At 54.7% G+C, this 139,148-nt stretch overlaps 5 protein-coding genes across 13 annotated transcripts in view; 4 read left to right on the top strand and 1 right to left on the bottom strand.

Annotated features, from left to right (window-relative positions):
• CUNH11orf80 (chromosome unknown C11orf80 homolog) overlaps positions 1-37,248 on the top strand; it is a 49,396-nt gene extending 12,148 nt beyond the window's left edge. The window contains exons 4-16 of one of the 3 annotated variants that reach the window (XM_045855390.1): positions 1,884-1,993; positions 8,220-8,303; positions 9,467-9,522; positions 9,874-9,945; positions 11,648-11,843; positions 16,204-16,366; positions 18,184-18,330; positions 22,356-22,477; positions 23,489-23,599; positions 25,157-25,255; positions 35,507-35,585; positions 36,797-36,984; positions 37,071-37,248. In XM_045855390.1, coding sequence (XP_045711346.1) covers positions 1,884-1,993; positions 8,220-8,303; positions 9,467-9,522; positions 9,874-9,945; positions 11,648-11,843; positions 16,204-16,366; positions 18,184-18,330; positions 22,356-22,477; positions 23,489-23,599; positions 25,157-25,255; positions 35,507-35,585; positions 36,797-36,984; positions 37,071-37,130 — 1,487 coding nt within the window. In that variant the 3' untranslated portion in view covers positions 37,131-37,248. The remainder of the gene's footprint in view (positions 1-1,883; positions 1,994-8,219; positions 8,304-9,466; positions 9,523-9,873; positions 9,946-11,647; positions 11,844-16,203; positions 16,367-18,183; positions 18,331-22,355; positions 22,478-23,488; positions 23,600-25,156; positions 25,256-35,506; positions 35,586-36,796; positions 36,985-37,070) is intronic. The other 2 variants (XM_045855391.1, XM_045855393.1) reach the window with 2 other exon arrangements.
• Positions 37,249-37,275: 27 nt separating this feature from the next.
• Positions 37,276-40,364, top strand: RCE1 (Ras converting CAAX endopeptidase 1). Of its 4 annotated transcripts, none has more exons than XM_045855394.1 (8): positions 37,276-37,544; positions 37,682-37,784; positions 37,878-37,961; positions 38,219-38,297; positions 38,768-38,935; positions 39,075-39,120; positions 39,388-39,450; positions 39,737-40,364. In XM_045855394.1, the coding sequence occupies exons 1-8, from the start codon at positions 37,276-37,278 to the stop codon at positions 40,086-40,088; spliced, it is 1,164 nt and encodes a 387-aa protein (XP_045711350.1). In that variant the 3' UTR covers positions 40,089-40,364. The 4 variants fall into 4 exon arrangements, with proteins under 4 accessions (XP_045711350.1, XP_045711352.1, XP_045711351.1 ...); XM_045855396.1 differs by having other exon boundaries at positions 39,049-39,120; positions 39,737-40,105; XM_045855395.1 differs by lacking the exon at positions 39,388-39,450.
• A 1,634-nt stretch (positions 40,365-41,998) lies between these two features.
• PC (pyruvate carboxylase) lies at positions 41,999-138,046 on the bottom strand. Of its 4 annotated transcripts, none has more exons than XM_045855322.1 (21): positions 137,911-138,046; positions 65,308-65,443; positions 64,983-65,167; positions 64,577-64,742; positions 64,317-64,462; positions 64,092-64,209; positions 63,726-63,877; positions 62,166-62,284; positions 57,847-58,009; positions 56,141-56,323; positions 46,949-47,093; positions 46,527-46,616; positions 46,221-46,442; positions 45,372-45,528; positions 44,557-44,797; positions 44,178-44,427; positions 43,733-43,977; positions 43,471-43,650; positions 43,137-43,385; positions 42,716-42,856; positions 41,999-42,638 (listed from the first exon to the last, which is right to left on the bottom strand). In XM_045855322.1, exons 2-21 carry the CDS (start codon positions 65,441-65,443, stop codon positions 42,390-42,392), a joined length of 3,537 nt encoding a protein of 1,178 aa, XP_045711278.1. In that variant the 5' UTR covers positions 137,911-138,046; the 3' UTR covers positions 41,999-42,389. The 4 variants fall into 4 exon arrangements, with proteins under 4 accessions (XP_045711278.1, XP_045711280.1, XP_045711277.1 ...); XM_045855324.1 differs by lacking the exon at positions 137,911-138,046 and adding an exon at positions 121,815-121,944; XM_045855321.1 differs by lacking the exon at positions 137,911-138,046 and adding an exon at positions 91,100-91,285.
• LRFN4 (leucine rich repeat and fibronectin type III domain containing 4) lies at positions 50,369-53,680 on the top strand. Its single transcript, XM_045855325.1, has 3 exons — positions 50,369-50,506; positions 50,948-52,309; positions 52,856-53,680. Exons 2-3 carry the CDS (start codon positions 50,958-50,960, stop codon positions 53,415-53,417), a joined length of 1,914 nt encoding a protein of 637 aa, XP_045711281.1. The 5' UTR covers positions 50,369-50,506; positions 50,948-50,957; the 3' UTR covers positions 53,418-53,680.
• LOC123829218 (peptidyl-prolyl cis-trans isomerase A-like) lies at positions 114,784-115,322 on the top strand. The gene has a single exon (XM_045854740.1). It carries the CDS (start codon positions 114,784-114,786, stop codon positions 115,249-115,251), a length of 468 nt encoding a protein of 155 aa, XP_045710696.1. The 3' UTR covers positions 115,252-115,322.
• Positions 138,047-139,148: the final 1,102 nt, after the last annotated feature.

Raw genomic sequence — 139,148 nt, 5'->3', positions numbered from 1 at the left:
AACCTTATATCTCACAAGATCAACAGCTCTAAGGCTCTGTACGTGTCTACGTAACTTCTTCTCTCAGGAGCTCTTTTTGCAGACATGACCCTGTTTGTTCTTGAGAGGTAGGGCAGACTTCAGCGTCGCCACCACTCCTGTTTCAGAGATGAGGAAACCGAGGGTTGCCTCAGCCTCGTACATTAGGTTTGGAAGTAAGGAAGAGTTTGTGGACTCCCCTAGGTCATGGGTTACCCTGTGAATCTACACTTACTCTTCAGGCTTTTGATATGTTCTAGACAATCTCTTGCTGCCATTTTTGCACAATACATGTCAAGATTTTACAAAGAGAAGATTCACTGAAGATTCAAAAGAAGTTAAAATAAATGAATTTGTCTTCTTTTGCTTCCTCAATATTTCTTTACCCCTTTCCCTGTTAAGTTTATCTAATTGTACTTCACTATTGAAAATACATTCAAGGTTTGATGTTTGATACCTGGTCAGGACGCCTATAGAAGGCGACTGATCAATGTTTCTCCTTCCCTCTCGCTCTCCTCCTCCTCCTTTCTCTCTTCCTTCCTCTCTCTCTAAAATCAATAAACATATCCGGGTGAGGATTAGAAAAATACAAACACACGCCCAAGCTAGTGGCTCAGTTGGTTGGAGTGTTGTCCCCATATACCCCAAAAGGTTGCAGGTTCGATCCCCAGTCAGGGCACATACCTAGGTTGTGGGTTTGATCCCGGGTTGAGGTGTGTATGGAAGGCAATTGATCAATGTTTCTTTCTCACATCAGTGTTTCTCTCTGGCTCTCTCTCCCCCTTGTCAGAAGATTGACGCAAGGCATTCTAGTTCAGCGCCAAGTTCATTAAACTTCAGTGTTGCATAACCTTGCTGCCATGTTATCCTGGGCTTTATGACTGAATTACATTAAAAAACAAACTAATGGCAAGAAAAATATTCATTAAGATTGATAGTTAGAACTTGATCTTGGTAATGTCCATACTTTTTCAGATGGTTAAAGCTTTATTAAGTATGTAGTATGAATGCTTTAGGAGAAAGTTGTGCTATTATTTGGGGATATAGCTTGTTATTACATATTTAAAGTTGGGTCCTTGTATAATATTAACGTTGTCAACCTCATTTACAAGGTAGAACTTGTGGAGACTGAGATATCTATTTTTATTCATATTTAGTTCTCCTTTATAATACTGTAGAGAGGAGATAAGGGATGGCTTTTTATAAAATGGGAAGTTTGTTTTCTCCATTTGTAATATGAGCGGCAGGGTGCAGAGAGGGAGAGGGCGGCGCACGCCGTGAGGGCTCTCTGACGACGGCCCGGGGCTCGCTGACGCCTGGCGGGAGGGCAGCTGAGGCACACGTGTGAGCACGCCAAGTGGTTAATGCACGAACTAAAGTAGCGAGGCGTGCTTTTCGTCGTTACAGATTACCTCAATAATCCGCATACCGTATTGGGTAAATGCCAGAGAGGGTCATTCTCGAATTTTTCTGCTTTTGGTTCTAAATAAGCTCACTTGCTGGGTTTATGTTTATTAAATAATGAATTTATTTATTACAAATACAAGAATATCAGATAGAGCTATCCGCTCTGAAGATTTCCGGCATTGGATATGACCTTGTGGAAATTAACTGAAAGCACAAATGATTTAACAAACGGGAAAAATTGAAAACATGAGATTAAATGTCTTAACTCTGTAATGTCATTCTAAATGTTCAAGCAATTTGCTGATGCATAGCTATTCCCAGTCATAGTTTAAATTTTGCAGATAATCTCTTCATCAGGGAAAAGCCTTCTTGGCTCTTAAGTTCAGTAAACAATTCCAGAAATTCTGGTGGTTATCCAAACTGCTCACTCTGTTCTGTTGCCGTTTCTTCTCACACAGAAATGCAGTCTGCACTGCCCGGACTCTCTGCCACACTGGACTGGACTTCGGAGGGAGCCAGCTGTTCTCAGGACGTGTCCAGGGTCACACCTTTCCAGATGACTTTTGAGGCAGGTTTTGTTGTGGGTCTATAAATCACTGATGTCTTGATTCTTATTTTTGTATAAATCACCCAGAGAAAAAAAGCCTAGGTGAATCACAGTTCCAAGTTAAATGCAATAAAGCATTGACTCCCAGACTTTCCTGCACAGGTTTTTAAATCACATGGGAGCTTCTAAAACACTAATATTTGTGTCCCACTCCAAAAGGTTCTGATTTAATTGGTCTAGGATGTTGGATTAGTCCGCATGAGCTGCCATAAAAAATAGCACAGGTTGGGTGGCTTAGACAACAGTAATTTATTTTCTTATGCTTCTGGCGACTAGAAGTCCAAGATCAAAGTGCCTTGTCACTGTTTCTTCTCAGGGTCTTTCCTCTGTGCACATCTGGAGAGAGCTGTCTGTTGTCTCTTCCTCTCCTTGTGAGGATACCAGCTCTAGCCAGCTAGGGCCCCACCCTCATGACCTCATTTATGCTTCATTACAGCCTTAAGGCCCCACCTCCAAATACAGTCGCAGGGCGGGCGAGGCTTCAACATGTGAATTTTGAGGGGTGCATTTCAGTCCGTAACAGATGTCACTTGGGCTTTGTAATGTTTAAAAAATCTCAATGATTCCTAATTTGCAGATCCACTGAAACATGCCATTATTTAAATTTGTATCTCCTGAAAAAGAAAATAAAAATGGATTCCCAGTGCAGATCCTATCTGGGTACATTTTTTATGTTGGTTTACAGGTTTTTATTGATTTATTTGTAGCCCAGATTTATGAATGACAGCTGAATTCTACATTTCCTTTAACCACTATCCAACCCTCTGTCTTTCCTTCCTTTGAGTTGGTAGAGACATAAAGAATCAGAGTACCTTAAACATTCTCCCAAGAAACCCTTGGGAGGCCTTCTCCATGTTTGAACAATTCTATGCTCCTTTCAAGAGGAATGAGGACAACCGATATCCCCTGGCTGTGCCTTATCTCGTTTAGGGGAACCGAAGGGTGAACAACCAGGAGCAATCAGTGGTCAGTCAGCCCTGAAACTATTAGTGTGAAACAGCAGTAAAGAAGCTGATGCCAGTGAACCAAGGAAGGCAGCCCTAGGACAGGAGAGCGCGTGCTTCAGCCAGTCCGAACAAACAGTAATTCTTATACCTAACATTTATATATTATTTATGTTATTATAAGCCGCCTAGAAGCTCTATGAAGTGGATAGGTCAAGGATTACCACCCTATTTTACAGTTAGGAGAACTGAGGTTCAGAATTTGAATGACTTTCTGAAGGTCCTACAAAAAGTTAAGTGACAGAATTTGAACCAGTCTTACTTGGTAATCAATGAGTAATGAATGGATGCTGCTGTGTCAGTAGCCATTCGTTCAGAAATTTGTTTTTGCTCAAGTCGGCCTCACTATGCTAGAAGGTACAGAGTTCCAAAACATGTTACTTGATCCCAAGGAACATGACATCTAAAGGAAAAGGTAGACAAACAAATAATTGACCACAGTGTCATATGTGTCATGAGAAAGGTGAGCACAGAATGCTGTGATGTGGAAGAAAGGTGCCTAACCCAGTGGGAAGGGGTCAAGATCTAGAGGTCTTTTTTAACTTTTTTTAAGAGAATAAAGTTTTAGCCCTGGCTGGCGTAGCTCAGTGGATTGAGCGTGGGCTGCGAACCAAAGTGTTGCAGGTTTGATTCCCAGGCAGGGTACATTCCTGGGTTGCAGGCCATGACCCCCAGCAACTGCACATTGATGTTTCTTTCTCTCTCTATCTCCCTCTCTAAAAACAAATAAATAAAATCTTTTTAAAAAGAGAGAATAAAGTTTTTATTCACTCTCCAAAAAAGGAGAGGGGCATAGTGTAGAAAGATACACCAGCCTAGAGGTCTTGATGAGGCTGAAAAACAGTTTTTCTGGGCATAAGGGGTTCAGAAACTCGAAAGAATAGGAGGTTGTCATCAGAATGATAGTTTCTCTTTTTCCCCCTCCATTAAAGCAATGTTTCAGGAGAATCAAAATGAGCATTCAGAACACAGATCATTTTAGTTAGTCAAGGTAGCCACTGTTAATGTGTTGGTATATAGCTTTTCACATAAGAGCGGGACCCTTCAGTGTAAGGTTTCCAGAACTGCGCAGTTCCAAGCTGCGGCCCTGGAAATGGGTGGACGGAACTGAGCGGAAGTCACGATGTCTGGAGCTGAAGAGGCCAGGGGATTGTGAGACTAAGTCATTGCTTAGACTGGTCAGCTGCTCGGACGTGGAAGTCAGTCAAGGCAATGGCAGGACTTGGAGTGAGGAGGAGAGCTCTGGAGCCAGGAGTCAGCTGGTGATGGGTAAAGAAAGTTTGTAAAAGATTAGTGCGACCTCGGAGGAACAAGGATTTCTTGGAAGCGTTTGTTCCATCATGTCTCATTGTCTCTGTACTGGGCAGCTATTTAAAAGGTATTTGAATGAAGAGAGGAGAAAAAGAGGAGATTGTGAGAGACTCCACTGCATATACCTCAGCTGGGGAGAAGGCTGCAGCAGCAAGACTTAGAGCAGATGTGCAGGAAAAGCTGTAAGAGATCCTGGCCAGGCGTCTGAGTTGGAGTTATCGTCCCGATGAGCCCAGGTTGCAGATTCTCTCCCTGCTCAGGGCACACACGAGAATCAACCAATGAATGTGTAAATAAGTGGAACGACAAATCGATCTCTCTCTCCCTCCCTGCCCCCTTTTCCTCTCTCTCTCAAATCATTTTTTAAAAAAGATTTTACTTATTTATTTTTAGAGAGAAGGGTAGGGACGGAGAGAGAGGGAGAGAAACTTCAATGTGTGGTTGCCTCTCGCGTGCCCCCCACTGGGGACCCAGCCCACAACCCAGGCATGTGCCCTGACTGGGAATCGAACCATGACTCTTTGGTTTGCAGGCCCACGCTCAATCCACTCAGACACACCAGCCAGGACTAAAATCAATTTTTTAAAAAAGCCACAATAAATGAACCACTGCTTTGGGCATGTGAGGAGAGCTAATCTCAGGGAAGATTGAGGAAAGCTTCATTCAGGAGAGAAGCAAGGAGTTTTGGTTATTCCAAGTCAGTCCTGCATCCTTGGGGTCCATTAGGCTGGGTAACATGTCCCTCCAAAAACAATTTGATTTTATAAGATCTTCTTGACATCTTGATCCATTTTTATAATTATTTTTGCCATAGTACTAAATGATAAAATGGGTAGAGATATACATATATGCATACAAACATATATTTGAATTTACACCTATTGATCTCTGTATCTATCTGTTGTCTGTCTATTTAAAGAGACGGACACACTGATTGACTTTCTCCTAGAAAATCTTGTAGGGCCCATGACTGCATAAGTTTGTTTTTCAAAATATAAAGCAGTTCCTATATTCTATTGTATAATTAGACTTGTTTCTAAAGGTGAAGGCTGAAACATATACTTCAACAGCGGTTTCTGCTGCCCGGGGCTGGCAGCGTCTGTTTTTCCCTAACAACACTTACGTAAATCCACTGCTTCCGTAGGTGTGGCAGGCTGGGGGACTGGGTTTCTAACGCCCGACTATAAAAGACTGTGAAAGACACTGCACTCCGTCAGAGTGTGTCTGTCTGTCTGTCGGTCTCAATGATTTACGAATAGATCTTTAAAAAAAAAGCTATGTGCTTTGTGTTAACTACCCTCTGCTGACCTGACATTACGTCTCTTACCTTCTCAGACTGGACTAGGGTCCAGTCCTCGTATTTTGTAGCATCTCTTACATGTCTAAATCATGATACTTTTTACATTATTGCCAAAGTGATTTATTTGTATTTCTCTTATACTTAACCGTGAACTCTTCAGATTGAGATTGTTTTATTTATCTCTGTAGGCCCAGGTACATAATAAGCCCCATTAAGTGTTGCATGTGTGAATAAATACACATATTCAGTAGCTATACCTAAGCGTTGTCTGTCAGGGTCCGTGCGAGGTAGTGACAGGTTATGTAATATCTGATTCAGATAGCTACGTGCATAGAACATGAACTTTCTTTGGAGAGGCAGCATGCGCAGCGCGATGCGGGGTTTGGAGTTGGTCAGACCTGGGTTTGAATCCTAGTTCTGCCACTTAACTAGCTGTGTGGGGCCTTAGGCAAATGAATTAGCTTATTCAGTCCCCTGATCCTCATCAATAAAATGGGGCATTTCCTGCTTGCATATAAACTGCTTGTCACGTAGCAGGTGTTCAATAAAAGGTCGCTCTCATCACTTTTAATTGTAGCCCCGCTCTGGTAGCTACTCAAGGAACTTTCACTTATTTAGTTGTCTTGCTGCTAGATATAATTAGCCCTTTCTGTGATACACCCTGTAATCACCAAGGTTACAGAAGTTTGAAACTGTTCCAAGAAGTTGTTTTGGAAGTGTTAAGTACAGAAAATGCTTTTAAGAGACCATTGCTTTTCTGTGTGAACATTTATAATAAAAATTTTTATACGAAGGATATGACTATAATGTGTGCTGCAGTTACCACTTAATTACCACTATTTATGTGTGTGAATAATCCTAGATTTCTTTCCGGAATTTTCTAATAATTCTCATTCATTTTTCTAATAATTTTGTTTCTTTCTCATTATCCCCACCCATCACACAGTTCTTGATCGCTTTTTCAGTGTATTTATAAAAAGTATTAAAGTTAATTCTTTATTAGATATTTACATGTTTCTCTTTATTGTATTGAGACCTTGAGGTTGGACCATTCTTTCCCCTCTAATGTGTACCCAGTACGTGGCTCTGTACTCTCTGAGTCATCAGTAAGATCTTACTGATTTTTCCGACTATTTCTCTTTCTCATTCTCTTGGACTTCTCCCCTTTCTAGGGCACTTTTTCTGACTTTGGTTTTAGGGACACTCTAGTAAATATGGGGAACTGTTTACTACTAAAGCTTTGGAAGCAAATTAGGTATCCTTGGGAAAGTGTTTAACCTCTTTGGGACTCACTTTTTTCATCCAGAAAATGTGCGTTACAGGTACCTAACAGGGTCTGTGTGAGGGGTGAGGAGGTAATGTAAGCGAGGTAGTTCAGCACCATCCCTGGGACAGAGGAAGCCCGTGCTGGATGGTAAGTCGTGATACATTTGTGGGGCGGTGTCAGGGTGCACTGGAAAGAGCAAGGACCGTTAGTTTTACGTAGACTTAGGGCCGCATTCTGGCTCTGTCACTGAACGGCTTAGTGACCTTAGGCGAGTTGCCTAACCTCTCTGAGCCTCGGTTTGTTCTTGTTTTCAACCCACAAAGAAGGGAGAGTAAATGCCTGTCTGCAGGATCGTTGTGAGACAGCGTGCGGATAGCACCGCACGGTGCCTGCCGCACAGCGGGCTTCAGCAAGTGGCATGTTACTGTTTGCGTGTGTGCAACATACACCTTTAGATGAATTGTTTGATCTTTAAAATAGTTCTAGGAGGTAAAAAGGTTTTGCTGATTGGGAAATAAGGTCCAGAGCAGTTATGTGATTTTTTAAAATCACAGATACTTCAGTAATATTTACAGAGATAATGCTAGAACACAGGTCTTCTGGCCTTTGAGCTTTTTGCTTCACAACTTTTCAATAAAAATAAATGTTTGGAAGAATCAATTTACATTAAAAAATAGGTTTCTTTCAGTGTTTGCTTGTTTGACTTCATATTTTTTTTGAAAAGATTTTAGTTCTTTTCAGAGAGGGGGAAAGGGTGGACAAAGAGAGGGAGAGAAACATCAGTGTGGGAGAGATACATCAAGATTGCCTCTCACGTGCTCCTAGCTGGGGACCTGGCCCACAGCCCAGGCATGTGCCCTGACCTGCGACCTCTTTGGTTTGCAGGCCAGCGCTCAGTCGCTCAATCCACGGAGCCACGCCGGCCAGGGCCACACATATTCTTAATACAGGTTGACCCACACTAGGATGGTCGAGTTAAGATAGAGTTACTCTTCTCAGCTCCAGTCTGAATTACTTTTAAATTACTTTTAAGTTTGTTCCAAAAGGTGGTTTTGAGATTGTAGGTTTTACTCTGATCATTGTTCATGTGTCTCCTGAAGCTCCGTGAAATAAGTATTTTAACCAAAGAAATGATGGCTATTAGATTCCCTTTTTTGTCCAGTTCTTAGACCCAAAGAATGTTTCCCTTCAATGTCTGCAAAGCTTTTTGGGGTGTTACTTTTATAGGAAGAAATGCCGGAATTCGATCCATTTGTACTTTGGGGTTTGTACATGTGTGGTGGGTGTTGTGTTGTGTTGTTACAGGTTGATGCAAAGCCCAGAACTGTGGTGACAGATAGTCTGGTTATAAAGAATTTTTTACGCAAGGTTGTCATGGTGCACCCTAAGGTAAGCTGTTCTTTTACACAGTAAAGACTCTCTTATTTAAGTCACGTTTTCAAGAGACCTCTACTCTGTAAAATGTGGAATTATCTGGTTAATTTTCTTTTAATGACCTGATTACAACTTTTAATATTGAGTTGATTTGGTTTCCATGTCCCTAAGGCAGCCTCGATATTGGTCGTGTGACATAGCTGGGAGCCCTTGGGTGTGGAGAGAGCTCTCTTTGGGTTCTTATTTTCACTTCTTTACTGTTTCATTGTGTCACTTGGGGTACCCCTTTTTCCTCCGCTGTGTTTCATTTTCTGTTAAACCTGGGTGATGAAGCTTGTTGATTATCTTCTTTTCTAAAGTGACAGTAAGAGCAAATAAGGAAATTTTGATAAAGTACTTTGAACTTTTGAGAGCAACATTTTTATTATCGTCTGTAGCTAGGTATGTTTATAAAGATGCACACACAGCTGAGTGTGCTAATAGCTTTCCCCTTCTTTCTCTCGTCGCCTTCCTACTTCTTTGGTTGTCAGCAGGGCTCAGTGCTTATTTTTTGCCAGTCACTGTTCTAAGTGTTCTCCGTGCACTCCCTCGTTCAGCCCTCACGGCGCCCCTCGTGAAGCGGGCCTCACCGCCATGCCCGTTCCACGGCTGAGAAACTGTGGTGCGTGGGTTAAATAACCTGCAGAGGTGGGATCTGAGCACAGACAGTCTGGCTCTGGAGTCCCCTGTAACCTTCTGTGTTACATAGAAAGACAAATGTAGGTTGAAGGTATAGGAACTAGTGTGAAATAAATTTGAAGGAAGGCAAAAACGTCAGATGCGACAGGGAAGAAAAAGCAAAGAAAAAAGCATGGAATGTTCCTTGTATGACAAACAATGGAAAGAAGAGGGAGAAAAATGGATAATTCTTTTAAGAAGGGGAAGAAGTACATTGGGAGAACACCAAAGGACAGAAGGACAGGATTTCCTGATAACTTTTGACTACTTGGAATTTTAGTGTTGGATGCAATATGTTTTAAGATGCAGAATTTGAACACAGATCAGTGTGCATTATATTCAGGGTTAGTGCAAGGGAAAGAAGGCTGATGATAGAAAGAATGGCTCCTCTGGGGGTTGAGTGTGGAAGTTTTTAACCTCCACCCTGGCGCGTGTTAAATCGCACACCACTTATGTTGCAGGTCAGATTTAAGTTCAGCGTGCAGATGAATGGAGTCCTCTCTACAGAAGTCTTCGGGTAAGTCCTTACAGCCATGGCTCTGCTGCTCTTCTCAGTCGCCATTGTCCCATTTCCAGTAGGCCCAAAGGTGGATTTCCTGAGCCAGCGTCGCTTTGAAACCAATATTCTGAGACCCCTGCACTTGTTCTCTGTGAATTTTTAATGAGCAAATAGATTCATTTAGACCTTTTACGTCTTTCCCTTTCACTTGAGTGGGTCAACTTAAGAGTTGTCATTCAGCCTTGGTTAATTGGTTGCTGAATTCCAGTAATCTCTGGGGGTGGTAATAGTCATATATCAACATTTGTGTCAGGCAGAAAATGGAATTAGAATCTTTCAGATGTGGCTTAGTTTTTCCTTGCTTTGCAGGTCAGACAACGAACCAACTTTGAACCTGTCGAACGGAGTTGCTCTTGTCGTGAACTGTCAGCACTACCTGAGGTGAGGGGCAGAGCGGCGCTGTCCCCGCCACGTCTTCCTCCCCCACTCTGAGTGCGGGTGTGGCGGAGATGGAGAATGGTCTCACCTGTCGTTCCTGTCAGGTGTCAGATACTCTGTCACAAAAGTGAAAGGAAAACTTTTAAGCCATTTGTATTGAAAACTATTATTATTCATAGCTCCTTGAATATATTCCGATGGGCCTGAGGATATGTTCTCTCTCCTCTCTATGCCTTGTTTTCTTCTGTAAATGAAACAAAACACACCTTGCTAATTCCAATCCCACTTAGATATGAAAAGAGAGAACTGAATTTTTAAAAGGTTACTTGAATTCTTGGCCAGAGAGATACTATGAATGCAGAGGAATTCTTCGTGTATTATTGTTTGTGCATCAGCATTTTGCATAGGTTTGAAAGCCATCTCTCTCCTGACCTCCACCTTCTTCAGACTGCAAAAAAACCAAAAACCAAAACCCTCTGTGGAGGAGGTGGTACACAGTATGGAATAGACAGAACCCTTGTTTTGTGGTCTGTGCTACCCAAATACCGCAGAATCCAAAATGAACATGAATGATAGCGAGAAAAAAACTTACTTCTGTTTAAGTCCAACTAATTTATTTGTATTTAGTAGTTTCTGCCTTCATGTACATCCTCTGAACAGCACTGGCATCATAGGCTCTTAAGACTTGAAGAGACTGCTCACATTTTTAAGTCTGTTTTCTTATGTGTGTCCAAAATTATGCCTCAGGTCAGAATGTTGTTGATTTTTTAAAGATTTTATTTATTTATTTTTAGGGGGGAAGGGAGGGAGAAAGAGAGAGAGAGAGAGAAAAACATCAATGTGCAGTTGCTGGGGGCCGTGGCCTGCAACCCAGGCATGTGCCCTGACTGGGAATCGAACCTGCAATGCTTTGGTTCGAAGCCCATGCTCAATCCACTGAGCTATGCCAGCCAGGGAAGAATGTTGTTTATTCTTTAATATGTGCAGGAAACCGAACCACCACTGCACATATTTGTTTAGTAATCTTCTAGTACCCTATAGTCCGTATAGGTAGACGTCTTGTTACAGTAGCCTGTGGACACATTTCCCTGGGTGACATTGATTTAGAGAGAGAGAGGTAAAAGTCCATTAATATTTATTTTGTGTTTAGAAAAGAGTGTTGGAGAGTAAGCAAGTATTAAAGTTCACTAGATTCTTTCTAGGACAGAAAGGTGTCCTCATGTTTTCTCATTACTCCTATCACATGGTAACTCATCCTCTTTCAGGGAAAAGTGTGTGTGTGTGTGTGTGTGTGTGTATGTGTGTAGTCTTCTGATATCACTCAGCCAGTTTTCGGTTATTTGTGATTAAGAACCCCCCTCACTCCCACTTCTGCCATGCTGATCTTTGAATGATCTTGGAATCTTGGAAACTTCTGCTCAGAACCACTGAGTAATTTCAGTGGGTGAAATACATTTATGAGGATACAAAACTGCCACTTTTGGCAGTAAAAGCAGGATCCATGATGCCATTCCTGAAATGCCAGTTTGTCCACTCTGCCTATTTCTTGCGATTCCCTGAGTGGGAATCACAAACTCCAACAAAACTGATATGGCGGGTTATATGGTTATGCACATGCTAGAGACTATAAAAGGAATCTTGAATGCCTTTTTCAAGAATTTCTGAAGAGGGAAAAGCTAAATGTGTCTCACCTGTTTTTTGACAGTAGACCAACATGTGGTTCAACTCCGTTACTCTGCAGCAGAATCCATCCCGTTCTCGGACGCCCAGTAATGCTTCGCGTCCCCAGTGACGTGGCCGGCACGGGCTTGTCGGGGGGGCTGATACTGACTCCGGCTGCCGCCGTGTGTCCCTGCCCGAGGATCTCTTCCAACCAGCCGAATAGGATTTCTTCGGTCTCCATATCCTTTCCGTGACGGGATCCATATAATTGTCTTTGAAAATGAATGGTCACATCCCCATTTAGAAAAGCCTTAGGCATATAGCTCTGTGTCTGGAAGCCAGTAGGGTTTGCATACGAACAGAAATCAGCGTGAAAGCCAAGCTTGAGAACTCTTCCAAGAGGCCGGAAACTGTAGGGTGTGCCGCGTGTGCCACACTCGTCTCATATTGTGGTGCCGGGGGGGGGGGGGGTGAGGCTGGGACAGCCGTTTGGAGTTGAACGTGGTGGGCCTTGAGTGCGGCACTAAGGAGTGTGAACTTTACTCTCTGTGTAGCGGGAAACCATGGGATGGTTTGGGAGTTTCCAGCAGCATTATGCAGGATGGATGGGGGAAGGAAGTCAGCAATCGCTAAGTATGTGAGTGAGTGAACTGGGCGAGAGGTATTGAGTGCCTGAACTGAAAGTGTAATGGTTACAGAAAGGGGAGACTGAGAGGAATCGACACAGTGAGGCGATCAATTTGCTGTTGGAGTAGGGAGAGATTAGGGGCAGGGAATGACTGAAGTTGATATCAAGATTTCTATATCCAGAATAAACCTGTCTATAGAGCCAGACATTTTTTAAGAAGTGAAATGGCTTATTCTAGGCCTGAAGTAGAAATGTACTAGATGAATTTGGTATCTTGTTGGGCCAAAAGCAAGGAAGCTATCAAACGCCCATGAGATTATGTCAGAAGGACTTAGAAACTTCCGTTTCAAGCTGTGATAGAATAGCAGGAACTGGATTTAACTTCCCACTTTGAACAACTGAAAGATGGACAAATTATATTAAAAGATAGTTTTCATTTATTACACAATGGGTAGTGAGTTTTAATGCGTTACGCAACAGGTAGTGTGGGACCTTGGATCTGGAAAGAGGCTACACAAAAAAGTGAACTCTGTGATTGCCGCCCGTACTTGCTAGAGAGAATTTCCAGGCTACGACACAGGGAGGGAAGACATCTGCTGAATCTGTCTTGAGTTGAGGAGGCAGAGTGTCCAGGTCAGGGAGATCCAGACGGGTAGGCTTCATAGAAACGAGTGCTTGCGCGGAGAGAAGTGCGTGGACACAGAGAGAGCTTCAGAGGAGAACCCTGGAGTGTGCACAGGGCTGGGAACAGTTTATGTTCCTGTTAGGTGGGGAGGAAAGAAAACCTTGTGTTTCACAAGGCATCAAGGGTCTGCCGGAGTACTAGGGAAAAGTTAGCTTTATCCTACAGGCTTCTGTGATCCCACCTCATGAAGCTTAAAAGACCCATAATGCTCAAACTGTTTTCAACCAACCCCATAGTGTCCCAGAAAAAAGTTCAAGAATATTTACAGGATACAGAATATTCCACACCCAATAAGGTAAACTTGACAATGCTGGGCACTCAATAAAAAACTAAGTGGCGTGCAAAACAATCAGGAAACTAGGAGCCAAAAGGAAGGGGGAAAACTTCAATGGATGGAAACCTATCTAGAAATGAAACAGATGATAGAATTAGTAAACAAGGGCATTAAACCAGGTTTAACTGTATTCCTTATGTCCAAGAGAGGAAGATTGACCCTATTAGGTAAAAGACCCAAATTTAACTCCTAGAGATAAAAAGTACTACAATTTTAGGTCAGTAATACAATGTATAAGATTAATTATAGATTTGTGCATTGCAAAAGGAGAGATAAGTGAACTTGAAGGCATAACATTAGAAGCTACTTAAAATGAGACAGAAAAAGGACTTAAAGAAAATGAACAGAATGTCCATGAACTGTGGGATAACTTCAAGTGGCCTGCCTAGTTCAGGAGTGTGTAACTGGAGTCCTGAAGGGAGAGAGGGCAGATAAAACATCTGGGGGAATAGTGTCCCCCAATTTTCCCAATTTGATGAAAACTATAAATCAGCAGATCCAAGAAGATCAATGAACCCTAAGCACGAGAAATAAGATGAAAATTAGGCCCTGGCTGGTGTGGCTCAGTGAACTGAGTGCTGGCTGCGAGCCAAAGGGTCACCAGCTCGATTCCCAGTCAGGGCACATGCCTGGGTTGCCAGCCAGGTGCCCAGTATGGAGACTCACAAGAGGCAACCACACATTGATTTTTCTCTCCCTCTCTTCCTCCCCCTCTTCCCCTCTCTCTAAAAATGGATAAAATCTTTTAAAAAAGAAATAAGATGAAAATTATATGAAGAGATGCCATAATCAAATTGCTCAAAGCCAGTAATAAATAAAATAACAGCATCTGGAAGTAAAAAAAGATTCATTTATACATAGAGAAACAAAGATAAGAATTACAGCAGATTTCTCACTGGAAACAGTGTAAGCTGGAAGAAAGTGGAGCCACATCTTTAAAGTAATGAAAGAAAAAAAAAAAGAAAACTGTTCATCTGGAATTCTATACCCAGTGAAAATATTTTTTTAAAAATGAAGGCAAAATAAAGATTTTTTTTTATATACAAAAGAAAAAAGACTTCATTACCAGCCTGTATTATAAGAAATGTTAGAGGAAATCCTTCAGGCAGAAGGAAAACAATACCAGGTGGATTCTGGACCCACTCAGTGGAGAGGACCACTCGAAATAGTAACCATCTGGGCATATATGGAAGGTTTTTGCCCAGTTCTTAAAATCTTCTTAAAAGATAATTGTTTAAAGCAAAAATTACAACAGCATAGAAGGCCTATAACATACATGGATGTAAAATGCGTGGCAGTTGTCTGAAGGTGAGGGGGGAGGCAGGGGGGAAGTACATTGCTGAAAGATTCTCACACCGTTTGCGTGTTAGCTATTACGACACCACGAAGGTAGACTGTGATGTTAGAGGTGTAGATTAGAAAGCCTAAAATAATCCCTAAATTAATACAAGTAGTTCTAACAAATAAACAAAAAAGGAGGACAAGTGGAATTATAAAATATATACCATTAAAACAGAATCCGAAGACTAGAAAAGAGAAAAAGGGAAAGCAGAATCCTGGGAACAAGTAGAAAACAGGCAACAAGATCGTATATTTAAACCCAACCACAGCAATATTCTCATGAAATGGAAATGGTTAATCCAGTGTAAAGACAATCACATGTTTTGACTCTTCAGATACCCCCCTCTTATTTCAAGTTCGAGCACCTCGAAGCTCTCCCGGCTCTAAACAGAGAATGTGTTGGCCTTAGCGCATGTTCTCGGGTCTGTGCTGGACACTTCTTCATGGGCACCGCCGGCCTTTGTCCTGTCGTGACTTTTCCTAACACCCCGGTGCCTCCTGGGTAAGAATTGTCATCTTCACAGTCCATGCTTTGTGTTTATCACATTAAAAAAATGAAAACAAAGAAAAATAAAGAAAAAAACATGGCCTCTTTACTTTGTTTCAAGGGACAGAAATGTTAGGCAGTGGTTCATAACTGGGTAATTTTGCCTTCAGACGACGTCTGGCAATGTCTGGAGACGTTCTGATTGTCATGAGTGGAGGGAGGGGTGGAGGCCAGGGACGCTGCTGAACACCCTGCAAGGCACGGGACATCCCTCCCCTCCAAACACAACAAAGAATGGTTTGGCTGCAAGTGTCAGCAGTGCCGAGGCTGATAAACCTCGGGTCAGAGGGAGGATGAGGATGGAAATGGGAAGTCAAGAGCCAGGAAACCTCGCGGGTTGCGAACCAAAGTGTCACAGGTTCGATTCCCAGTCAGGGCACATGCCTGGGTTGCAGGCCATGGCCCCCAGCAACCACACATTGATGTTTCTCGCTCTCTCTTTCTCCCTCTCTTCCCTCTCTAAAAATAAATAAATTAATTTTTTTTTAAAAAGAGCCAGGAAACCATTTCTGGGGCCTGTCCTTCTTTGTCGTGGTTATAGAGTTAGAGAAGGTGAGAATGAGTTTCCTTTTCAATCAGAATATACTCAAATACTTATTGGAAAATACTCCTCTGTGTGTGTGTGTGTACACACACACGTAGCACATTGTGTTACAGTTTACTGTTTTTTACACGTGTCTCCCATACTATATATGTGACAACTTGAAGGGGAGTATTAAATCTAGATATTCATCTTTGTGTCCCCAGAACTTAGTACAGTGTTGAATCGGGGGTGCCACTCACATCTAGGATTGAATGAGTAGGATGAATAGTAACTAACTGTCCTAATACTGTGCCTGTGGCTCACACACGTTAAAGCTGGAATAAATTTCTGAGGATTCTTGTGGGTCTGTCTTTGGTACCTGACACCTGTCTTCAGTGTGTAAAAGGGTTAACACATAAGTGCCTAGCACACTAGTTTATTTCTGGGAGTGTGAAACAGGTTAATGTTCTGTTTGTTTTATGCAAATGAATATGTATTCATAAAAAAGCTAAAATTTTGAAGTTTTCTTTAGCACCTCTACGTATTTCTATATGGACCTTCAGGTCTGCCTCTGATACTGCCAAGCCAGGAGCAGTCAGTGACTATGTCTTGGGCTGATGTCTTCAAAGATCTCTCTCATTTCATTGACTGGAAGAAATACCACTTGTGTGTGGTGCCCAATTTGGATCTCGATTTGGATAGAGGTATATCTCCCTCTCTTTGCACAGGAACAAAAGAAACTGGAGACCATCAGGAAAATGCGAGGACATACAAACAGCAGGTGTAAGTTTGGGAGTCCACCTGCAGTGAGGCCAGTGGCGTCCAGAAGCGATGCCCCATCAGATGCTGGCTGTTTTTCCGTTACACATTGATGCTGGGTCTCCTCTCACCTCCTCTTTTGCCTCTTCTGTCTCTGGTCCTCTCGAAGTAGCCAGTGGCTTTCATCTTGCAGGGGCTTGTTCAGAGGGTTTCTGTTGTACCTTAATCTGTCAGCTCTGGGGTTTTAGAAAGGTTGGTGAGGGAGCAATTACACTTTTGAACTATTGTGGAAGAGAAACGTTTCCTAATGAGATGAGAAAATCCACATAAACTTACTCACAAAATACCAAAATTAAAACACCCCATAAATATAAGGCAGGAGCATAAACCTTAGTGACAAACCTAGGGACCTGGCTGTCATGTTCGTGGAGAGCCCAGTCAATATCAGTTTTGGGTGAATCGTGCTGAAAGACGGATGCTTAAAAACTGGACTGACAAGTGATACTGTGAAACAGGTATCTGCGGCCACGCGCTTCTGTCTAGGAGGTTGACAGTCTTGAACTTGACTGTTGTGAGCGGGAGTCCTTTGGAATCCGGGAGGCAGTCTGGTCCGTTGGACCGGAGGTGGGGAGGAGGGTGACTGTCAGGGGAGAGGTGCTGGAGAGCTGCGATGGCTGTGAGAGGACCGAAGCCTGCTGAGGTGGGGCGGGCAGGGCCTCAGGGGGCGGGCTGGAGTCTCCATCCGGGAAGGGAGCCTTGGAGTGAGGCTCTCTTGTCTTAAGCAGGTAGTTATTCCAGAGGGTGGCGTGAGAGGGGGCTGTCCTTGGCCGGGGTCTCTGGAGGTAAGCGGTTTTGTGAGGGAAGAGTGTTTGGTCTTCATAGGATGTCAAGGCGTCGGGATTTTTAGACCCCTAGGGCTCTCCACATCTTCTTCTCACTTTCACTTTTATCTGTGTGCTTTGTTGGCTTCCTTTATTTTCAATTCGTGATGCCTGACCTTCCTCAGTTACCTTTGGGAATGAATACTGTAGAGAACGTCCCCTCATCTCACTCACTCCTTACTGTGAAGGAAGGACCAGGAACCCAAGGAACTTCTCTACGTAGATCTGGGTGGAATTTAGGACTATGCCGATTATATTGCAAAGGATCGAGGTGGTAGAAAGTGACCACGGGGCATCAGATTACTTGGGGGAATACAAATATCGTTTAATGTGATTCAAAGCACAGATTTTGGGAGTCAGTCTAAAACCATTTCACCACCTACTCTCTCATGTTGGGCAGTGTATTCAACCTGTCTGTGCCTCTTGTCTGTGAAAGGGCTGAAGAATAGTTTCTAGGCCGTAGTGTTGTGAAGTTTAAATGCAAAGAAATTAATGTTACATGGCAGATAGCCAGCATTCCACACAAGCTAGCTATTACCATTGCTCAGCTCTGATGCTGACCTCTGCCTCTGACTCACAGTACTTACCTTAGGCAGTTGTATACGGACTGCATGAATTTATTGTATAGTGCTTCCCAGTAAATGCTAAGGAGTGCCCTTTGACTTGTGTTTTGAACACCTGGCTGTTATTTTGATGTCCTTCCTGTGAATCACTATTATTTTGCTTCCCTGCTGTGGATAAACCGATTCAGGAGGAGAAGAGAGTGTTCACATTTAGATCGATCTCAGATCCTTCTTTGTTTGAGGTGTGTAGGTTCTTGACTCAGGTAACTGCATTTTGAGGGCTCTACTTATCTCAGTATGCAATATCCTCTCCCCTAGACACGGTGCTTCCAGACGTGAGTTATCAGGTGGAGTCCAGTGAGGGACATCAGTCTCAGCGTGTGGACCCTCGGGGACACGCTCTGCTGCTCATTCTCTTTGTGGACTCCCACGGCGGGTTTCCAGCCCAGCAAGTGCAGCTCTGGGGTAAGCGTAAGAAATTGCGGCCGCCGGCCTGAGTGCCCTTAAGTGTTGAGAGAATAAAGAAAAGGAGACTTTATATGATGCACATATCTGAGTTAGATATATTTCTGCAGAATAATGAATTTCCATTTAGAAAAGTCTTGCTTCAATGAAGTTACATTATGTGCCCTGTGGAACAGATCTGTATCTGGAAGCGTCCCTGAAATGATGACATTTCCAGGTCTGGTTGACCAGAAGTCCGCAGACACTTCCTGTAATGCTCCCTACAGGGTATGTCGCCCTTAGCTGCCTAGTATATTACCTTGGGAGCTTTTTTTTTTTTTTTAGATTTTATTTATTTCTTTTTAGAGAGAGGGGAAGGGAGGGAGAAAGAGAGGGAGAGAAACACTGATGTGTGGTTGCCTCTCTTGTTCCCCCTACTCAGGACCTGGCTGGCAACCCAGGCATGTGCCCTGACTGGGAATCGAACCAGCCACTCTTTGGTTCGCAGGCCAGCGCTCAGTCCACTGAGACACACCAGCCAGGGCGGGAGCTTCTAAAAAATGCCCAAACCTCACCCTCAGAGATTTCCTTGGACTGAGGTGGGGCTCAGGTACCAGAATGTTTTCGAAGCTTTTCAGGCTCGAGAACTGTTCGCTTCCCCACTGCTTTTCCAGGGGGAATGCGGAAACGTCACTGGTTTTTCGAGGCCTCGCTGCAGCTTCCCAGGCCCGGTGTGAGCGGCTGTGTGCGTGTGCCGGTGTGGGCGGCTCCCTGTGGCTGCTGCGCGGGGCCCTGAGAAGGGAGAATGTGTCCCTTAGGGTACAAGGGGGAGCCTGGGGCACTTATCTAACAGATGGGTGATAACCTGTTATCACAAAGGTTCTCTCTGTTGGAGGGGAAGCAGTGATTTCACTGCTTGGTGGTCCGTGAAACACATGCATCGGAGTCACCTGGGATATTTGAAAATGTGCAGCTTCCTGGGTCAAAGATTAACTCATTATTTCGCTATAATGTAAAAATCTGGTATGGCTCAAGTATTTTGCATTTTTTTTAACAGGATTCTCAGGTGATCCTTAAATATAGTAAAGTTTGAAAACCACCGAGTGTAAGTAGGAGTTGGCTTACACATTTTAACCCAGTAAATCTTGGACATAAGTTTAAGTGCTTCCCGACGCCCTTCTAAACTTTGAAGGAAGTAGCAAGAAGCAGAGCTTATTAACTTCTGGGGAAAGGCTCATAACCTTTCCTCTGGCGTTGCCGGTATGTGTCTGTGCTCTTTCTCCGGGGGCCGACGCTTCTGCTTGGGACTCCGCTCTCTGAGCGCTCGGTGCTGCTCCACGCGACCCCCCCCCCCCCGCCGTGGGAGGGGTGGGGCAGCCTACCACCCCAGCTCAGAGGGGCGCACAGTGACCGGTGCCAACTGTTTGTTGACCATGCCTTGTCGGCGGTGGGCTTCCTCCCGCTGCCCGCCGTCCGTGCCCCTCCTGTCTGTCTGTCCCCGGCATGCGTCTGTCCTTTAGGGGAGAAGCGCTGCTTTCCTGGGCTCTGGCTGGCAACTCTTTATTCGAGGAGCTGGTGTTCTTGGTGTCCCACTGTCCCGTTTGTTAAGGCCCTGGGACACGGACACGGAGGGGACTGAACTACAGAGGCTTCCAGCAAGGGAGTCAAAGGTGAAGATGCCTGGGGTTGTCACCTGGCCTGTGCTCCCCTGGGAGGGGCTGGTAAGGGAAGCAGTTTGGTGTTGCGGAAAGCATGCAGGGTGGAATCAAGAGACCTGAGTTTGGTTTTAGTTTGCAACCAAATTCTTCAGTGAGTTTTGGAACTAAGTCACGTAAGTCACCTGATCCTCTCTTTCGTACAGAGGGTGGGGCAAAGGCAGATTTATAGTTGTGAGTCTGCGAAATGTGGTTTATTCTTGTGTTATTACTTATTAATGTACTATTTTCCATATGAACAGCTGCAAACCTACTTTTGCCCCACCCTGTATGTAACAGAAGGTTGTCAGACTGGGTGATATCAGAGGTGCTTCCAAGTCTAAAGACTCTCTTAAGACTTCAAAGCTGTCATCTTCGGGCTTTTTTTTGGTTGAGGTCCGCTGACAGGAGCGTCATATTCAGTCTCAGGATGACGTAAAGCCTGAGACCACATTCTGACCCCTCCTGGACGTCCCGTATGAACTCAGATCCCCAGTGTTGCCTGTCATTCCTGTCGCGCTGTGATGGTCTAAACACCTCTGTCCGGCTTGACTCTAAAGGCCTGCGGCATCTCCAGCAGCATTCGGAGTGGGATGAAGTAGAAATACATTACTGCACGAATGAAGAAATAGCATCCTTCGCTCTGGCCAGTGTGGCTCAGGTGCTTGGAGCATTGTCCCGTGACCGAAAGGCTGTGGGTTTGATTCCCGGTCAGGGCGCACACCCAGGTTTATGTGTCTGACCTCTGGCCCCAAAACATTCCGTGCCTGGTCCAGGCCCATGCAGGAGGCAACCAGCTGATGCTTCTCTTTCATATCAGTGTTTCTCTCTTTCCCTTCCTCTTCCTCTAAAAGCAATGAAAAAATGTCCTCGGGGGAGGACAAAAAAAATTTTTAATAGTACCTTTTAAAATTTCCTTACACACCTGGTAGTTTAGGACTAAGCTTTGAAGACACGCTCTGTGGGTAGGTAGATGTAGGAAGGTATATGGATATCGATACAGTGATTTTACCTTCTCCCCCCTCTCCTTTCTCATATCCTTGAAAGCTTTCTCTGGAGCTCCTTTTAGGAAACAGCTTGTGCAGAGCTGCAGGCTGCTCCCATGTGTCTTAAAAAAACCACTCAGTTGGCCTCCTGCCCACCTTGTCATGGTAACTTTGCTATGATTAACTCATTATTTTGCCACAGCATTAAAGGCATCTGGTGGTATCTGCAGTTTTAGGAATGAACTTGGAGCTTTTTAATTAAATGCCTGCTTTTAACATGGTTCTAACTGATTTCTTGAGGCTATTCTTAGGACCGAGCTGTAGAAAATAGTAATCCAGATGATGCCCTCATAGCAGTCGCAATGTCTTCCCCTGAATATTGCAGGGTACGTTTCAGAACAGTTCATGTATGTCACCCTAGTGTATCTGTACAAAACACCCACAAGAGCAGGTGATATAAAGCCGTTTTTTGTCACTGCTGGTTGGTGGTAGAACCGACCCTGGAATCCGTGTGCTCCTGACCGCAGCCCAGACCCCCCCTGAGCAGACTGCACGGCACCGTCCCTTCCCGCAGAGCACCCCGGTGCCGCCCGGCGGGAAACGCGCCGCCTTGCGTCGGATGCCACCCCGAGAAAAGCTGGCCAGCCGCCGGCTGCTCCGCCGTTGTGCCTTTGCACAGACTGCCCGGGGGAGGGCAGAAAGTCCCTGAAGAAAGAAAGATGAACCTAGAAGCATTTTCTCCGCGTGCCCTGTGGGTGAGGTTGTCGTGCTGGGCTGCATCAGGATCATCCCCGCTGGCCATTGTGGATGGCATGTTTCGCCCATCACTCTCCCACGTTAGCTTTTCCAGATGACGCTGAGTTGAGGTCCCTTTGGTTACTTTATCAGAAATAGTCTCCCACTTAAAAACAACTTAAAATAGCAGTCTCCAGAGTCACGTGTGCGGGTTTCGCCTTTTCCCGTGCCACAGCACGTGTGGAGGGATGGACGCGCCGGCAGCAGCAGTGGCCGCCGCGGCAGAGCGCCCGGCTGGGAGCGCAGCGAGGGTGGACGTGCCGCAGGGGGCGCCCTCTCCCCTTCGGGAGTCGCCAGTGCCCTTCTCTATGGTGTGCGGTATATATATATTCATTTTTCTTTCCGATCAAACAGGATCCCACATTTGTTTCTTCAAAATTAGTGTTGTCTTCACCTTAGTTCTTTCTTTCATTCGTAAGTAGGAATGGGGTGAGTTTGTAAGGTGCTGGAGTTTTTTTCTTTCTTTGTCTTAAAAAAGTAACCCATGGGTAGGCAGCAGTAAGCCAGCACGCAAACAGTGGCGTTGAAGCGGCCGTGCTCACCGGGGCTGCCGCGCTCCCTCTCCCTGCAGGAGCCCACGCGCTGCTCGCAGCTCGGCTCGGCGCCGTCCTCAGGGAGAACCGCAGCGCGGTGCGCGAGTCCCTCCAGCTGGCCGTGGACCGGGCCCTGGAGCAGCATCACCGGGCTGCCAAGGTAACAAGGAATTCACCGTGGTACTTCTCCCGCTGTCTGCACGGGAGGGGCAGCCAGAATACGTGGCAGACAGGGCCCAAGACCCTGTCCTTCCTCATGCCCTATCCTTTTCTCTCTGCTCCCCTGACCTGGTCATGTACACTGCAGCTGGCCTGGGGACTCACGGTTTACCTTAGGTGGGCCACTGTAACCAGCTGGCTCCGTTCCGCCTCCCAGTGGGGGAGTTTGATTAAATAGGAATACAATAGTAGAGGAAAATGACTCATGATGCACCTCTTCCTTACCTAGACACCCCCCTTCCCACACAAACTTCTGGGGCTACAGCTCCGCTGACTCTGCCATCCTCCCTCACAGCACCTTTCTCTTCTCACCTGCCTTTCTGAATTCCCTCATCCTGTGTACTTTTGGTAGCACATTTCTTACTTCACATGGTCGCCGTTTCAGGGAAAAACCCACAATAAGAGACAAAGCTTAAAGCTTTTTTTTTAAAATTTTTTCTATATTAAAGCTGTATTTTCTTTTCTTTTTTTTTTTAAGATTTTATTTCTTTATTTTTAGAGAGGGAAGGGAGGGAGATAGAGAGAGAGAAACATCAATGTGCGGTTGCTGGGGGCTGTGGCCTGCAACCCAGGCATGTGCGCTGGCTGGGAATCGAACCTGCGACACTTTGGTTCGCAACCCGTGCTCAATCCACTGAGCTACGCCAGCCAGGGCCAAGCTTAAAGCTTTTAAAGTTGTAAGCGAATCTGTTTTATGGTCCAGGGTCTTGTTGATCGTCTCTTCTGAATGAGTCTGTCAGTGAGTTGCCCCGTGAATGGAGAAAACGCTTTTTCACTTGTTTCAATCCTGCCGCGCCTTTGCATGCCGTGGTCTCATGACTGCTGCGGGCGGAGGGGAGCATGGCGGAGAGCCGGCTCCCACTGCAATCTCTGGTCCCTCCGGGACTGTCTGGGGCAGCAGCTCGGGGTAACTGCAAACCGCGCTCTCTCCCGTAACTGCACCGTTGCCCAGGCTCATCAGAGACGGCGGGCCTCACTGGCGGTGGCCGTGGACTCCATCATGAGTGTCGTGACCGGCAGCACCAGCCGCAGCTTCCGGAAGACCTGCCTTCAGGCCCTGCAGGTCAGTGGAACGCCTGGCGTCCGCAGTTTCGGTGACCTTCCGCCTCCCCGAGTGATGGTGTGTGCGGTGCTTCCGGGGACGCGGCTGAATGAGACCTTACTGGGATCCCACACAGTGCCAGGCCTGTCGAGTTTTAAGAAATATTTGGCGAATAGATGGTATGTATACTATTTTATTAATGAGAAAACAAGTTATTTAAAATTTTTACTTCCCTTAGGTCACACGGCTAGGCATGAGCAGAACTGGGATTAGATCAGTGATCCCCACTTCCCCGTTGAAGAATGTTCTCTTGCCTACTGGCGACAGAAGTAACTGAGCAGCCATCAGCCAGTAGGAGTGATACCTAACGAGTTTGGGAGCCAGAGGTCCAAGTTCAAATCTTGGTTTATTTACTTACTAGCTGTGTGGGTTTGGGCCTGCACTTTCCTTCCTGAGCTTCCTCTGCGCGTTGGAAAACACCACAGAGCCTCAGAGAGTGGCTATGAGGGTGAGGGCTAGACGGGCCAGTGTCTAGCACACAGTGGGTCTCATGAATGTTCGTTTATTCCCTTCCTGTTGGGGGTATGCACTGACCATTCGGTGTCAGCGGTGGGCTGGCACAGTAATCCCATAGCTGTGGCTTCCGTTTGTAAACTTTTTTTTTCCGACAAGATAGTGTACACATAACATTTTAAATAATGTATAAACTTTATTGCTCTAATTTTAAATTCCCAAGCTTCACTTTTTTTAAAAAATAGTGTCTTATTGCTTGTAACTTCAGATGTCTTGCTTCTTTTGAGTTATTTCCTCAAATAAATTTCTATAAGTGGAGCTGCTGGGTCAAAGAATGTAACACCTTAATAATCGAGTGCGTTTTATCACCGCTTCAGCTCTCTGGGCCACGTGGCCAGTGCAGAGCACGGGGGGAACGGCATATTGGTGGTTCTGTGGTCGCCCTGGAGGACTCACCAGCTGTGAGATCTTGGGTTGCCCGCTTCTTTTGGGTTTCTGTCTTCCCATCCGTAAAACCAGCATGCTGCATTAGGTGATGATTCCGGTCCCCTTTAACTCTGGTTTCCTACAATTTTATACTAAAAAGCAGAGGCTCGCCGCCCATTCCCCAGTGTGCAGACTGTATCACTTTGTTCCTCTTCCCCCTAAAAGACTTCACCGGGGAGAAGTTCTGGGATCAGCCCTCACCGTGCAGCAGAACGCCTGCTCTCTGGGAGCCTGTTTCAGGGGAGGGCAGTTTGCAGAGCCCCACACAGGCAGATGGGCCTCTGGGCCGTTTGTCTGCTACAGCGAGGGGAGCAAAGACCCTGTTTGGTAGATCTTGCTTCGGTAACAGGAGTTGGAGGAGACGTAGGGGCCACTACTGCCAGGTCTCTCAGGCCTCCTTTCCACTCCTCCTGCTGCGCCCACAGGAACGGGCAGAAACCCCTGACGGGCCCTGAGTGGCGTCAGTGGTTTGCTCTCTCGCGTGTGTCGCGTGCCCCTTCGCCGTAGAGCCCCTGCGGGCACGTCTCCTGTGGCTGCCGGCGCCGGCACTCCGCACCCTCTCTCTCCGGCCCGTTCTAGGTGGCGGACACGCGGGAGCTCGGGACCAAGCTGCACAGATCCTTTCACGAGATCACTCAGCACCGAGTTCTTCACCACGGCTCCTGGGAGGCGAAGCAGGTAATTGTAAAGTAAAACATTCTATAAAGTAAATTGTAAAAGCACCCTGGCGGAGATGTTTCGTGCTGACGGACGGGAGCGCTGAAGACTTGACGGTGGACCGCACGGTCTCCAGTCAGCGCCTCGGCGGGGAAGCCTGTGGTTCAGAGAAACTTTGCAGCACGGGGTGTTACACAGAGACGGGAACGCTGTTGGACGTTGTTTGCTTTCTATTTCTGCCGCTAACCAGCTGCATGGTATTACTCCGGAGGCTAGTTAACCACTCTTAGCCCCGGTTTCTTTGTCAGTATTCTGAAACATACCTAAACTGATTGTGAGATCTGAATCCAGTTGTGTGTGTGCAGACTGCTAAGCACACAGCTGTTCTTCTAATGGTGATGATGTGATAGAATTTTCATGTTCAGTTTTGCCTAATCGGACCCATACTTTTATCTATTCGCCTTTTTGGGTGCTGGAGACAGAGTCGCATTGGGGTCTCCACCCTCAAGAAGGTCAAAGAGCTTCACCTGGCTTCGTGACAGGCTCCTCTAACAGTGGAGAGACGTCGTAGCTGGGAAAGTCTGTATCTCGGCTCTGGGCGTAGCTGGTAGCAGTGTTCCCACTCAGGCCCATTTTTCTGACTCTCTTGCCTCTGATCAGTAGGATCGAATTTTCTGGAACTAAAGTATAAGATGAGTAAATAAAAAAGATTGAGGGTGAAATTATGATACGGCGGTTTCTGGCCACAATGGAGTAACAGGGGCCGAGTTCACCTTCCTGCCCAAAATAACAGAACTCTGGACACAGCTGAAACCATGGTGCTCGGGATCCTGGGTGTCAGACGGTGAGCGGGCTCGTCATTCCTGAGCGATGGGAGACAGGTGCAGCGAGCCCTGGGCGAGCCCTAGCACACTGCCTGGACGAGGGACACGGCCATGGCACAGGGGGCGGGGTCCAGGGGACGTCCAGTGGGCTCCCTGAGTTGAGAAGACGAAGCTGGGGATGCAAGGAGCCAGAGCAGCGGCGTTCTCAGGGCAGAGGCCACAGAACGGAGAGCATTCCGGAGACTGGCAGAGGCCCCCTCCTCTGGCGTTCGGTTGAGTACTGATCAGCTCATTCATGTGAAGAAACTCTCTGGGTAAAGAACTGTCCAGGAGGATTAGAGGGGTAAATATGAAGCGCTCACACAGAGAGGAGAGGCAGGACTATGGGGACATAGAAAGGTCAGTGGTTGCCAGGGGTTGGAGGCGCGGGAGGAATGAGTAGGTGGAGCACAGAGGACTTCTGGGGCATCGAAGGTGTTCTGTGCAATACTGTAGCAGTGCGTGCATACCCTCACACATCTGTCCAGACTCACAGAGGGTGGGACATCGAGGCTGAGCCCTGAGGTCAGCTGTGGACTTTGGTGATGAGGTGCCAGTGCAGGGTCATCACCTGGAACAGAGGTGCCGCTCTGGTGGGGGGCGATGATCGCGGGAAGGGCTGGGTGTGTGTCCGGGGAGCAGGCACATGGGAAATCTCTGTACCTTTTGCTCAGTTTGCTATGAACTTAAAACCGCTCTAAAATACTATCTTTTTTAAAAAAGATTTTATTTATTTATTTTTAGAGAGGGAAGGGAGGGAGAAAGAGAGAGAGAGAGAAACATCAATGTGCGGTTGCTGGGGGCCATGGCCTGCAACTCAGGTATGTGCCCTGACTGGGAATCGAACCTGAGACACTTTAGTTCGCACCCCGCACTCAATCCACTGAGCTACGCCAGCCAGGACTAAAATATTGTTTTTTTAAAAAATAGAATAAGGGAACTTCCAGCCAAGATGGAGGCGTAGGTAGACACACTGTGCCTCCTCAAACAACCAAAAGAAGGACAACAAAAAATTTGAAAACAAAAAACAACCAGAACTGACAGAAAATTGAACTGTATGTAAGTCCGACAACCAAGGAGTTAAAGAAGAAACACCCAGATTGACAGGTGGGGCAGAGGTGGGAGCCAGGCAGAGAGGACTCGTGGCAAGGCATCAGCTGGAGGACCTGGTGAAGTGGCAGATTGTGGACTGGGCGGCCCCACATTTGTGTGTTGATAAACTGAGAGGAACAACTGGGGAGTGAGACAGACCACACAACCCAGGGCTCCAGTGCAGCAAAATAAAGCCTCAAACCTCTGACTGCAAACACCTGTGGGGGTTGCAGTAGCAGCGGGAGAAACTCCCAGCCTCACAGGAGAGTGCGCTGGAGAGACCCACAGGGCCCCAGGACGTGCACAAACCACCCACCTGGGAATCAGCCCCAGAAGGGCCCAGTTTGCTTGTGGGCAGTGGGGGAAGTGACTGAAAACCAGCAGAGGGTGGAGCAAGCGACACTGCTCCCTCTCAGACCCCTCCCCCACATGCAGCATTACAACACAGTGACATGGGTTGCCCCACCCTGGTGACCACCTAAGGCTCTGCCCCCTATACATAACGGGCACACCGATACAAAAACAATGGCCCAATGAAATAACAGATCAAAGTTCCAGAAAAAATACAACTAAGCAACAAAGAGCCGACTGATCACATGCATAGTTCAAAACATGGGTAATCAGGATGCTCACAGAATTGGTTGAATATGGTCACAAATTGGATGAAAAATGAAGGCTATGCTAAGTGAAATAAAGGAAGATGTACACAGAACCAACAGTGATGGGAAGGAAACTGGGATTCAGATCAACAGTGTGGACCAGAAGGAAGAAACATTCAACCAGAACAGAATGAAGAAACAAGAATTCAGAAAAATGAGAAGAGGTTTAGGAACCTCTGGGACATCTTTAAATGTTCCAACATCTGAATCATAGGGGTGCCAGAAGAAGTGGAAGAGCAAGAAATTGAAAACTTATTTGAACAAATAATAAAGGAGAACTTCCCCAATCTGGCAAAGGAAATAGACTTCCAGGAAGTCCAGGAAGCTCGGAGAGTCCCAAAGAAGCTGGACCCAAGGAGGAATACACCAAGGCACATCATAATTACATTACCCAATATTAAAGATAAGGAGAGAATCTTAGAAGCAACAAGAGAAAAGGAGACAGTTACCTACAAAGGAGTTCCCATCAGACTGTCAGCTGATTTCTCAAAAGAAACCCTGCAGACAAGAAGGGGCTGGAAAGAAGAATTCCAAGTCATGAAAGGCAAGGGCCTACATCCCAGATTGCTCTATCCAGCAAAGCTGTCATTTAGAATGGAAGGGCAGATAAAGTGCTTCCCAGATAAAGTCAAGTTAAAGGAGTTCATCATCACAAGCCTTTATTATATGAAATGTTAAAGGGACTTACCTAGGAAAAAGAAGATAAAAAAATATGAACAGTAAAATGACAACAAACTCACAGTTATTAACAACCACACCTAAAACAAAAACAAACTAAGCAAACAACTAGAACAGGAACAGAACCACAGAAATGGAGATCACATGGAGGGTTATCAGCAGGGGAACTGGTGGAGAGAGAGGGGGGAAAGGGTACAGAGAATGAGTAGCATAGATGGTAGGTAGAAAATAGACAGGGGAGGGTAAGAATAGTATGGGAAATGTAGAAGCCAAAGAACTTATATGTATCACCCATGGACATTAACTAAAGCGGGGGAATGTGGGTGGGAGGGGGTGTGCAGAGCGGAGGGGAGTGAAGGGGGGAAATGGGACAACTGTAATAGCATAATCAATAAAATATATATATATTTTTAAGGTTATTTTATTTTATTGACTTTTAGACAGAGAGAGGGAGAGAGAGGGAAGCATGGATCTGTTGTTCTGCTTATTCATGCACTCATTGGCTGATTCCTGTATGTTTCCTGATGAGGGATTGACCCACGATATTGGTGTATCGGGACAACGCTGTAACCCGTGGAGCTACCCGGCCAGGGCAGGCAGCTCAATAAAATATATTTTTAAAATAATAAAAGAATAAGACAGAAAAAAAGGTGAAAAAAGGAACAAAGGACAAATTAGACATAAAAAACAGTGAGCGAGATGATATATTTAAATCCAGCCATATCAATTATCATATTAAATGTAAATGGTCTAAACCCAATTAAAGGCAGAAATCATTAGGTTGGATAAAGAAGCAAGAGCTAACTCTATGCTGCCTACTAAGATCCCACTTTAAATATAAAGACAGAAATAGATTAAAAGTAAAGGGATGGCAAAGGGCATTCCGTGCTTACACTGAAGAGATGAAGAGAAGGAGCCCTGGAGAGGCTGGAGTAACGCCGGGCAAGGTGGCTTCCAGAGCCGAGAATGTTTCCAGGAATACGAGGCTCGTTCTGTGATGATGAGCGCACATGCAATGAGTGAAATACAGTGAAGACAGTTGTCCTGCGCATCCGTGAAACTTTTTAGAGAGCTTTCAGATGCATGAAGCAAAACCGATAGAACTGTAAGGAGAAACAGATAAATCCACAATTGTGTTTGGAGATTTCAACATATCCCTCTTGATAGAACAGAGATAGAACAAGTAGACAGAAAATTAGCACATCTATAGTTTTTAATTAACATTATGAATTAACTTGACCTGATGCTTTATAGAGCATTCTGCCCAACCACGGCAGAGTATACTTCTGTTTTTTAAGTGCACAAGGTACACTTAGCAAAGCAGACCATACTCTGATCCAGTAAATCTATCTTAATAATTTTTTAAGAATCCAAGTCATATAAAATATCTTTTGAACACAATAGAATTGAAATCAGTAGCAAAAAGACACCTAGAAAATTCCAAATATTTGGAAGCTAAAAGATACACTTATCCACGGGTCCAACATAAAATCAAAAGGGAAATTAGAACATACTTGAGTTTCATTAAAATAAAAATGCAAATTAAAGTGTGCGAGATGGAGCTAATGCAGCACTCAGAGTGGAAAATGTCTGTGTCAGAAAAAAAAAAAGATCTCAAATCAATGACCTCAGCATCCAACTTAAACTAGAACGAGAAGAGCAAATTGAACACAAGTTGAAAGAAATGAAATAAAGATCTGAGTGGAAGTCAGTAAAAATAGAAAACGGAGAAATGATAGAGAAAAATCAATAAAACTTAGAAGCTGTTCATTGAGAAGATTGATAAACCCCGAACCAGACTAGTCAGGAGAAGAGGGAAGGCACCAATTGTCGCCACCGGAACTTAGGGAAGTGGCATGAGAGGTTCAAAGGGTTATCAGGGCGCATCACGAACAGCGTTACTGATGTAAATTTGATAACTTAGATTAAATGGACAAATTCCTTGAAAGATAAATGATCCAAATTCACTCAGGAAGGAATAGCTCTGCAAACCTGGCAGCATTGTGTCTATTAAAGAAATTACTGCATGTAAATATTCAAAATATTTACAAATTCTAAAAACTCAGTAAGAAAACAACCCTGTTTTTAAATGGGCAAAAGATTTGAACACATTTCACAAAAGAAGAAACAAAAACAGCAAATAAACATATAAGAAAGATGCTCAACATCATTAGCCATTAAGGAAAATGCAAATCAAAACCACTTCACACCTGCTTGGAGTCAACGCATGGACCGCACCCGGCGTTGGCGAGAACGTGGAGGAGCTGGAACGCGAGTGCCTTCTCTGTGGGCGGGAACACGGTGCAGCCCCTCTGGAGAGCTGTTTGGCAGTTTCTTAAAAAGTTCAGTGGACACTCATCATGCAACCCAACCATTCATTCTCCTAGGTGTTTGCCCAAGAGAAATGAAAGCATATGTCCACACAAAACTTTTACACTAATGTTCACGGCATCGCTGCCAATATTTGTAACAGCCCAAACCTGGAAACAAGCCAGAGTCAGCAGGCAAACGAGTAGACAGGTGTGGTATAGCCATTCAGGGGACTGCTGCTCAGCGGTGAGGACGTGGGCCCTTGAAACACAAAATAGCGTGGATCGATCTCTACGCAGCCATACTGAGTTTTTTAAAAACCCGGAAATGCAAGAGTACATACTGTGATTGCATTCACATAAAATTGTATAAAATGCCAACTAAGCAATAGTTACAGGGCAGGGGTTGCTGGAAGGTGGGGGGTGTGGGTGCTGGAGGGGCTGTCTTTAAGGGCAGAGGAAACTTCTGTGGGAGATGGGCATGTTCGCCAGCTTGATTGTGGTGGAAGCTTCACAAGTATGTACATTTATCAAAACATCAAATTATACATACATCTTGTGTACATGTGCTTTACTGTGCATGTGCAAGTCACATCTCACACTTGTTATGAAAATGGCAGGCACTGTTTCGAAGAGAACAGCAGGACCATTGGCACTTCTGTCCTCTCCCTCTCCCACTCCGGCTTGCCTGCCTGGAGGGGAGGCGGAAGTGCCCCGGCTCGCCAGGGCCGCAGCATCTCGTCCACCTCCCGCCCGCTGCTCCGTAACTGGGAAGGCAGGACACAGCAGGGGAGGCCCTGGAGGTGCTCCCTCGCTGCACCTTCTTCCAGGGCTGTGAGAGCGCTCCTACTGGTTCCGGTCCACCTCGGGAAGCCGCTGCCCACGACTTGAGCAGACAACAACAAATGCCCATTGTGTCCGTGTCCCATGGATGCTGTAACAAAGTGCCATCGACTCGGTGGCTTAAAAACAACAGGAATTTATTGTCTCAGTTCCGGAGTCCAGGGGTCTGAAATCAGGGTGTGAGCGGGGCCGTGCTCCCTCCCAAGGCTCTGGGGGAGGAGAACGCCTCTTGACTCCGTCTCGGTTCTGTGGGCTCCGGCTGCTCCAGTTCTCGGCCTCCGTCTTCACGTGCCCTGCTCCCTGTGTCTCTCAAATTCGCCTCCGCTGTTCTCTGCAGCAACGCCGCCTGTCGTAGGATTCAGGGCCCACTCTGAACTCAAGATGGTCTTATCTTGAGGTCCTTAATTCCTTCTGCAAAGACCTCTTCTCTAAACAAGGTCATGTCCACAGGCTCTGGGAGTTGACTTGGACATATTTCTTGGTGAGTGACTCTTCAATTCACCATAGCCATCCACGTCTTCACATTTCTAGGGGTAGGTTCAGGCTCAAGTGTGTGTGCTGTTACCATAGGACCTGGGGTCTGTGGGCAGGATCTAGAAGTGTTTCAGGCTGTGATGCCCTTTTGCTTGGGCTTCTCCGCCATCCTGGTGAGATCTCAAAAGGAAAGGATCTGACCGATGTTGCCCCATTCTGTTGCTATAGTGATGACTCAGCCTCAGGGCCATTCATAGCCCAGTCTACTTGGCGGTGGGCTAGTAAACCTAAGGTTCACTAATTTGTGCCCAGACTTCCACTTCAATCTCCACAGAGATCCTGTGAGGTAGGTTGTAGTTTTTCAGTTCCGTGGATGGAGAAACTGGATAGAGAACTTCTCTGGTTTGCCCAGAGTCACAGCCAGTAAGTGGCAAGGCTAGGATATGTACTGAGGTCTCCTGGCTCTGAAGCCCGGAGACAGTTACCGCGGAGGACCGGGTCACAAGCCCAGGGAAGGGGAGTCATCAGAGGCATGGAGTGGAACCCATGCTTCTCCACTCGGGATCATGACCGGTTTCCCTCTGACAATGGCCGTTAGTGGTAACTTGTTAGTGGCACAAGGGTGACACCCAGTGGCTTCAGCTGGAAGTTACAAGATCAGTGATGACTTGGTTAAATTCTTTTACCTCTGGACCAACCAGTCCCTCGGTTGCCATCTCTAAACCCGAGAAGTGGAACAGCTGATCTCGGGAGTGACATGGAATAACATCACCTGTGGCTGCTAATAGCTTACGGAGAACGGAAGAAATGAGAGACTTGTTTTAGACTTTTACAGAATATGTGCAGGGAAACGCTGCGGCTGGGGGCTGGGCGTTGGAATGGTGGACAGTGGGCCATGAAGCAGCAGACGAGATAGTACTCCAGGCTTTCTTGTCGCCGATGTACGTACGGACTGGAAACCTAAGCCCAGCAGAAGCAGGAGCAATAGCAGGGAGGCAGCTTTCTAAGGAAAAACATGGTTATCCCCGGGGTGGCCGTGGAGGGGAGACCAGAACTGAATGTCTTATGGAGCGTGACATCCAAGGAGGTGCACCCTCAGGGTGCGTGGTCTGTCCCCCTCGGGGGCCTGGCGGTGAGGGGTGTGCCGGGCTCCCTGGGGCGCGGAGCTCCCTCTCTCAGTGTGGGTGTTTCCTCCTGAGCCCAATATCAAGTTGGGGGGTTGTCTGTTACGTGGGATTTCCCAGGCTGGAGTAAAGGAAAAGGACAAGCTTCCTCTCAAAGAAGAAAAAAGGTGTTTGGAGATTTTCCAGAAACTTTTTCTTTTTTCACTCTTTTAGGGCTATCTTTCTACCCCTTCAATGTTCCTTGGAATGTAATTACTTAGAAATTGTAACTTACTTCAGCAAACAATGTATGGTTAGAACATCTACTTTTATTCAGTTATGTCATGCACCACAGAATTTACCATTTTAAGTTGTGCAATTCAGTGGTTTTAAGTACATTTAGTCTAAATTCAAGAACATCTCCACCGTGCCAAAAAGAACCCCTGTGCCTAATTTGCGGTCAGCCCCCATTCTGCCTCCCACTCCCGGCAACCACGAATCTGCCTTCCATCCCTATGGACTCGCCAGGCTGGGCGTCTTGTGTGTGTGGAACCACACAGCGGGTGGCCTTTGTGTCTGGCCTCTTTCACTTAGCTTAGTGTCTTTAAGGTTCATCCGTAACAGGTAACAGCACTTCGTTCCTTGTCATGGTTGGCTAATACTTCACTATATGCCGTATACACAGTAGGCGGCCCCTATCCACAGGGGAAACATTCCAAAACCCCCAGTGGGTGCCTGAAACCAGGACTAGCACCAAACCCTATACATACTTGTCCCCGCGCTTGCATACCTTTCTGCTTAAACAAATTGACCTGTTAGGTAAAAATAAGGGTTACTGGAACACAAGCGCTGTGATACGGCGACAGTGAACCTGATAACCTAGGCCGCTGCTGAGTCTGAGCAGCTGGTCGCGTACACAGTATGGAGGTGCCGGGCAAAGGGGGGATCCATGTCCCGAGTGGGACGGCGTGAGACATAATCACACCACTCAGAATGGTGCGCAATTTCAAACTTGTGAATTGTTTACTTCTGGAATTTTTCATGCACGTTTTCGGACCGTGGGGAGCTGAAACCACACAGAGGGAACCAGGGATAAGTACCACATTCGCTTTCTCCATTCATCAGGCGGTGGGCGTGTGTGGTGGTTGCACTTTTTGACCATTACGAATAATGCTGCCGTGAACTTTTTGTGGGGGCAGGTCTGTAATTCTCTCGGGTACGTATCTAGGGGCAGAATCGCTGGGTTGGTCACATGGTAACTCTGCATTTAACTTGTTGAGGAACTTCCATACTGTTTGCACCATTTTACTTTCCCACCAATACTGTGCAAATGTTTGTTTCCCCGTGCCCTCACCGACACTCGTTTTTGTCTATGATTATTGCCGTCACAGCGGGTGGCAAGTGGTGTCTAGTTAGTAGAGGTTTTGGTTTGCGTTTCTCCAATAATGTTGATCATCTGTCATGTGCCTATCAGGCATTTGTATCTTTGGAGAAATGTCTATTCAACTCCATTTTGTCAACCCAGTTTTAATTGGATTATTTGTTATTTTATTGTTGAGTTATAAGAGTTCTTTATTCTGGATACAAGTCCCTTATCACATATGATTTGCAAGTACTTTTTCCTGTTGTGTTGACTTTGAACTTTTTTTATAGTGTCCTTTGAAGCACAAAAGCCTTTAACATTGATGAAGAGGATATCTATTTTCATACGCCTGTATTCTTGAACACAGGGAGCTGGGAGGATTGGGTTCTGGTCTTAGTACCTTTGTTTCTCTGGCCAAGTGGAACCGAGTGTGGCAGGACTTTGAAAGGCTAGTGAGGACCACAGAATGGGCCCTGTGCTCAGTTGTGTGCTGAGCACTCACCCCATGCGAGGAACTCGCTAGATGTAGAGAGATGTAGGCACGATGAACCTTCCCTTCCAAGGACTCTATGACAAGAACAAAATGGACATCCACAGAGGCGTGCAGTGCGCATGCCCAGAGCCTGAGGGGTGGGGTGGACGGTCAGTGAGTTGAGCAGGGCTCAGAGAAGGAAGGCCGTGCTGGAGTGAGCTGCAGACTGTAGCAGAAGCCAGTCTGGAAGGCAGGCAGCTGTGCAGGAAGATTCAAAAGAACCGGGAAGAAGGAGGGGCGGTGCGGATGGACAGCCCCGCGAAGTGAGCCGAACCGCCAGGCACATTCATCTCCCTGGGATTCATTCGTGCTTCTGCAGAACTAACTTAGGACTAACTAACATCTCATTTTTTAAGCAACTGCTCCCAGAGAAAAATGACACAGAGGACAGAACAGAGGATGCGCATGAGGACAGCAGCCTGGAGCTCCTCGTAGGTAAGGTTTCACCTCTTCAGGTGAGCTCTGGATCGAAGCTGGGAAGTAAAAAAAAACCATGACGTCAAGGCTTTCCAACTGCACCTTTCACCGCAGCAGGGTCCTTCTGGGATGCAGTTGGCTCTCCCCACCCCTGTGGGTGTTCCTGGGCAGCAGGAGAACCACACTCCCAAACGCTGGTGTGATAGGACTAGAACTCTCTCCTAGTCTGTGCAGTTATGGGTAGATGTGCATGCTGGGAATGGGACCCTGAATCCAATTTGTTCCTTCCTGTCTTTTCTTGTTAGTGTTGACACCACAGGTCTCCCTAGTTTTGGTGGCTCATCTGGGGCTCTGGAGGCTGCTTCTGGAGGTGGTTCTGGGGCGCAGACGCCACCTCGACCTTGATGTGTTATGAGGAGGTGTCAGCGTGTGTCGTGTGCTGGCGATTATACTTGTCTTTCCTCACCCCACCCCCAATACTTAAACAGCATCCGGTCCAGCAGTGGCAAGGCGGTCTAGAGCGCATGGCTGGAAATAACCACAGGCACTGGTGCCTGAACCTGCGTGGTACAGGTGCCAGGCACTATTCTGAACTTTAAAAAATGTATTAATGCCCTTAATTCTCAAAATAACAGTATGAGGTATAGGTAGTATTTTCTCATTTTACAGACGAGGAAACGGAGGCCCACAGATGTCAAACTTACTCGAGGTCACAAAGCTAGTAAATGGCAGAGCCAGAATCCAAACCCAGGCAGCCTGGCTCTAGACTGTCTCTAAACAGCCAGACTAGCGGGGTTGCACTGTGGACAAAACAGTGCTTTAGATTCGAGAGTCAGTTAATAGGAAGGCACGTGTAGGCGCTGCCCCATGCGGCGTGAGCAGCAATGGGAGAGAGGCGAAGCCGCTTTCCGGCGGGGGACCCGAGCTTGGCCGGGAGAGACGAACCGGCACCAAGTGGGTGCGCGCCGCAAGTGAGGGTTTGGTACGATTCCGGTTGCCCCTTCCCGGGGTTAGCTGAGGTGGGATGGAGAGACCCTGATGCCACTCTGCGGCCCCGGCCTGAACCTGCAGCCCAGAGCCGTCGGCCTTTGATCTGGACGAGACCTGATGAGGGTTCTGCGGTGGGACAGCCGACAGAGCCGTGCCCCAGCTCCTGCCTTTCTCCCATGTCTCCCCCAGGGTCTTTTCTAGCACCGGGCCGCGGGACGAGTACGCTTGTTTCCTCCTAGGGGCCAGCGGACAAGCAGAAAACAAGAGGCTCAAGAAGGGCGGCCACCGCCAGGTCGTGGAGGGAACGCGGGCTTTCCACTCTGCCAGGGGCCCGAGCCCGTCGGAGGCTGCCCTGCGCAGCGCACAGGCCCCCGCGGCCTCCCTGACTCCCGGAGGAAGCAGGGCGGGCCCCGGGGGCGGCCTGGAGGTGACCGGGCGAGGGCTGCGCAGGGGAGGGCAGGGACCGGGCCGTCGCCGAGGCGTCCTCATGTCGGGCCCCCTTTCCTCTCGCAGGACGCCCTGTGGCTGCAGGAGGTCTCCAACCTTTCGGAATGGCTGAGTCCCGGCACCTGAGCCGAGCCCCCTCCCCAGGCGTCCAAACCAGCCGGGCGAAGGCTGAAGCCACGTGTAGTCTGTTGTTCAATAAACCAGCTCCCTTCGCGCCGGGTCTGTTTCAGTGTTGTGGGCAGCGCTGGCCCCTCCCCGGCGGCGCCGACAGATGACGTCACCAGAGCGCCCCCGCGGGCGAGGGCATAGAGGCGGCAGGATTGCGTCACTGGTGCGCGCCGCGGGTCCGGGCGCGATGGCGGCGCTGGGCGGGGACGGGTTGCGTCTGCTGTCGGTGTCGCGACCCGAGCGGCAACCCGAGACGGCGGCTCTGGGAGGTCCGGGCCCCGGGCTGTGCTGCTGGGTGTCGGTGTTCTCCTGTCTCAGCCTCGCCTGCTCCTACGTGGGCAGCCTCTATGTCTGGAAGAGCGAGCTGCCCAGGTGCGGGGGCTGCGCGCGCGGCCGGAACCTGCGCCTCCGGGAGGCGGGGCTGCGGGTGGAGCGCAGGCTAGCCGAGGGCGGGGCCGAGCTGTCAGGAGGGGACTGTGGACCCCCTAAACTTAACACCCCCTCCCTAGGGACCACCCTGCCGTCATCAAGCGGCGCTTCACCAGTGTCCTGGTGGTGTCCAGCCTGTCGCCCCTCTGCGTGCTACTCTGGAGGGAACTCACAGGCATCCAGGTGCGAAGGAGGCGGGGCAGAGGGCAACAGGGGAGAGATATCAGGGGTCTTTGCGGAGGGAACAAGACTGATGCCCCCTTTTCTGTGGCTCAGCCAGGCACATCCCTGCTCACCCTGATGGGCTTCAGGCTGGAGGGCTTTTTCCCAGCAGCACTGCTGCCCCTGCTGCTGACCATGGTGAGTCCTCCTTTACCTTCCCCCCTCTGTGCTTTGTTCCTGCCACGGCACTCCTTTCTGTGACCTTTTTTTTCTTATCCCGATTGAGTCCAGTTTCTGCCTAATGAGAGACAGGAACTGAGAGGTGGCTCGAGCCCTCGGGTGTGCAGGGCGGGAAATCCTGGCTGACAGTGGGAAGCTCGAGGCTTTGTCTATGCAAAGGCAGTGGATTCTAGTTTGGGCCTCTCATTTGATTGCTCCGGTTTCTGTGTCTCCAGATCCTTTTTTTGGGCCCGTTGATGCAGCTGTCGATGGACTGCCCCTGTGACCTGGCAGATGGGTTGAAGGTTGTCTTAGGTGAGTCCTCAGGGTTGAGGGGGAAAAGCGAGCAGACAGTCTAGGACAGGGAGTTAGGATGGGACTGGGACATGCGGTGTGAGGGGTTTTGTTTCATTGGTCGGTAAGATGGAAACGGATAGTGGGTCTCCTCTAAGAGTCGGCTCCTGATGTCCGAGGGCCCCCCCAGGGCCCCCCGGAGTGTTGTGGACTAGAGAGCATTTCCCCTGCTTCCCCGAACCCTTGGCTTCTCCAGGCCGGAGCTGGTCTTGGGCAGATTTGATGTTTACACGTGTCCTGCCTCAACTACTAACGCCTTCCCATTCAGTTCCTTTGAGGCATTATCTTACGCCGATGAACAAAACTGGACCCTTGCCTGCTCTGAGCATGAAAACCTAACCCGAGTTTGGACAGGAAAGGGTGGTGGGAGGGGCCTCTGTTCAATAGCTAGCAGCTAGCTGCTCACTGCCCGTCTCGAACCCCCTCCCTAGCCCCTCGCTCCTGGGCCCGCTGCCTCACGGACATGCGCTGGCTGCGGAACCAAGTGATCGCGCCCCTGACGGAGGAGCTGGTGTTCCGGGCCTGCATGCTGCCCATGTTGGCACCGTGTACGGGCCTGGGCCCTGCCGTGTTCACCTGCCCGCTCTTCTTCGGAGTTGGTGAGTCTGTCCACTTGGGCCTGCTGAGGTGTTCCTAACACGAGGGCCGAGCACTGGGCTCGGGGCGAGGGTGGGCTGGGAGCAATGCAGCCTGCTTCTCACTCTCTCCTCAGCCCATTTTCACCACATTTTTGAGCAGCTTCGATTCCGCCAGAGCAGTGTGGGGAGCATCTTCCTGTCTGCAGGTGAGTCCTGGAGCGCGTGCCTGGGGCAGTCTGGGCCGGGGTGCGTGGGGGCGTCTCTGATAGCCACTCCGGAGGAAGAGCTGGGAAGGGGGCTGTAGCACTGAAGGGGCCGCTGACCACGGGGAGCTGGGCGTAGAGGACAGCCATAGGTGCTGGGGGAGGCAGCCACTGCCCCCAGAGGGAAGGGGCGCCTCTGGCTGACGAGTGTCTAGTGCTGGGACAGGAAGGGCATGCAGGTGTGGTCACTCGTGGCCTCCCCATCTCCAGCGTTCCAGTTCTCCTACACAGCTGTCTTCGGTGCCTACACTGCTTTCCTCTTCATCCGCACAGGTTGGTTCTCACTCTCTCACGGGTGCCCTGAGGGCTCAGGGGCCCACAGGAGTGGGTGGGAGAATGGGAGAACTGTCTGTTCCAGGAGCAATGAAAATGTTCACTGCAGTCCTGTAGACAGGCTGAGCCGGGGCCTGAGGTCTGAGCAGTGGAAGGAAGCAGAGGCCGTGGTGTGTGGGCAGGTGGGGTGTCGATCTCCTGTTCCGGGGATGAGGGTCTTTAGCCCCAGCAGGGCCGGAGGAAGTGGTGGGGCTGCGCCCCGAGCTGCTCTGTCTCCCCTCCCCAGGACACCTGATCGGGCCAGTTCTCTGCCACTCCTTCTGCAACTACATGGGCTTTCCTGCCGTCTGTGCAGCCCTGGAGCACCCACAGAGGCGGCCTCTGCTCGCAGGCTATGCCCTGGGCGTGGGACTCTTCCTGCTGCTGCTCCAGCCCCTCACGGACCCCAAGCTCTACGGCAGTCTTCCCCTGTGCGTGCTTTTGGAGCGGGCAGGGGACTCAGAGGCTCCGCTGTGCTCCTGACCCATGCTCTCGTGCACACTCCCATGAACTCTCACGGGCTCCTCAGCCCCTCCCCATCAGGGGGTCCTGCCGGGGAGGAGCTGGCTGGGGTCCCGAGATCTCAGGAATTTTTGTAGGGGATTGAAGCCAGAGCTAGTCGAATCCCAGGGACCAAGAGAAAGGGGCGGAAAGGTGCGGCCCCCCGAACGAGGGGGCGAGGAGCAGGCCCCAGGAGCCGCACGCTCCCTTCCGCACTGTGGACCGCTGCTGCTCTGAGCTCCTCGGCGCCGGAAAAGCTGCTGGGGGTAGAATTTACAGATCCCTCCCCCCAACTTCCCAGGGTTTTCTCACTGTCTTTTTTGCATCAGGACTTTGTATTGGGATATTAAAGAGATTTAACTTGGGTAACCTGGCCTTGGACCTTTGGGAGTTAGACTGTTTGCGGTCTTGGCAGTGGGCCCGGTAGGATGGTGCCCTGACCGGGAGGGTCAGGATGGGGGTCTTTGGCTGCCCTGGGTCCTGTAGCTCCCTTCTTCCTGAGCCAGGCTCACGTCCTAGCCCAGGTGGACCTAGGGCTGCAGGTGCCACGTGTGGGCCCAACTCTGCTAGGGTCTGCCAGGGTCAGGAAGTGGAGTCTGACCCCTGTGACGGAGCCTCTCACCTGTGTCCCCTGGGGGGGGGGCAGGGCTCACCGTGGGGCCCCCGCCGGGATCTCCCAGCGCCCACCGGCCTCGCGGCCCACAGGAGGGAGCAGGCCCTCGGTGCTAGGAGGACTAGTTCCGAGCCCCGGGGGGTAGAGGCTTTTCTGGCTTGCTCCGCCTCGGACCCGTGCCGGCATGCTGCTCATCTGGTCCCCGGAGACCCGGGACAGAGGCTGTGGCCCTGGGAGCGGCGCTGTACCTCCGGGTCCTTTCCTAGAGCCCGCTGGTGGTCTCGGCTCAGCTCTTGTTTGCAAGGGTTTTCAGGCCCCACTCCGGACACGCGGTGGGTGTTCCGCGTCCCCCTGCCCGAGGACTCGGGGAGGAGACGGGTGTGCCGTCACTCCCCGTGGTGCCCCAGGTGGGCGGTGACTAAACCGCGTTCATCTGGATCTGAAAGGGCATCGTGACAGCCACACACCTACCTTGCCAGAAAGTTCTGTGCAGCAGCTGCTGGGGAGGCAGAGAGGGTGGGCATGGGCCTGTTCAGAGGGTCTGTGGAATCTTGGAGCCCTCCGGGGGAGGGTCTTTGGCGGCGGCCCAGGCCCAGGCCAGAGGTTAAGTTGTGGTGCCCTGGGTGCCTGGGCTGGCGGGGCGCTGGGATGGCCCCCAGGGGTCCTGGTGTCTAGGCTCTGCCACACGTCTGTGCTCAGGGACTGCCACCCCCTCGCTCGCTCGCTCGCCTCACCGCCCCGCGCAGTGATGCAGGCGGGGTGGCCATCTCGTCCCGTGGGGGCGGGCACTGGGGCTCAGGATGGGGTTCTCCTCGGAGCGGGTTGTGGGGGATGGGCAGGTTACACCCTAGGACACTCTATCCAGTGCTAACCTCCCACCACAGCCCGCCCTCCCGGAGGTTCCTGAGGGTCTCGCCCGCCTCCCGGAACTGGTGCCTGTTTGCATCCAGTCCTGAAAGAATGGGCGGGGGGTTGGCCCCGGGTTTAGAAAGAAAAGCAGTGTGGTTGGGAAGCAAGTCCTCTGACCACCTCTAGGTTTGGACCCTTCCTGCCTCTTACTCGCTGCGGGGTCCTGGGCAAGGTATTTAACCTTCCTGTGGCTCCATCTGTGTCCCTAAAATGGGTGAAGGTCGATTACCTGCATTAACAGGTGTTAAGTGCTTAGAACAGCCCCCCTCACCCCGCCCACCGCACCTCCCAGCTCTTAGTAATGACTAGCTAGCTAATCCCATTTGGGGTGTGTATACAGTAGGTACTCCTAGTGGCTTAAGTCAAGGTCACTACTGTTCTCCTCACCCCTCCCAGGAGGAAGATCCAGCTGGCCTGAGGCGGCAGAGGGGCAGCTGTGCCCCTCTCAGGGGCGCGGGGGTGGGTTGCAAAGGGCCCTCTGTGAAGTGCGGGAGAAAGTCAGTTTTATTGAACAAAAGGTCTCAGGACCTGGGGCTTAGGTTTACTGTCCCACCCCCCACCCCCAGAGGAAGGACCCCCCAAACCTGCTCTGGATCCGAGGCCCACCTGTGCCACCCCCTGTAGTCTCCAGCAACGACAGGACCCTCATTTGGCAAGAGATGAGTACGTGAGCTCCTGTCGACCAGCAGGGGAAGGCCAGACAGCTGGAGAGGGGGCGCGGCCACCGCACGCACTGTCTGCTGCCGTGAGCAGCCGGGGACGGGGCTCCGGGGCCAGGCCTTCCTGCCCTCGGGGCACTGGCTGGCCGGGCCGGCCCTGGCAGCACAGCGCCGGAGAAGGCCGGGGGTGGGGACGGCCGGGCTGCGAGCCAGGTGCGTCACTCAATCTCCAGGATGAGGTCGTCACCCTCCAGGGTCATGTCTCTGGTTACGTGGACCTTTCGGACAGTGCCTTCCATGGGCGAGGTCACCACAGTCTCCATCTTCATGGCGCTGAGCACACACAGGGGCTGGCCTTTGGCCACCTTGTCCCCTGCGGCCACCTTGATGTCTATCACCTTCCCGGGCATGGGTGCCCCGATCTGGCCCTTCACGTCCTTCAGGGCCTTGGGGTGGAAGTGCATCTCCTGCAGGCGGCAGAGGGGACGGGCGTGAGACACCGGGCCCGCCTGTCCCCACCCCCCAGCTGGGACGGGGGCTGTACCTTCATGGCCTGAGTGTCCTTGACCAGGATGGACCGCAGCTGCCCGTTGAGCTCGAAGAAGACCTGCCTCTGGCCCGCCCAGTTCAGGTCGCTCACGGCCAGGGCTTTGATGTGCAGCGTCTTGCCCCGCTCCAGCTCCACCTGCAGGAGGACGCGGGCGCTCGGAGCGGAGGGGGCACTCGCGGGACAGCAGCTGCCTTACGCGGTCCCAGGCGAGTCCCCCCACTGGGCCGAGTCCCCCCGCCGGGCCTCGGCTCCTTACTAACCAAGGCCCAGACTCCTGGTGTCCCAAGGGCACTCCGTGCACCTGTGGCTCTGGAGGCCGGGTGACGGCCAGGCCTGGCACTCGGGGAGTGCTGGGGTCCTGGGGGTGGGGCAGGGTTCCCTGGCGGGAGTGTACACAGGGGCCGGAGCCACTGACCTCAAACTCGTCTGCAATTCTGGGCCCCTGCAGGAAGAGGCGGGTGTTGAGGCTCTCCACGGGGCCAAAGGTGGCAGCGAAGTCCTTGAAGTTGGTGAAGACCTCGGGGTACATGGCCGCCGAGAGCACGTCCTCCGGGGTCACGTCCTCCCCATGCCGCTCCGTCAGCTCCTTCTCCAGCGCCTGCAGGTCCAGGGGCGGGAGGGAGGCCCCGGGCCGCCCGTCTATCCTTGGCAGGTCCTTCAGCACCTGGGGAGCACAGCACAGCACGGCAGAGGGTCGGGCCCAATTCTCGCACCCGGGCCCACCTCGCCCCGGGCTGGGCCTCCCTCACCTTGGAGCGCAGGGGCTCGGGGAACCCCCCGTGGGGGACGCCGATGCAGCCCTGCAGGAACTCCACCACGGAGCGGGGGAAGGACAGCTCTTCTGCCCGGGCCTCGGCCTCCTCCCGGCTCAGCCTGTTCTGCACCAGGAACTGGGCCAGGTCCCCCACGATCTTGGAGGAGGGTGTCACCTGTGGAGGTGGGCCTCTGGGTTAGGGTGTCAGGCACCTTACGGAGGCCCGGAAGCATAGGTGAGGACAAGGCTTGGCTCACCTTGATGAGGTCGCCTAGCATCTGATTGGCCTCCACGTAGGCTTTCTTGACTTCCTTGAACTTGGAGCCGAGCCCCATGCTGTGTGCCTGGAAGTGCAGGTTGGTGTACTGGCCCCCTGGGATCTCGTTCTCATACACGTCCGAGTTGCCAGACTTCATGGTGGCCGTGCAGTCAAAGGCTGCGTACAGCCCCCGGGCCCCCTCCCAGTACTCACTGTAGTCAAACACGCGCTCCAGGGGGACCCCTGCGGGGAGGCCAGAGGCAGGGGAGAGGTGGGAAAGTGCTGAGCTCCCAGCTGCTCCTCCGAGGACCCCAGGGCCAGCTCAGCTCCCGCCTCGGACCGGGGTGGCGGAGGGCAAGGCCGGGCAAGGGCATTTGGGGTCCAGCCCTGGTGGGGGCTGTGGCTTCGAGAGGGGAAGGGCCCCGGGCCGCCGCTGCTCCTACCTGTGTCCATGGGAGTCCCTCGGGTACAGGCCACCAGGGCCCCCATGCTGGGCTGTGAAGTCATCCCCGACATGGAATCGGATGCCACGTCCACCACGTCGGCCCCCGCCTGAGCACAGGCCAGCATGGCGGCCACGCCGGCCCCCGACGTGTCGTGGGTGTGGATGTGCAGCGGGAGGTCAGGGAAGCGGTCCCGGAGGGAGCTGACCAGCATGGTGCAGGCCGCTGGCTTCAGCAGCCCCGCCATGTCCTGGGGGAGGAGGAAAGATGGTGAGGAGGGGGCACGTTTGTGTGTGGTGGGGGAGGTGGGGGGAACGGGGGGAGGCAGGGGAGGTGGGGGGAACGGGGGGACCGCTGGAGGGGAGCTGGGCCCAGGCACCTTGATACACAAGATGTGGGTGCCAGCTCGCACCAGCTCTTCGGCCAAGTCCATGTAGTACTGCAGCGAGTACTTGGTGCGCGTGGGGTCGGCCACGTCCCCCGTGTACGAGATGGCGGCCTCCACCACCCCGCCGGCACTGCCCACGGCCTCCATGCCCAGCAGCAAATTGGGCAGGTAGTTGAGGGAGTCGAAGACCCGGAAGACGTCCATGCCATTCTCCTTGGCCACCTCACAGAACCTGCGTGGGGGGGAGAGCCCGGGGGTCAGCCGCATCCCACTCACCCCACACATCCTTCTCTGGCCCCTGGCCCTCCTACGGCCCCTGAGGGATGCGTCTGAGGGTCGGGCCTGGCTGGGGCTGAGGTACCCACAGAACGGGGGTGGGTACCACAGTGTGGACAAGGCCTCCTCCTCCGGGCAGCTTGGGCTGGACAGGGCTGCCCCTGAGGCAGCTGGCACAGAGCAGAGCTGCCCACACCGGTTGCGCCCGGGGCAGCAGGAGCAGCCGGGGATTCTCCGCTCCGCAAAGGAACGGCAGGCTGAGGGGAGAGCCCAGAGCAGGGAGTCCTGAGGCTAGGCCCCGGCCCCAGCTGTACACCATGTGGCCTGGGGCCAGTCACCCGCTTCCTAGGACCTCCACTGTCCCGTGACTGATCCTGTGTTTCATGACATTCCCGCACAGCAGCCCCTATGGGCACAGCTGCCGGCAGGCGTGGTGTGGAGCCTCCTGGGGAGCAGAGGCCGCTGCAGGGCAGCCCAGCACCCGTGGGGCCGTGTCAGCACCCGCCCCGCCCCCCCCCCCCCCGGCTCACTTGAAGACCACGTTGTCGGGGTAGTTGGTGTAGCCCACGGCGTTCGCCCCCCGCAGCAGCATCTGGAACGGGATGTTGGGGATGAGCTCCCGGAGCTCCTGCAGACGGCGCCACGGGCACTCGTACAGGAAGCGCATGGCAACATCAAACGTGGCTCCTGCACAGGGACCAAGAGGCCAGGTCAGCCCCGCGTGTCCCGGGGACCCCGTCACGTGCTGCAGGGCCCCTCAGGTTCCCACATGAAACCTCACAGGCTTTTCCGCTCTGTGACCTCGGGGCAGTGCAGGCTCACTGTGTGCTCTCTGTGACCTCGGGGCAGTCAGTGCAGGCTCACTGTGTGCCCTCTGTGACCTCGGGGCAGTCAGTGCAGGCTCACTGTGTGCCCTCTGTGACCTCGGGGCAGTCAGTGCAGGCTCACTGTGTGCCCTCTGTGACCTCGGGGCAGTCAGTGCAGGCTCACTGTGTGCCCTCTGTGACCTCGGGGCAGTCAGTGCAGGCTCACTGTGTGCTCTCTGTGACCTTGGGGCAGTCAGTGCAGGCTCACTGTGTGCTCTCTGTGACCTCGGGGCAGTGCAGGCTCACTGTGTGCTTCCTTTGACCGCCCCTGCCCGGTTCTCAGTGCCGGAACTAAGGTCGGCCCTCTGGCCCTGAGCGGCCTGGGTCTGCGCTTGGACCTCGTGCTGGGCAGCAGGCCTGGCCAGAGCGGGCGCCGGTTACCGTGTGCCGAACACACACACGCTCCGCCTCACTCAGTTCCCAGCGGCTCCCTCCGTGTTCACGCCTGCAGCTGCCCCTGGCCACACTGGGGTGCCCGGGTCCTGCCAGCCACTGTCCCCTGCCCCAGCCTACCTCCCCAGTTCTCTATGCTGAAGAGCTTGCTGAAGTTGTGAGCAACGTAGGGGGAGATCTTTTTGAGGTCGTGGGTCCGGACACGAGTGGCCAGCAGCGACTGGTGGGCATCGCGGAAGGTCGTGTCCATCAGCAGCAGCCCCTGGTGGTTCCGCACGGCCCGCGCGAAGCCCTCGGGCCCCTCCTGCAGCAGGATGTCTCTGAACCCGGGCGGGGGCGGGCCTGCGGCAGACCAGGCGTCAGCGCCCGCCGCAGGCGGCGCCCCTCGGTCTGCCCGGGAGCTGTCTCCCCGTGGATCTTACCTACCTATGGGCACCACGGGGACAATGGGGTCCGAGGGGCTGGGGTCAGCCTTGACGGGGATCGGCGTGGTCGGGCCGTTCACCATGACGTGTCCTGCAGGGAGAGGGCAGTGGGTCAGGGCAGCCTGGGCGGCGTCTGAGTTGGGGGCAGGAGTGTGCGTAGGTGGGGGTGGGGGTGGGGGATTCCTCCAGGATCCCCGGGGCTCCAGCTGGCCCCTGTCCTCTCCAAAGCCAGGCCCTCCTGGGTCCAGGCAGTGGGGACCTATTGAGGCCGCGTGGATAAAAAAGGGGAGTCTCTTAAGATCAGGGGCAAGGAGGGTGGGCAGGCGAAGTGAAGGGGAGGACCGGATTGAGGGCAGGGGGCTAGGAAGCTCTCCGGGTAGGGGCTGGGGGCAGTGGGAGAGGAGGGCGGGGGCGGGGCCGGACCGAGGTAGTGCAGCAGCTTCTGGGCCCGGTTCTGTGCGGGCCGCAGCTGGAACAGCTCCGGGTTCTCGTCAATGAACTGGGTGTCCACGGTGCCTGACAGGAACTGCTGGTTGTTGAGCACGTTCTGCAGGAAGGGGATGTTGGTCTACAGGGCAGAGATGGGTGGGAAGGGGTCACCACTCCGCACGGACGGACAGAAGAGGCTGAGGGCACTACCCGCGCCGGCACAGCTCCCCACGCCCCCCAGAACACCGGCTCCCCTGGAGTGGCAGTTCCCCGTCTCCCCACCACGGGCGCCTTCTGCGGAGTGCCCTAAGCTGTCAAGGGGCCGAGCCCACTTCCTCCCTCCCCGGATCTGAAAACAAGCCCCCCACACCCGCCACAGCGCTGCGGCATGGAGCAGCCACGCTTCTGCCCACCCAGCCAGGCGTCGTGAAGGAGGCCTCTCCCCTCAGCAGACCCCACACCCCCCCCAAACACACCACAGTGATATCCTCACTAAAGTCCCGGAACCTCTTGCCGCCTCCTCCCTGGTCACCACCGGGGGCTCCTGCCGCCCCTGCAGGGTGGCGTTGTCGGGCTGTCACCTGGCCTCTCCCACAGCACGCTCTCCCCGGGCGGCCTCGGCCTTGGCCTCCGGCTCCAGAACCAAGACCCCGGAGCGGACACGCCTCCTGGGCACCTCTCCTGTGCGCCCCTCACACAAGCTCATCAGCCCAGAACCAGCTTTCCTGGCCCCGCCCTCCTCCGCCCGCTGGCGGGCGCCCCTGCGCCCAGCGACCAAACCTCCGCCCGCCCCCCTCACCGCGCCCTCCTCCCGTGTCACTGGTGAAGCCGGGCAGTTCTAGCCGGCCGTCTCTGGCCATGCCAACTCCCCTTGGTCTGTCACGCCTTTGCACCTGCCTGGTGACTTCTTCCTAGAAGTTTGAGGTCAAGGCCTTCTTTGTCCCCCTCTCCCTCCCTCCCCTGTCTAGTGGGCCTCAGGCCTCCAAGGGACCGGCTGTCAGAAAGCTCCGCCCTTGGCCTCAGCCCCTTCGCCCAGCTGCGTCTGTCCCAGGCCTGGGAGCGCTTGGAGAGCCGGGTGCTGTCCGAGGTGCCTAAGTCTTTGTGTGCTGTGCACCCGGGCCCTCGGCTCTGCCCATTCAACAGGCGGGCGGTGGTGTGACGCTGGGACATGGCTGGGACATGGCTGGGACAGGGCTGGGACAGGGCGAGTCCCACCCAGAAGCTGCGCGGGGGGCCTGCAAGCCGGCGGCGTGTGCGATGCCCTGCGACCGTGAGGCTGTGTGGCTGGGAGTCCAGCGTGTGTGCCTGTGACCACGTGGCTACAGCCCTGGCTGTCACTTCAGAGGCAGCGTCCCCGTGGGTTGCCCATTCATGGTCTCTGTTGGTACCTTCAGTAAAGGCTCCGGCTCCAGCAAGGGCTGCCAGGCCACTGCTGCTCTGAGGGACTCCCCCTGCGCGCCTAGGGCTCCTGTCACCCGGGGGCACTGGCATCCCACAGGCGGCCGGTGCGGAGGAGGGCCCGCCGACACTGCCTCGAGCCTGTACGACGAGTTGGCCCGTCTGCCCCTGAGACTGGTCCCGGCCCCTCCTAGAGAGGTGGGGACGGTTTACCTGGCCGAGGCATGGCAGTTGAGTAGACGCACCCCAGTTAAGGCACCTGCAGAACCTGGAACTGCAGAGAGGCAAGGAGCGGCCTCAGAGGCGCCCCTGTCGGACCCTCGTTGCTCTCTTGTAGACCCTGCCCCCCGGTTGGTTTTGGGGGCAGTGTCACCCCCCACTATGCTGCAAACTCCGTGTGGGCAGGGGCCAGGCTCATCTGGTTCCTGGTGTACCCCAACGCCCAGCACGGGGCAGCACGGGACGGGTGCTGGCACACATGTTCAGAGTGAACGGAAACGTTTCTGATGGGGAGACGAACAAAGAACTAGCTGCTGCCACCGAGCCGCAGAGCTGACCCTGGGCTGGAATCCAGGCCCTTCCTCTTACAGACTCAGCGGGCGAGGCCGGGCAGCGGCAACAGAGAGGGAGCCTTCCCGCCGCAGGGGGCTAGCCCCGCAGGCAGGCGGCATCACGTCCTCCCTCTCGCCCCCCTAGTGCCTGCATGCCTGCATAACCCCCCCCCCCGCCCACCGGGCCCCAGAAGATGAACTTGTTTCGTGGTTAAACGACTTGCCCAAGGCCCCTGCTGCACCAGGCAGGGTTCGAATTCCACCTCTTTCCAAGTTCCCACCCACCAGGCCCCTTGGATTCAGGTCTGGAGAGAAGGGAAGGACGCAGGGGGGGATCCAAGGTGCCCGAGGACTAGGGGGTACACCAGGGGGTGGGGTGACTTCCCTGTCTCCTCACTGGGGGACCACTACCAAGGACCACTGTGCACGACCTGGCCCCGAGCCCTCTGCGCTCCCACCCAAGGCCGGCTGTCAGAGGCAAGAAGCCAGGACCCGCCTCCCCCTCCGCCCACGACCACCAGGAGCCCTTTCTCTGCTGAGCCAAACGGGTCCCAGACCACTCTCCTAGGGAAACGGCCCAGCGGGGCTGAAAGGGGAGGGACCACTGACGCACGGCCCAAACGGCGTGCCTCCCCAGCCTGCTGGGAAACCGAACGAGCCGGGCAGACCAATCGCACTGGAGGCGGAGACCGGTTGGCTCCCAGGCTCGCTGGGCGGGCGGGGAGCCTGGGAAGGGGGAGGGAAGGGCGAGCGACGGGTGCGGCGCCAGCCGGGAGACCAAGCCCTCCCGGCCCCACCCCGCAGCAGCCCTGACGGGGGCGTCGCCCCAGCCCCCCTCCAGGGCCCCGTGCGTTTTGGGGACTCTCCACGTGACTTGGTGATGCAGAACGGTTATGACCTTCAGCGTGTCTGTGAACGCGAGGGTCCCAGCAACAGTGCGGGTTTGCGCCCGGCCCTACTTGCGGGTGCGGGGGCCGTGGGTGTGTGGGCTTGTGTGGGCGCGCTGGGGCGGGCGCCCGGCGGCATGTGACAAAGACTCCCGTCTCCGGGAGATGGTGAAGGGGCCCGCGAGCTGGCGCTTTGTCTGGCTGTCTGCAGAGTGACGGTTCGCGCAGTGGCGGCGGGCGCCCTCGCGGTGCAGGATGCCGGGGCGCCAGGGTATCCGGGGGCGCGCGCGCCCGTGCCAGTGTGAGTGCGCTGCGGCAGGGCCCGGGCGCTGCGTGCTGGGTCCGAGCCGGCCTGGGCCTCGGGCGTGACCTGGAGCCACCCGTGAAAGCTGCAGTAGCCGCGTGTCCCCGTGACCTCGGGAGCCGGCCCGGGTGGGTCTCCGCTTACTCCTTCCTGCCTGCCCTCCACGTGCGTGTCCGCGGCGGCGCGCGTGCCCGCGGGCGCGCACCCGCCTGCCTGTCGCCACCGCCGTGAGCCGCGCCGGGAAAAGGTGCCGGGACCGACTGAGCCTGGGCCGGGCCATGGGCCGGAGGGCGAGCGGTGGGCTGCCGGTCAGCCCCGGGCCTCACCCCCGCGGGAGAGCTGCCTGGATTCGGTGGGGGCTGGCCGGGCCCGCAGGGAGGCCGGCCTGTGCCCCCTGAACTACGGATACCAGGTGAGCACCCCCTCCCTTCGTGGGGCACGCCGTGGGGGCTGGCTGGGGAGGAAAAGAGCACCGGGGAGGGGTTAGGGGGCGGCCTACCTGGTGGGGGAGGGGACCGCGCGGCGGTGGGGTGAGGGGGGTGCTGGCGATTCCAGGGACGCCGGGGAAAGGAAGTTCCGGGACCCTCCCTGCTCTCATGTCCACCTCTGCTTCCTGCCTCCGGCCTCCCCTCGTCCCCAGAGCCTGGGGGCCCCCTAACTGCTTGGGAGAAGTGACCTCTACTCCAGGGTGCTGGCCGTGTAGGCCACAGCCTTCCCTCCTCCCTCAGGGGTCCCTTGGGCCTCGGACCCCAACTGTCCGCTCAGGCCATGCTCAGGGAGCTGGCGCCTGGGGCTGGGCCCTGGGCACCTGCGCCAGCCCCACCTGTGCCCGGGCCCCGGCCCCTCCCCACAGGGCGCTCACCATGGCCCCGCCGCTCCTGCTGCTGCTGCTGGCCAGTGGAGCGGCCGCCTGCCCGCTGCCCTGCGTCTGCCAGAACCTGTCCGAGTCGCTCAGCACGCTCTGTGCCCACCGAGGCCTGCTGTTCGTGCCGCCCAATGTGGACCGGCGCACAGTGGAGCTGCGGCTGGCGGACAACTTCATCCAGGCCCTGGGGCCCCCAGACTTCCGCAACATGACGGGGCTGGTGGACCTGACGCTGTCCCGCAACGCCATCACCCGCATCGGCGCCCGCTCCTTCGGGGACCTGGAGAGCCTGCGCTCGCTGCACCTGGACGGCAACAGGCTGGCCGAGCTGGGCACCGGCAGCCTGCGGGGCCCCATCAACCTGCAGCACCTCATCCTGAGCGGCAACCAGCTGGGCCGCATCGCGCCGGGGGCCTTCGACGACTTCCTGGACAGCCTGGAGGACCTGGACCTGTCCTACAACAACCTGCGGCAGGTGCCCTGGGCCGGCATCGGTGCCATGCCCGCCCTGCACACCCTCAACCTGGACCACAACCTCATCGACACGCTGCCTCCGGGCGCCTTCGCCCAGCTCGGCCAGCTCTCCCGCCTCGACCTCACCTCCAACCGCCTGACCACGCTGGCGCCCGACCCGCTCTTCTCCCGGGGGCGCGACGCCCAGGCCTCGCCCGCCCCCCTGGTGCTGAGCTTCAGCGGGAACCCCCTGCACTGCAACTGTGAGCTGCTGTGGCTGCGGCGGCTGGCCCGGCCCGACGACCTGGAGACCTGCGCCTCCCCGCCGGGCCTGGCCGGCCGCTACTTCTGGGCGGTGCCCGAGGGCGAGTTCTCCTGCGAGCCGCCCCTCATTGCCCGCCACACGCAGCGCCTCTGGGTGCTGGAGGGCCAGCGGGCCACACTGCGGTGCCGGGCCCTCGGGGACCCCGCACCCACCATGCACTGGGTCGGCCCCGACGACCGGCTGGTCGGCAACTCCTCCCGAGCCCGGGCCTTCCCCAACGGGACCCTGGAGATTGGGGTGACAGGCTCTGGGGACGCGGGGGACTACACCTGCATCGCCACCAACCCCGCTGGCGAGGCCACGGCCCACGTGGAGCTGCGGGTGCTGGCCCTGCCCCACGGCGGCGGGAACGGCAGCGCCGAGGGGGGCCGCCCCGGGCCCTCGGACATTGCCGCCTCGGCCCGCACCGCTGCCGAGGGCGAGGGGACACTGGAGTCTGAGCCAGCCGTGCAGGTGACGGAGGTGACTGCCACCTCGGGGTTGGTGAGCTGGGGGCCGGGGCGGCCCGCGGACCCTGTGTGGATGTTCCAAATCCAGTACAACAGCAGTGAGGACGAGACCCTCATCTACCGGTGAGGACGCGCTTTGCAGCCCTTCCGCCCCCCCAACCCCTCCAGGGCCGGGCCGCCCTCCGGCCCCTTCTCTGTCCTCGCGGCTCCCACACCCCCCGCCTCGGTGTCTGAGCGGCCTGGGGGCCGTGGGCTCCCGGGCGAGGGGCGGGTCAGGCACTGGGAAGAGGAGGTGGGAGGTGCACCCCAGGTCTCTCCCATGGGGCCGAGCCACTGGAAGCTGCCCCCCGCCCCACCGCTGCGCGGTTAAGCACGCGGCCGACTGCACGCACATGCTGCTGACCTCTGGTGATGGGAGCCCCCCCGCCTCGCCTGCCCCGGGCTGTGTGCCAGGGCACACTCCTGCCTGCCCCCTGCACTGTCCCCAGTGCCACACGCGCATGCCTGCCCTGGTTCCTCTGCCTTCCTGCGTGAACACACAAGTCCCTGTGGTCCCGGGGAAAGAGGATGTTCCGAGCTGGGACCTGGGAGCACAGGTGAAGGTGGCAGGGGTGGGGCCGGGGCCTGGACCCCGTGACCTGGGCTCTGACCCCCAGCCATTGCCTGCAGGATTGTCCCGGCCTCCAGCCACCACTTCTTGCTGAAGCACCTGGTCCCTGGTGCCGACTATGACCTCTGCCTGCTGGCCCTGTCACCTGCCGCCGGGCCTTCCGACCTCACGGCCACCAAGCTGCTGGGCTGTGCCCACTTCTCCACGCTGCCGGCCATGCCCCTGTGCCATGCCCCGCAGGCCCACATGCTAGGGGGGACTCTGACCGTGGCCGTGGGCGGGGTGCTGGTGGCTGCCTTACTGGTCTTCACCGTGGCCTTGCTGGTTCGGGGCCGGGGGGCCGGGAATGGCCGCCTGCCCCTCAAGCTCAGTCACGTCCAGTCGCAGACCAACGGAGGCCCCAGCCCCACACCCAAGACCCACCCGCCGCGGAGCCCCCCGCCGCGCCCACAGCGCAGCTGCTCCCTGGACCTGGGAGACACCGGCGGGTGCTACGGCTACGCCAGGCGCCTCGGAGGGGCCTGGGCCCGACGGAGCCACTCTGTGCATGGGGGTCTGCTCGGGGCGGGGTGCCAGGGGGCGGGGGGCAGTGCCGAGCGGCTGGCAGAGAGCGTGGTGTGATGGGCAGGGGGACGGCCCCAGGGCAAGGGCGCGGGACGGGCAGCCACCTCGCCTGGGTGGGCCGGCACTGCCTGGGAGTCCCTCCCGCTGCCACCCTCGGTACCTCAGGCCCCTGTGCTCGGCCGAACAGAGGGCCACCGCCCCGGCTCTGGCCCCCAGACGGGCCTGAGGGGCCAGGTCCCTCCGACAGGTGCTCACAGCCGCCAAGGCAGCGCTGCAGCCACTAAGTGGGAGTCTTGTTTTTCTTTATAATAAAATTGTTGGGGACACCTCAGTGCTAGTCTCTGGTGACACCATGCTAGAGGGAGGGGAGGCGAGTGGGCTGGCGGAGGCGCACAGACAGGACAGGTCAGGGCTGAGACTGCCAGCCCCGAGGAAGCGGCCCAAGCAGATCTGGGTGCCCTCAGCCTCCTCATCCGCCTCACGGCCGAGTGCGCTGGCCTGGTGGCTTCTGACCCAGGTGAGCCGGGGTCTGGTCCCTGGCCCGGACACCTGACCCTCTGCCGTGCCTGCACGAGTGACAGCAGACAGCACCCCTCACGGCAGGCCACGGACAGGGTGTGGCGGCCTCAGTGGACGTTGCGGCATACAGACGGCCACGGGAGCCGGCGGGAGTGGCCGAGCCCTTCGGGGCAGAGGGCCCTGGCGGGGTGACACCCTAACACAGCTCCGGAGGTCCCTGCAGCCTCGTGTGCGCCGACCTCGCTCACCGCCTCCCGGGGCTCCTCCTGGGTCTGTGAAGTGTCCTCCCAAAGGGACTGGGACGCTGACCACTCAGGCCCCCGGGCTTTGCTCGGGCTCGTCTGCAAAAACGGAGTCCACCCCCCCTCACTGGACACGGGAGGGCACCTGGCAGAGGGACCCCCAAGCCCGCCAGGCCAGTCTGCTTAGCCTCCCCTGCCCGGGAGCCGCAGCCCACGGCAGCCGCCTCGTCCTGCCTCCACCAGCCCTGCTGGCCCGGGGGGCTGCTCCACCCCGCGCCAGGTGCAGCAGGTGCTTCAAAACCGCGCAGGGGCCCAGGCTCCACCGTGAAGGGCGGCACTGGCACCCCAGGGCCCGCCGTGGGGCGGGGCTGTGGCGGCCTGGCATCTGTGCGGGGGGCTGGGTGTCCGTTTCTGTGCGGGCCTGTGTGGTTCGGACAAGCAGCACAGTGAGACCTGGCCCAGTAGGGTGTGCGCACGCACGTGTGCAGGCCAAGCTCACACACTTGTGGGTGTACACAGTGACGACACGTGCGCCCGCCCGCCCAGCCCGCAACACGTACCTGGGTGCAGCCCTAGAGTGACCCTGGTTTAAGTAAACAAAACAAGGTTCTCAGCGGAGAGGAGCAGGGGAGCGAGAGCCCCACGAGGGCCTGGACGGAGGGCAGGGGCCGCAGGGCTGCGGGAGGGGAGCGAAGGGAGGGCAGGGGAGGCGGGGGCCAGGAGCTGCAGGGCGGCACATGCAGGGCTGGCGGGGGCTCCGGGTGCGGCAGGGGCCAGCGGCCCGGCCCGGCTGCGCATCCGAAGAGGCCCTGGCCCCAGTCTTCCAGCTCCGCCTCCAGGGCTCGTGAGCCCTCCAGGCCTACGGACAGGTGGTCTCATGGCCCAGGGGCAAGACCACAGGGCCAGCCAGGGTCACCACCAAGCAGGACACAGCAATAGTTGGGGGCAGGTGAGTGGTGGGGTAGCTGCGTCCCCCACTGGGGTCACAGTGTGCACTGATCCCCAGCCCCAGGACGCCCTGCCGGGAACACCTGGCCCCCTCAGCGAGAAAGCGGGTTGAGCGCATGTCACCATGAACTGGCCCCTGACCAGGAGCCCCGAGGACCCTCACGGAACAGCAGAGGGCCGAGCCCCGCCCCCAGCACCCCAGGGACCTCTGTTCCCGGAGAGCTGGGTTGACAGCCTGAGGGGACACGGCGTGGGCACAGGCTCACGCCCCCCTCCCCTCCCACGTGCTTTCTCCCAAAGGCTCCCACACCAGCTGGGGCGCCTGCAGGGTGCACCCCAGACCCCGTCGACAGGAGAGGAGTCACCCCGCACCCCGAGCGCACCAGCTGGGTCTGGACCACCGGCTGGGCAGGAAGCGGCGGAGCGGAGGGGCCCCAGCCAGCTGCCCTGCACACCTCATGTGCCGCGGGCCGGCAGGCAGGCAGGCAGGGCACCCTCTGCTGCGGGCGACTGTCCTTCAGGAAGGCCCAGAAGAGGGTGACGAGGGGCAGCCTGGCAGCGTCTGCCGGGGAGGCCCAGGGTGTGTGGGCAGCACTGACCTCAAGGCCACGACAGTGTGTGGCTGTGCTTTCATCTCTAGCTACAGACTCGCCTCACGGAGCCGGACCAGGAGACCAAGGGGCGTGTTGGGTCCTCGCCTGGCCCCCGGCCGCCGCCTGCCCTGTGCTCAGGACTCTGGCTGCAGCCTCCCTCCCTGGCTGGCCCTGCAGCACCGAACACGGCTCAAAGCGCAGGCTCCGCGGCCCCCACCCGACCCTGTGGGACCAGAGGTTCCAGAGGGAGGCCTGGTGACGTGTGGATTAACACGCTCGCGGGGCGCTCTCACCCGGGAGGGGTGCGAGAAGTGTGGGACCCACAGAGCAAGGCCCGACTCGGCTGAGGGACCCGGGGACGCCAGGGCCGGGCAGCAGCAGGGACCGCACGCAGCCGGGGAGTCCGCGTGCAGCGAGGGGCAGGGCGGAGGCAGGGATGTGGACGGCCCGGGGGCAGGCAGGGCCCGCGGCCTCTCACCTTCACGCCTCGCACCCGGAACTCGGCCAGGGCTCTGCTCATCTTGGTGGCGGCCGTGGGGTGGTCTTTGCCGTGCGCGATGACTTTGACCAGCAGGGAGTCGTAGTGGGGGGAGATGACAGCCCCCTGGAAGGCGGAAGCGTTGTCCAGGCGGATGCCCATGCCCTCTCCGCTCCGGAACACCTGCGGGGAGAGGCGGGCGGGCGGGCTCAGGGCCGGCTCGGGAGCCGGGGTGAGGAGGCAGCCCCTGGCCCGGGCCGGACAAGGTGCAGGAGGGCGGCCGCAGGCGAACTCCGGCTCTGGCGCATGACGTTCCGTTTAATTTCCGCCAGCGCCCAGAGGGCAGCAGGAGAGAGAATGGTGGGTCAGAGAGGTGGGCCTGGGGGACAGACAGGGGCTCCGAACACACAGTCTATGGGGAGGGGCCGGGGCGGGGGACAGGGGTTCGGGGTGTGTGGGGGGGGGTCACTGGGACGCACGTGAGGTGGGGGGGTGACCCCTGAGGAGCGCAGCCGTGAGGACGGCGCGGAGCGGGAGGGACCCCCGCTGCACTGCGCTGCCACCTCTCGGGGGCCGAGGCCTGTGTCCAGCACCAAGGAACTTAATGAAACATTTAAGGGTGGACACTCGGCCGTGAGCAGGACCTGCCGGCTAAAAATATTCTGTGGTAAACCAGGCTTGCAGGAGCCGCCCGGGCAGGGGAGACGGGGAAGGCGGCGTCCAGGGCGGGGCTGCCCCTCCGGGTGGAGGACAGAGGAGACCGGGCAGCGCTGGGGCCGGGCCTGTCCCCCAAGAGAAGGGACTGCTGCAGGCGGGAGCCCGCTGTGCCGCGCTCTGCCTTGGGCCCGCCAGCTCCGTGCACTGAGCCCTTTCGGACCCAGACAGCCCCGCCCCTGCCGCTGGTTTTCCAGAGGCCCAGTGTCTGTCTCCAGCTCGACCTCCCCTCCTCCGTGGCCCAGAGCAGAATCCATGCTCCTGTCCTGCATCCCGGGAGGTGGGGGCCAGATGGGGCGCCAGTAAAGCAGCAGAGCTGGTGACAGCGCCGCTGCCACCAGGACCCAGAGGTATGAGACCGGGCGGGGAACAGGCCCCGGGCAGGCCCGAGGGCTCCTGCTCTCAGCATGCAGCAGGCAGCATGGGGAGGAGGGGGAGGAGGGGGAGGAGGGGAGGGCGAGAGAGGGCTCCCTGTGTGAGAGAAAGGAGCAGGCGCAGGTCCGGTGCGCAGGGAGCCCGCCCAGGCCCACCTCAGCCTCCCAGCTTCTTCCCGCCCTGCCCCCCCACCCGACTCCCACCACTATCCTTGCGCTGCGTGGCTCCTCTGCTGGGGCATCAGGGCCCCAGAGCTTGGCTGCAGCGCCAGGTGCTGCCTTGCCGGCCACCCCCACCGCCCCGCTCAGACTGAAGGCAGGGCCGAGGCCAGCAGCACCGTTCTGTCTCTGGGCTCTTGTGGGGCCAGAGTGCAGGCCCTGGGCCTCGTTTCTGGCCGCCCCCCCCCCCCCACTTACGAGCCTGTACACACGGCAGCCTCTCCCCAGGGTGCTCCTCCCTTCCTCTAGGGCAGGGCCTGGCCCCCGCCCACGGGAAGCCAGCTTCAGACCAGCAAGGCCCTCCCTCGCTTCGTGCCCCTCAAAAGCAGGGGGGCCCGGGAACCCCGATGCAGCTGGAGGCCGCAGCTGCCCGGGCAGGGGCCAGAGGGCGGGCCCTACCTCGATGCGGCCGGTGTCCGGCTGGAAGCTGCGCGTGGGGTCCTCGGTGGTGACCCGGCACTGGATGGCGCAGCCGTTGATGCGGATGCTGTCCTGCCGCAGGCCCAGGTCGGGCAGGCTGCGGCCCTCGGCCACATGGATCTGGGCGTGCACCAGGTCCACACTGCGGGGTGGGGGTGGGGGTGGGGGGGACACGGGGTGGGAGAGGAGCGTGAGGCGAGGTGGGAGGGTGGACAAGGCGGCAGTCCACACGCAGACTTGGCTTGGCCCCGCCCACTCTCCACCAGCTGGGGCAGCCAGCTCCTCCCGGCCCTGAGTGGCCCCCGCCTGGCCTGACCCCCGGAACGCTGCACAGTCTGAATAAGGAGAACAAGGCGGCCGGAGGGGCAGCCGCACTCTTTGCACCCGCCCATTCTTACACCCGTCCCAAACCACCCCTCCCTGTGCGTGCCCTCCTCCTCCTCCCCGTGGTCTCCTGGCCCTCCGGCTGCCCCAAACCCTCCCTCTGCGGAGCCCGGGTCTGCAGCCTCAGACACCCTGTCCGTAGAGTCGTTTGTGCCGCTCGCTGTGTGTCGGTGCGGGGAGCGGGGGTGGTATGGTGAGAGAGTGGGGGTGTGAAGACCGGGCTCCTGGCAGTGGGGGCCACAGCTGTGGGTGGGCCCACATGGGTGGGCGCTGAGGTCAGGACGCCGTGCGCCAGGCCCTTGTTGCAGCTGGGCTTGGGCCCAAGGTCCCCCACCCCCCGAGAAGGTCCGAGAGCAGGGAGCTCTCCAGGCCGGCAGGTTTGAAAGCCCGGCCTCGCTGGCCACCGCGCTGCTACGTCCAGGTGGGACAGCTGTCGGGAAACCCGCTGCCTGGGACTCCCGGTCAGGGAGGAGGCGTCGGCAGACACGCTCTGCCTCCTCGCACAACAACAGAAAACGTCACGGCTAGACCTCAAAACAAATACCACCCAGCACCGTCAGAAAACCGAGCTGCTTGGAAGTCCGACAGCCAAGGATTTAAAGAAGCCACGGTCATCCAGGCAGGCGGGACGGGTGAGACGGGGAGACAGGTGGAGAGGCGCAGAGACTCCGCGGCAGAACAGGGGGCCCCACACTCGCATGTGGTGGACAGAAATCAGGAGTGATCCCCGGGGAGCCCCAGGCCAGGCCACACAGCCCGGGGCCGCGGCCATGAAGACGAATCCCTGTAACTTCTGGCTGTGAAAGCCAGTGGGGCTGAGGCAGCAGAACGAGCCGCCGGATTTTCAGGAGACCCCACTGAAAGGGCCTGCAGGGACTGAACACGCACGCAGTCCCGCCCTCTGCGGGACTCAGCACCGGGGCAGCAGCCGGGCGAACCTCCAGAAGCCGGGCAGCGGCGCAGGCCCCTCCCCTAGCCCTGCCCCCAGAAAGAGCTGTGAAGCGCTGAGGCAGGTTGCCCCACCCTGGTGACGACTTAAGGCTCCACCCCACGCGGCTTACAGGTGCCTGTTCTACCACAGGCCACGCTAGTAAGACAGGAAGTCAAAGCAGCTCTACCTAATACACAGAAACAAACACAGGGAGGCTGCCAAATTGAGGAGACAAAGAAATAGAGAACAGAACCACACGCCAGAAAAAGAGCTACCGGAAACGGAGACGACCAACTTCTCAGATGCAGAGCTCAAAACACTGCTGATCAGGATGCTCAGGGAACTCCCTGAGCACAGCAACAAAATAAAAAAGGCCCCAGAAGAAATGAAGGTCACATTAAGGGAAATAAAGAAAAATTTACAGGGAAGCAACAGTGGAGGGATGAAGCCAGGATTCAAATCAACAGTTTGGAACATAAAGAAAAAATAAGCACTCAACCAGAATAGCAAGAAGAAAAAAAGAATTAAAAAAAACAAAAACAAAAAACAAGGATAATGTAAGGTGCCTCTGGGATATCTCCCAATGTACCAACACTGGAATCGTAGGGAGGCCAGCAGAATAGGAAGAGCAAGAAACTGAAAACTTATTTGAAAAAACAGAAGAAGAAAACTTCCCTAATTTGGTGAAGGAAATAGACGTACAAGTCCAGGAAGCACAGAGAGTCCCAAACAAGTTGGACCCAAAGAGGACCACACCAAGACACATCACAGTTAAAATGCCAAAGGTTAAAGATAAAGAGAGAATCTTTAAAGCAGCAAGAGAAAAGCAGAGAGTTACCTACAAAGGAGTGCCCATGGCTGTCAGTGATTTCTCAAAAGAAACTTTGCAGGCTAGAAGGGACTGGCAAGAAGTACTGACCAAGGACCTACAGCCAAGATTTCTCTGGTCCAGCAAAGGGATCATTTAGAATGGAAGGGCGGATAAAGTGCTCCCCAGACAAGGTAAAGCTAAAGGAGTTCATCATCACCAAGCCATTATTATAAGAAACATTAAAGGGACTTATTTAAAGAAGAAGATTAAAAATATGAACATTAAAATGGTAATAAATTCACAACGATCAACTTTTGAATCTAAAAAACCAACAGAGGAACAAACTAAGCAAACAACAGGAACAGGAACAGAAGCATGGGTACAGAGATCACAGGGCGAGTTCTCAGCGGGGAGGAGGGGTGGGACGGAGGCGCAGGGATTGACAGGTACGAAGTAGACAGGGGAGGTCAAGAAGAGCGCAGGGAGTGGAGAAGCCAAAGAACTTACATGCACGACCCATGGACAGGAACTAAGTGTAGGGTGGACTGCTGGAGGGAAGGGGGGGGGGCAAAGGGGACAGAAACTGGGACAACCGTAATAGCATAATCAATGAAATATATTTAAATAAAGGAAAACCAGGCGCAGTGCTTTGAATCTGTCGTGAGGCTTGTGGTACGACAGCGTGGGGGCCGCCTGGCAGGCTGCCCCACGTGTTGTGTGTTTCCTGCTACACCAACTTCCGAGCAGCGGTGACGGTCGCCCTGCGTCACCGTGTCTGCACGCTGCGCACTGTGGCCGTCGCCAGCTTTCGCTCCACAAGGGCGCCCTGAGAGTCACTGCCACCCTTACCAGAGGGCAGCCCGAGGGCCGGACAGACCGCAGCTCACCCAGGCTCCCAGCGGCCGGGAGGGCGAGGACGCTGCGCTGCAGCCAGCGCCTGTCCGACCCCCCACCCCACCCTGCGCGGACCAAGACAACCCCCCTCCACGCAGAAGGCTCGCGGCAGGCTCAGGCGGCCGGGTTCACAGCAGCACAGCGGGGAGCCGTGTGGGGCCAGAGTCGGAGGCCGGAGCGACCCTCTCCGTTAGGCCTTTGTCTGGAGCGCAGGGAGTCTGGGGTCCTCCGCACGCATGCCGGATGTCCTCAGTCTCAGGGGTCAGGGGTCAGGGGGCGGGGAAGGGACGGTCAGGAAAGTTCCACGGTCAGACGGCCTGGCTCCAAGTCAAGGCTTGACACTCAGCACAGAGATGGCTCAAAATATGTATCTTGACACAATGAAAGTCCACTTAATTGTTTGTAAAGTGGGCAGGTCTTTAAAAATACCTGCACTCGATCCTTGCGGGAACACCAACGGGACAAGCAGTTGGGAGCGCCGACCAGGTGAGGGGTTGCCTGCCCCACCCCAGCGGCCCCACGCAGGCGCCCATCCTTCCGTCCGTCCGTCCGTCCTCAAAGCCCTCGGAGGGGCGGGGCCAGCGGACACCGAGCCGCGGAGGCGCTAACTGGGGCGCCCGTCCTGACCACAGCGACGGGACCGCCTCATCGCCCACTACCAGCGGGCGACGCCCGTGACTCCCGACTCGCGCAGACGACGGAAGGGCGGGCAGCCCTGGCGAGTGTTCGGGAAAGTCCAGCGGCCTGGGGTGCCTTCAACAAGCGCTGAAGCTAGAAAGCAGGTGCAGATTCTACACAGAACAACACGATCGTGTCAAACTACTCACATAACAAAGTAAATAAGTTGGAAAGGGGCCAAAGCTTCAGAGCAGACTTAGGGCCCATGTTCTAGTCCCACTGCGTGACCCTGGGCGACTCTCTCAACCTCTCCGAGCCTCGGCTTCCTCCTCTAAAACATGGGGGTGAGCGGCACCTTCCCCCCAGCGGCTGTGCCTCGCAGCGCACCTGTGTCCCGCAGCGCACCCTGCGGCTGGGAGCCTCCTCAGCACCGAATTCCGAGTGTGCGGCTCTAAATCCTTCTCACTGGCTGCTTTGTGCTAACATGTAGCCGTGTCATGCTTTTATAATAATTTCTGTAAAAAGCAACTGGATCCCTCACTGCTCGCTCCCCCAGGGAGAGTGAGCTGAGCTCCCGGCTGCCCGCTCCCCAGAGCCACCCGGGTGGATTTTGCACGAAGTCAAGGCCAGCCTGTCCCAGCCCCACCCGCCCGCGCTCACTCGGTGATCTCCTCCGTGACCGTGTGCTCCACCTGCAGGCGGGAGTTGACCTCGATGAAGTAGTGCTTGCCGTGCTTGTCCACCAGGAACTCCACGGTGCCCGCGTTCTCGTAGCCCACCTGTGGGGCAGCCCGTGCGTGAGCAGGCGCGGCGATGGGGCCCCGCGGACCCAGCCTCACCCGCCAGTTGGTTCCGTAAAAACACAGACTGCAGCGCACCCCACCCTGTCCGGCGGCAGGCAGCCCACCAGCCCCGCCCCTGGGGAGGGAAGCACCCAGACCCCACGGCTGGGCCCCTGCCCAGATGTTTCCCCAGAATGCCACGGGCAGCCTCAGATGGCTGCACCCAGCTTGTCTGGGCAAGGCAGCAGCAGCAGCTCCTGCTGCCCTGGACCCGTGCCCTTTCCCCTGCAGCCTCCTTGGTTTGCCGGCACTAGGACCTCCCTGCCCTGCCCCTGCACACCCGGGCCTCTCCCGGACCCTTCTGCTCTTATAGATCCTCAGAGAGTCCCCCTGTACTCCGCCCGGTCATCACCCCAGACCACTACCGACACAGGGGCCATTTCAGATAAACCGGTGAGGATTCTAACTCAAAACGCAGCCCTGCCCAGTTTCACGGTGGTCTCCCCAAACCACAAACTACGCTCAGACAGCTTCTGCAAATCTGCTCTGGGACGAGACAACAAATAATGACAACAGTAATAATAATAATAGTAATAATAATAATAATAATAAGCCAATAAACAAGGCCAAAATCAAGGTAGAAACACTCCTTATAAGAACAAACAAAATCTCGACTCTCAAAGCAATGCCTCACGTTAACCTCGGCAGAAGCCTCCTGCAGGATGCCAACCCCCCTTCCAGCTTGGGGGTGGTGACAGAACCCCTGCCGTCCTCTCTCTGGGCCGCCTGGGTCCGGAGAGGGCAGGTCTGAAGAGGCGCTGTCACTGGGGCTCTGGGAAGGGGAGCAGGCGTTGGGGCGGGACGCCTGGGCTCGGAGGGGGTGGGGTCAGGAGGGCCTAGATGGACAGAGGGCAGGGCCGCGGCTGGGGCGCCCCAGCAGAGCAAAGACCAGCTGAAGGCAGGTCTCAGGGGTACAGCGTGGCAACAGAGGTGATGTGGGAGCCCATGAAGAATGAATGAGGAAGAAACGCCTCATGCTGTTTCTCAGTCCTGATAGGGCGCACCGAACCCCACTGCTTTCGCCCCAGGGCTCAGCTGGTGCTGCGCGGCTGGGCCTGCGCACAGGGTGCTGAGGGCGTGGCTGGTGGCCTTGCCCCTCCCTCTTCTTAGCCTTTCTGGACCCCAGGCTTGGCATCTGGGCCTGCGCCTCTGCTGTCCCAGGGTCTCCTCATCAGCCCTCTGCTCTCCAACACAGTCCCTCCTCTCCCCAGAGCTGGTCTCTCTGGGCCTCCCTGTTCCCCAGCGGACGGCCCGCACCTGAACCCCAGTGGCCACCGGCCGGGAGGCCCACGCCAGCCGGAGCTCGGAGCCAGCCTGCACGAACAGGCTCCTCGTCTCCAGGTGGGAGATTCTGTCCCCAGGGGCCCCTGCCTTTCACCTGCTTAGCGAGCTTGACAGAGTCGCTGGTGAGCTGGGCACGGAGCTGAGGGTCCAGGTGGGCGGCAGGGGCGATCTCGACCACCTTCTGGTGCCGCCGCTGGATGGAGCAGTCCCGCTCGTACAGGTGCAGGATGTTCCCGTACTGGTCCCCTGCGGAGGGGGCGGGCCCGGCTCAGCTTCCCCTGTGCCCGAACACCCTCTGCAGGCCCAGCCGCCCCGGGCACCCGGGCATCCGCCGTGGCCGCCACGGCCTGCTCCCAGCAGCGGGGGCAGCCAGGAGGGAGAGCTCCTGGGGTCCCAAAGGCCAGCGCAGTGAGGAAGGTCGGCCCGCCAGCTGCGGCGGCCGGGGAACAGCCCCACTCACCGAGGATCTGCACCTCGATGTGGCGCGGCCTCTCGATGAACTTCTCCACGAACAGTGCCCCGTTCCCGAAGGCGGCCAGGGCCTCCGAGTAGGCCCGCGTGTAGTTTTCCTCTAGCTCCTGGGGGCGGGCGGAGGCTGAGCAGACACTGGGCCCCTCCGCACCACCCCAGCCCACTCCCAGGCCCGCGGTGGCTCTGCAGGGGCCCCGGCCCCCGGCCCGCTCACCTCGTAGCTGTGCACGACCCTCATGCCGCGGCCCCCGCCCCCATAGGCAGCCTTGAAGATGATGGGGAAGCCGTAGGTGTTGGAGAACTCATGGGCCTCGTGCAGGGAAGTGATGGGGGCATCCGTGCCGGGGACCACGGGGACGCCTGTTGAGAGAGAGGCACGTGGGGCCTCTGTCCCTGCCCAAACCCGCCAGCCCCGCCCCGGAGAGCCCCCCCTTGAGGAGCTGCACAGTCCCCACGGCTTGCTGCTGTAGTCACCTGCGGCGATGGCGATGGCCCGGGCCTCCACCTTATCTCCCATCTTTCGAACCACCTCTGGGCTTGGTCCAATGAACCGGACCCCGGCATCCCGGCAGGCCTGGGCGAAGTCCGCGCGCTCCGACAGAAACCCGTAGCCAGGGTGCACGGCGTCCACGTTGTTCTCCTGGGGGCAGGGGTGGCGGGAGAGTGGGTGCCCCTCCAGGTCCTTCACGCCGGCCACACCAGACCCTGTGGCTCTGGTGCCTCGCCCACCTCGCTCACCCCCTCCATCCACCTCTCCATCCACCCACCCACACTTAGTGCCGGCTGGCATGGGCTTGGGCACAGCACGGGGACGGCCCAGGACCTGGACCCGGACCCGGACTGGGCCCTCAGGGGGCAGCCCCAGCCCGGCCCGGCTCACCTTGGCCACCTTGATGATGTCGGGGATGTGCAGGTAGGCCTGCACGGGGGCGAGCCCGCGGCCGATGAGGTAGGCCTCGTCCGCTTTCTGCCGGTGCATCTGGCCCGTGTCCTGCTCCGAGTACACAGCCACGGTGCGGATGCCCAGCTCCGTGCAGGCGCGGAACACGCGGATGGCGATCTCACCTGGGGGGCGGGGGCAGCGCCGTGAGAGGTTAGATTCCTGGGTGCCGAGAGCAGCAGCTATCGTGCGGGGAGCCGCAGGGAGGAGGGCAGCCAAGGCTGGGGCTGGCCCATGGCCCCTCCCCCGGCTCCGGGGTGCTCACCCCTGTTGGCCACCATGACCTTCTTGATGGGCTTGTACTCCAGGCGCCGGACATTGGGAGAGGCGAAGGGGACGGTGGAGGTTCGGCGGACGCCCCGGAGCCTCAGGCCCCCGCAGACGGCTCGGAACTTCAGCATCTGGGGAGGGAAGTCGCAGTCAGGCTGGAGCGGCCTCAGCGGGACGGTCCCCGGGAAGAGCAGGGGTCCCACCCCAGCCCCCCAGCAGCCTCAGGTGGAGGCCAGCCCCGGCGCCCCCTCCTCCCCGGGGGGGTGGGCTGCCTGGCCACAGGACAGGGAGCTAATCAAACCCAAGGGAGCCCAAGCTTTCCCCGACTCTCTAAAACCCACTGCAGTGTTCGCAACAGTCCACGCCCCTAAAGCAAGGTCAAGGCCAGACAGAGGCGCAGCGGGACCGAGGCCTGCGTGCCCTGGTCCGATGCTCTCTGCCGGTCGGCCGCAGCAGCCCCGTCCGAGAGCCGCCCCCGACCACAGTGGCGCCTGGGCGCGGGCGCGGGTGCCTCCCTCAGGGTCCCGTCTGGCTGGACAGCAAGGGAAGCCCCGGCCTGGAGAACCCACATGGCTGTGGCTGCTCAGGAGGCAGAGCCTCTGCTCGGTCACGACGCAGCCCTCCTTAAACGGCAGCAGAAACCCTCCTGCCCGCCGCCGGCTTCGGAACACACGGGCCAGCAAATGGGTGGAGGGCGGGCGAGGCGGGCCAGGGACAGACAGACGGACACCGCACAGTTCGGCGCACGTGAGGTCCCCAGAGGCCGACCCGTTCACAGAGATGGTGGGAGGGCAGGCGACAGGCAGGCGAGGAGCCGGGCTCTCACGGGGACAGAGTGAAGCTGGGGGCGCCGACGTCCTGGAGACAGACGTGGTGACGGCCACACGGGGTGAACACAGGTCCTGCCTGCCGCCGGGCTGCGCGCTTACCAATGGCCGAGATGGCAAACTCCGTCAGGTATATTTTGCCACAGTAGAAAGGGTTTTTGAAAAGCCAACAGAGGGCAACTTAGAGCCCAGAATGTAGAACATCTTCAGAGGTAAATCAGCCCCTGGTTTTACCGATGAAGAAAAGCAAGGCCCAGCTGGGTTTACGAAGATGCATTCGAAGTCACGCAGCTGTCCGCCCAGCCTGGCGCTCGGTCCTTCCCCTCCCCTACCGCCTTCGTCCAGCTAACCACGTGGGTCGCTTTTCAGCAAAGTCCAAGACGCCTGACTCGCCCATTTGTTCTGCACAGGGCACATAAACACACAGTCAGTAAGTACAATAGATACTACAAAAACCTTAGCGTCCTGGTATGGCCAACGAGATGGAGAAGGGGAAATAAGTGCCAAGCAGGAAGAAAAGAGAAGAAAAGGAGTGAGGGAATAAACAGGAGAAAGAGAAGAGGGAAGCCGTGGGCCGAAGGAGCGAGGGCAGGCCCTGGGCTCACATCACCCCGCGCCCACGCAGCCCCCGCGCAGGGCGGCCGCGAAGCGCAGGCCGCTGCGCCCCCAGTGGGCACACGGGAGACAGGAGCAGAGGAGAGGGAAAAGGTGACAGAAATAAGGCCCTTTCGGGTGGTGACTAGCGCCTCAAAGGGAAGAAACCAGGTTCCGTTTTGTAAAGTAGCTGGTGAGGGTCGGAGGGGGGAGAGCTTGCTGGGCCTGGACGTGAAAGTGGGTGTCTCTGAGGAGGGCGGCAGGGGCGCCCACGCAGGAAGGCCGAGCAGGATGGTCCGGGGAGAGGGCCGGGCAGGAGGAATGGTGGTGGCCCGGCCCGCGGGGGAACAGGCTGGACGCGTTCAGGAGCCAGGGCCAAGGGCAGGGCGGCAGGGACGCCTAGGGGTGCGATGAGGCTGGCGGTGCAGACAGGGCCTCGGCTCTGGGTCCCCCAGCCTCTTCATTCTCCTCCAAGCGCCAGGGGGTGGCGGTCGGGGGGGACGACCTGATGCACTTGGGGAAGCTCTCTGGATCGGTGCCCAGCGACGGCTGCACGTTCGTTCATTTGGGGCTGTGCGGAGGCCGAGATAAGACACTCAGTGCCTCTGACCCGGGAGGGAGCAATGGGGAATGGACACAACTGGGGAGACGCCCTGGCTGGTGTGGCTCAGTGGACTGAGCGCCGACCGGCCTGTGAACCTGAAGGTCGCCAGTTCGATTCCCAGTCAGGGCGCATGCCGGGGTTGCGGGCCAGGTCCCCAGTAGGGGGGCAGGTGAGAGGCAACTGACTGATGTTTCTCTCATACATCCATGTTTCTCTCCCTCTCTTTCTTTCCCTCCTGCCCCCTCTCTAAAAATAAATAAAATCTTAAAAAAAATTCATGTTACATTTTTTAAAAATTGGGGAGAGGTTGGGGCGTTCAACAGGCCAGATTCTCGGAAAGGCCTATGGTGGGGGACGAGGGGGAGAGAGCAGCCCAGGGCGGGCTCCAGGCCGGGCGGGCGGGAATGACCTCTGCAGCAGGAGCGACTGGCGAGAACCCGGCCCTGCTGGGAGTGGGGTGGGGCCCCCAGAAGAGACCGGAGCAGGCAGCGACCCTGGATGCGGCTGGTGACGGAACGGTGTTCGAGCCCACGGGCCTGGGGGAGATCGGCTGGGAGAGGACAGACCAGAGGGGTAGGCGGGCACCTTTCCAGCACCAACGCCGAGCCTTGGATGGGGAGGACCAACCAATGAAGGAGACCAAGGGGCCGCCCCAGAGAGGGGAGGAAAGCCAGGAGGCACCACGTCCATGAGGGGGAGCACGCGATCCGGGGGGCCGTTGGCCACAGGAGGCAGCGAGATGAGGACTGCGCGGGCCACTGCTCTAGACCAGCCGAACCCCGGGCGGGAGGCTGCGCCCTGACAACCTGGGTCCAACCCAGCTGCGTGGGCATGACGTCAGTCCAGCTGGGCTCTGGCTCTGCTTCTAAAGCGGGGGATGTCCTCCCTTAGTCATTGCAAAGTGGACAGACCTGGCAGACACCACGGGAACCGGGCGATCGGGGTGAACATCGCTGGCATGCGGGGGCCGTCACGTGCCTCCTGAGGGGGTGGGCAAGGAACACCTGAAGGGTGCCTCTGTGCCTCTGCCAGGCCACAGCCCGGATCTAATGAGGGGACAACGTGAGGCAGACCCAAACTAAGGGACATTCCACAAAACAACTGGCCTGTACTTTTTTCTTTCTTTCTTTTTTTTTAGATTTTACTTTACATTTAGAGAGAGGGGAAGGGAGGGAGAATGGGAGAGAAACATCAGTGTATGATAACAGATCTGTTGCCCCTCACACGCCCCCCACTGGGGACCCAGCCCGCAACCCAGGCATGTGCCCCGACTGGGAATCGAACTGGTGACCTTTTGGTTCACAGGTCGGCACTCCATCCACTGAGCCTCGCCAGCCAGGGCTGGCCTGTACTCTTTAAACATGTCAAAGTTCACAAGAGACAAACACTGAAGAACTAGGTTAAAGAGGACATGGAAATGCAGGTGTGATCCTGGACTGGGCCTTGGACTTCTGTTCAACAAAGGCCATTAGGGAGACACCCGGCACATTTTAAGTAGCTCTGTGTCCACGTTGAGTTCCTGAACGCTGTGCTGTGGTTATCTTGGAGAATTTCCTCATTCTTAGAACAAAACACGTTGTGTTTAGAGGGTTAGGGGCATCATGCCTGCAATTCACACTCAAGTGGGTCAGGGAGAAACAGACAATGAAACTGACGTGGTGGACATCAGCACTGGGGGCTTGGGTAAGGGGTGTAAGAGAACTTTTTGTACTGCTTTTGCAACTTCTCTGTAAGTCTGAAATTATTTCAAAATAAGGGTCGAAAAAGGCCACGCTCCTAGCAGACACTGGTGGCGGAGGCAGCCCTGGGGAGCAGCCCTCGCTCACTGTGGGTGCCAGAGTATCTGCTCGGAGCTCAAGGCTGGGCACACGGGCTTCCCCGCCTTCCCTACCGCCCAGTGAATGGCAGGTGTCGCCCTGTTAGCCCCCTCACATCTCGGCCAGCGGCTGGCCCAAGCCTCTGAGCCCTGCTCCGGGCAACCCGCCCACCGGGAGGCAAAGCCGTCCCCGGCCAAGGGGCTGGGAGCAGGCAGGCCCTGGCAGTCGGTGGGACCCACACCGAAGAGTGAATGTCACCCTCGTCCCAGCTCCCAAACGCCTGCTCTGTGAGGGCAGGGCAGAGGACAGCGAGCCCGGACTACTCCATCGGGCGAGGACAAGAACAGGCAAAGGGGTCCCTCCGGACAACACAGCAACAGAACCAACCGCACACACGAGGGGCTAGTGCACCGTGAACAGGTCCGCGCCACCAGAAGGCATCACAGTGAGAAGAGCACAGGGAGGCGCACTTTCCGCTCTTAACTCGGCAGGAGCTCTGGGAACGGTCAAGTTCCGAGCGGGAGAGCCCGGCCAGAGGCAGGCCCAGACCCAGAGACACCCAGACGGTGCTACCTGCGTGTCCGCTCCCCGGAGAGCCTTTGCAAAACCCACCAAGGGCCCATAAGGTATTTCTGCCCCTGGGACGGGGCACCAACGTTCTGGAACTCCAGCCCAAGGAAATATGAAGTGGGACCTCACGTACCCACTGAGGGAAGAGAGCCGCCTGGACTTGGACCTGAGCAATCTGGGCCCCGGAGAGCAGCGTGAGAGGAGGGGAAAGTTCAGGGCCCTTGGGCCGAGGTCAGGCAGCAGGAAAGTGGGGCCGAGGGCAGCCCGGCCTGAGGGTAGAGCCGGCAGGCCTGGGGCTGCCCCAGCTCTGCCTGCCCCCCGCTGTGAGATCTGGGTGCCTGAGACCTCAGCTCCTTGGTAAAATCGGGGGCCACCTCCCCCAACCTCGGCAGGGCGTCCGGGGATCACTGAGCCGTAAGCCCTGAGCTGCTCTCTCTCTCCTCCCACCAGCCTTTCCTCCCAGATGACCGCAGGGGTGAGGGGGAACCCCTGCCCCCCGCACCCCCACATGCAGACTCACAGCCACAGCACTGCTCTTACCCCCCACCCACCCCAGAGCAGGGGACCGGGCGGGCCCCCTGGGGCCGGGGGCCAGCACACGAGGAGGCTCCTGTGCATGCCCACAGCAGACCGCACCCACCGCAGACCCACACCCGACCCGGGCACCCACGGGCGCGGGGCTGTGCCCTCCCCAGATCACTCACCCCTCACCGGCCAGGAGCCCAGAACTGCTTCCGCCAAGGGAGGCCGCAGGCAGCCGGCCGCCCCGCCTGATGTCACTGGCCCTGGAATACAAAGTTCTCGGGCGCCAGGTCGCTGGAGGCGTGGGCAGCGGCCAAGGCCGAACCCAGGGGAAGGGGGCGCAGCAGTGGAGCCGCTTCCGGCCGCCTCCCACTCCGGGGCCCAGGAGCACGGGCGGGGGGTCCGGTCACGCAGGCAGCGGGTAGTCCTGGGCAGGACAGCAGGGGAAGGAAGGGGACAGTAGACTTCACGCTGCCCCCGAGGTTAAAGGTGCAGAAACACCAGCCAGCAGGCAGACTGGGGTCTGAAGAGGCTGGCCCCGAGGTGCCCTTGCAGGTGACAGTGGGGGTGAGTCACACTGCCCTTCAGAGCCTGGACAGCCCTGCGACTCAGTTCACAGCTTAGTCACACGTGACAACCCCCTGCCACACCCCTGTGGCCGGCTTGGGACCCGAGGACACACAGACCAATAGAAACACGGCCGCGTTCCAGAGCACCTCCTCCCTTCTCTGGCCTCTGGGGACTGGCCTGGGGACACCACGGTGCCGTGCTCGGAGCTGGTGAGGACCACGAGCAGAAGTCCCCAGCTCTGGCCTCAGAGACGGGGAAACGATGACTCGGAGGGAAGCGACCAGCATCCCCCAGAGACTCTTGCCCAGCGTCCCCGCTGTCCGGGAGCTGGCGGTCCCAGAGAGGCCTCCTGGCTGTTTTCTGCAAATGCCGGCGGCCAGCCAGACCCGCTCAGCCGGCCTCAGGCTGTGCACGAGGGTCAGGGAGCGCGGCGGCTGGACTCACTGGGGCCTGTCGGTGACACCTGTTCTGCTCTCTCAGCGTGACCCCACAGACACTGCAGACTCGTCTCCAAGCTTCGCTTTCCCCCCCAGCTCGGAGTCAAAGCCCGGTGCTCTCCCTCCAGGAGGGAGTGGTACCAGCCCCCGTGGAAGGGCCCGCACCGCTCTGCGGGGCGAGGCAGGGGAAAGGGCTGGACGCTGTCTGCCTGCGCCTGGCGACCTGCCTGTGTCACTTCTACAGTGAGTCCAGCACTCCCCGAGCTCCGCCCATGTGGCCAGCCAGCGCCTGCAGGTGCGACGCTTCCCTGGGCACTGGGCTCCAGGCAGATGTGCCGCGAGCAGCAGCTCAGGGAGCCCTCGGACCCCCGTCGCTCCCTGGTGCAGACGGCGGGCCAGCGCGGTGGGAGTACGTAGCACCCGCGGGCGCCCAGCAGGGCCAGAGTGTGGAGCCCAGCGCCTGTCTCCGGAGCGGGAGCTCCGCCCGGCACGACTCAGGCAATCACCGCCCGACTAGAGGGGAGCGTGGCTGCTTTCTCAGCAGCACAGTGTGACAGGCGCTCGGAAACCAGACTCTGCTGCTGATAAAACCACACCACGGACCCGACCCGAACTCCAGCAGAGCCACGGCCGCCCTCCACCCGTCCCCGCGGAGGGTGGGCTGACGGGGCCGGTGGTCGTGCGGCCCTGGACAGACGCACAGTGTCTGTCTGTCCAACAAGTCATCCAGATGGCACCAGAAATCCTGCCACTTCAGGCCTGAACTGCCTCCCGGCGGCCTCTGGTAGCCGCTGTCGGGCCACCTCTGTCTAAGTGTGGGTGCAGGCGGCTGGGAACCACGCTCAGGGTGGACACGCCCTCGGCCAGGGCAGCCCCACGGGATCAGGGACGGCCCTCGGAGGGTTTGCAGTGCTCCTCCCCTGAAGGTCCCTGATCCCCCCACAGCACCTCCACCAGCCGCAGGAGGCAGCTGCGGGCAGGGGCACCGCGGAGGGGGGAAGCGGGGCTCAGCCTCGGGGGAGGCCAGCCCGAGGGTCGGTCCCGGAGCCCGCAGCCCGGACGGAGGCCCTGGGCACACACAGCTCAGAGGCCTGCCGGGGAGCGGCCGGAGCGGGCGAGAAGGGGGAGCGGGTCGGAAACGGGCCCAGGAGTCTCCGGATTGACCGACAGGCTCCTCCGCGTCTACTGCCTACCACCCCGGCGGCACTGGCACCCTGCTAGGCTCTGTCCCGGCCCCCAACGGCCGCAGCAGCAGCAGCAAAAGCAGGTCAGAACCGGGAAGAAAGGCTTCCCGGCAGAGACCTCACGCTGGGGCAGGAGTGAGCCTCCGACGGACGGACTGGACAGACGGACGGACGGACGGACGGAGGAGGCCGCGCTCTCTCCCGCCAGAGCCCCTCCCTCCCGGGCAGCTCCGTGCTGCCCCAACCGTGTCCAACGGGGCCCCGGGGCCGGCAGCCAGCGCAGACAAGACGGATGGAAGGAGACCGGCTGACCCTCGGGCTGTACCTGCAGGTGCCAGAGTACCCAGAGGGGGCAGACCAAGGCTGAGACTTCTGGGTGGGGGGCCTGACGGGACGGGACAGGGAGCACAGAGACAGTGAAGGTGGCGGATGAAGGAGGGAGAGAGGAGAACGAGAATGCCAAAGACGGAACGGCGCGGAGTGGAAAGAGCACTCGGGCCTGGCGCAGCACGGCCCAGGCTCCGCCCTGAGAGGACCGCAGTGGATCGGTGCCCTGCCCGCTGCTCCACATCACCCGGCAACCCTGGGCTTAAGGCGGCGGCGGGAGAGGAGAGGGTGGACCGGGGACAACGGGGACAATTAGCACTGTGTGGGCCCTGGGGACTTGTGGACTGGGGGGCAGGAGGCCGTGAGAGAGGCGGCGAGTTAGGGGCATCAGACCTGCAGGGGAATGACAGGAAGTACAGGGACAAGCAGAGGGTTGGCCAGCAGGTCAGTGTCTGCCGGGTCCCAGCCTCGTTGGAGGGCAGGAAGACTCAGGGCAAACACTGCCCCCTGGTGCAAAAGGAGCGCTACTGCCGACCCGCACACACCTGCCCCGGTGCCTGACCCGCAGCGGGAAGGCCTCGTGCCCTTCCACAGTGGCTGGGGAGGCCTCCCGGACAGCCCCGCCGCCCCGGATGTTCCCCCTGGGGCAGCCGCTCCACTTCTGTCGTTGTTCTCGCCCCGCCCCGCCTCCTAAACAGGAGGGCTCTCCTCGAGGTCGTGTCTGTGTCCTCAGGAACGAGCACTTGCTGTTAAATCACCCGTCGCAACAGGACACTGGGAGGACCTTGGGGACTGGACCCTCCGTCTATTCTGTCCCCTCGTGCCTCCCTAGCTCTCTGCGCAGTGCCTGACACTGCATTAAATGTCTGGGGAAAGAATGAATACACAAACGAGCGGATGGACGGAGGGCTGGCTGGCGGGATGGACAGACGGACGGATTCCCCGGGTCACATGGTGAGTTTGCAGAGTAGCATGAGCCCAGAAGCACGGCAGAGCTCTCAGACAACGATCAGTAAGGCGTGGCCCCTGCTAGGGACAGCACGCACGGGCGAGCAGGACACACCACCAGGGCCCCTCACACACAGATCGGAGCCCGAAGTGCTGGCACAGGAAGGCAGAAGGGCGAGACCCGCAGAAGGGGCCGCGAAGAGACTGGGCCCGGGGGCCAGGAAGCCCTGCCAGGGCTGAGCGACGGGCACTGGGGACTCCCCTTCAGCCGCGGCTGGACGATGCTGTGCAGGAAGCCGGACACCAGTGCAGGTGGCCCAGAAAGCCCCCTGGCCCCTTACGGTCCCCAACCCCCGCTGGAGGGTCGCGTGGGACCCCCACTCGCTCATTCAGCTCACCCCTGTTCCAAGGGGGCAGGAGAGCGGGTGCCAGTGTATGGCCAGACTTGTGTTCCCCAAGGAGACATGTGGGGGTCCCACCCCCAGGCCCCCGGACGGTGACCTCAGCTGGAAATAGGGTCTTCCTACAGGCAGTCAGAGAAAGTGGGGTCACTAGGCTGAGCCCTCATCCGGTGTGCTCGGTGTCCCCAGAAGCGAGGGCCCAGAGGCAGACACGCACGGAGGGGAGGCCACGTGACGACAAGGAAGAGGCGGCCCTGTGCCAGGGAGACGCACCTACAAGCCCAGGAATGCCAAGGGTGGCTGGAAAGCACCAGAACGAGGAGAGAGAAGGGTCCTCCCCTAGAGCTGCCAGAAGGCTCACGGCCCTGCCAGCACCTTGACTTTGGACTTGTGGCCTTCAGACTGTGAGACAATAAATCTCTGTGCTGTCGGCCACCTGGTGCTGGTGCTTTGCTATGGCAGCCCCAGGAAACGAACAGACTTCCCCACCAGAACTCACAGAGTCCCTAAAATCAGGTGCTGGGGAGCACAGGCCTGAAAACTCCCCCTTCCCTCATCTGCTCATCCTCACCCAGGGCCCAGCGGGGAACTCCAGAGCAGGGCGGAGCCATGCAGGGTGGTGACCAGCGCCCCCTCCTGGCCAGGGAAGGCTGGGTGGGTGGCTGCAAACGGGAGCAGGGGCCAGCGCCAGCAGGTGGGTGCACGGGGCGCTCAGCAGGAAGACCTTGCGGAGACAGGCCGGGCGGTGGGGAGGCGGCTGTGACTCGGTGACAAAGCCTCAGGCAGCCTGGGGAAGTGCACCGAGGCCAGAGGCCGGGGCAGACGCCCGGCCCTCAGGGTGGGAGCCTGAGTGCACGGCGAGGGGCACGGACGGCACCCGAAGTGTCAGGGGACGGACGGGACAGAGAAACGGGGCAGGGGAAGGGACCTGCAGCCCAGAGCGACCGCTCCGGCCGTGCCGAGGAGGCTGGCTCTGAGGGGGAAAGACCAGAGGTGGGGGCACACAGGAAGCGTGTTCTACTGTAAGCGTGTTCTACTGTAACCGAGTGGGGAAACGCGCCAGCGCCAGCGTGCCAGCGCCTGCTAGGTGACGGGTGAGGAGGCCACAGGTAGGGGTGCCTCTGGGCCCGAGTTTTAAGGGAAGAGGCGAACGCCAAGTTACAGAACACAGAGGTGGGTGCAGACCAGCAAGACCAGCGAGCTCAGCTGTGACCCCGACGAGCTCCAGTTAACTTCAAGCTGTCCCCCCGGGCAGGGCGGCGGGCAGCGGGCAGTGGGAGTGTGGGGCTGATGTGGAGGGAGAGCTGGGGCGGGGCAGGGAGACTGGGGAGCTGCCTCCAGCCTGCTCGGGAGGGGAGGGCGGGAGGGTGCCCGGGAGGGGAGGGGCGGACGGAACAGCGGAAAAACACCCACCAGCCTGGGTGAGCAGGGGGACACCCAGGGACCCGCCGGGGCAGTGGGAACACCGCCGTCAGAGCCGAGGATTCTGGGCAACGGCCAGTGTCTGCGGCAGCAGAGCCCCAGTGGGGAGGAGAAGAGCGGCCACCGAGTCACAGCAGCGGGCTCCTGGGCGGCTGCAGTGGGGCTCCCGGGGGGGGGGGCAGAAATGAGCCCTGAGGACGGGGGTGAGCGGCGAGGGGGTGTCTGCTGCACACTCCCCCAAGTCTGGACCGGGACTCGCAGATATTCGGGTGAGAGGAGAAGGGCAGATGAGCCAGAGGATCCTGGGGTCAAGGGGCATGTGTGTATGTATTTATTTATTTAATTAAACGGCCAAAAAATACAGACAGTGCATCTGGCAATATAAGACCCAGAACCCGGAATGAGCTGATGTCACTTCAGTGAAGTTGATACATTTGCTCCACATTTCGCGGTAAGAACTAGAGCTGGTGAAATGCAGTGGATCACACACAGGGTTCATTCCTAGACCTCCCCCGACCCCCAAAATCCCTCTAAAACGCCAGTGAGAGGACCTTTTTTGAAAAGAAGAGCACAGGCCTGGCTGGTGTGGCTCAGTGGATTGCGCATGAGCTGTGAACCAAAAGGTCACCAGTTCAATTCCCAGTCAGGGCACATGCCTGGGTTGAGGTCTGGGTCCTTTGTTCGGGTGTGCAGGAGGCAAGCACACACTGATGTTTCTCTCCCTCTCTTTCTCCCTCCCTTCCCCTCTCTCTAAAAATAAATACAATCTTTTTTTTTTTTTAAGAGAACAAGAAGAAGAGCCCAAACCCAGGCACCCAGCTAGCTCAGTGGGGAGCGCACGAGACTCGGAAAGAGCAGGAGCCCCCGTGGACAACGAATGGGAAAGCCCGCGGCAGCGGCGGACGGGAGGTCAATAAATCGGACGGCGGCCAGTGGGTGCACCGTGTCAGCCACGAGGGATGAGAACAGGCAGGCGAACCCCAGCTACAGGCTGCCAGGAAGTGCGGAACTTGGCGGGCCGGGTGCCTCAGGAGGCGGGGCTGCAAACAGAAGGCTGGTGGATGACAGTCTGAGGGGGAGTTCCAGGCCCATCCCCCCGCCACAGGCGGCCAGGGAACCCCCGGCCCCCAGCAGAACAAGAACAGCCAACACCCACGGCCCCTGCACACTCCTCGCCCGCAGGGCCCTCCCGACAACCCCTGGACGAGTGCGCCTGCACCCCCAGGTCCAGGCCTGTGCAGACTGAGACCCCAGCAGGACAGGAGTGGTCGCGTGCCCCAGGGCACGCTGCTAGGGGGTGTCAGGGCCAGTGCCCGGGCACTGGCGCCTCACAGAAGAGGCGGGGTCCCCAGAGAGGCCGCACCCGGCCAAGTGGCCCAGGCCGGGCAGAGGAGTGGACAGAAAACACAGGGAGCCGTGGAAGGTCTACACACGGACGGACGGTGAGACCGCAGCCCACGGACGGTGAGACCGCAGACCCCCAGCTTCCAGAGTGGCCCCCAGGCGGAGCCCCGGGCAACACACTGAGGGCTCATCTGTCGGAAGCACCGGCCCGAGACTGAACTCCTGTGGCCCCTGACACTCAGTGGGCGCCGGGAGACCGGGGCGGCCTGCGGTCGCCTCTCCCACAGTGAGGACGCCGTGTGCAGACACTCCCGTTGGCTCGGGTGCCCGTCTCCCCGGTGAACAGACAGCCCCCGTCACCAGCCATTCGAGGAAATCACCAAAACATTCGCCGAAACAGATTAGGAGTTAGAACAAGGGAACCCTGAGGAGGAAAGTAGTATAGAGAGCCGATACTTAGAAAAAGCTAGAACTAATCTCCCCAGAGAAGAGAAACTATTGCATTGAGAGGCGGCAGCTATTTTAAAAAGGCAACAGGAGAGAGCTCTAGGAAATTAAAAATAGAGTTGACGGCACTTTAAAACATAATAAATAGGAGAATCAGAAGACAGCTGAGGACGTCACGCAGGAAGCACAGCGGAGAGACGGACGCAGGGCAAGGGGGGAAGAGGCGCAGAAACTCGAGACCGAGTGCAGGGTGCCCAGCGCCCCGCCGCCGCCGGGAGCCCCCCTGAGGGGCGCAGGGAGAGTTGTCCTGAACGCTTCCTGAGGCTGAAGGGCACGCCCTTCGGGTTGAGCGGGCTCTCTGAGGCTCCCACGATGCCCCAAGTCCCGCCTGGAAATGGGACCCGGGGAGCCCACGGGCTTCCCGTAAGGAAGCGCCACAGACTTGGGGGGAGTTAAAACAACAGGAATGGCCCTGTTTTAGTGTGGGAGGGAGGGGTTCAGTGTGCTGCACGGGCTGAAATCGGGGTGTCGGCGGGGCCCTGCCCCCTCCGGAGGCTCCAGGGGAGTGAGTGTCCCTCCTCACCCCCTCCAGCTCCTGGTGGCTGCGTCGCTCCAGTCCGTGCTTGCACGGCCCTCTCTGCAGCGTGTGTCGAATCTGCTGCCTGTCCCCCCGGAGGACACGGTGAAGGCACCCTGAGCTCCCCAGATAGTCCGGGGACATCTCCCTGTGTGGAGGTCCTCAACTTCTCACACCGGCAAAGGCCCGATCTCCTCATCAGGTGACATCCACAGGCCCCAAGGACGAGGACTGAGTATCTCTGGGGCCACCCCTCGGGCTACCACACTTGCGAACAGAACGAGGACTGGGCGGTCACGTCACGGTCTTCATTCAGCAGTGACCTGGGCCAGGAGCGCCTTCTAAGGGAAAACGCTCTCTTCCAGCCTGGGGTCCCCCACCCCGTCAGACTGTCGATCAAGTGCAGGGGCAAAATAAAAGATGTTTCGGATGTGCCTGGCCCACATGCCCGTTGGCCCGGGGGTCTCCCGGGGGATGGACACTGGCACACAAGGGAATAAATGAACCAAGACCGAGGAAGCCTCGGGGTGCAGGGACCAGGATGGGGGGCCGGCACAGAGGGAAGCAAGGGGAAGGATCCATGCACGGTGGTGAGGGAGGCCCTGAGCGCAGCCTACCCAGCAGCCTGGAGGACCACGGCACAATGGCGGAGGCCAGAAAGCTCCCTGGGGGCGGGGGCTTTCCAGGGGGAGATGGGGAGGCTTAAACAAACAAGACGGGCTGGACCACCCGGAGCCTCTGAAGCAACAGAGAGGCCGCGGCAGTTACAGTTGACAAAGTGCCTGGCGATAAAGGGAGGAGGCAAATGGTAACTCCCAGAAACTGAGAAGTTTTACTGGAAAATGTTCCATGTATACACTCGGTATTCCCAAGTGTGAACACTGACTTGATTTCAATAATGTAAAAACCGAAAATGTGCTTCCACGCAAATGGTTACCTAGCCATGCCACGGGGACCAGGGACCGCAGGTACACCTCGAGGGGCTGGCGGGGGAGCAGGTCAAAGGGAGCTGCACCTCCCATGGGGGGCAGGTCCATAAGCCCAGACGCTGTCTGGACGCAGGCGGGGAAGCAGCTGGGAGTTAAGGGGCTGTCTCACCGGAGGCGGCCAGGGAGGCTGCGCTGGACTGGGGCAGGGGAGGTTCCCGTGGAGCAGTGTGACTTTTCCAAGTGCCCACACGGACTGCTCTGGTAAAACGACAGTTGAAGTGAACAAGAGGAAACGCAGGCCCCACAGACAGCTGCGTTCCCATGCTCCCTAGCGCCCAGGGGCTGCAGACCCCAGGGCCGTGAGGTGTGGCTCCCCTGTCGACCTCACACTGGTTGGACATACGGGGGCCCCCAGAACAACCTGCTCACGCTTTAAGTTTCCCATAGATAATTTACTGTCACTTTTAACTTGCTTTTTTCACCCAATATGATATGTGGAATCTATTCCCACTGACGCAGGTAGACCCAGCTCGTTAGCGTTCATGGCTGGGTAACAACGGTATAAAGCGCACAGTCTCTCCATGCCCAAAGGAGGGACCCCCCGGGTGCTTCTCGGTTCTAACCAGTGAGAACTATGATGTACGGACGGGCACATGGTCACTGCTGGAACTGGGCGACAGGTACTGCCACTGTCCTACCCGCTCCATTCTTACGTATGTTTGAAAGCAGTCATGCTAAAAAGTCAATTAAAATGTTGAAGATGAATAACCTTGGTCGCACGCATAACACACGCAGGGGCCCCTCTACGGTCGAGGCCGAGAACAGGACTGGCTACGTCGGGTGGCGGGCATGCTCTGGGCGTTAACGCTGCCATGTAGCCCCCGAGGCCGCGTCACTTCTGCAGCCCCTCGGCAGGATGACTGATTTGCCCTTTCCCCCGCGTCTCTGCCGGCTCCTCCGCCGTCAGGCTCTGATTGCTGCCAATCTCACGGGCGTACAATGGTATCTTGTTTCAATTTTCATTTCCCTGCCTAGCAGTAAAATCGGATATTTTCTCATGATCGTGGATATAATTTTAGGTTTTCTCTTTGATGAACTGCCTGTTCACATCATTTGCTCCTTTTTCTGCTGGAATGGTTGTCATTTTCTTCCTGAGTTATCTAAGGTTTTTTTTTTTTTTAATCCTCACCCAATGGCATGCTTATTGCTTTTAGAGAGAGGGAGAGCAAGAGGGTGAGAAACATTGATGTGAGAGAAACATCAGTTAGTTGCCTCTTGTACATGCCCCAATCAAACCCACAACCTAGGCATGTGCCCTGACCAGGAATCAAACCCACGACCTTTTAGTTTGTAGGAACGATGCTCCAACCAACGGAGCCACACCGGCCAGGGCTGTCCTAAGTCTCTATGCATTGTAAACATGACTCTATTCATCACTGTGCAGGTGGCAGACATGAGACAACGTCCAGCGAGTTGGAAGCAGAGGAATGGGAAAGACGAGAGCTGCAGAAGTGGAGGTGGGAGCGCGAGTAGACTCTGGAGCACGCCGGGGAGGCAGGCTCTGAGGCTCAGGCCAGAGACTGGCCTTGAATGGGACGGAGTGCCATTCCCCCCGAGACCAAAGCGTCTCCGTGTTCTGGGACAGCCCCGATGTGCAAAAACCCAGTATCTGGGCACAGGCAGCTACAAGGATGTAGCTGCTTAGGTGTCACCCAACAAGGTGTCACCCAATGCACAGACTTGGTCAAGGTCTGAAATGACCAATGCAAAACGGCTTCTGCACTGTGGCTCTCCAGGCTGAGAAGCCCAGGCGGCGTGTCCCGGGAGGCACAGCTGGAGAAGCGGCCGCCCAAGGAGACAGATGTGCGGGTGGCAGGGCTTCCTGTTCACGCACGAGCTCCTCGCCAGCCACCACTGCTCCACCCGCCAGGAGTGACGAGTTAGTTCACGCTGCACCAGAGGCGGCTGAGGTTCAGCTTGAAGAGACACGTCTGGACAGTCAGCTTGGCACAAGACACCGATCAGAAAAAGCAGTGGCATTTCCCTCTGCGGGTGTTTTAAAAGACTTTAGCTTTCTGAATGAGTTAGTTTAGGTCAAGACATTCTTCTGGAAAAGCAAAATGTGAAACTGACTGTATAAGATTTCTTAAGTTTCTGTTGTGATGATCTATCCTTTGAGAAGGAGAAGCAAAGCAGTTTCCGACCTGTTCCTACAGAATGCTGTTTTAATATTCCGTCTTTACAGAAAAATGCAAGTTAGACATGCTTGAAGTTTAGATATTAGGTATGTTTTACTTTGAAATATACCATGGGTCCTGGCTGGGGAGCTCAGTTGGTTAGAGTGCTGTCCCGCTATGCCAGGGTTACAGGTTTGATCCTCGGTCGGGGCACATAAAAGAACCGATCACTGAATGCATAAATAAGTGCAACAACAAAGTGATGTCTGTCTGTCTGTCTGTCTCATAAATAGATAAAATAAAATGTACCGTGGGCCAGAGATTTGGAGCCCTCAGCACAACCTGGCAGGAAAACGTGAGCAGCAAAACCAATGACTTCAGTCTCCTCCCAAACTGCTGACTGGGTCAGCCAAGATAATGCCACGGAGCTGAGGGCTACAGGTTTTAGTGAATCAAAATGCAAACTGTTCAGTTAAATTCTGAATTTCAGGTAAGCAGCATTTTATAAATATTTAAGACGATCCCATGCAATATTGGGGGCATACTGATACTATAAAATTATTTGTTGTTTATCTAAAATTAAAATTGAACTAGGCATGCTGCATTTCATCTGGCAACCTCAGTGAGCCAGCCGTGCCGACACTCTGACTGGGAGAAAGGAGACACGTGAAGAGAATTCCCAATTGCTGACATAATACGGCTGGGGCTGACCCAGAGACACCGGGGGGCCCAACTGTGTGGGCTCAGACCAGGCCTCCGGCAACCACCCCCCACCCCGCTATTTTCGGGCAAGTCACTTAACTCCTGGGCCTCGATTCTCCACCTACCACTCAGGGATGTTAGCAGCAACTGTGCACAGAGTTGTCACAAAGATCAAGTGAGTTAACGCATGGGCAGTGCCCGGAACAGCACCTGCCGCATGATTGGCCTTTATTGTAAAGGTTAGTCTGGGGTCAGCACTGGGAGGCTGAACAGTGGGGACTGGACCTGCTTCCTATGGGCAGGGGCTGGGGCCGTGAGCGGAGGACCCCAGGGCAGCCGAGGCCCAAGCAGGGCCCAGTTCTGGAGCACAGCACGACCTGGATAGCCTACCTGACCAGAACAGAAAACCTAAGAAGTGGGTCCCCAGCCCAGTGGTGCCAAGTCAGCAAGGACCCCCTTCCCCACCTCGGGGAGCCGCGCACATCACATACAGAGCGCAACTCACCCGCCCTGGCTCGCTAGGTTCTGCCTCGCTCTGACCCACCCCCACGCAGAGACACCCCGTTGGCAGCCTGCAGTCGGCCACCCTGTGCAGCGCAGAAACTGGCAAACACTGCGATCGGGGGCTCTTTCCTCGCCTCCCCGAGGGCCACTCTGAAAAGCCACCCAGACAGACGAACACGCCACCTTGACCCAGAGGCCGGCAGTGAGGCGGGCTGCGTGAGCCGCGTCCTTCTCCAGCTCCCCTTTCGGCTTAGGAAACCAAATAAAGAGGCCTCTGTTTCTTTTGTAAGGGCCCGGAGCGCAGAGTGCTTAATTCAGTCAGAACAGGAGGAAGAGCCACGAAGAAATGCACGGGGCTCGCTCTCTCCATGTCCCGGGGCAGTCCGGAAGCCTTTCTGCTACACGAATGAGCCTGTGAGAATATCAAAATGAAAAATTTTTAACAGTCTCCACGACATGAAAATGATTCATTTTTAAGGCACCGATTTATATTGTTTCTTCTCCTAACGCCTTTTCTCTTCCTCCCTCTTTTCTTCCTTTCTTTTTTTTGGAATTTTTAACTTTTTTTTTTCAATTACGTTTGACATTCGACTGGAAGGAAACTTCCGCCTTCTGCCCGCCCCACACCCAGGCGCCTTCTAGTCGCTTAATTCGCGCCGTGGTCTCGTGGGGATCGACCTTCCTTTCACTGATGGGAAAAATAAGGCTCCCAGGACCTCCAGGGAGCAGCCCACCCAGGAGTCAGCAAGCCTGGCCAACTCCAGAGCCCGTTTTCTCACGAGCGTACCTGGCGTGGTACCTGGTTCCCAAAAATGCTTCGCTGAACCGAATACGGCTGAGTTGGAGTGAAGATCTTCTGCCTGAGCTGGGGTCTCCCCACGCTCCGAGACCCAGAAAAAGAGGTCAAGGGTGCACCTGTGCCTAGCTAGGGCGCCAGGGCCGGCAGTTACAAAACACTCAGTAAGTTGCCTCACCAAGTCGGTCTTTTAGCTTACCGAATTACTCCCGGGGCCAGGAGAGAGAAAGAGAGAGAAGGGGTGGGGGGGGGGGGAGTGTGTGTGTGTTAATGGCTTAACTGAGACATAACCCATACTCCACACAGCCAGTACAGTCACGTCCCCTCCTTAGTCTCAAATGCATAAAAGAGCCTGCAAACCGTTACTCTCGGGAGCACTGGGGATCCGCCTCCCTGGCACATGTCGTCAGTTTGGCTCAAATAAACGCATAAACATTCTCTACAGGTTTGGACGCCTCTTGCACTGGCACTCCTTTTTGGCTACTGCGAACAATGCTGCTATGAACCTTTGTGTAGGAGCCTGAGGGTGGCCGTGTGTTCGTTTCTCGTGCGTGTTCACTTACGAGTGACACGGCCGGGTCACCCGGCCGCTCCGAGTTTAGCTGCGCGAGGAACTGGCGGACTGCTGTGCGCAGCGGCTGCTCACCTGCACGTCCCACTGGCACTCTGTCTCCCGGATCAGCCAGCCCTGCGGCTAGCAAGTGGCATCTCAGTGTAGTTTTGATTGACATTCCCCTGATGGCTAACGGCATTGAGCGTCTTTTCATGTGCTTACTAACCATTTGTTTATCGTCTTTGGAGAAATATCTATTTAGATCTTTTACCCAGTTTTAAATTGGATTATTATTATTTTTTTTTAATCCTCACCCGAGGATGTGTTTATTGATTTTCGAGAAGAAGGTGGGAGAGGGTGGGGCGGGGAAAGGGAAAGAGAGAGAAACATAGACCAGCTGCCTCCCACACAACACCCACGGAGCTGACCCACAACCCAGGCACTGTGCCCTGACTGGGAATCAAACCAGCGACCTTTCTCTCTGCTGGACATCTCCCTGACTGAGCTGCGCTAGTCAGGGCCTGTTATGTAACCATCTTGATTGCTGTGGCTTTGTAGTAAGTTTTGAAATCGGGAAGTGTGAGTTCTCCAACTGTGTTCTTTTTCAATATTCTTTTGGCTCCCTTGCATTTATTTCCATATAAATTTTAGAAACATCTTGTCAATTTCTGGAAATAAATGCAACTGGGATTGTGACAGGGATTGCACTGAATCTGTAGACCAAATCGGGGAGCACTGCCATTTAACCATGTTAAGTCTTCTCCCCCTGACTGGTGCGGCTCAGTGGGTTGGGTGCTGTCCCACCAACCAAAGAGTCACCGGTTCGTTTCCCAGTCAGGGCATGTGCCTGGGCTGTGGGCCCGGTCCCGGGCTGGGGGCGTGCAAGAGGAAACCAATCGATGTTTCTCTTGCACATCCATGTTTCTCTTCCTCTCTTCCCCGCTCTCTAAAAATAATAAAAAGATCTTGTAAAGACTATATTAAGCCTTCTGACCCACAAACATGGGGATTTCGTTTGTTTAGGACTTCTTTAATTTTTTTCCAACAGTTTTACAGTTTTCAGAGTGTAAGTTTTACGCTTCCTTTGTTAAATTTATTTCTTTTTATTCTTCTTGATGCTGTTGTAAATATAATTGTTTTCTTTTTCAGTTTGTTCACTGCTACTATATAGGAGTACAACTGATTTTTGTAAATTGATATTTGTCCTGCAACCTTGCTGAACTCCCTAATTAGCTCTAATAGATTTTTAGTGAATTCCTTAGCTTTTCCTCTACAAGATCATGTCTGCTGTGAATAAACTTACTTTTACCTCTTGCTTTCCAATCTGTACTCCTTTCACTCCCTTATCTCCCTTAACTGCCCTAGATCAGCAAATGTGAAGCGCGTGACTGATTTTGACTGGGAGGTGGAGGTCCCCCACGCCCCACTGCAAAGCGGCAGCGACTCTGACCCTTGACGGGCCATAGCCGTCCCTCTCCCAGTTCTCCTGGCTACTCTCCGCTCATCCCCCCGAGCCCCCCATCTCTGCCCTGCTCTGTGTCCGGGGGAACCTGTCCCAGTGGACAGAGGCACCTGTGCCCTTTGCTGGCCGGATGCCCACAGGTTTAGCCGATGGCAGGCGTGAACCAGAGAGAGGAGGGTGGGAGGAGAAGACATGGGGCGTGTCGTCCTCACTCTCTCTTGGCCTCGGTGCCGCCGTTTTGGCCAGGGCTGTGTCCTGCTGCTGCTATGACAATGACAATCCTGGTGGGCCTTCCAGCCTCCACATTGCCAACCCTCTCTGGAGTCTGGAGAAAACGTTATTTCTCCTCTTGACCCCTTCAAGCCTAGCACTGCTGCTCCTCCCTGGGTGCCTCAACTTCCCTCGGGCGCCTGACTTACATCGGCGGATCCAGTTATGCAGAACTGATGTGTGATGTCGACATTCCTGGCTGGACTTGACTGCCATTCTGCGAGACACCCACAGCCCAGACGTCCCCCAGAGGCAGGCACTGTGGGACCTCGCTCGGTGCGAAAACTTGGTTCTCTGGATGAACCGGTCACCAAAGTGCCGAGTCCAAGAGCCAAAGAAATTGCAAGGGAATTCGATGGCAAGGAGCCTCAGCTCCCGGAGGGAAGAAAGTAAACAGCAACGCCGATAGGACGTGACCTTGACTGTGGCTGCTGCTGCTTTCTCTCCCTATTCTTGACCCCCTGGAAAATGTAGCTTTGTATCCCCTTGATTTGACCTTTCACTCTCTCTGCTTTGGAATTCAAGCACGAAAACTGGGCCAGAGGATTCCCAGACACGAGCCCTAGGCCCCCACCGTGGCTGGTTTTTATCCTGATGACCACAGCCGCGAGGCAGCGCCAAACCACCAATACCGTCTGCGCTGGTGCGGGCTTGCTGCTGAGCGCCAGGGCCTGCTTTAAACCACACCATCTCCTTTGACTGTCAGAAACTGTGTAAGGCAGGTGTCACAGCCACAGCTTTGTAAGTGTGGAAACAGACTCAGGATAAACACCTTGGCCACAGTCTCATAGCCGAAGGCACGCGTACTCTGGTTGGCTCACGGTTCCGAACCGGGCCTTAGACCCTGTCCTACTTCCCACGAACCGCCTGTGGGTAGGCTGAAGATCTGTGAGCCGGCACCAGCTTACACCCTCTCTTCCCTGCCCACCGGTCTCCATCTGCTCCTGCTCAACCCTCCCGCTGGCCCCTGGCCAACCCCAGGCCTTTGACCACCATGTGAAGGGCCTCCTGCCCCTCCAGCTGGATCGGGTCACACCCATACCTTGTCCCCTCTCTATCAGAGCGCGTCCTCATCATGGTCACGCTGCCCATCCGTGGAGGGAGGCCAAATGGGCACCCAGTGGCGTGGAGCAAAAACTTCCCCTGGGGTGTACCGGGACTCTGCAGAAATGACCAGGGGCTCACAGACTCACACTGGCCTGCGCCCCGAAGTACGCACCAGGGGGGAGAGGAGCGGGGCGTCCCGCTGGGAGCTCTGGCAACAGCCCTGAGCGCCAAGCCTCACTTGTGTGCTCACCAGCAGCAGGGGGTGTGTTCATTTGAATAGAACAGTTTCTCCCCAGCTGGGAGGAGTTAGAGCGCTGCGAATTCCCTGGGGAGGGGCAACCACCCCAGCCGGGAACTGCAGACCTCACGGGAAAGCGGGCGTGGACCGAGATGGCAAGTGCATTACAAACACCCCAGGTGACAAACCGCCTTTCCCATCTCTGCGGTCCCAACCCCAAGGGCATGTACACAAGGATGCCTGCCCAGTGCCACCTGCTCCTGTCTGGAGGAAGAGGTGGTGTCTCACAACAATGGCGAAAACAATCATTAACGGTAGCTACACGTGTCTGCTAAGGCCAGGCCCTGGACAAGGCGCCACCCAGGTCACCTTCCCAGCACTCGTAATGTGGGTATTACACCATATGACAGCTTTATTATACCATCACTTGCATAGTATGATTATATTTAACAGTATTTTTATGGCTCTCCACAGTTTATAAGGCGCTTTAATAGACGCTCTCGTACGCTGCTGACAGCAACCAAGACAGGTAGGAAGGGCAGGGTTAGCTTCCTTTTACAGGTGAGGAAAACGGGGCCTTCCGGCAGCATCTGCTTGCCTCCCGCCACGCAGCCCGGCACCACGCACAAAACCCCTCGCTCTCCCGCAGGATAAAGGATGAAGGGAACAGCGGCCAGCATCCTGGGGGCAGGGGTTGAGGGACTGCCACAGAGGACGGCCTCGGAGAAGAGAGGGGGACCATACGTCCCCACCCGCTGCTGCGGCCCCTGCACTGCTGCGCCTCCGTGGAAAGGGCAAGGCCTTCGAGTTGGAGTTCAAATGCCACCGCTGCCACCCTCTGGCCGCATGACCTTGGGAATCACCCTGCCTCTCTGCATCTCCGTGATGTCGTGATCTTTACGGAATATGGGGTCTGTCCCGAAAGTATCCAGCCACACGCTATTGAAAACAGAGGCATTTGCTGAAGAAGATACAAGAAACATTGTGCACAGGACAATGCACCTCAGTCCTCTTCCATGTAGGCACCTTGGGACCTCACACGGTTGTCCCGGCGTGGTGACCTTCTTGACGAACTCTGGTTCATCGGCAGCGGCTTGAAATCAAGTCAATTGCAGCACGACGTTCCTTCTGCTCTAGTAGCAGAAGCCACGGAATGACTTTTGCCATAACATGCTTCGTGCCAAGATCCTGTGTCAACATCCCGGACACACTGGTTTTGGAAATCCCCAGATCAGCTTCTGGTTCTCTGTGAGTCGCCGATCTTTGCTGATTACAGCCCACACACGTTCACGATCTCAGGGGTTCTGCTCGTGGCAGGCCTTCCAGAACGTGGATCCCTTCCAGCAGGTTCTCGGCACTCTCCGAAGAGTTCATGCCACACTTTCACGTGCACTTTGCTCACTGCATCGTCCCTGAAAGCCTTCAGAATCATCCAAACAGTTTAAGCTTAACGCAAAATCTGTTGCAGATTCGTTGCTCTGCTGGCTCAGTCATTTTGAATGGGACAGCCCTGTGCTCACTTAACAGCATCTACTGCCTCCACTGACTAGCAGGGTTGTCACTGCTCATGCACCTGCATTCCAGTCCACTCCCATACATATATAAAAATTTGGGTTTTGTTCCTGGCACAGAGCTCCTAAAACCCTTATAATGTCCTGAGAGTAGGGGAGACAGGGGCATCTTTTGTTGTTCATAATAAGCCCCTTTCAAACACACCTGAGTCTGTGCTAAAGCGATGACTCCTGCTGGGTCCCTACACAGCTTCAGGACAGGGGGTGGGGGGGGGGCCTGGTTGGGCGAGAAACCAACCTTGAGATTAGAGGGTTGGGCAGGGCAGGGCTGGAGACTGAGTTAATCACCAGTGGCCGACGTTTTAATCAATCTTGCCTACGTAGCAGAGCCTCCATTAGAACGTTAAACAACAGGGTTCAGAGAGCTTCCAGGTGGGTAAATGCATCCATGTGCTGGGAGGGTGGTGCACCCCAACTCCCCGGGACAGAAGCTCCTGCACTGGGGGCCCCCCACACCTCGCCCTATGCACCTCTTCCTCTGGCTGTTCACCTGTATCCCCCACAATAAACTGTGATAATAAGTAACACACTTTGAGTTCTGTGAGCTGTTTCAGCAAATCATCAAAACTGAGGGAGGGATCACGGGAGTCTCCGGTCTAGAGGCAATTGGTCAGAGTTCAGGAGGGAGGCTGGACTAGCCGTTGGCATCTGGAGCGGGGGCCGCCTGCGGGGCTGGGCCTTTCCCCTGTGGGGTCTGCGCTAACTCTGGGTAGTTGGTGTCGGAACTGAACTGAACTGCAGGACGCCCTGCTGGTGTCCGTGGAGAGTGCAAGAATTGGTTGGTATGAGGAAAAAAACCCACATATTTGATGTCGGAAGTGTTATTACAAAGGTTAAAAACTTGTTAGCTCAGCTATGAAACGTCTTCATCCTCCAGCACAGAAGGCTGACAATGAAGCAACCTGTCGTGTGGGAAAATTCAGGCTGTCCCTTCCGTTTCATAAGCTGTCAGCCACAGCGCACAGGCGAAGGGCTGGGCCCGATTTCACACTGGAGCCGAAAGTGTTTATGGAGCCCCTAAGGCCCACAACACACAGAGGGACAGAGGGACAGAGGGAAATATATAAAACACGGCCTCTGCCTTCAAGAAACCACCTGGTGAGGAGACAAGACTAGCGCACCCCAAACCTAAGGGGTACTGAATGCCTGCTACACGCAGAGAAGCTGCTCGGAGAGAAAAGGGCCCGGGGCAGGCGGGCCATCGGGGAGGGCGCAGTGGAGTGTTGTGGGGGAGGGGACTTGGCCTGGGCTCAGAGGAACGGTCCCGGCGCCCGGGGAGTCGGCCCCTCCCCGGTGAGTGGGCAGGCGGTGAGAGGGGACAGCTGGGGTCAGCGGTCTTCTCCCTGCAAACACGGTCTGGCTGGCTGGTCCAGGGTCAGGGTCAGGGTCAGGGTCAGGCGGCACAACGTAGATGCCGCTCAGACGGGAAGTCTGGTGTGGAACTGGCGGCAGGTGAAGTTGGGAAGGTCTGGTGAAATGCTAAGCAGAGAAAAGCCCTCACTCATCCCCGCACTCATTTGCCCACTCACTCGATGTTCGCCGAGCCCGTGCCCGCGCCAGCTGCTGCGGACGCAGCTGAACGAGAGACGGGAGGCCTGTCCTCACGGACTGACATTTCACCCCAGTCGGAGGGAGACCGCGCGCACACGCAAGGTTATTCCAGATCCTCCCACATCGGTAAGTGCTGATGGTCTCTGTGCCCCAGACGCCCTTCTGATGACAACTGTCACTTAGAGACATGACAGCGAACAAAGCCACAGGAGCCGAGTCCCTCCATCCCTGGACGGGAACGCCGGGGAGAAGAGGCGCATTCCTTCCCGACACGGGGGACGGAGCAGAGGGAAGCCCCTGCCCCTTCCTCTCGCCTGTCCCCGGAACCACACATGCGCACTGCCCGTGTCTTCCTTCTCCAATCCCTATCCCAGGGACAGGAATGCAAGCCAACTGGGAAGGGAGTCTGGCTTGTTTGCACTTGAAGATAAGAACCAGAGCCACTGGGGCCCTAATCAGTTTCTCCTCCCCCCGAACTGAGTGAAAGGTTTTCTTCTGAGCAAAGGGGAGAGGTTCTCGCCTTTCGGGTCTAAGCGGTGAGCCCTGCGCGCAAGTGCCGGAAACCGGGTCTCCCACAGGGCGGGCAGTCACACGCTTCCCCTTCTCTGCCATCTAGGCTACAATCACAGACTCACACCTTGGGGAGAGCCGATCCCAGCCCTTCAATTCCCCAGATTCCTCGCAAGGGCACATGTTACGTATTGGTTCTCATGAGCCGTTGGCCTGGTACGACTGTTAGCAAGGTTTTCACGTGCTTGCCCAACCACCCCCCAGATGAATTCATTTGATGGGGGGTCACCCCAGCCGCCACGCCGGCCGAGAACAGTCCTCTCCCGCGGGAAAGACGGGCCCTGCTGCTCCGCAGCTCCAGAGCCCTTCGTCAAGGCCCAGGATGGCCAAGACGCTGAAGCACAGCGCGTGGGGCCCCCTGGGCCCCTGACCTGGGGCTAGACTCACAGCAGACCCTTCCCTGACCCCTGGCAGCGCCACCATTTCCATAGGAGACCCCAGGCGAGGGAACCACGCGACCGTTCCCCCAACCGTCCCCACCACACCAAGGCATTCTGGGCCAGAGCTCTGGGACCCCGCCCCCGATGTCTCAGGCAGAACCCATATTCATGGTCAGCTAGGGTTTGCTACCTTGGGCTCCTCTGCCTTGCCCACCCCTGACCAGAACCTTCCCCACAGGCCTGTGAGCCCCATCCCCTCCCCTGGGTTCCTGTCTCTAAGGACCTTCCCAGAATCCCTTGGCCCCCTCCTTTCCAAAATGCTAGAAGGCTGCCGGGTTCCAGAGGGGAGAGAGACAACGGCCACAGCGCGGGCACACCCGCCAGGACGGTGAGCTTCAAGGGGCCTCCGAACAGCGGCCCCCTTACTGTGGCAGCGGCCCCCTTACCGTGGCAGCGGGGCCGCGGAGCTCCGGGGAGGCTGCGCTGCGCCGGGTGCCGGGACGCCCGGTCTGGGGCCTCTGCGCACCGCCTGTTCAGGGCCGGAGTCCAGCCTAGGCCTCTGTCAGTGACTTCCCAGAACTGCCCTCTCCCCTGCTCAGCTCGGGGCGCAGGCGGGCTGTTTGTGAGCCAGTCTGTCGCTCAGGGGCAGACCTTGGACAGACCGTTTGAGGGAAGAACGCAGAACAAAACCAGGTCAAGGGTGAGCCGGGAGGGGGTGGTCAAAGTCACTGCCCGTGGACTCCGGTGGAACAGTGAAAGGGCAGCGGGTCTGGGTTTTACAAAGGAAGGGGGGCCGGGCCCAGGGAGGGAGAGCCGGCCAGGACAGAGCTGCTGGCCTCAGAAAAGGAGCAGAGCACCCACTGGCGGGAGGAGAAACAGCGAGGAGTCCGAGGTCTTCCTCCCCCTGCCGAGCCCCCACTGTGCCTGAAGATGCGTCCCCCCCCACCCCCCACTCCGGGGACCTGGGGACTCTGCCGTGGCGCTTTCTCCCCACGGGGCCAGGAGTCCGGATTCCTCGTGAGGGGACATGCTACCTCGTGGCTCTTGTGAGCCGCCGGCCTGGTATGACTTCACTAGCAAGGTTTTTAAATGCTTGAACGAGCTATTAACCCACCCAGATCAATTCATGTAATGTGGTGTTATACCAACCGCCACGCCAGTGGAGAACAGAACGGAGCACCCCCCCCCACTGGGCACCACCCCACTATCGCCGAAACGAGCAGCACACCAGGCTGCGCCCTGGCCGGAGTCCTTGGAGAAAGCCCCGCCAGTAACCCACTGTTGCGTCTTTGCTCGGCTGCTTCCAGAGCCCAAGGTTAATCAGTCAGAGAGGGCTCCCTGGTTCACAAGCTCACCGCCCTCCCGACAGGGCAGGTGGGACCAGGGAAGCGGGTGGGCGTGGGCCGAGCCGGCCAATGACGTGCGGGCCCCTGGCAGGGCAGAGGGCCTGGGGTGGGGGAGGTTGGTCGGAGTGTCGGTGCCTCCAGGAGACCCACGAGTTAAATGAAAACTCGGTGCGGGAGGGAACTTGCTCACCCCTCCGGGGTCCAGCATGCTGCCCTGCGAGGGAACTTCTGGTTCCACCTTTCCTCCGTCTTTCTCCAGAGCTGACAACAAGCAGCTTCCTGCTTCCTCTCCAGCCCACCAAGGCAGGGTGCCAATCACGAATAGGCCCCGACAAAGGCAGACAGGGGAAAACCTGGAGGGCCAGGACAGAGGGACACCACTGGGGGCACTGCCCAGGACTAGTGAGGGAGCGGGTTGGCGGGGACACCGCGGTGCATGAAGGACCGGCAGAGGCTCCCTGTGCGTGGCGCTCCGCCTGCTGAGCCGGGGTAGCCCTGTCCTCCTCCCGCATCCGTGCGGTCACCCCGTGCTTTTTCCCTACGGGAGGCAGAGAGGTGCCACTGACTCCCACACCCGCTTTGAGACCGGCCGGCCATCTGGCGGGCAACCTGCTGGGTGGGCGCACTGGAGGGCGCGGTCCACTCCGCGTAGGGCCACAGCGGGCCTCGGCCTCATCCAGGAGCGCGGGCAGGAGCACGGATGGTCTGAGGGGCGTTTCTACAGCGTAGATGTCAGTCCGTTTTCTCAGGTATTTTCCGTACCTTATCTCACTCTCCCCGCGCCACTGGGAGGAAGGCAGGAGAGGGACATTTATCCCCACTGCCAGAAGGGAGGTAAAACCCTCAGGACCCTGGTGCAGAAAACAGATGGCCCCAGTCCCCATCCAAGGAGGAAAGTCCTGGTGTACTCAGGAAAAGGTACGCGCTCTGAATAGCCCTGGGCAGGGATTTGTTGAAATCAGGAAGGACTGGGACACTTCACTAGATGCTCTGGATATGCCAGTGATGGATGGTTGCGGCGGGGGGGGGAAGGGGGGAGCACACACACACCAGATTCTCATGGAGGATAAGCCAGGCGTGAGGGAAGAACAAGATTCTGGAGTGAGACAGACCTGGGTTTTACCTTAGAGCTGCTCTGCGTGACCTTGGGCGAGTCAATTTACCTCCAAGTCTCAATTCTATCATTTGTAAACTGGGGATTAACCACACGTGCCTTGCAGGCTTGTTCGTGAGAGCTCAGTGGGTCTGGTTATTATGGATAACCAGTTTCTATTCCCAAATATTCCCAGTTTTCCTCGTAAAAGTAGAACATTCCTCGTGAGAGGGGCAGGCAGACTGGAAGAAGAAATGCATCCTAACATTCCACTGCTTCTCCAGCGCCCGTTAAACTCGTAACCCCGAAGAGCTGGACAAGAGGAGGACAGGGGCAGGGAGAGCCTGGCGGTCAAACGGGCTCAGGTGGTGGGGCACACACACTCCTTCCCCGGGAGCTTCCCCGGGGCACTTTCCGGCAGCCCAGAGGCGCTGTGAAACCGGGCGCCTTTCTCCTCGCGGGACTCGGCACCTGGGACGAGACCGAGGAAGCCAGCCGCCTAGCTTTGAGCCAGATTAGTCCCGGGTCGTATGGAGCCCTGTGTTCTGAGAGAAGAGCGGACTTGAGGGGACACAGGCCTTTGCGTGGATACCCCCCCAGGGCCAGAGAGGACTGGCAACAACTTCCAGAGGCTCCATCCTCACGGACCCGCCTCATGGGCCCAGCCACCTCTGGTCACGGGTCATTTCGTGGAGATCCGGGAGAACAGTAACCTTCGGAACAGGCGCCTTTACTCCTCCTCCAGATTCCACGCTGCGTGAGAGCTGGCCCACGTCTTACTCAGCTCTGCCTGTAGTGGGCTTGTCACAGATGGTTGCAGGACTAGACCAAAAATACCATCGTCAGCAGCAACAGCAGCAGCGCCATATGTCCTGCTCCGCCCGGTGCAGCTGCCTAGGGCTCCTCCTAGTGCTCCAGTGGCGGGACAAAACGACTGAGGCTTGGTCCTGCCCTCGAGGCACTCAGGGTCAGGGAGGTCATGAGACGTGCAAACAAAGAAGTTGCCCTGGCTGGTGTGACTCAGTGAATTGATCACCAGCCTGTGAACCTGAGGGTCTCAGGTTCGATTCCCAGTCAGGGCACATGTTGGGTTTCAGGCCAGGTCCTCAGTGGGCTGTACATGAGAGGCAACCACACGTTGATGTTTCTCTCCCTCTTTTTCCCTCCTTTCCCTTCTGTCTAAAAATAATTAAAATCTAAAAAAAAAAACCCAAAAACTCAAAGAAGTGAAATGAATTGTACAGTACAGCATGGTGATTATAGTTAACAATACTGTATTTTATATTTGCAATTTGCTGATTTCTGATCACAAGAAAACAAAGAAACTATGTGAGGTGATGGATGTTATCTAGACTTATTAGAGTGATCATTTACCAATACATACAAATATCAAATCATTATGTTATACATCTGAAACAAACACAAAGTTATATGTCAACTATTTCTCAATTTAAAAAAATAAAAATAAAAAAGTGAAATGAAGTGTGGGGGGGACTACCATAAAGAAACTGGCGGGTAGGGCGAGGGGCCTGAGACGCAGTTGCGGGCTCTAAGCCAGGGGTGGGAGCAGGGGAGCTGGGCACCCCGAGAAGCATCATCATGGCAGTGCTGCGGCTGGCGGAGGAGGGGCTGACGGGCGGGCTGGCGGGGAAGGCACACGGGGGAGACGGAGCGGTGGGATGGGGGTACCAGCAGGCTGTGTGTGTCTGCGATCGTGTGTAGCCTAGTGTGTCTGAGGCAGCAGCTGCTAGAACAAGGGTGGGGAGAAAGGCAAACTGCACCCCACACACACGTCATAGAGAATGTCGTCAGCTGTGTCACTGCTTTCAATGTAAGCAGAACGCCCAGCACCACCGACTGCAGCAACGGACTTTGTGCGCAGTCCCGAAACACTGCCAAGGCCACCGATCACTGCTACTGTAAGGTGTTTCCTTAAGAGGCTAGAAAGGAGGGAGGGAGGAGGGTCTGGCCCAGGGGAGCGGAAGGCGAAGTCATTCCCTGCTGTTCCGGTGCACGTGCTGCCTGGACGTGGCAGCAGCATCGTAGACTCCGGGGACGGCAGATAACAGACAGGACCTGCCGGCAGTGACCCCGAGCACTGGGTGCATCAGGGTGCACTCAGCTCCAAGCCGGGGACATGGCCGACAGGAGGCAGGTCTTGCATCTGTCCCTGCCTCTCATCTCACACCATCAGGGCAGCGGGATCCCTCAGATGAATGGCCTTGGTACCCTAGTCTTCTCAATCACCCCAAACCCAGCCACAGAGGCCTTGAGGGTCTGTGACCTCTACAGAGTACGGCAGGCAAGTAGAATGTCCTTCATCTCCTCAAAAAGCTTACAGAGAACATCCGCTGGATAACAGGAGACATGCTAAGTGCTACAGGAAAAGAGAAAGAGCATGACAGTCCCTACATTTGAAAAATTCACCGTGTGGATGGTGTAAGCAAGACCAACATGTGGCAAAATAACTGCCGCCATCAGCCAACCCCCACAGGACAATGACGCAGGTATGGGAACACATGGGCTGCCTCCAGGCCTCTATTGTCTCTTCATCACCCCCAGACAGACTCGACAAGCCCCCCGCTCTGAGACACCAGCTCCAGACCAATGAGCAAATGCCTCTGGATTGACCCCACCCAACCCCAGTGTCCACGAGCCTCATGTTTCCTAGATCGACCCCACTCCCTTCCCCCTCCCCGCAGCGCCCAGCTCCCAGCACAGAGCTTCAGCTCTGAGAACTGCGTCGAATTGCAGCTCCCACACGTAATTCACACTTTGACTTGGGAATTCGCCCGACCCTGGGCACATTAGTTTCCTGATCAATAAAGTGCAGGACTTAAGCCACCTTGTGGACTTGTTCTGAGAATTCGATGAGGTCATGACTTTCTGAAACACCTAGGAGTCTGGCACATTACAGGTGCCCAGAAAAGGACCCCAGGGGTCAGCGCTTGTGGTATCAGCCTTAATCCTTCTCTCTTTCCATTGTGCCCTCAATATAACAATATAAGACAGGGGCTCCATGTAAGATAGGGAGGGACACAGACGCGCTGGGGGAGGGGCGCAAAAACAGAGTCAGTCCCATGCAGGATGACGAGTGGGAGGAGCAGCGGGCTGTGAATCAGAAAAATCCTGGTCCTACTCCGTTACCATTAACAATGCATTCTGGGCTTTGGTTGCTTCAACCGTTATGCCAAGGATAATAATGACCGGGCATTCTTCGCAAGAGCAGTGTGGACAGAAAATAAACCATAAAATCTTTACTGCAGTGCATGGTGCTACTCAAGTGCCAGGCCCTGATAAGGCAGTCCAGACGAGAAGGAAAGAGGCCCTGGCCAGCTAGCTCAGTCGGGTATAGTGTAGTCCCTATACACGAAGGTGGCAGGTTTGATCCCCAGTCAGAGCATGTGCAAGAAACAAGCAATAAATGTATAAATAAGTGAAATGACAAAGTGATGTTTCTCTCTCTCTTCTCCCACTCCCTCTCTAAAATAAATTTAAAAAAAAAGGAGAGAGTAAGGAACAGGGGTTAGACACAAAGTCAAATCGATATATAGTAAGACACACATCAAAATAATTACACACTACTTTCGGCTAAGATGGAGGCATAAGCAGACACACTGTGCCTCCTCATACAACCAATATAGGGACAACAATTTAGAAACAGAATAACCACCAGAACTGACAGAAAATGGAACTGTATGGAAGTCCGACAACCAAGGAGTTAAAGAAGACACATTCATCCAGACCGGTAGGAGGGGTGGAGACGGGCAGCTGGGCAGAGAAGACTCGTTGCAAGGCTGCAGCTGGCGGACCCAGCAAGGCGGCGGACTGCAGACTGGGCAGTCCCACTTTCGCATGCAGATACACTGGGGAGGAACAACTGGGGAGCAAGACAGACCACGCAACCCAGGGTCCCAGTGCAGGGAAATAAAGCTTCAAACCTCTGATTGAAAACACCTGTGGGGGTTGAGGCAGCAGGAGAAACTCCCAGCCTCACAGGAGAGTTCGTTGGAGAGACTCACAGGGTCCTAGAACGCAAACAAACCCACCCACATGGGAATCAGCACCAGAAGAGCCCAGTTTGCTTGTGGGCAGTGGGGGAAGTGATTGCAATCAGGCAGAGAGTGGAGCAAGCACCATTGTTCCCCCTCAGATCCCTTCCCCACATACAGCATCACAACACAGCCACGTGGGCTGCCCCACCCTGGTGAACACCTAAGACTCCACCCCATCACTATGTAACAGGCATGTCAGGACAAAAAAAAAAATGGCCTAAACAAAAGAACAGATCAAAGCTCCAGAAAAAATACAACTAAGCGATGAAGAGATAGCCAACCTATCAGATGCACAGTTCGAAACACTGGTAATCAGGATGCTCACAGAATTGGTTGAATTTGGCTGCAAATTAGATGAAAAAATGAAGGCTATGCTAAGTGAAATAAAAGGCAATGTACAGAGAACCAATAGTGATGGGAAGGAAACTGGGACTCAAATCAACAGTGTGGACCAGAAGGAAGAAATAAATAGTCAACCAGAATAGAAAGAAGAAACAAGAATTCAAAAAAAATGAGGAGAGGCTTAGGAATCTCCAGGACATCTTTAAACGTTCCAACATCTGAATTATAGGGGTACCAGAAGGGAAGAGGAAGAGCAAGAAATTGAAAACACAAATATTGAGGGAGAACTTCCCCAGTCTGGCAAAGGAAATAGACTTCCAGGAAGTCCAGGAAGCTCAGAGAGTCCCAAAGAAGTTGGACCCAAGGAGGAACACACCAAGGCACATCATAATTACATTCCCCAAGATTAAACTTAAGGAGAGAATCCCAGAAGCAGCAAGAGAAAAGGAGACAGTTACTTACAAAGGAGTGCCCATTAGACTGTCAGATGATTTCTCAAAAGAGACGTTACAGGCAAGAAGAGGCTGGAAAGAAGTATTCCAAGTCATGAAAAGAAAGGACCTACATCCAAGATTGCTCTATGCAGCAAAGCTATCATTTAGAATGGAAGGGCAGATAAGGTGCTTCCCAGATAAGGTCAAGTTAAAGGAATTCATCATCATGAAACCCTTATTATATGAAATGTTAAAGGGATTTATCTAAGAGAAAGAAGATAAAAAATATGAACAGTAGAATGACAGCAAACTCACAACCATTAACAACCACACCTAAAACAAAAACAAAAGCAAACTAAGCTTTTGTTTACAACAAACACAGAAATGGAGATCACATGGAGGGTTATCAGCAGGGGAGTAGGAAGGGGAGGGGGGGAGGTACAGAGAATAAGTAGCATAGATGGTAGGTAGAAAATAGACAGGTGTTACAATAGCCAATTGTTGGAAGCAACCTAGGTGCCCATCAGTAAATGAATGGATCAAAAAACTATGGTACAGTTACACAATGGAATTCTATGTAGCAGAAAGAAGGAAGGAGCTCCTACCCTTTGCAACAGCTTGGATGGAGCTGGAAAGCATTATGCTAAGCGAAATAAGGCAGGCAGTGAAAGACAAGTACCATATGGCCTCACCTTTAACAGGAACCTAAACAACAAAACAAAGAAACAAGCAAAATATAACCAAAGACACTGAAACAAAGAACAGACTGACAGAGTTCAGAGGGGAGGGGAGAGGGAATTTCAGGGGAATTCAGGGGAAAAGGGGAAGGGTTTACAGGAATGAGTATAAAGGACACACGGATAAAAACTAGGGGTGGGTGGAAATGGGAGGGGGGGAAGGGCTGGGTGGGTGGGTTGGGATGGGAGTAAAAGATAGAAAATTGTACTGCAACAACAATTAAAATAAAATTTTATAAAATAGACAGGGGGAGGTTAAGAATAGTATAGGAAATGCAGAAGCCAAAGAACTTATATGTACGACCCATAGACATGAACTAAAGAGGGGGAATGTGGGTGGGAGGGGGCGTGCAGGGCAGAGGGGAGTGAGGGGGGGAAATGGGACAACTGTAATAGTATAATCAATAAAATATATTTTCAAAATATATTGTGGCATTGGATTAGGCAATGCTTTCTTAGCTGTCAAAGCAAAAGAACACACAACCAAAGAAAACATAAACTGGCTTCGTCAAAATAAACACTTTTGTGCTTCCAAGGACATCAGCAAAAACGTGAAAAGACAATGCACCAGGATGGGAGAAAAGTTTTGCAAATCATATAATCTGATAAGGAATATCCAGAATATATATAAAAAACTCTTACAACTTAACTACAAAAAACACACACAAACAACCCAGTTAAAAATAGGCAAAAGATTTAAATGGACATTTCTCCAAAGAAGACACACAAATAAGTGGCCAATGAGCACATGAAAAGATGCTCAGCATCATTAGTCACTAGGGAAATGCAAAGCAAAACCACAATGAGCGAGCACTTTACATCCGCCGGGGCGACTAAAATCCAAAGGACAGACATTAGCGAGTATTGGTGAGGATGTGGAGACACCAGAATCCTCCTACACTGCTGGTGGGAAATTAAAATGGTGCAGTCTCCTTGGGAAAGTATTTTATTTAGAATTCCTCCAAGGACTAAATACAGAGTTACCATGTGATCCAGGTCCTAGATGCACACACATGAGAAATGTAAACACATGCCCACACAGAAACGTGTATATAAACGATTAGAGCAACACTGTTCATAACAACCAGTAAGTGGAAACAGCTCGAATGTGCAACTGATAGACAAGCCAAATGTGGTCTACCGTACAGGGGAATATTACTCAGCCATGAACAATGAAGTACTGTTACTTTATACAGCGTGGATGAATCTTGACCGTATCCTAATTTTTTAAATCTGCACACAAAAGGCCACATATGGTATGATCTCATTTACATGGAATGTCTAGACGAGGCAAACCCATAAAGACCAAAGTAGATTAGTCATGGACGGGGCTGGGGTGGAAGGACAGTGAACAGTGACTGCTCATGAGCACAGGATTTCATTCTGGGATGATGAGAATGTTCTGGAATTATACTGGTGATGGCTGTACAACAGTGTGAATAGTGCATGAATTATATCTCGATAAAGCTGTCATAAAAATACATTTTAAAAATAATGTGGATTAAAGCTTTCTGAAAAGTTAAAATCTTTGGACAAATCAAAGTTTGTTATGTTTGCTTGTTAACCATCAATGAGCAGTCTACATGCTTCTTGACCTAGATGCTTACTGGAAGAGAATCTCCTAGTAAGGGAGGGAGGGCTTTCCGTAGGCAGAGCAAACTCAGTGCTGGCTTATTCCTGGATGCGGTCCCCTCATTTATTTTTAAGTATATTTTATTGATTACGCTATTATGATTGGTCCATTTTTTTTCTCCTCTATACCCCTCTGCCCTGTAACTCGCTTCGCTCCAGCACTTCCCACACCCCACTCCCTTAGTTCACGTCCAAGAGTCGGACATACAAGTTCTTTGGCTTCTCCATTTCCTACACTGTTCTTAACCTCCCCGTCTATTTTGTACCTGCCAACTATGTTTCCTATTCCCTGTACCTTTTCCCCCATTCTCCCCTCTTCCCCTCCCTGCTGCTAACCCTCCATGTGTCTCCATTTCTGTGATTCTGTTTCTGCTCTAGTTGTTTGCTTAGTTTTTATTTTTAATGTTCAGTTGTTGATAGTTGTGAATTTGTTGTCATTTTCCTGTTCATAGGTTTGATCTTTTTCTCAGATAAATCCCTTTAACATTTCATATACTAAGGGCTTGGTGATGATCAATTCCTTTAACATTACCTTGTCTGCAGAGCACTTTATCTGCCCTTCCATTCTAAATATAGCTTCACTGGACAGAGTCATCTTGGATGTAGGTCCTTGCTTTTCATGACTTTGAATACTTCTTTCCAGCCCCTTCTTTCCTGTAAGATTTCTTGATAGTACCCTCATTTTTATCTATTGTTTTAAAATAAAAATAAATCTATAGTAGGTTAACATAAATATGTTTAATAAAACATAACTATATTTTTAGAAACTTAGTGAGAAGCGGTATTGTTTCACGCTTTTGCAAATCTCTTTAAGGTCCAGTTTAAGACACTGGATTCTTACATCTGCATTTGTGAGTTCAATCTGTTGTGGTAAGTTATGTTTACGAGACAATCTGGCCTCGCTCACACCGTTGTAAAAGTGAGGAATATTTTAATAGGCTTTTCAGACAATTGTGGATACTCCTGTTTGATTCTACGCAACAACTTGACAATAGCAGTTAACTATAATGTGGAATATAAAACCCTATGAACTTCCAACGTATGCTGTTATGTTAAAGTCTATTGGCCTTTCTTGAACTGTAAAAGGGCCTTTTACCCAACATGGTTCTGTAACCCACGTCCTGGTCATTTGGAAAACATCGGCTCACTGAGTTACGCTGGTCTTCAAGATGTTCCCACACCGCTTCGTAAAACACCAGGATGGCACACGTGTTATTTCACCACCAGCCTCATCAGAAAGGTGTTGACAGGCTGTCCAGCTCACAAGGAGGGATACGGGCTTGCCAAAATTCTAATTTTTGCTGGAGAGCTCCAATCTCATCATCAGCGGCAAATACTATTAGCCGTTTTCTTTGATGCGGCCGGTTCAGCTACATTCACTTTAGGGGAAATACCCCTTGGGTACCCGTCTGAGTCACCACAGCTGCCGGTCAGTTGTCCTTCCAGCAAAATCAAGCGTCCCCTGAACAAGCGTCTGGTTCGGCTTGCAACTCCAAAAGCCCCGAGGCGCTTTGCCCCAGCCGACCGCCGCTGCGGGCCTGGGCACTGGTCGCTTCCCCTCGCGTGGCTCAGATCCCTGAGGACACCCGAGTTAGCAGCAGGAGTCACTGTCACTGCTGCGAGGCCAGTCTGACGGAAGCCGGCTGCTCTGACTGCAAGTGCGTGGAGGTGGGGGGCTGGCTCAGCGAGCGCCGCGCAGGCCGGCGCCTGGTCCCTGTGGGGGCGCCAGCAGTTCCTCTCCGTCGTCAGTGCTTCTTCGCCCCATCCGTGCAAGTGTCAACGACAGAGGGGAAGGCGACCAGCTTCTCAGCATGTGAGAACTCTCTGACTCGGGGCTGCAAGGGCCTGCGGACCCCACTTGAAGAGCCACTACTGGTCTAAGAAGGCCGCCCCTGCAGACTGAGAGAGGGGAAACCCGTGTGAGGACAAAACCCACAGCCGTCTTCACTCGGTGGCAGGAGCAGAGGTACGGAGGCGAGCGGAGCGTGGGTGCGACTCCTGTGGAGTCGGGGAGGGGGGCTGACCTCAGCGCCCCGTAACCGACAGCCCTGAAGGGCCTGGAGCTTCAGCTGACAGACTACGTGCTGCGGTTTCACACGGGACAGGCCCTCTGCTTGTCTTCTCTCTGCGCCCACGCCCACACCACCTTCCCGTTCTTTGCCCTCGACACAGAAGAGGCACCTTCAACTCTTGGGGCAGTTTTCTCGCCTCCACACTGGACAGGGGGAAGTGGTGAGCACGGCTGGGGAAGGAGAGCAAGAAGGCTTAAAGGAAGAAGGTGGTAAATACCATCATACTGGCCTTTACTGGCCTGGTAAATACTGGCCTTTGCCCAGTCGCCCCCAGCCTCAGTTCACCCAGGGGCGGGGGGGCTGGTGGGGAGGGCAGCGGGGGCGGGGCTTGCCCACCAATTCTCTATGTTCCTGCCCCTGTTCCCTTCCTGCCAATTCAGAGCAGGCCCAGACTCCTGCCAATTGGCTTCCCGGTTCAAGGTTAACAAAGGGGCTTGTCCCTCTTCTCCTCTCCTGCAGCTGAGGTCTCTCCACAGGGAAGGCCCCTTCTCTCAGCCCCTCAGTTACGACCCCCGACCAGCAGCAACCAACGCAAGACCCCATCGGCGCAAGGCCCTGTCCTCCCTGGATTCTCAGAAAGACAATGCGAAGCCAGGGTGGGAGTCTCATCAGACACTAGGCCGTTACAACTGTGGCAGCAGGAAAGCCTCTGGCCTGGGCAGCCAAATGCAGAAAACAAAGTGCCATTCAGGTCCCAGGGACAAACAATAGGCCCTTATCCCCCGCTCTCTGGCCCAGGCCAAGTGCTGCTAAGCAGAGCTGGAGGGCCCGATGGGTAGCCCCTGGGCAGGGCTGCCCCTAGGACGTGTGATGTTCCAGAAAAATACTTCGGAGCGATCCCCTCGTCTATATAAAAAACTCTAGTCACTCAAAACTAGTGTGTCAGCATCATTTCGGCAGCTCAGTCACATGATCCTTCAAAAGAAAACACTGAGACCACCAGGAGGAGCTTTTCTCCAGGAACTGGGCCCAGACCTGGGGCCCTGGGACAACCCTGTCGGACCTCTGGTCGGCCCTGCAGCAGGAAGCAGCGTGGGGCTGAGAGCACCCCAAGGGGCTGACGTGATCCCGGTCAGGGTTTGGGAGGCCCAGCCAGAACGGCACTGCAGCTGGGCTTGGAGGTTTTAGAGGGAGACACTCCAAAGTACTCCTCCCCCGAGCCGCAGAATCCTGGGCTGGGGCCGCACGTGCCGGGGCCTTGGCGGGGAGGGCACTGGCTCAGCTGACACAGCCACAGCGGTGGGCTTGAGGGGTTAAGAAGGCTGCCTTTGACAAAGAAATCTAGGGACACACAGCCCAGGTAACTCTCGGTTCCTGGTCACCTAGGCAACGCCAGGGCTCAGCCGCCTCCACCTGCCTCCTACAGGGGGCCCAGGCAGTTTGTTGGGAATTTCACACCCTGTCCCTGCCCAGTCTCTCCCGGCAGGTTCAACAGGTGAGAGGCCAGGAAGCAAGGCACCAAGAAGACTTTGCGGGGACTTCTCTGAGGGAAGGACCGAGCCTGGCTGGAAGTACGTGTTCCACAGACGCAAGGAAAGAACAAGCCCCAATAACCCACAAACCGATGACCCACGGCCAGCTGAGAAAGCATTGAATTCGACTCAAAACAGGCCCTGTCCCCTTGAGACCTTTCTCCCATCACCTGGGTGACACCCCGGGGGCGGGGTAAGAGCAGTGACACCTAGGGTCCTAGGATGTGCCCGCAGGAAGGGGCTCGCCAGGTGGACAGACAGCTCAGGACCCCAACGCCAGCCGGGACCGGCAGCTGCCATAGCTCCGCCAAGCCTCCGAGGAAGGATGATGAGAAGCCAGGGAAACGCCTTGGCAGGTGGGGCGGAGAAACGAAGTCACAGAGCTGACTCAAACTGGCCCCACCCAGCACCCTGACTCACCTGCCTCCTCCTCCCTTGCACGACCCCCCAGGACAACGAGGTTCTGATCAGCATCAAATAATTTTAGGAGCAATCACCAAAGCCTCGGGTCTGTGGACCACAGAGGTGGAGTTTCGGGCAAACTAGAGATGGCACCTAGTTCTCAGCTGTGTTCCAGCTCCAGGCCCAGAAAAGCAGCAAAACCAGACAAAGCGCCGCCACGACTGACATCAGGTCCAGGTGCAATGACCAATGACCCCCTCCACCCTAGCACCATCCAATCAGTAGAGACCAGGACCCTAAAGGGACACACACGGAAGGCTGATGAATATTCTATTGAGAGCCTCCCCTGAGACCGCCCCTAAAATTCCGACCTTTCGGAAGCAGATGAAAACCCTTAAGACAAAGGACCCAGCGCACACGCTGCCTGTTGACGCGAGGGCTCCTCTTTTGCCTCGGTAACTTGTGTCCACGCAGCCCCGCTGGCTCACTTCCTGTCTCCGTGACTTTCTTTTAAAGGGCCAGGCAGCTTCACCTAGGCTCACTCCTGTTGCTATGATCTTGCCTCTTCTACCTCACCCTTCCTTTGTTTCACCGCCCCCAGCTTTAATAAGTGTATTCTCAAAATCACCCGGACTTGGGTTGTGGCATCTCTCCTGCGCGAAGACGAGGCCTGAGAGTCCCCATCTCCGGTAACATCTCCACGCCGGGTCGCAGGGAGTCTGAGCTGCTGAAACCTGTCCGTGTTCTGCCAAGATCCACACCCAGACGCTGTCTGCTGGGGAGGCAGATAAATGCCTGGGGCCCGCTTCCTCGGCCTGCACCCCCCCCACCCCCGGGCGAAGGGCGAGGCACGCCCCTTACCCTCCAGCGCTCTCCTCTGCCGCACTTATCGCCGCTGTAATTAAACAGAAGCTGGCCTGCGGCCAGGCTGCCCCAGGGGTTCCCTGCTGTGTCTGCAGCACTTAGGACACAGCGGACACTCAAACAATGGTGGAGCAAGTGCAAGTCTTTCTCACGTCTGCTGGCCAGAGACAGAGTGGACCCTGAAGCCGAAGGCCATCTGCAAACCACTCCTCGCCTGGCAACCATGCAGAAACCAAGGGCTCTGGCGGTGATCCAGCCCCGTGCTAGGGAGGAGGTGTTGGGACAGAGGCAACGGGCCTCCTCCGGCCCCGCTCACAGGAAGCGATTCCTTGGGAGGCAGTGCACCAAGTTCCGAGACAAATATCCTGAAGTGTCCTGCTAAAGGACAGAGGATGCGATGCTGTCATTTGTAAGAAATATACATCTGGTCATTCAGATGACCCAGATGCACTTCCCATATATACGGTTCCGGCTGGAAACCCTCAAAATTTCCCAAGTGTTTGGAGTGTCTTCTGTTAAGAAGGTGACCTTTGGAAAGCACCTAAGGATGGAGGCTGGTTGCCAGTGGAACCAACCACGAGATTACTACTGGGGTTAGAACTTTCGGTTCCTGCCCCACTTTCCGTCTCTATCCGCCCCCACCACCAACCTCTCCAGGGAGGGGAGAGGGGCTGGACGCTGAATCGATGGCCAGTGATTTAATGCCTATGCAAAGAAGTCTCCATAGAAACCGAGAGGACGGGCTCGGAGAGCTCCGGGGCAGTGAGCCTGCGGAGGTTCCGGGACAGCCGTGTGCCTGGAGAGGGCCTGGGAGCTCCTGCCCAGGCCCATACGCCTGGCCCAACCTAGAGCAGGTCAGCCAGAGCACGGGTAAGAGCCCCGGCTCTGCCTGGCTTCTGAAGTGTGTGTGGGGTGGGGTGGGGAAGGGCGTCTCACAGGACTGAGCCCTGAACCTGTGGACTCCGGTGCTATCTCTGGGTAGACAGGGTCAGCGCTGAGTTTGCTGGTTCAGGGGGTTCCCCTGCCCCGCTTTGGAGCTGGGTCTGGGAACCCCAACGAGGATCATCAGTTCGGGGTCCTGGCCCGGGAGCGAGCATGGGGGAGGGAAGGCTGGCTCCAAGCCTCTGAGGCCCCAGATTTGGTTCAGTCTCCCATTTCTTTTGGGGGCCTTGCCTAAGCTATTATTGCTCGTGACGTTTAGCATCTCGTGCTCAATGCTGATGACCTTCCTCCCCACACTAGCTCAGCCCGTCCCTCGCTGTTCTTCATACCAGTGCCCCTGCCCCCACTGCCCCTCCTCCTCAGCCCCTGAAACAAACCACCAGCCTGCACTTCTTTTAGCCACCCACAGATGCTCCTCCTGCTGGTGGGACTGGCGAGGACAACCGGCCTTGGCGCCAGGGCCCGGACCTCCCCCCTGCTCTGCTCTCGGTCCCCGGGCTTCCCAGGGCAGGCGCATGGCTCCCACTCACCTCAGTGGGACGGTCCCCGCTGAGGGACCCCACCGGCTGGCCCAGCATGGGCAAGCCAGGCTCATGGCTGTGGACAGAACGCCTGTTCTGCTTGTTGCCCAGCAGTTTTACACATGTGGTCTGTGTTCCTAATGAATTTAAGAGCCTTCCCTCCCGAGTGACATTGGTGGCTAGGGGCAGAGAAGTAGCTCACCCCATTGCCAGGCCTGAGACCATGGCCCATTCTTTCTGGTGTCCCAAATCTGTCACAGCAGGGGTCCGAGTAGGCACTGAGTCAGTGTTCAAGGAATTACTAAATGTTGGAGGGAGAGGCACAGGGCACCAGAGAACGCACAGGAGATCTGGTGGCAGAACACCTGGATCTCGGGGGGGGGGGGAGGGCATGGGGGGGGCGGTGCGCCGTGACCTCAGCCCAATCATCTGCAGAACGGTGCTCCTCTAACCCCCAGGAATGTATGTGAAAGCACCGTGCCTAGCTTACTGCAGAGGCCTGGTACACACACGTTTCCCGACATGGCCCCTCACCTCGCCCTACCTGGGAGAAAGAGCTCAAGGGCACGGAGAACTGATAAGCCACGGAAAGAGGTCAGGTCTGAAATTCCAGAACGAAGCTCCCAGGAAGTCCGGCGCCGGGCCCGGAGGACCGAGCATGCTTTATGACGGTGGCGTGTTTGCCCCCTGGCCCGTGGTTCTCAGGCCTTGTCGGGCGTGTGCGCGTGTGGCCTTGGCCAGACCTAAGCTTCAGGGCGCTCTGTCACTTGAACTGCCCACTGCTCTGGTGGGTGTAAGGAAGTCACCGACGGGGGGAAAGTGTCTGGAAAAGTGCTGGCGCTCCGTACACTGAAGGCAACCGACGCTTTGCCACCCTGAAGCTTCCTTTTTGGTGTATTGGCTTGATGCTGTCTATCAAGAAACAAAACTCAAAGAAAGAACTTCTTGGACCCTCCCCTCTCGTGGCTCTGCCCAAGAGGTCTCGAGAGGAAAACCTGCTGGGGAAGGAGACCTCAGGATGTTCACCTTGGCCGAGTTGGAGCTAATCTAAGTGCGGCAACACAAGCGAGCGTCAGGCAGGGGCCCGTCAGCGGGATGCCGGCTGCGCCCCATTGTCCCCACCCGCCCGGCAAGGACTCTCCTGCCATGTGTGGTCCAAGGTCCGCGCTTCCACTACCTGTGAATGCTGGCTCTCGCTTCCGAAATCTGATACCCCCTCCTCACCAGCCCCCTTTCCTCCTTCACCCAAAAGGTCTTGTATGCTCAACGTGGCCTCGCTGTCTTTGGAATATTCACGCCTCTGTGCATTCCCCATGGATGTTGTTAACAGGGGATTGATTTCTCCTGTTAATCTGTCGCCGTGAACCTGATTCTTACCACAGCTAGAACAACTTAGAAGGCGGGAGGAAAAGTATTGATTTTTTTTTTTTTTTTTTTAGCCCTCACAAGAAGGGACTGAACTTGGGTGACCTGGGGCAAGTAAGGCCCCAGCACTGGGCCTCGGCCTTCTGGGGCAGCGGCACTCACAGCCAAAGGCAGGCTTGTGGCACAGGGTCTTGAAAGGACTGCTGCAGCCTGGGTGGTCCAGGAGGGCGTCCTGTTGCAGCCAGGGATGGGGGGGGGGTGGGGGGGGGGACTGGAAGCCTGGCAGCTCTTCCCTAAGTCAGCACGTGTCCTCCTCCCTCAGGGGACAGCCCCCTCCGATGCAGAATCTGACAAAGGGCCCGGTCCCGCCCCTCGCTGCAGCCTTTGAGCTCTCCTGGCGGTAAGGCAAACAGCAAGTGAAATCTTCCCTCCTCCCAAAGAATTCTGCATCAAAGAAAAGTTCACGGGGGAAGACAATTAGCATTCTTGCTTCCACCGGCAACTCCTGTCAAAGGGAGATAAACTACCAGGTCTCAAAGTCTACAGAGTCTACGCTGCTCTTAACATTTCCACTTCTAACGTTCTCTTCCTTGGATGTGGGCGGGGAGGTGAGATGCGTGGGAGGATGACAGACAAAGGCAGAGATACACAAAGAATGAACTGAAAGGCTCCCCCGCAGGATGAGCCACAGGTGCGTGACCTCCGTGTGCCCAGCGCACCTGGCCTCAAAGCGGAGCCCCACCAGGTGGCGAGGGCCCAGGAGGAGCGACGGCGAGACTCGGGTCTTCTCCCTGAAGACCCCTTCCAACCAGAAGTCGTTCTATCTACTGTGCAGCCCAGAGAGGAGCCGGGCCAAGCTCACCAGCCCCAGGATCCGTACAAATCGGAGGGCTTCATGAGAGTCCCTGGAAAAGCCTCGGACAGTCCTGGCACCATGGGTCCAAATGGACTGTCTCAAGCCATTGAGTTAAGTCTCAAAGGGTAAAGCAAATGAAGAAAATGTTTCTATTTGCAAATTCCCCCTTCACTCACACCCTTAAGGAGCATCTTTGCAGAACCCTGGGTGTGGCTTCCTGTGACTGATGATAAAGACTGTCCTGAGAGCTCGGGGAGCTGGCGCTGGGCAGGAACGAGAAACCCTGCGGAGGCCCGGGGGGAGAGGGTCCTGACAGCAGGGGAATGCACTCCAGGCCAGGGGGAGGGAGCCAGCCAGTCCCGAGGCTCTGGGCTGGAAGGGCGAGCAGATAGCAAAGGGGGTGAGGAGGGGGCAGATCAGCCTTCACCGGTGAGAAAAGAATGGGGCCTGGCAGTGAGGGGCCGGCTCCAGGCTCCCCCTCTGAGAGAGGTCAGTGTGAAACTCTCAGCCTCAACTCTTTGGAGATAAGATACTGTATTACCCAAGACAACGATGTGAGGAATAGTTGAGTTTATAAAATGGGCACGAGGTCAAAGGCGCATCAGTGACCTACACTTCTGCCAGCGGTACTAGCCAGATACTGTCAGATGATGACGGGGAGCATGCAGGTTAGCGCGGCGCCTGCACAGAACCCTCGTTGAATGAAGGCATGGGGACATGGGTTCAGAGTGAGGCTGGCCGGATCTGGAGTAAGCAAACTACTGGAAACAGAGAGAAGGTATGTGTAAGTAATGAGGGACAAGTTCACCTTCCCAGGTGCCCACAAAATGCTGGGGCACAGAGGGGAGGGAGGGAAGGGGAGGGAAAAGCAAGGCACACGGGTGTTCTCAGACTCCGAGTGCCGGTAAGATGAAACCCTGCAGAGCACTGCCACGCCGTTCCTCTGCAAGGCCATCAGCCCAAGATCTCAGTTTATGGGGCTGGGACAAGGTGTTGCAGGGGGGCCAGAAGAAATGGCACGGACCTGAACCCAGGTCCCTAACGTGGCACTCCCCGGAAGGCCTGTCTCCTGGGATCCTGTTTGCAGTTTCAGAAAGAATAAAGGGCCAACTCCGAACAATGGCTTCCTGTCCACTCCAAGACCCTCAGAGCCACTCCTCCGTCCTCACAGCACCCCCCTCCAAGCAGCCTCACTCCTTGGGCTTTCTTCCTCCCACGGGGGATCAGGACTCCAGCCTCCTCAGGCAGCAGCGCTGGGCGGGGACTCGCACTCCATCTGCTCCATGCAGAGAAATACATGCCCAGGACAGGGGAACTGTGGCCAGCGGCCAAGGACAGTGCGCCTTCCTGGGTCCACGGCTCAACTGCCCCCAACCGCATCCATTTATACACTTGTCTCCTCTGTGTCGTGAGGAACACAGCCCGCCTTCACCACGGCAACAAGGAGTGTGGCAATGACCTTGCTGACTTCCCTGCGTTTCTTCAAACCCTCAGGCAGGATTACCTCTCTTCACTGCAGCCTCAGAGCAGCAGCGTTCCGGGGAGGAAACATGAGCAAGGAGAGAACAGGCCAAGGACAGTTTTCTGAAACTGATGGGCAACAAGACGCTCTGAGCCGAGAGCCCGCTCCCAGGCCCCAGGCAGCGTGTCCGAGGCTACTGGGGAAGGAGCGCAAAGGTGCTAAGGAGGCAGCACAGGGAAGACAACAGAAAACCCAGGGCAACTCAGAGTCCGGTGTGATGTGAGTGAGCTTTCAGTTAGCTACTGAGATTTTTTTTCAGTGTTTTTTTCCCTGCCATTTTACCCAGAGTGCACAATTCAGTGAGTTTTTTTTAGTATACCCAAAATGTTGTGCAAATATCACCACTAACTCCAAGACATTATCAAATACCAACCCCCCACCTAAAAAAAAACCTCAGTACCATTAATAGTCTCTCCCCATTTCTCCCTCCCCTCGGCCCCTGGCAACCACCAATGTACTTTCTGTCTCTAGGAATTTACCTGTTCTGGACACTTCATACATACAAAGGTCATATAAAAATGTGCAATAAACAAAGTCTTTGTACGGCTTCTTTCACTTAGCATGTTTTCAAGGTGCACATAGTATAGCGTGTACCAGTACTGCATTCCTTCTTATGGCTGAGTAACACTGTAGTGTATGAATCTACCACGTTTTGCTTCTCCAGCCATGGGTTGATAAATATTGGGGTTGTTTCTATTTTTTGACTATTGTCAGTGACACTGCTATGACCATTTGCACACATGTGATGTTTAAAATACAGGACTTTTAACCATCCAGGCTGGCCTCCCGAGTTACGCTTTCATTAGCCAAGGACTGGAAGGCGTCGGCCAGACTCCCGGTCACACCGAGGCACTCCTCTTTCCCACTCTCTGACGCGGACGGCGCGCAGCGCCCCGAAATGTGCCAGACGGCAGGTGGAAGCAGCAGAAATTCAGGTCATCGTTAACGATCTGTATACATGAAACACGAGCTGCGTGGACAGAAAACCTCCTGGTTGCACCCCGCCCTGTCCCCAGGACCCAGGACAAGACTAGAATCAGTGGGGACCTCCGCAGGCTGACCCCCGGGTCTTCAGGGAACGGGGCTGCTGCTGGGAGCGTCCACGCTGCAGGGAGGCTGCATGAGACAAGGGGGTCACGGGTGGGCCAGCACTCAGCCCCCGGCACACGACGGGCTCTCAGTAAAGGTTCGTTTTTCCGTGCAGTAAAGAGAGGACATACACAAAAGGAAAGGAGAAAGGAATTTAAACATTCCATTACAAAAAATCAATTAAGCATAAAAAACGGTAATGTAGGAAATGAGGGACACAAAACTATAAGGCATATAGAAGACAAAAGGAGTAAGTTCCTCCTTATCCATAATCACTTTAAATACAGTAGAAGTGAATTAAACTCTCCAGTCAGAAGACAGATGCTGGGGACCGCCCTGCCTGGTATCAGAAGCTGTAACCCCCACCAAGGCTAAGGCTGAGGGAGCGGCCTTGGACTGTAAGCCAGCAAGCAGACAAAAGCTTATCTCCCTGGCAGGAGCACTGCTTCTGCTGCTTCATCCATAACTGGCCTCCAATGCTTGGTCGGTTAGCCAATGACGGGTAAGATTCCCCAAGGGGGGAACGACCTAAGACAGGCACGATCACGTGGGAGGCCCCCAAGAAAGGACTTTGGGGACTACAGCAAAAGGGGGTGATGGACCCTCGCCCCTCGGCTGTGATATAGCTTGAGTCCTCATCGTCTGGGAGAAAATCTCCTTATCTCTTGGTTGCCTTAGTCCCCTTGCCCACCTAAGCCTGAAACAATGACAGGGTGGTGCAGCCCTGTGCTGGAAAGGGCAGGTTCCCTGGGTGATCAGGCCTAAGGAAGAATATGTAAACTCCTGTGAAACCTGCTTTGTTTAGAGTGCTCTCAGTTGAATGATGAGGGTCCAAGGAAGAAGAAAATTTGTTCCTTAAACCTTTTTACAGCTCTTTGACCCTGACTCAAAATAGGCCCTCAGACTTCCTTGTTACCTATTGTCTGATCCTTACTTCCTAGCAACGAGTAATGAGCTTTACCTGAATTCTTATGCAAACGAAACCAATAAAAAGCCTCTCCGGAGGGGGAACGGGGCGCTCTTTTCCACCAAAGAGAGTGGCCATTCCGTCCCTACTTCCCCACAGAAACTGCTTGTCTCTGTGTATGTCTTTCTCGCGCCTCGACGAGCCATCCGCAGCGTTCCGCGCTCACTGCCGGCCGGTGAGCACGCGACAGACAGAGTGGCAGAATGGACAAAAACACGTGATGCAAGTCCATGCTCTCCCCCAGAGACTCGCTGGAGATCCAAAGACGCAGGTTGGCAGTGACAGGACGGAAAGACATCCCATGCGCACGGAATCCGAACGAGTGCAGGAGTGGCTATAAAAATATCAGACAAAATGGACTTCACATCCAAAACGTTTGTAAGAGACAAAGAAGCACATTCTAGATTAATAAAGGGTTCGATGCAACAAGAAAATAGAGCAGTTATAAACATGTACACATTTAATGACAGACCACAAAAATACATGAAACAAAAACTAACAAAATTTAAGGGAGAAACAGATTAATTCTACAATAATAGCTGGGAGACTTCAGTACCCCACTAACAGTGCTGGATGAAACAGAGAGAAGGCAGCTAGGAAAACAGGACAAACACAAAACGACGACGAGCTGTATCTGACTGCCGTGTGGAGGACGCCCTCCCCCACAACAGAATGCCCACTGCTTCCAAGGGGACGTGGGGTGTTGTTCAGGACAGACCACACGTTAGGCCACAGACTAAGTCCCAACAGATTTTAAAAGACAAATACAAACTATCTTCTCTGACAACAACATGACAAAGTCAGAAATTAGTAACGAAAGGAAAACTGGAAAATTCCAAAATTTGTGGAAATTAAACATCACATTTTTGAATCCTTGCCTGAGGATTCCTTTATTGATTTGAGAGAGAGAGAGAGAGAGGGGAACATCCATCGGCTGCCTTGCAGATGCCCCTGGACCAGGGGCAGACCCCGCCATCCGGGTCTGTGCCCTGACCGGGAATGGAACACCCCTGATCTTTCGGTGCGCAGGCTGACGCTCCAACCAACCAAACCACACCAGCCAGGGCTAAACAAGGCATTTTTAAACAATCCACAGATCAAAGAAGAAATCAAGAGGGAAATAAGAAAATACTTAGAGACAAATGAAAACGAAAACACAAAATTCAAAAACTTACGGAATACAGTAAATGCGATATTAAGGGAAAATCTACAGCTACATACATGAAAAAACAAGAAAGAACTCAATCAATAACCTAACATTACAATTAAGGAACTAGGAAAAGTAGAACAGACTAAACCTAAAGCCAACAACAGAAAACATGAAATAATGAAGAGTAACAGTAAAGATGAACGAACTAGAGAACAGAGAAAACAAAAGAGCTCACCCCCCTCTCAGGAGCAGGAGAGCCTGCGGGGGCCTTTCCCTGCCTCTGGGGAGGGAGCCCACCTACCTCCACACTTCCACTGCGGTGTCAGTGGCCTTATTCCCAAGTGCGAGAGCCGAAGGCCTGTGGGAGTGAAAGCCCCTTTCCTAGGGATACAAGGACCCTGAATACAAAGCGCTACTTTAAACAAGAGATTTCCCAGCTGGGCTAGATAACCACCCATCCCTTCTCTTGAAAACAACTAAAAATGCTGAATGAAATACATGTGCGTATGTGTGTGAGCAAGACACACACACAAATGTTCCCAATAGCATTGTCAGCAAGAAAATGAGAAATACTGGGGCTGAAATCTAAACCAAGAGACAAGTAAACACAGAAGCATTTGTTCTGAGGGCATCTGCAGAACCAGGTGAAGATCTCAAAGGACACAGGGACACAGGCGAGAAGTCTGGGTCCCCCAGGTGGAGTTGGGACTTCCAAAGGCACACCTTGGAGATATTGTGGGTTCGGTTCCAGACCACAGCAATGAAGTAAATATCACAATAAAGCAAGTCACGTTTATATTCCCAGTGGATATAAAAGTTATACTCACACTATATTATAGTCTATTAAATGTGCAATAGCATTGTCTCTAAGAGAAAACAATGCACATTTTTTACGATTTTATTTATTTTTAGACACAAGGGAAGAGAGGGAGAAAGGGAGGAAGAGGGAGAGAAACATCAATGTGTGGTTGCCTCTCTTGCGCCCCCTACTGGGAACCTGGCCTGCAACCCTGGCCTGTGCCCTGACCTGGAATTCAAGGGGCACCACCCTGGTTCTCAAGCCATCGCTCAATCCACTGAGCCACACCAGCCAGGGCACGATGTACACATTTTATCTGTAAAATACTTTATTGCTAACCATCATCTGAGCCCCCAGCGAGTGGTAATCTTTTTGCTGGTAGAGGTCTTGCCTCAGTGGCTGCTGACTGATCAGGGCTGCTGGGTTGGCTGTGGCAGTTTCTTAAAATAAGACAATGGCCCACCGTGCAGATGAGGACGCCGTCTCGGATCTTCCCGCTCCCAGCCACGGTCAACCCCACGATGTCCTCTGACACCTCTGCCAACGGCGAGCCCTTGGGCCGTGTCTCCTTGGAGCTGTTTGCAGACAAAGTCCCAAAGACAGCAAAAAACTTGTGTGCTGAGCACTGGGGAGGAAGGTTTGGGTTATGCAGCTTCCTGCTTTCAGAGAGTTATTCCGGGATTCATGACCAGAGTGGTGACTTCACACACCACAACGGCACAGGCGGCAAGCCCGTCTATGGGGAGAAATTTGATGATGAGAAGTTCGTCCTGAAGCACACAGGTCCTGGCGTCTTGTCCATGGCAAGTGCTGGACCCCGGTGTTTCAGCTGCACTGCTGAGACCAAGTGGCTGGACGGCGAGCATTGTGACAGCCACGCAGCGCTGCAGGTCCCGGAATGGCAAGGCCAGCTGGAAGAGCACCATTACTGGCTGTGACCGACTTTAACAAACCTGACTTGTGTTTTATCTTAACCAGCAGACCACTCCTTCTGTAGCTCAGGAGAGCACCCCCTCACCCGCTTCTGCTTCGAATGTTCTATAATCTCCATGCTCTCACCTCAGCTCATTGGGTTCCGTGTTTTCCTTACCCTTCCAAGTCTAGCTGGATTGCAGAGTTAAATTTATGGTTATTTAATAAAAACTAAGCAAACAAAAAAATAAGGTGACAGTGAAGCTTGCCGCGTTGACTGACTCTTCCTTTCACAAACGATTTCTCTGCGGCATGCAATGCTGTTTGGTAGCATTTTACCCACAAGCGAACCTCTTTCCAAGTTGGAGTCAATCCTCGCAAACCCTGCCACGGCTCTATCAACTGAGTTTACGTTATATTCCAGGTACTTCGTTGTCATTTCAGCAGTCGTCACGGCGTCTTCACCAAGAGTGTATTCCATCTCGAGAAACCACTTTCTTGGCTCGTTCACAAGAAACAACTCATCTTATCACAAGATTTCAGCAACTCGGTTTTACCTGCAGGCCCCATCCTATTCTAGTTCGCTCGCCACTCCACCACAGCTGCAGTTCTTCCTCCGCTGACGTCCTGAGCCCCTCAGCCACGAGGGCTGGCACCCACCTCCTCCAGACTTCTGTTAATGGTGGTATTTTGGCCTCTTCCCGTGAATCGTGCATTTTCTTAATGGCCTCTAGAATGGCGAGTCACTTCCAGAAGTGTTCCATTTACTCTGCCCAGATCCATCAGAGGAATCATTACCTACGGCAGGTGTAGCCTCACGAAATGTATTTCTTAAATAATAAGACTTGAGAGTGAAAATGCCTCCTTGATGCACGGGCTGCAGAACAGATGCTGTGTTAGCAGGCATGACAACAGCATGAAACTCACTGTACATCCCCCCCAGGGCTTCTGAGTGACCAGGTGCATGGTCAGTGAACAGTAACATTTTGAAAGCAATCTTTTTTTCTGAGTGGCAGGTCTCAATGGTGGGCTTAAAATACTCAGTCAATCATGTTATAAGCAGATGTGCTGGTACCCGGGCTGTGTTGTTCCCCTCACAGAGCACAGGCAGAGTAGCCCTCGCGTGATGCGTAGGGCCCTGGGAGTTTGGGAATGGTGATGAACACTGGCTTCAACTTAAAGTCACAGCTGCATCAGCCCCTAACAGGAGAGCCAGCCTGTCCTCTGAAGCTTTGAAGCCAGGCACTGAGGGTAGAACTACCCTCTCCAGCTACGGAAGTCCTAGATGGCATCTCCTTCCAATATAAGGCTTTTTATTTCACTGAAAACCTGTTCAGTGCAGCCACCGTCATTAATGATCTCAGCCCATCCCCTGGAAAGCTCGCGGCAGCGCCTCCAGACGGCTTCTCTCCTTGAGCCGCAAGGACCCGCCTCTGCCAGCCCCAGACTTTTCCTCTGCAGCTTCTTTGCCTCTCGCAGCCTTCTAGAATCAAAAGCAGTTAGGGCTTTGCTCTGGACTAGACTGTGGCTCAAGGAAATGTTGTGGTTGGGTTCATTTTTTTCTATCCAGACCACGAAAACATTCTCCCTGTCAGCAATAAGGCTCTTTGGCTTTCTTATCATTTGTGTGTTCACTGAGTAACACTTTTAACTTCCTTCCAAGAACTTTCCCTCTGTCTTCGCAGCTTGGCTAACTATTTGGCATAAGAGGCCTAGCTTTCAGCTTATCTTGGTGTTTGACTTAACCTTCTCTCGGTCAGCTTAATCATTTCTGGCTTTTCACTTAAAGTGGGAGATGGGTTCATCTTCCTTTCAGTGAACACTTAGAGGCCAGTGCAGGTTACTAATTGACCTAATTGCAACATAGAGTTGAGTCTCGTGGAACAGAGAGGCCTGAGGCGAGGCAGAGAGATGGGGGACGGCTGGTGGGTGGAGCAGTCAGAACACACACGTGTATCGATTGAGTTCACCACCTTGTATGCGTGTGGCTCATGGCACCCCAAACAATTACCATAGTAGTTTCAAAACACCACTGATCACAGATCACCTTAACAAATGTAATAGTAACGAAAAAGTTTGGAATACAGCGAGAATTAGCAAACTGTGACTCGGAGACGCCAAAGGAGCAAACGCTGCTGGAGAAACAGCTGACAGACTTGCTCAACGCAGAGCTGCCACAGCCCTTCGATCTGCAGACGAGGCAATGGCTGCGGAGTGCGGAAAAGTGACACACAGTAAAACAAGGTGCGCCCGCCCTCAGCGTGAAACAGAAACGAACCCCGCCTACCTCTCCGCACCCCCGAGAGCCACCTGCGAGAAAAATCAAACGTCTCAGCCCCTGTCACTGAGCAGCTAGCGACACAAAAAGAACTCGCCCCGAGCAGCTGTAATCACAAGACAGCCCTCACACACTTGCAGTCCAAACACCCGGCGTGTGGGTGACCAGAAAATACTCCATGTTCCGCGTTGCTGCTGGGAAGAGTCTCACATTACCTACGGGAACTGGACGTGCCAGCAGTCCCGCTCCTAGTTCACACCTGGGGAACTGCTGCTCACGTACAGCACGTACAGGAATGTTTGCAGCAGTGTGGCCCCGAAGAACAAAAGCACGGAAGCAGCCCAAGGCCTCTTGGCATAGGAGGGGTGGGCCCTGGAGGGCATTCCCGCAGCGGACAGCTGCGTGGTGGCGAGAATGAATGGGGCTAATGCATCACAGAGACGGATCCCAATGGTGACGCTGAAGTCTACAGCACTGACTCCACGTCCACGACGGTCAAAATCAGGCAAAACTGAATAATAGGCTATTAGAGGTTGTGCACAGGTGGTAGAACTACCGAGAAAACCGAGAGAATGATTGTCACAAAAGTCAGGACAGCTGTGGGGTTGAGGGGGCTTCAACCGGGGAGGGCGCGTGGGGCTTCTAAGGTCCTAATCTTTCACTCCTTAACCTGGGGGGTGGGCACGCAGATGTTCACTTTATTATTTTGGTTTAATGTGTGTGTGCTTTAAATATGTCTTCTGTAAGTGTGATGTATTTTGCAGTAAACACATGGAGAAAGAAAAAATAAGCTGTGCAGTAGCATATACCTAATAGAGGGAGCCAGGCGTCGTATGGACACGGGACGTGTCTCCGCTACACTGACAAGGGAAAAGGGCCTGGAGCAGAGGGCGTAGGAGGGAAAAAGAATAGAAATACGCTTATATTTTAATTGGACGCATCTCCTCTAAAAGGATAGACAAGATAGTTTAACCAGAGGTGGCCTCTGGGGAGCGGAAATCAGTTACCACGAGGAAGAGGAGGAGACGTTTGTACATTTTAATGTTTGTAGCAGACACGAGTTATGAATTTAGCTAAGATACAGAACTTTTCTTTTTGTTAAGCCCTAACCCTTTGGGTTACCACTTGGTAACCTGTTGTACGACCACTAGGTTTCAGCGTGGTGCCCCTAAGCGAGCTACTCGGGTTACACCGGGGCTTCCTTTGCCTCGTCACTGCCTGTGCCACCTGGGTTTTCAGGGTAGATGGCACTCCAGCCTCTCAAATGACTTCATGGCAAGGGGAGGACTCAGCCCATCCGAGCCCAGAATCCCACAGTGACCTGGGGTAGTGTGATATAATGAGAAATCTATATCTGGTTTTTGTCCCAGGTTCCTGGCACAAGTTCTTCTAAAACTAAAACCCTTGGAATTTCCTGAGAAATAGGGGAAAGAGGAACACCTTTTTTATAAAATTCATAATAAGCCCCATTCAAGCAACCATCAAGTTCATGTTAACGAGATGCCTCCAGGTGGATGCCCAGGTGGCCTCAGGACGGGGGGGCTGGAGGCCAGAGGAAACAACCATGTGACCAGAGGGCTGGGACTTCCTGCCCCGCCCCTGGACTCCCAGGGAGGGGAGAGGGCCAGCCACGCCTATGTGCCTATGTGATGGAACCTCCGAAAATGCCCCAAATGTCAGGGTTCAGAGCGCTTCCGGGTTGGGGAACACAGCCAGGTGCCAGGAGAGTGACATGTCTCAGTTCCGTGGGGACAGAAGATCCTGTGCTTGGGGTCCTTCTGGGTCTCACCCCAAGTACCCGTCCATCTGGCTGTCATTTGTCAAGTGTTTCTCTGAGTTCTATGAACCATTATAGCAAATGGCCAGACCTAAGGGGGGCACTGTGGGCATCCCCTATCTATAGCTGTTAGGTCAGAAGTGCAGGCGCAGGCAACCTGGGGCTGTGACCGGCAACAGAACTAGGGGGCAGTCCTGTGGGGCTGGGCCCTTAACTACGAGCTCTGTGCTAGCCCCGGGGGTCGGTGTCAGGAGTGAATGAAATGGTAGGGCCCTCAGCTGGCGTCAGAGAGTTGGAGAATTTCTTGGTGTTGAGAACACACACACAGATTTAGTGTCACAACTCTTGTAGATTTAAAAAACGCCATCAGAGATCCCCGGCTGGGACCCCAAGGATGACTGAACCCGTGGGCTCACTCTGTTAGGCTGGCTGATCTGGGAACAAAAATCTCCAAGAGGCAGTGGCTGAAATGTCCTTCTGGGCCCATAAATCTGCCGTGAATGGCTGTGTTTGCCCTCTGCCCAAGAAACGCCCTTCGTTGGCCCCCTGGGGGAAAGGCCTCTTTGAGCTGCGTGTTCTCTGCAGCTGGAGAAGCCAGCCAGGAGGGGAAAGGGAACGGACTTGGAGTTCTAAAAACAGAGAGGCCAGCCTCGGGACTAGACTCCGACCTTCCCCTAGAAGGGAGCGCACGGTGGCCCCCAACTTGACTTCCGTCTCGCGTACTTGTCCTCTTCAGGGGGTGCCCCTCCCGTCTGCTCTGACCAAACGCCATTCCCAAGTTCCGACACATGAACCATGAAAACCAAGTCTCTGGGAGGAGAGCAGAAACCAGTTATGAATTCACATTCCGAGTACACTAGAACCCCTCTCTCCAAAATGCCTCCCTCATCATGCACCAAAGACCTCTCACATCTAACATCTACAAATACACGGTTTTGCTCAATGTTAAGCAACAACAACAACAACAACAAAAATTCACAGCTGAAAACTTTTCAGGAAGGGCTTCTGCTAGCTGGAAAAGAACTGGGTCCTGGGACGCGCAGTCTGAACCCCCAGCCGCAGGGCCAGGAGGGGAAGACGCCAAGCCTGAAACCCTGGGATCATTTATGTCAAAATTACATTGAAAACCCAGGTGCTTTCATACATTATGTTTGGGGGAAGGAAGAGGTAAGTTGTTCTGAAAGAACGTACACTGGCTACAGATGAGGGGGCGGGGGAAGGTGGGGGGGGCAGCTGTACAGCAGGGGCAGCTGTACAGCAGGCGCACCGTCCGCAGGGAAAACACATTTACTGCTCTTGACCGCTCGTGGGCACCACTCCTGGAAGTTCGCCCACGAGGCCGCTGGTGGGCAGCTGCTTCCTTTCAGGCAGCAGCTGGAGGGGGATTCCAAGCTGCAGCACGCAGGTGAGCACTGCTGTCAGGTGGCCCACTGCTACTAACTGGTTAATCGCTGCCCTTTTCTCTTTCCCTCTCTCTCCCGGGCCAGCTGTCATTTAACTTAGGGCACCTCAGCATTTTTCTCCTGTCGTCGGAGGAAACGCCCATGCTGGCTTCGGGGTCCAGGGAAAGCGCCAGGAACCCCAAGGCGCTTCTCTCGGGGTCAGTCCTCCCAGCCCAACTGCCCGAGCAGCAGAGGCTCCGGTGGGCTCGCCGCTCAGACTCGTGCCACTGTGTCCCCCAGAAACTGTCACTGGTGCGGGCGCCCAAGATCGGGAGAAAGGGAAGGAAGGCCCTGAGCAAGAGCTGGGGAAAATCAGCTCGGTCTCTGCTAGACCCCCCCACCCCCCCCAACCCCCCCAGAGAGCAGACTCCAGGTAAGCTCCTAGGACTAACTGCTCTGGATTCCAGCAAACTCCATTTTCTCAGGAAGTTTTGAATTGGCCCTACTAGCTCTTCTCTAATAGCCCAACCCCATTCCCTCCCTTTCTCTGCCTCACCCCTTCCCCCCAGGCCTCAGGCCGGGTCAGCTCCCTTTAGCTATAAGAACGGGCTGCTTGCCCGGCGCTGCATTGCAGGATGGAGGCGGAGCTGCTGATCAGAGTCCTCCAGTCTCCACTTCACCCTGGGACTTTTCTTCATTGTTTGCTTCCTCCTCCCACCGCTGCTCCTTCCCTAGTCTGTGCACAGGCCAACCGCTGTCTGAACTGTGACAACTGCCTCTCACACCTAGTCCCCCGCTCTGACCTCCTCGCTCCCCATTCTAGGTCAGCTGACCCGCTGCATCCAGAAGTTTCTCAAAAGCCCACGCAGCTGTGGGTGGTCAGAGGCTGCAGCCTTTCGGAGACTTCTCATGGTCTCAGCTGGACCTCCGTGGAATGCATCTCCCCGGCCCTCACACTCACTGCTCCCCCAAGACATCCACCCTTCCAGAGGGGCTTCCTGAGCGCCAGGGTCCTGCGGGTTGGGTAGTGGACACCGCAGACGCAAACCCCCGCTCTCCTGGAACTTCCCTGCCTTCCTCCCGCCGGTGAGGCCGAGGCACCTCCCTGTCTGGCTTCTCTTGTCGCTAGGATCTTCTCCCTGTGCCACTTGCCTGCGTGCCGTCCCCTCCTCTCCACGGATCCGAGTGTGACACCTCCTTCAAGGGCCGGCTCTCCGAGAAGTCCTTCCTGAGCGGCCACCCACCCGACACAATCCCCTCGGCTTGTAGGCCCGGGACGCAGAGCTTCTCCTCTCCACGCAGTTCCCTTGTGATTCCCCAGCCCGCCCCCGCCCTGCACCATTAACACAGTCCGCTATCACGTGCCTCCTGGGTGCCTCAGCACGCCTCATTTCACTTAATCCCCACCAGCCCCGTGAGGAAGGCCACGTGGCCCCGTTTTGTAGATGAGAAAAATCAAGGCTCAAGGAGGCTAAGGAACTTGCCGGAAGGGACAGGGCTGGTAAGGGACGAAGCCTGGACGCCACTCCTGAGCCTCGACTCCAGAGCCCCGCCCTCAGCCGCTGCCCCGGTGACCCTCTGCACTCATTCTGCAGGCCGGCAGTTTGCTGTCCTGGGAACCGCACTCGGCGGACCCACGGCAGCGAGGGCTCCCCCTTGTCAACTGGTCACGTGCACGGGAAGGGCCACGATATTAACGCTGATGAGCTCAGGGAGGCCTGCGTGGCAGCCTTACAAACTCAGAGACCGAGTAACCGCACAGAATGGTCTGAAATTCAAACTAAACGCAAGTCACGGCAGGTGGTCTTGTCCTTGACTCAGCCTGCGCCTGACAAAGGTCAGTCTGCACCTTGACTGAGCCCCGTCTGGTGTTCCTTTGCGTCTAAAATAGCACATCTTTGGAATGCCGAGGCAATCTCCTTTCTCCTGCCTCCCCAATCTATCATGTAACCCCTGTACATCTTCCCCCTTGGGGCCAGTGTATAAAATAAGTGGTAAACTGCCATTTCCCAGAGCATTTTCTCAAGCCTGTGAGATTTTGCTTCCCAGCAATTGCCGTCAACTTGACTCAGATAAACTCATACAAGTTCTTACAGGTTTGGACACTTCTTTACACCGACAGCCACCACTTGAGCACATGTGTTCCCCAGCAATCACCACAGGGGAGGTGACCCAGGGCAGAGAGTCCTGCAGCCTGCGGCCTCCGGGAAAGACGCACGGTCATGCTCGAGGAAAGAACAGTCTCTCGGAATACGGCACAGTCATAACTTTCGCCCTCCTTAAACCGCTCTGTGAGTTGAGAAAATTCAGGGTGAGATCATGGGGAATTTATTCTGCCGAACATTGAAACTGCCCCTTACGACTATCAGAAGGGAAAAAGGATGGAAAGGTGGCCGAGTCGGCAAAAACACAGAGGGCTGTTTTGCAGCCAGCTGGAATGGGTTAGTGAGGATCCAGAAGGCGGGGGAAGACCTTCAGGGCTCGCTGACACGGCCTCGGGCAACACGGCGGAGGGGGAGGCGCAGGTGCGGGTGACGCCGCCGCCGCCTCTGGTTATAGAAGCCGCCAACCCCCATCAAGAGATGACCTTAAGTAGGAAAGACAGAGCCACTCACTGCTCTTTTCATTCCTGTGCACAGGGACACTGGGACATCACACTGACATCCTGTGGGACAGCAGGAAGGACCTGCGGCCAGGAATTGCTGTTTTCGAAGCTCGGCTCTGCCTCTTACTGGCGGAGCTGGGTGAGTCATGGGGCCCACTGAAACCTCTGGCTCCTCATCCACAAACACCAAAACCATGCCCTTACCCAGGGCCAGTAAGAACGGTCAGAGGAAATTGCAGGCGAAAAAGGGCCACGCACTAAACCCGGCGAGCTCGGGGGACGCCTGTGTAGCGGCCTTACAAACTCAGAGACCCAAGGAACCACATAGGATGGCCTGAAATTAAAACTCTAACTAAACGCAGGTCATGACAGGTCAGGTAGTGACGTCCCAGGGCCATGTCCTCCCTGACAAAGGTCAGTCTTTACGGTAACTGAACCTATCCTCCTTTTGCATCTGGGATGACACAGCTTTGGAAGGTCAGGAATTTCCTCCCCACCCTCAGGGCACAACCGCCCCAAGGAAGCAGAGACCACAAATCCCCTCACTGTTATTGTTATCGTGTTAACTATTAACTGTTAACTGTCCAGTACCCACAAATGCAAAAGAAGTGTGTCTGTTTGTTGTACTTTTTATCTGCTCCCAGGGAGTTCCCTGCTTTGCTTCCTCCCGTGGCTCCCTAACCCATCACCAGTGAATTTCCTGTAACCACCTTTCGCCTTTGACGTGGATGTATAAAACATGTGGTAAAACTGATATTTTTCAGAGCCTTTTCTCAATCCGTTGAGATTTTGCTTCCCGGCAAGTTTTGTCAACTTGGCTCAAATAAACTCAGAGAAATTCTCTACAGGTTTGAACGTTTATGTTGACAAAATGATAAAACCAAAAAGTGCTGCACACACGTGGGAGAAAAGGGGTTCTGTAGTAAAAGTGCGGAGACCAGTGGAAGCAGCCCCACGGGCTGATCTGATCAGAAGCCCCTAACTGGTCAGGGTGTGGTGGGCAGTCCGCCCCAGGCCTGTAACTTCAGCGAGAGGTTGATCTTGGCCTTCAGCCAGCCCTGCTCATTGTGCTTGTGCATCCAGGTGAGCATACCTTTGAAACACTGGGGTAATTCCTCCTCAGCCCCCTGGGAGGCATACCCACCCCCAAGGGAGCACAGGGTCTCGTTGGCTATCCTGCACTCCAGGTCTGCGCCTTGCTTCCTCCTGCCTTAGCCCCTTCCTTAGTCTCTGGTGCATAAAAGAAGCTGCAAAACTGTCATCTGAGATCTTACTCCCTGGTGTGTGCCATCAGATTGGATCAAATAAACTCTTAATAAAATTCTCGATGGGTTTGTATGTTTCTTATATCAACGTGGTAAAGGTTGAATTCACATTTGGGGACCAAGCTTTTTTTTTGTATTGTAATTCCATTCTGCTGTCCCCAGGAATTAAGTAAAATTTTGGTGAAATATTTGGTAATATTTTTAAAAACCGTGTTTTGAGAAGTTATGAGACAGGTCTGTTTGCATGTTTAAGGCAAAATGGTGTGAGGAGAGAGGCAACAGCCCTGAGCCAGGAGGAAAGGCCTTGCAGAAAGGAGTGGACAGGCAGCTGGCCACGGAAACAAGAAACCCAGGTAGATTTCATTCAGCCAACCAAAAAGTTTTTGAGCCCATACTATGTATGGTCCAGGCCTGGTAAAACATATAATAAGCAATCCTTAGGTATTTCTAGAAATACTTGAGGAGAGGAACTTGGTAAAAGACAGACTTCTTGCAGGTCAAGTGTAAAAGAAGCTTGAGCAATTATTTTTTAGGGACTAAACTGGCATGTTATACCTGAAGATATAAGAGATCGGAGCCATCTAAGACTCAAAGATCAAATGTAGCTGAAGGTATCCCATGGCTTCCGGTTTCATCCCACCGCCTTCTGGGCACCCGTGGTCCCCAAGGACAAATGAGTTCTTAATCTTATTGAAGATCCCTTGTATGTAATGAGTGGCTCGTCTCTTGTCGATTTCAAGATTCTTTATTTGATGATGATAGGGTGAGAAGTAGATCTCTTTGAGTTTATCCTACTTGGAATTCGCCAAGCTTCTTGGGTTATCAGTGATTATTTTTCATCAAATTTGGGATTTGGGGGGGCATTGTTTCTTCAAATAATTGTTCTGCTCCTTCCTCTCCATCCTCTCCTTCTACGATTCCCATTACGTGTGTGTTGCTAGGCTTGGTGGTGCTCTACAGGGTCTGAGGTTCTGCTCACTTGCCTTCATTCTTTTCTTTCCATTCCGCAGACTGGCGCACCTACGTCGCCCCATCAGCAGCTTCGCTGAGTCTCCCCTCTGCCAGTTCAACCCTGACACCGAGCCCCTCCGGTGACTTTCTCATTGCAGTTAGTGTACTTTTCAATTCCAGAGCTTCCTAATCCTTTTGTGTGTGTGTAATTTCTATCACTTATTAATCATCTCTAGCTGCTAAGGTACTTTCCTTTAGTTCTTCAGACATACTCTAAAATAGCTGATTTAAAGTTTTGACGGCCCTGACTAATGTGGCTCAGTGGGTTGGGTGTCATCCCACAAATCAAAAGGCCGCTGGTTCAATTCCTGGTCAAGGCACAGGCCCGGAATGCAGGTTCAGAATCCCCAGTCGGGGCACGTACGAGAGGCAACCAAACAGTATTTCTCTCTCATGTCAATGTTCCTCGCCCCCCCTCTCTAAAAATAGATAAATATTTTAAAAGTAGAATAAAGTTTTGTCTATAAAATACAATATCTGGGCTTCCTCAGGGACGGTTTTTACTGACTGCTTCTTTTCCTATGCATGTGCCCTTTTTCTCGTTTCTTTGTATGCCCCATGACTTTTTGTTGTTCTTGAAAACAAGATTCAGGCATTTTTCTTGAATACATGTCCCTTGGTAAGATAACTGTAAGTCTTTGGTTAATTACCAGAATTCTAAACAAGTCGATTCTTGACGGGTTTTGCCATTTTTCTCATTTCTTTTATGGAGGAGCACCTTTTAACAAGCCCACCATCCCTCAGGAATCTATACTTCATATGGAATTCAGAAAGAGGTTTTTCTTTCCCAGAATAATTTTTCAGAGAAGAGGGGTAAAAGAGAAAAACTATGTTAAATATCCTGCACCTGATCTTAAGCCCCAGCTAGTGTTATAAATTGCATCCATCCCTTCTTTTTAAAAAAGATTTTATATATTTACTTTTAGAGAGAGGGGAAGGGAGAGAGAAAGAGGGAGAGAAACATTGATGTGGGAGAGATATATCGATCGGTTGCCTCTCACACACTCCCAACTGGGGACCTGGCCTGCAACTCACCCGTGCGCCCAGATTGAGAACTAAACCAGCACCCTTTTGGTTAGCACTGCGCCACACCAGCCAGGGCTGCACCCTTCCACAGTTTTTAAAAGTTTGATTCTTCAAAATTTAAAAGACATGGGAAAATGTTTTAAACATGTAACTTTCATTTCAGCATCCAGCAAAAAAATGTTTGTATAGCATCCCAAAGTAACCTAAATGAGATGTTATATATTCTGTGTAGTGTACCTTTCTCATGTAAAAGCGTCATGGCTCTTGTTCCGTGGCAGTAAATTTAAAGTGACAGTCTGATTAGGTATATGGGCTATTTCTAAAGCTGAATAGAATGACACCGAACAGACTGCATCTGTAGCGATCTTTTCGGATGTGTTTTTTTGTATTTTCCTATTTATAGTATAAAAATGCTGACCTGAAAGGCCTAGCACATTTGTATGCTTGTCTCGTTGTACTTTAGGTTACATTTCTAGAATTGCAACTACCTGTGTCGAATGCTTTTCTGTTAAGGTTTAGGTTAATCTTCTCTGTGTTCCCTCCCTTCCCTGTGGTGGAGCACATTTTCCTCTCTTTGGACACAGATTCTGTCCCTCACTGACGTCACTGCCGTCATTTACTGTGCCATCATCCACCGTTTGATACACAGTGCTCCTTCACCACCCTGAAGAGGCCACTCAGAGCCAAAGGTGGGGAGAGACTGCATTTAAAACTCCCACAGACGCCCTGGCTGGTGTGGCTCAGTGGACTGAGTGCCCGCTGGTGAACCGAAGGGTCACTGGTTCAGTTCCCTGTTGGGTCACATGCCGGGGTTGTGGGCAGGCCGCCGGTTAGAGGTGTGCTAGAGGCAAGTGGTTGGCGTTTCTCTCCCACATCAATGTTTCTCTCCCTTGCTTCCCCTCCCTCTGAAAATGAGTAAGATTTGCCCTGGCTGAATGAGTAAGATTTGCCCTGGCTGGCGTAGCTCAGTGGATGGAGCGCGGGCTGCGAACCAAAGCATCGCAGGTTCGATTCCCAGTCAGGGCACATGCCTGGGTTGCAGGCCACAGCCCCGGGTTGCAGGCCACAGCCCCCAGCAACTGCACGTTAATGTTTCTCTCTCTCTCTCTCTCTCTCTTTCCCCCTCCCTTCCCTCTCTAAAAATAAATAAAATCTTTAAAAAAAATTGTTTCTGACTACTATAAAAAAAGAAAATGAGTAAGATCTCTCTCTCTCTCTCTCTCTCTCTCTCACACACACACACAAACTCCTGCAGAGTAGGAATCTAAAAGTCCTCCACTCAAGTATCCTTTTCTTGGAGCCCTACAGACCTTCCCTCTTTACCCATACGGGGCCACGTCAACACCCGACGTCAGGAAAGATCTCAGACTACGTTAATAATTTCCAACAAGGTCCCACTCACCACCCACAAGCTGCCTTAGGCCACACACAGTGGTGACCAGGACAGTAATGCAAGTCCAGAGCTGTTTGTCGTCTAGGATCCAAATCTCTGTCAAGAATTTAATAGCAATGGTCCCTCCGAAGAGACTGGCAGCTCTCCACGGGGAGGTCGGGGAGAAGTCAGGGTTCTCACCATCTGGCGGGGAGGGGGTGTGTAAACTAATGAGCGAGAAAAGGCAGGCATGGGTTTCAGGTGCCGGCACTTCCTGGTAACCAAGCCTGACCAGAAACCAACGACTCTTAAGTGCTACACTCCCCTTCTCTTCACGTGAAAAGATGCAAGACATGGATGGGGCGGAAATGCCAGGCCCGGACTCAGAAGACTGACCTCAGATTCTAGCCCCGCTCTGGCACTAGCCCCTGGTCAGACAAAGCCCTGGGAGACACACGGAATCTGCAGTCCACCGAGCCCCGTGGCCGTGGTGCGTGAGAAAGGAAGCCTTAAACAGATGGATGCAATCCCGTCACCTGGTGCAGCCACTGGACCGGGAGGTGCCGAGTTCCCTGAGGAAAGTATTACACCACGTGGTACCTCCATCTAGGCCACACGGGGGATGAGACTGTCCCCATTTGGGGGCCGAGCGGCAATGAATCAGGGCTCTGCCTAGCAGCTGGATTCAAAAGTCAAGACCTGGTTTCACCCTAGCCATGCACCTTTTAAACTATAAGGAAATGCCATTCAATTGAGAAAGAAACTCCAAAGTTGCATAGAAAATCAATTTACTTTAGTTTGAGAGCCTGTCATTATTTCCTCGTTAGGTAAGCTTCTTTAATCCCAGGAAGATATAACTAAGTACCCTGCCCTGACCGGTGTGGCTCCGTTGGTTGAGTGTCGTCCCACAAAGTGAAAGGCCACCGGCGCGGTCGTGCCTGGGCTGCAGGTTCAGGTCCAGGCTGGGCTCCTAGAAGAGGCAACCCGCCGATGTCTCCTTCTCTTTGTCCCTCCCGTCCCCTCTCTCAAATAAATAATAAATATTTTTAAGGATAAATATTCTAAGAAAATAAAAAACCATGGTATTTGTAATTTTGCGTTAAGAAAGCTGTGTGTTTGTTACTTTGTGTACATTAATGTTCAAGGAAATTTGGTCTGTTCAGAGTAACAAGTCAGCCTCAAGATGCCAATTAAAATATGTAACGAAGTTGGTTTAAACTTGTGATGTTAAGTAGGAATTTTACTAAGTTTAAAATCAGTATTAGCAGATGACAAATAAGCACAGGAAAAGATGCTCAGTACCATTACTCACCAGGGAAATTCACATTGAAACCAGGAGACACCACTATGCGCCTTTTAGTCTGGCTAAAATTAAAAAGACTGACCACACCCAGTGTTGGTGAGGACGTGGAGGGCCTGGGATTCCCGTCCGCTGTTGTGGGAGCGCAAAATGGCAGGACCACTCTGGGGGACGGCTGGGCAGTCTGCGTTAGACCTACACCTACCGCATGACCCAGCCGCTCCACTCCCACACGTTTGCCCGGGACAAAAGGAAATACATGTCCAGAAAAAGACTTGCACACACACGTTCACGGCAGCTTTGTCTATAATCACTAAAAACTGCAAACAACTGAGACGACCAACAACAGGTGAAGGAACGGATAGACAAACTGTGGGAGAGCGGCAGGATGGGATACTGAGCAGCAACGGAAAGGAAGGAACTATTGACAAATGTGGCAAATCTCGAAACGACGACGCTGAGTGCAAGAAGCCAGGGAGAAAGGGGTACTTACTGTACCGCTCCACACGTGAAATTCCAGAAAATGCAAACCAACCCGTGGTAGCAGAAAGCAGTTCAGTGGTGACTTGGGAATGGGGGGGTGGGGGGCGGAGAGGGGCAGGAGGACCCCCGACGGTGAAGGATGTGGTCTATCTTAATTGAGGTTAAGGTTTCACAAGTGTATGCGTGTCAGAACTTATATTTGTACAACACTTTAAGTATGTGCACTTTATTACAGTGAAAATACATCAATAGGGATTAGGAAAAGTAATAATAATAATAACCTCATAGACCCAGGCAACAGTGTGGTGATTATCAGAGGGAAGGGAGTGGGGAGGCAGGAAGGGTTAAGCGGGGATAAGTGGTGACCGAAGAGGACTTGACTTTGGCTGGTGCACACACAACACGACCTACAGATGAAGCACTGGGTTGGCCAAAAAGTCCTTTCGGTTTGTTTCTGTAAAATGAAAGGCGCATTTCATTTTCACCAATAACTTTATTGATTTGGATATTTTGAGTATGTTGGCTCTCTCCCACTATTGGCTGCTAGTAGGCAGAGGCCAGGGGTGCTGCTAAATATCTTCCGATGCATGAGACAGCCCCACAGCAAAGAGTTATTTGGCCAAAATGTCAACAGTACCAAGAAACTTTGCAAACCACTTTTGACACGTTCAATCAGTCACAGCACCTTCTCCATATGCCACATAAATCTCTGTGTTTCAGTTACGTTTTTACCTTTCTTGAAATAATAAAGCATAATATGCTGAAAATATTGAGTATTTTCTTCCACCTCCAGTACTAAAGTAGCTGCCCCAAAATTCACCAATTTTGGTAAGTTTTTGTTAAATGCACGCTGATATGGCAGCTGCCACAATACAATCTAACTGAATTGTTCTCAATGAAGTTAAAGACAACTAAGCACTACTGGAGCCATCGCATGGAAAAAGCGTAATGGACTTTTTGGCCAACCCAATATTATAGAATTGTACACTTGAAAACCTGAAACCTAAAATTTTGCTAACTAATGTCACCCCAATAAATTCAATTACAAATACTTTTGAAAATAATTCAATAAAGTTGTTCTAAAACACAGGAATATAGGAATGTTTAAGAAAATTTAAAAGTCAGCTTAATTTATTAGACTTGCAGGAATTATTTAAGTATTAGGAATGTCTATTAACCAGACATTTGGAAATATTAAAGGAAGTTAAATGTAATTTATAAATTTAATTTAAATCTTTCAAATGAGTTAAGTTTGCAAATGAGATCAAGTATGAATTGAAGGCCCCTTCAAAGTGATTATTAAAATTTTCTAGAATCATAAGTAGAACAGAAAGATTATAGGCTACACTGAAAAGCTAAACTTGGAAGACTAGCCCTTAAAGGAAAAACTAGATTTCCAAATTTGTAACTTTAACAAATTGAAAACCAATTTATTCCTGGCTGGCATAGCTCAGTGGATTGAGTGCGGGCTGCGAACCAAAGTGTCGCAGGTTTGATTCCCAGTCACGGTACACGCCTGGGTTGCAGGCCACGGCCCCCAGCAACCACACATTGATGTTTCTCTTTCTCCCTCCCTTCCCTCTCTAAAAAAATAAATAAATAAAATCTTTTTTTAAAAATTTATTTTTTCAGCCAAAGTAACTTCTGAATAATCTTTGCATCGCACAAAAACCACAGGTAAGGACGGGGCGCGGCGCTGGGAAACCTCACTGGACGTGCCACTCAGCGGACACTCCTCAAGTCGGGCTCTCGGAAAGTCAGTTTCCTCGTCGTAAGAGAGCACTGTTTCTCAGAATAAGTAATACATTTATTGTTAATGATTTAGTAACATTAATAAATTTCTTATCGATAAAGAGCACATTAGTAAAAGCATCTGGACAAGCATCTGGTGGCTGTCCAGCTGCTAAGACATTAGCAGCATGAGGTCACTCTGGAGTCACTGCAGCCTTTGCCAGACTCCGGGCCGGCCGATGACAGACGAAAGATGACAGAAAGTATCTGCGGAGACTAAGCATGACTCAGCATAGCCGGGTCACGGAGCTTTCCCAGAAGCCTCAGCCAGGGATGGATGTCATCAGAAGGCAGCTGCCACACGTGGGGCTTGGCCCCGTTCCACGCACAGCTGGTGGAATGTCCTTAGAGCAGCTTTGGGTGACCCAGCAGCCCCTGCCCCCTTCTCTGGCCGGCTGGAGCCAAGGATAAGGAGGCAGGGACAGCAGCAATGAGCGCGTGCTGGGGCTATGCCTTCTGGCATCGTACTTTAAAAAATACACAAATAAATAAATGAAAACGAGCCCACACCCACCTCCCTCCAGAATCACCAAGGAGACAATAGCCGAGGAGGAGGGGACTCGGTCATGGTAGGTCATGGTAACGAGCAAAGCTCCAGGACGCAGCAGGGTCTAGGGCCTGAAGACCAAACAAGCTTTGACAAATGAAATGACCTGGGGGAAGGCAGCCCTTCCCTCCTGCTGGACTTGGGGGACGACAGGCAAGGGGCTGGGGTGAGGTGGGGATCAGAGTACTGAATTCTGCTCGTCAGCCTTCTCTGGGGCCCCAGTTTCTCAGCCCTCTAAGACAGGTCCCTAGGGGCCTTCGCCCGGCTCCCCACCTCTCCTCGCAGGGACGCAAGGTAGAGCAATAACATTCAACTCTACCAACGGGACGAGGAGAGTGAGCAGAGAGACAGGGCAGTGGCCACTTTCCCTCCGCAGCTCAGCTAAGAAAACGCAGGCGAGGCTGCTGCTGGCCTAAGAGCTAGGACGACAGGGGACCGTGGGAAAATCTCAGGAAGGAGGACAACTCCTGCGGGTCACGAAGGGTCTCTTGAGGGCAATCCCTGGACAACGGGTGGAAACCCAAGAAAAACGCCCGTGCAAAGGCACCTTGACTCTGAGCGCTGAACTCGAGCTCTGGAGAAAGCAACAAAGTCCCCAGGGCAGCGGGCTGGGCTGTGAAGTGGGGATAGCAGCTGGCGCGCCTGTGGGTGAGGGAAGAGTGTTAGCACGTCTGAAATGCAGGGGCTGGGGCGGGGCGTGCTAGACAGACCGTGAGGATCACGCCTGGCCAGGGAGTTCCCCGGAACCAGCAGCAGGACTGGGACCTGGCCCCAGGGCCTTGGCACATGGGCTGAGGAGATGCACCCAGCCTGGTGCCATCGGCCGGGGAGGGAAGGGGGTTCTTTCCGAGGGAAACCTGAAAAGCAGGAGGTCATACGGGAGGGCAGCGCTACCTGAGCACTCTGAGAGAGGAATTCCACCTTTACCCCTGTCACTGTGACGCCCAAAGATGGAACACCGCTGTGACAGCACACCAGGTGTCTGATGGGCAGCTGACAGTCACAGCCCCAGGCTTCCCCAGTCACTGACTGACCGGCCGGCACCTGCTCTCCACGCTGACTCAAGGGGTCTGCTCCAAGGCTGCCCAGCCCTAGAGATGCTCTCTCTGGTCCTGAGGAGCCTTGCCACCCTCCCCATGACCAGCGTCCCAAGCCACCCCCTTCCAGAAGTAGGGCTTCCTGTGCAGGCTGACCAGTTGCCAACTGGAGCCAGCAGGAAGCTAGATGTCACTTTCCAGTGAAAACCCAAAAGGACTGGGAACAGACAAGGACTGCTTATATTTTCCAAAAACCAGAGCTTGGCTTTTTTGACTTGGTGAGCCACAGAGCTGACATACCAGGCCTGCTGAAATTGACAGCTGCTGGTGGGGACACGACCCACACCCACCCCACCGCACGACCTGGACTCAGGCACAGGACTTACCCTCGGGTTTCGTCAGCTCTCAGAGGCAGGCGCTATCTAAAGTAAAGGGGAAAGAAGCACTGCCTCCATTTCCCCGGGCGCTCCCCTGAGAACCTAGGCGTGGCAAGGACACAGATTTGGAACCGGGGAAGAACTGTCACTTAGCTTCCACAGCAACGGCCGGGGAGGGTGCCGGGAGAGCGCAGGGCTGCGAGCACCCCAGGTCTGTCGTCCGAAGGCCTGGGCTCCGCCTCTGCTGCTCTGCCACGGGCGCCCGTAACCACTCAGAGCCTGTTTCCTCATCTGTGAAATGGGAATAGCAACGACGCCCGTCCTGGAAGATCCCGATGAGCCAACACTCGCAGCGCTGGCACCACGCCCGGCCACAGGGCACAGATGTTAGCCAACGAGCCTAGTGAGAAGCATTTAAGTAAAACCCTTTTCTGGCACCCGCTACACAAGAACAAGAAGTTCTAGAAACTTCCGTTTTTCAGCTGAAGTGCTTTCTCCTCCTGCGCATTTCTACCCAGCCCTAGGCCTCCTTTCCGGGCAGAGCTGTCGCTGGGCCTTGAAGGAGCGCCCTCTCCTCCGGATGAGACTCCCCGAGCCTGGCCCCCCTCTCACTGCGCACCTGACGCTCATTTTTGTCCTACACGGTCCGCGAGCTGCCGTGTCTCCTATTTCCCCGACTGTGTCCTCAGCTCCTTTCCTGCAGAGACGCCTCACGGAACAGTGCACCCGTGATTAGACCCAGGGGAGCCCACGGTTGGTGGTACGTGACCACTTTAGGGAGTTTACAGACTGCTTTCTTTTGAAAAGGCCACACCTGTCACTCAGCTCTAGCCGCTGGTAATTAAAGAACAGAATGGAGACGCAGGCAAGACAGCCATCAAAGGAACTGAATCCATGTTCCGAGAAAACCAGATGCCTTGGTCGATTATGTCAAGGTTGAGAATGAATGTTTTTGGCATTTGATTCAAAAAAATATTTATTGGGCATATACATTCCATAGGCACTGCTCCCAAAGGCACCACTCCCAAAATGCCAAAAAGCAAGTTGCTGGGGGCCAATAAATAGATGGTAAGAACAGGATAATACACGAGAGGGACCCCAGCCACAGTTTCCTAGCTGTGGGACTGACTCTGGGGGACTTAGTTCACCCACAGTACCTTTGTCGCAGGGTTGTTGTGACGATTAAATAACACATGAGTCCTGGCTGGTGTGGCTCAGTGGGTTCAGTGCCAGCCTGAGAACCAAAGGGTCGCTGGCTCGATTCCCAGCCAGGGTACATGCCCGGGTTGCAGGCCAGGTCCCCAGTGCGGGGTGCGCAAGAGGCAGCCACACACTGATGTTTCTCTCCCTCTCTTTCTCCCTCCCTTCCCCTCTGTCTAAAAATAAATAAATAAAATCTTTTAAAAAGATAATACATGAAAGGGGTTTAGCAAGGTCCCTGTCACCGCATAATAAAAGGCTGGCTTTTATTATTAATAATATATCACTACTTATCATTATTATTGAAAGAGAGAAGCCCTGTCCAACTGAGCAAACGTGGCAAGTCCTGATGCAGGGAAGCCTGATGAGCAATTCTGACAGGACAAGAGGAGAGGACAAGTCCCGCAGAGGACAAGGACGCCGGGGACAGTGGGAAAGCAGGCACTGAGAAGCAAGTCTGGGGGCAACACCGGTAGTCTCATGTGGACTGAGGCAGACAGAACAGGGTGCCTGTTGGGTCAAACGGAAGAAAAAGCCCAATAGGTGGGGTCACATATTTTCATTCAACAGGTAAAGAGAAAAGGGCTTATCCTTTGCGGCATTTCCCATCTCCCCCCATCGGGCCCTGCCCCTCTGGCAGTTTGGAGAAGAAGTCCACAGCTGAGGCTAGAGGCGGCTGAGACAAACAGGTGAAGGAAGGGGTGGTCCCTCGGGCCCAGGTGAGGCTCCAGAGCAAGCAGGCAAAATGTCCCACTCCTGAAAGGACGTTTCCGGATGACACACGGCACACTTTCTGGGTACAGGGCGCAGGGCCCGTTCGGAAGAGGGTAGGACGCCACTGGGAGGCAGCCAAAGGGAAGGCTCACGCTAATCCTCCAGGGGACTGTTTACCTGGTGGAGGCACCTGGCTCATGCTGCCGAGTGCTTGAGAGATCTGGACAGTCTGGGCCCACCTAGCCCAGCACCCGGGACCACGGCACTGGGAGCGAGACAAGGAGCAAGCGAGGAGGAGGACGAAAGGGCAAGCGGCCTGGGCAGGCACAAAGGGATCCACGGAGGCCAACGCCACCAGGACAAACCTGCCTGGGCAGTGGGTGGTCCCGGAGGTGAGAACTGGCACAGACAGGGCCACCGAAGCTGAAGCAGGCTTCAGGACAGAGAGATAAGGCACAGAGGGGACTAGGAGGTAAACTGTGGGGACTTTGGATGACGGCCTAATTCAATTCAACAAATCAATATCGAACAACTACAGTGAACGAAGCTCCTTCCTGCAGGGCAGGGCAGCCGCCAAGTAACACGGGACGCCTGCTCACACGCGGCTTTCTAGAACACGGACAGACACAACCTGTAGCTCAGGCCTCCTGCTGGGCCCTCAGAGCCCCGCCCAGGGCCCCCGGCGCCTTCAGACCCAGCTCCATTTCTGCCTCGCCAGCACCTCACCTCGTGCCCTCACCTTGTCACGTCTGTAGAGGCCTCTTCACAGCGACCAAGAACACTTCTCACCCCCACTGGGAAGTGCTGTTTCTCTCCCACGCCCCTCCCACCTTCCTCAGCCTACCTCTTGCAGGTTCTAGTCACTGAAAACTTACCCCTCCTCCAAAATAAAACCTCGGCCCCTCAAATCCGATCACCGCTTCCTCAGTGCCAGCTGCGGGGGAATCAAGAGAGGCTCACGACTCACCCCATCCACAGAGCTTTCCCCAGTCCAATCCCACCCAGCCCTCAACCAGTCCATCTCTCCTCTCCCTGGCCTCCGTATGCGGCTTGGCCTGATTTGTGGGTCTTGACTTCCTCTTCCACACCCTCAGAGAGGCCAGCCCTCACCAGCCAGCACGGGCTCTCTGCAAACGTCTGTGGCATGCTGACTTGCGGCCCAAGTTCTGTTTCTTTGTCTCTCCCCCCTGGTCAGTTTGTCAGCAGTTCTAGGACAGGGTTAATCTCATCTCCCAAGTCCTGTCTCCACACTCGGTCTAGAGGTCTGAACGTGGCAAGTGTGCAAAAGCAAGCGATTACGAGTCCAGAGTGAAGATGGAGAGTGGGCAGACAGCAAAGCTGGAGTTCTGAGTTAATAGAAATGCTGGGCACATGCACTCCCAGCATGAGTATTTGCGTCACAGGCAGGGGAAGGAGGTCAGGGGAAGCCAGGCCTGTTGGTTGGTAGCAGTGGGTAAGGGAGCAACGGAGAAGACAAAGACTTCTGGGTACACTCAGGAGGCTCTAGTTGTGGTCTGGCGAATATGATTGGCATCTCTCTAAGCCTCAGCTTTCTCAGCTGCAGAATGGGGATAACGAGCCCTGGCATACTTTCTCACAAAGTGGAAAATCAGGGTTTTAAGAAATTCAACACTGCCAGGGAGCCAGGACCTGGCCTCAGCCCAGCATTCAGGAGATAAGAGAAACGCTCCCCAGAGGTGAAAACAACTCAAGGTACACAAAGCAAGTCACGCTGGTGGGAACCTGCTTGCATGTCCTGAAAGCCAAGGCTGCCGATTCCCCTGCCCAGGAGGGCGCCTCCCAGACGGCCGCTGCTCCTCACCGCCCCCAGCCGAGTGCACTTTGTAAACTGCTCAACGCGGTGTGAGTAACGGGCTGAGCCCAGCCCCACCTCTTAACTGAGCAGCCTTGGCCGAATCACTGCTTCTGGGCGCCTCAAGCTTCCACACTTGAAACTAAATGGAGCCGAGACTACTCCACAGGCTAACTGGGAGAATCCTACAGGAGACACGTGGAACACAGAAAACCCTCGCCCTCCACTCCACGACTTTCCTCAGAACTGAGCAACTTCCAGTGTGATGGGGAAAACTTGGGCTCCCGATCCTGACAGACTCGGGTTCAAACCCTCCCTCAGGGACCTAGCGCAAGGCATTTTTCGGGCTCCGTGCGACAGTTTCTCCATCTGCAAAATGGGCCCAAAAGCATGAATAAGGCCGCTGGCGGCTGCCACGGGCGCGGGGCGGAAAAGGCCCGGCTGCGCCCGCACGGGAGGGATGCTCGCAGAGTGGCGGGGCGACTGGCTCGCGCCGACGGTCTCCCGCTAGAGGGGGAGGGGAGGGGCGGCGCAACTTGCGTGGCGCACCGCCCGCTGCTGTCTCCTCTAGCCGTCACTCGTGAAACCCGCGCTGCCTTGGCACGCACGACCCTTATATAAGCGTCCCCCGAGGCGGCGCCGGCGCACGCCCACCCGCTCCGGCCTGCCGCGGGAAGAAGAAGGTGCGCAGCGCCGCGGCCACTTACCTTCTGGCCACCGCCGCAAGTCGTCGCCACCGCCTCTACCGACGCTACCTCCACTGACAGGGAACAGCTGCGGTCTCCGCGCAACTAAACTTGCTGCAGTCCCGGCCCCGCCTTAGGACTTTCTATTGGCTCAAGTAGCCCAACCCCTCCTGTTATTGGACGGTGGGCTCCGTCACTCACCACTCCCCCGCTCAGAACTCCTCCCTACGTCCGTCTGCCCGTCACGTTTAAGTCTTGGCGCCCCACGTCAGCCCCGCCCCTCGCGTCCCCGGCGGGCTCTTGGATTGGTGACGAGGCTGAAAGAGCCCGCCCCTGGCGCACCACCGCCTACTCCCTTGTCTACAGAGTCCCACGTGGGCTGCCCGGCTCAGGCAGCAGTCCGCAATAGGCGGAAGTGGCCTGGCTCCGAAGCCCTGTGATTGGTTGTCGGAGGGGGTGGGGATGTGCGATTCATTCACCCGAGCAGCACGTGTCTCCCAAAGCTGCAAGCAAAACAGACCGTTCCGGAGCTCTGGGATTCGGGCTAGACGCAAATACATGCAAGCGGATGGAGAAAAGGTCGGAAGAAAGGGTTTGCGAAAGGGTTTGGGAAGGGGATGGCTCACGGGTTTACAGGAGTGTGTCCTTTAGCAGCTGTGGGACGGGTTGTGATAGGCAGGAGTCCGTGTGTGTGTGACCTTGGACAAGCAATCTCACCTCTCTGAGCCTCAGTCTCCTACTCTTCAAGTTGAGGCCACTTAGGACCTAGAGGGTTTAGAAGGCTTGGTTGAACGGAAAGCTTCATAAGTCATAAGCTGGGCTCTGTGCCAACCAGGGGATAGGGGAGTCTCCAACACAAACTCAAATCTCTGCCTTCCAGTGAGGGAACACAGACGATAAACAAATAAAATACATGGTACATCAGATGATAATCAAGGCGTGGAGAAAAAATGACTTGCTTCCAGTCATTTGGGAGGATCAAGGGCTATGAGAACGTCCTATTAACTAAAAATTGCTAATTGAGCATGCAGAGATAATGCAACTCCATTCTCTTTAACTGTGTTGTGTTTGCCTCTCCAACTTCCTAGTCCTTCCTTCCACCTAGCTGGCTGAACTCCGACCTGGGACAATCCGACATAGCCATTTTAGTAGCAGGAAATGGATTAAAATCCCCCTTCTCCAGATTCATATATTCATTTGATTAACAAACACCTGAGCACCTACGATGGGCCCGGTGCTATGCCTGGTGCTATGGGACA

This window comes from Phyllostomus hastatus, unplaced genomic scaffold (assembly GCF_019186645.2).
Source record: "Phyllostomus hastatus isolate PE091 unplaced genomic scaffold, TTU_PhHast_1.1 phas_scaffold_11, whole genome shotgun sequence".
NCBI lineage: Eukaryota > Metazoa > Chordata > Mammalia > Chiroptera > Phyllostomidae > Phyllostomus > Phyllostomus hastatus.
This window is presented reverse-complemented; position numbering and strand designations above follow the sequence as displayed.

Excerpts from the sequence above, each read along its gene's own strand:
- RCE1 (XM_045855394.1), top strand. The coding sequence starts at position 37,276 with ATGACGTCACCAGAGCGCCCCCGCGGGCGAGGGCATAGAGGCGGCAGG. Across the intron at positions 38,936-39,074 it reads CCCGCTCTTCTTCGGAGTTG|CTTCGATTCCGCCAGAGCAG; the intron begins GTGAGTCTGTCC and ends ATTTTTGAGCAG. Across the intron at positions 39,451-39,736 it reads TTTCCTCTTCATCCGCACAG|GACACCTGATCGGGCCAGTT; the intron begins GTTGGTTCTCAC and ends TCCCCTCCCCAG.
- LRFN4 (XM_045855325.1), top strand. The coding sequence starts at position 50,958 with ATGGCCCCGCCGCTCCTGCTGCTGCTGCTGGCCAGTGGAGCGGCCGCC. Across the intron at positions 52,310-52,855 it reads GACGAGACCCTCATCTACCG|GATTGTCCCGGCCTCCAGCC; the intron begins GTGAGGACGCGC and ends CATTGCCTGCAG.
- PC (XM_045855322.1), bottom strand. The coding sequence starts at position 65,443 with ATGCTGAAGTTCCGAGCCGTCTGCGGGGGCCTGAGGCTCCGGGGCGTC. Across the intron at positions 46,617-46,948 it reads GAAGCTGCTGCACTACCTCG|GACACGTCATGGTGAACGGC; the intron begins GTCCGGCCCCGC and ends CTCTCCCTGCAG. Across the intron at positions 44,428-44,556 it reads CCCACATCTTGTGTATCAAG|GACATGGCGGGGCTGCTGAA; the intron begins GTGCCTGGGCCC and ends CTCCTCCCCCAG.
- LOC123829218 (XM_045854740.1), top strand. The coding sequence starts at position 114,784 with ATGAGGACGCCGTCTCGGATCTTCCCGCTCCCAGCCACGGTCAACCCC.